This window comes from Mytilus trossulus, chromosome 7 (genome assembly GCF_036588685.1).
Source record: "Mytilus trossulus isolate FHL-02 chromosome 7, PNRI_Mtr1.1.1.hap1, whole genome shotgun sequence".
Classification (NCBI taxonomy): domain Eukaryota; kingdom Metazoa; phylum Mollusca; class Bivalvia; order Mytilida; family Mytilidae; genus Mytilus; species Mytilus trossulus.
Genome location: NC_086379.1, coordinates 75,905,713 through 76,049,891, shown reverse-complemented (window position 1 = coordinate 76,049,891; position 144,179 = coordinate 75,905,713). Strand labels below are relative to the sequence as shown.

Here is a 144,179-nt window from a genome sequence, read left to right as displayed (position 1 = left end):
GTTGAAATAAAAAAAATAAAAATTTTTCAAGTTCTTGTCTAAATTGTAGCTAATGTCCCTGTAAGAAAACAAGTGGTTGAAACATTTGGAATACTAATTATGATTTGATTTGTCTATTTACAGGATGTTTTGCTTGTGGAATGGAAAATGGATTCAGAGTATATAATGCTGACCCGTTGAAGGAAAAAGAAAGACAAGGTTTGTATCCTGTAAAGAAATGCTTAACCATTTTCTAAACAAAAATCTAAATTTGCGTACAAACATAATGTGATAGAAAAAAATCATATCATAATACTAAACTGTAAAGGAAATGTAATTTGCTAGATTTAAAAAATAAGTATGTCTCAAACTGAAAAGTTAAAGTTGAGATTGTGCAGGTTGTAGCATAATATATATGTTTACATGTTTACTCTTGCAATAATAGACCTTTTTGTGAGGAAGAGAAACATTTTGATTTTACACATTAAAGATTCAGTGTCGTCAAAATTTAGGTTCGGTCTATGGTCAAGATATATTAGACATAATTATATCATATCGAGTACATAATGCACTTAGTTATAATGTATCCAGTTGTGTTTTTTCAATTTAAGTCTGCAAGATACTTTTTTTTCTGTGGATTCAATTGTTACTGACATTTAACAAATTCCTGTGTTATGAATGTTTGTCATGTTCTTCTCAAACCAGTTTTACCTTTATTATACATGTAGACAGGATACTTGGAGGGGAATGCCATTTCTATGGTATAATTTATAAATGGTCTTTCATAATGCTAACAATAATTGTTTTAGTCATAAGAACATTTTATATACATGTGTACAGGTATATTAATTTAGAATAGAATTAAGAATGTTTTATAATATTTATAACTAAAGAAAGGGATAAGCACAACAGTAAGAAACAATGTTCCCAAAAATGCTTTTAGTTACTGTTGGGAGGGGGGATAGAAAATAATCATTAATTATATATGTATATATTTTCTGTCTTTTAGATTTCTCTGATGGAGGAATTAGGCATGTGGAAATGCTTTTCCGATGTAATTATTTAGCTTTAGTAGGAGGAGGGAAAAATCCTAAGTATCCATGTACAAAAGGTATGTAATTTAAATATGCAAGCAATTTGATGCTCTTATTGATTAAGTCTAATAAAAGAAGGATGGTTGCAGATTAAATTTGTTTACTTTATTTATTCATGTATTAAATTGCATGTCTTTTACAGTAATTAACCAATGATATTTCATGCCTACCATCTTACAATTGTCATCTAAAGTCCAACATAGTTTCAAGCAATTTTTAAATTATATAGATCACTAAATATAAGCTTTTCAAATATTTTTTCACTACCAGTATTGTTTTTATTTATGTCTATTTCTAAAAATATATAATTGGATCACTGAGGAGACATGGTCTTACGGCTAAAAGTACACATAACCTTGAGATTCCGAATGATGATATTAACAACTGTAGGTGACTGCATGGCCATCACCAACTAAGCAAAGCCCATATCATAAGGAAAGCTATAAAAGGTGCCATCATGACAAAATTTGAACCAGTTTAAAAAAAAAAAAAAATGATGACCTCATTATATAATTAAATGAATAAATGAAAGCAACAATTAACTAACCACTGAGCTAAAGGCTCCATACTTGGGGACATGCACTCAAGAGGGCAGTGGACATTTTTGAGTTTTGAACTCTCTCCTTACCTGGAACAGTGACGTAATAGCAAAACATAAGTTCCCCATTACATTTAAAAATTAGTTCAACATCTTTGCCCTAGTTTGAAAAGAGAGAGTTGACCAATGGCAAACATTTTCAACACTTCCCTCCCCATGTTCTATTTGTGCCTGTCCAAAGTCAGAAGCCTGCAACTCAGAGCTTTTTGTTTTACAGTTCTCATGTTGTCCCCTTTTTAGCTCACCTGGCCCGAAGGGCCAAGTGAGCTTTTCTCATCACTTGACTTCCGGCGTCCGTCGGCGTCCGTCGTCGTCCTGCGTCCGTCGTCGTTAACTTTTACAAAAATCTTCTCCTCTGAAACTGCTGGGCCAAATTAATCCAAACTTGGCCATAATCATCATTGGGGTATCTAGTTTAAAAATTGTGTCCAGTGACCCCGCCAACTAACCAAGATGGCCGCCACGGCTAAAAATAGAACATAGGGGTAAAATGCAGTTTTTGGCTTATAACTAAAAAACCAAAGCATTTAGAGCAAATCTGAAGTCGGGTAAAAATGTTCATCAGGTCAAGATCTAACTGCCCTGAAATTTTCAGATGAATCGGACAACCTGTTGTTGGGTTGCTGCCCCTGAATTGGTAATTTTAGGGAAATTTTGCTGTTTTTTGTTATTATCTTGAATATTATTATAGATAGAGATAAACTGTAAACAGCAATAATGTTCAGCAAAGTAAAATCTACAAATAAGTCAACATAACCAAAATGGTCAGTTGACCACTTTAGGAGTTATTGTCCTTTATAGTCAATTTTTAACCATTTTTCGTAAATCTTGGTAATCTTTTACAAAAATCTTCTCCTCTGAAACTACCAGGCCAAATTTAAACAAACTTGCCCGCCATCATCATTGGGGTATCTAGTTTAAAAATTGTGTGGCGTGACCTGGCCAACCAACAAAGATGGCCGCCATGGCTAAAAATAGAACATAGGGGTAAAATGCAGTTTTTTGCTTATAACTCAAAAACCAAAGCATTTAGAGCAAATCTAACAGGGAGTAACATTGTTAATCAGGTCAAGATCTATTTGCCATGAAATTTTCAGATGGATTGGACAAACTGCTGTTAGGTTGCTGCCCCTGAATTAGTCATTTTAAGGAAATTTTGCCGTTTTTTGTTATTATCTTGAATATTATTATAGATAGAGATAAACTGTAAAGGGAAACAATGTACAGCAAAGTAACACCTAAAAATAAGTCAACATGACCTAAATGGTCAATTGACCCCATAAGGAGTTATTGCCCTTTATAGTCAATTTTTAACAATTTTCATAAAATTTGTAAATTTTAACTAACATTTTCCACTGAAGCTCTTAGGCCAAGTTCAATATAGATAGAATGATTGTAAGCAGCAATAATGTTCAGTAAAGTAAGATATACAAACACATCACCATCACCAAAACACAATTTTGTCATGAATTCAAATGCGTCCTTTGTTTAATATTCACATAGACCAAGGTGAGCGACACAGGCTCTTTGGAGCCTCTAGTTTGTTTTACTGTATTGTTAGTTTTATTAAAGCTTTAAGAAAGAATGGTTCTTCATCAATGTTATGTCTACTTTTGAATATAAAATGGTGCGTTCAATAATATTGTTATTTTTTTTTCAGTTATGGTCTGGGATGATTTAAAGAAAAAACATGTAATTGAATTAGAATTTTCTACAGATGTCAAAAGTGTGCGGCTGAGAAGAGATAGGTAGGGTTAATCATTTTCTATTGCTGTTGCTGTAGCTGTTCTTATTTTAGGAGCTCTCAGACTCATTCATTTCGTTGATACAGAGTTCTATGGTGTGACATCTTTTCATTTTGTGAACATAAAGTTGAAAGTTATAATAGAAACAAATTTAAGTTTATTGCTTCCATGCAGTGTTCTCCCCAGGATTTTTGGATAGCGCTGTGGTAAGCGCGTGATTTTCCACAATTCTCAGTAACTTTGTCGCGTCGCGCGGTTAGTTTATAATTGATTTTTTATGTGTTTTTCCTATATAATGCTATTGATGTTTTCTCTTATAATGATGTCCTCATCATGCTCATGGAAGTTACCCCTTGTTTGCTAATGTTATTGTCTGGATATAGACATGATAGAAGAAAAGTCTTTTTCTCCATTGTAAATTCAAATAATCCTCATATTATTATCTGTCTGTAAAACCCAAGGAGAAGTCCTTTCCATGGTAGGTCTATACCAGACTGCCTATGTGAAGATTTCTTATTACTAACAGGTGATGTTGCAGAACATGTAGGACCAACAATAAAGTCATTGTCAGCTTCTGTGAGAAAGTTTTCAATGACAAGATTGGTATTTTTTACATTTACTTTTATAAACATTTCTAGCAAAGTGCAACTTTGCAATAAAAATGAGTATAGTATTTCAAAGGAAGAAATGAACTTGCCCTTTCAATAATATTCAAATGTTATCAAAGATTTGCTTAAAAAAAGGCTAAAATATTCCAATTATGAATTATGAATATAACATGTATGAAAGAAATCCTATGAATATTTTAAAGATATTTTTTTATTTTAAAGGTAAATTACCAATCAAATACATTATGTATGCCAATTGAAGCAATTAACACCTTTAGAGGTTGTGTTTGATAATTCTATAAACATTTGAATACGTGCCACCAGATAAGTTTGTCAAGATTTGACAATACTTCTTTTAGGTCTTTCCCTCCCAAATTATCTCCCTTACTGGCTGACATAACTTCCTGTTTACATTTGTGGCCTTTTTAGCATTAAATACTATTCCTAATCCAAGCCATCCTCTGTTTACATTAATATCAAAGCAATATTTAATTAATATATATTGATGATTGGTTGACAAATATCGATATTTCATATATATCTACACAAAATTTTCGTTTTGTCTTATTCCCTTATCCATTTGAAAAAGAGCCACGGATGGAAAAGTAATCGTAATATACGGGCTTACAATGAATCCCTTGATAACAGGGTTGCCTCCTTCAAACAATTCAGGTTCGACAGTTCGGTAGTAAACGCGAAAAAGTAATGATATAGTCATAGATGGTTCAATCAATGGTCGAGACCACGTTGTCAGAGAAGGGGATAACACTTCCCTTATATTTTTTAGAAATGAACTTTTCAGCACCCGAGACATGCATTAAATGTCTCTGTCCATTCCTTTCTTAAGTTTCGGTATCTTTTAAAAGCGAAAAATTCGAGGAAGGAAAGGTTAATTTGGCAGTAAAAGTTTTGCAAATGGCGCCATTTTGATCATTTATTGAACTGGTCCCTACGATATTTGACATCGTTGGGTGAATTAACGATCTCTCGGATAAATAAACCAGTCGATGGGTGGGTCTTTTCACCACCGAACACCACCGCACACCACCGAACACCGCCGAACACCTGAAAACCACCAACCACTAAGAAAAATTTTGATATTATACAATAAAACGATAAAATAAAACAAATTACATTTAATTTAATCAATTTTTCGATTTTTATGGGCATCGTTTTTCTGTATAAGGAAAAACGTCTCCGGATTCATCACTTTCCGTTATAAAATTCAAATATATTCATAATTAGTAATCAGTTCAAGTATTCTGGATCTCTGTTCATTGGTTAGATTTTGAAATTTTTCTCTTTTATTATTATTGGTACAACTATTTTAAAGAAGTGTTAGAATAAGAAATAACGGAAAAAAGTATATTTGAGCCGGTGTCCATGAGGGTCAGCGGAGTTCAAAAAGTGTGGTGTTATAAGACTCTTCCTTTCTGTTTTCTGTAGATATTTGGACTTTAAATCTTCTGATTTGTTGAATTAATAACTTGAATATTATATTTAATTCACATTGATAACGATAAAAGACAAAATAATAAACTTTTGGGGTGTTCGGTGGTGTTCGGCGGTGTGCGGTGGTGTTCGGTGGTGAAAAGACCTACCGCCAGTCGATCACGTGATCGAGATGTGTACAAAACAATAGAGGATGTTTGAAATTCAAAATCAATAGCGCTGATTTTGATTGGATAGCGTCGCGGTCTGCCCAAATACCACCGCGGTGAATTCAAATAGCGCTGAACATCGCGGCGCTAAAACGGCCTGGGGAGAACACTGCCATGATTTAAAAATTTCCTGTATATAAACTATGGTATATTTTGCATGATAAGTTTTTTGTGGAGCAACTAGCTGTACAGGTGTTCAGTCACCAAGACAGGCAGATAAACGTATACCATCACTATAGGAGAATATTGATATGAAAATATTTTCATGTGATTTTAAAGACAAGAAAAGAAAAAGAAAGAAAATACAAAAAAATGCTACATTATTAATTCAAATTTAAAAAAACCTCGCATTCATAATTTCAATAGTCATTTCCATTTATATAATATTTTTAATTGCATTGTTATTTCACATTTTGTATTGCACAGATAGATTACCATTACCCTTTCAATATCATGAACTTGTGTTTTACATTTCAGAATTGTAGTTATATTAGACACAATGATAAAAGTATATACATTTACACAGAACCCTCAGCAACTTCATGTGTTTGAAACATGCACAAACCCAAGAGGTAATGTAAAAATTAGTAATTTACAATTAACATTGCCAATATTTGACTAAACACCTTTAAATGTGAGTTTAAATAAAGATAACCAATCCTTTTTGGTGAATCATTTGTTTTAGGAGTGATTTTAAAAATAACAAGCAAAAAAATGATGCAGATGTGGTGTGCATTTATTTGAATGTAATTTGTTATGGTTTGATACATAGGGATAACTATAAGGCAGCATGAAGCTGATTGAAAGATTTTCTTCTGTTTTGGTTGTAAGCATTGCTTTATAAATCATTTCTATTTCCAACAGGTCTATGTGTCATGTGTCCTAACAGCAATAATTCAATACTTGCATTTCCTGGGCGTAAACCAGGTCATGTTCAGGTGGTAGACCTTGCTAACACAGAAAAATCACCCACAGACATAGCTGCTCATGAAGCACCTCTTAGTTGTATAGCTCTTAATCTACAAGGCACAAGGTTGGCTACATCGTCCGAAAAAGTAAGTTTAATTTTTGTTTGATTAGATAGGGAATCACTGAAGCATGGCTAAATCGGGAACCTTTGAGGGCAGTCAGCCCCCCCCCTCCCCCCCCCCCCTTTATGAAAATTTCTGGATTTGCCACTGTTATGCATATATATTTCAGAGTTCTTTAATGATTACAATTTCTTCACTTGATTGTAGGTAATGACCTTGAATTGATAGCTAGCTGAAAACAAACTGATAAAAATCACAGTGACCTAGATTATCAATCTATCATATCAACCCAATATTGTTTTACCTTTCTTTAACAAACTTACAGTGTTTGAAATAGATAAATGTTATCAAATATTTGCTCTTGATTGTCAGTTGTTTATATGTTTTAATGTATTTTGATATCCTCTTATAAACCTGAATAATTGTCACAAATATTGAGATTGTCATTTTAAATTTACTATTTTAATAATCAATGACCAAAGCAAGTTTTTAATAAGTCTGGACAGGAAATATCTATCTATTCAGATCATAGACAAGATGATTTGTTGAACTAATAAACTAGATGGCTTTTTGATATCTCTGTGATAAAATGACAGACAAAGACGTCTAGTTAAACAAGTGTTTTAGATAGCTGAACTACTTCTGTTAGTACAATGCATAAATAAATTATTGTAATGACATGTGATCTAGTTAGCTTTTAGACATCTATCTGTGGAAATCACAGGCAAGGTTCCTGCTTTTACAAATAACCAACTTTGGATTTAATTCTGTGGATTTGGACACTTTTTTAATACCCAACAAAATAAATATGTACGTCATTTGGTACCATACTATATTTCCTAGCTGAAGGGAATTCATGAATATTTGTACCTCAGTAACACTAACATTTTATAGTAACTGATAAGCATCTAATCTGTGTGCAAATCAGAAACAATATTTCTTATTTGACAAGAGGTTTATGGTAGTGTATCTGGTTGGCATCTGTCTTTTTCCGAGCAGAATCTGATTGGCAAGTGGTCTACAGGGGCGGATCCAGGGGGTTTCTAACCCAGGACAAAGGAGGGGGGGGGGGTCCAACTACATGTCCCCATTCAAATGCATTGATCGTCCAAAAAAAAGGGGGGGTCCAACCCCGGAACCCGCCCTCTGGATCCGCGCCTGGTAGCTGTTTCAAATCTATCTGTAACGTTTACAATAACCTATCAGATTCTGGTCAGTTTCTCTGCGAAAGTCTTTGGTTTATACTTCAAATTATGTTTTTTTTGTAAAAGCAGTGGAATTAACCATGGTGAAATATAACCACAGTATTCAGTACATGGCATGCCAAACAAAGATATAAGATAGTCTCATACTCAGATGTAATATGTATATTTTCATTTTGTACTTGAATATTATGACATGAAAAGTGTTTAAATCAATGTCAAGGTTATGAATTTTCTTAATATTTTGTAGGGAACATTAATCCGAGTGTTTGATCCTATGTCAGGATTACAGTTGCATGAACTAAGAAGAGGTGCAAATAGTGCTAACATTTATTGGTAAGCTAATTATCATATTATATACATTTGCATTAGAAAAGGGATATACCATTACTATTTATTTTACTCAGTGCTTTAGTGTGTCCTTTAAATTCTATCTCCTTCTTCAACCTGACAAAATTTTCAAAACTTATATGGTGGCCATAATTTGTGTGTTGATATTACTTTCCAGACAAAATTAATGTTTTTCAACTAAGTGTCCCATTTACCATATTTATCATGGAGTGAAAATATTGCAGAAAGAAAACAATTTTCACATAAGTTCATTCAACTGAAATTGACCTGTTAGTTTCAATATTGAACACTGTTTTTGTCATCTCATGTACATAAGGGGGCATTAAGTTTTACTTTTTTCTGTCTGTACGTCTGTCCATGGCATATGTCCCAAAGTTGATTTTCATTCTCTAACTTCAGTTTGCCTCAACTAAATGTTATGAAACTTATACACAATGCTTATCATCACAAAACACAGATCAAATTTGAATTTTGGTGGCGTCACTTTTAAAACAGTTCTAGAGTTTAATGCCCCTTTAAAATGAAAAAAAATACTAATTTTTCGTTTCCTTTCTCTATCTTTAGTTTGTCTCAACCAAATGCATTGAAACTTATTCACAATGCATATTATCACCAAATACAGATCAAGTATGAATTTGTGGTCATCACTTTAACCATTCTAGGGTTATGCCCCTTTTCAAATTAAAAAAAATCCTTATTGTTTTAGTGTCTGTTTTCTAACTTTAGCTTGCATCAACCATATGCAATGAAACTTATACACAATGCTTATTACCACAAAACACAAATCAAGTTTGAATATTGGTGGAGTCACTTTTGAAAACCATTCTAGAGTTATGTCCCTTTACAACCGACAAAAATATTACTGAATTTTTCATTTTCTTTCTCTAACTTTCGTTTGCCTCTACCAAATTTTATGAAACTTATACACAAATGCATATTACCACCAAATACAGATCAAGTATGAATTTGTGGGCATCACTTTAACCATTCTAGAGTTGTGCTCCATTTCAAATGAAAAAAATGCTGAATTTTTTCGTTTTCTTTTTCTAACTTTTGTTGGCCACAACCAAATGCTATGAAACTTGTACAAAATGCTTATTACCACAAAATACAGATCAAGTTTGAATTTTGGGGCTTTCACTTAATTTTCTAGAGTTATGCCCCTTTACAAATGGAAAATTGCAGAATTATTCCTTTCCATTCTCTAAATTAAAAGTTTGCATAAACCAAATTTTACGAATCTTATACACAATACTTATTACCACAAAACTGAGGTCAAGTACAAATTTGGGTAGGGTCACTTTTACTGTTCTTCAGTTATTTGCCTTTATAACTTTATATGATTTTCAAGTGGGGCATCATTTGTGTCCCATGGACACAATCCCAATTTATTTCAATTTTACAATGATGTGCTTTACTAAGGAAGGACTATTACATATGGTGCATCAGTGTTTCTTGTCCACCTCATTTTAAGAGTAAATATATGTATGATTAAAATTATGCAAACAATTTTTCTAACATTTTTACCCACTGGTTTTATTCAATGGTTTGTCATGCTCATTAAAGGTTCCGCCTCTTTTAATCTAAGTATCATTCTCTTATATATATATTTCAGTATAAATTTCAATCAAGATTCCAGTTTGCTTTGTGTAGCTAGCGATCATGGAACAGTCCATATATTTTCTACAGAAGATCCTAAACGAAATAAACAATTAGGGTAGGTAGAATTAAATATGCAAATATATTTTTTATATATTTAGAAAAAAACTGATTGATTTCAGTGAATTGAATCCTCAGAATATGATACTGTATGTGAATTCATAACATGTACATTCTGCACCTGACAGGTGTTGTTAACATGGACCTCAAATTTTAAAGCCAATTGAATTTTTAACCGTATTTCAAAAGAAAACATTGGTGAATTATTTCGTTGATGTACAGTGGCAAGATGGCCTATGCAATAACTTGAAAATGCTATCACAAAATCTTTCCAAATTTAGATATACTGTTTCTTGTTACTAAATGAAGGTTAAGTTGGATTTTCATAACTTTAGTTTTTTATCGATGTTGAGTTGTAGACTTTTAAGTAGTTAAAAGTGATTCTTAGATTAATTTTGGCCTTATGACTAATGAACTCTAAAAATAAATCTAAATTGACAAAGTTTAAAGTGAGTTTGACTCTCTTTATATTTAAGAACTGAGAGGGATCTTACAAGTCTGTCGTTGCAAACCAGAATTTCTTACCCTCGTCATGATGTCCTTATTTTACAGTAAAAAATATTGCATTCATTCACCATGGTCACCTACTTTAATTACTATTAACTTGATCAAATGTATAAATTTATTTTAAAATGCAAAACAATCATCCAACACAGTGGAAGAAAAAAAACCCCACCTGAATCTCTAATATTTAAAAAGGTTTAATGAATCAAGCAAAGGGGAGTATATCTCATGTATCTGTGCTTAGCTTTACTCTATATTTCTATTGCAGTATTGGGTCTGCTAGTTTCCTACCGAAGTATTTTAGCTCAACATGGAGTTTTTCCAAGTTCCAAGTTCCTGGTGGTGCTAGATGTCTTTGTGCCTTTGGTGCAGATTCTAATTCTGTGATAGGTAAGTTTATATCAACTGTCATATATAATAGTGTACAAGTTGAAGGCTATTACCCAAGCTCAGCTGCATTCTAATTCTGTGATAGGTAAGTTTATATCAACTGTCATATATAATAGTGTACAAGTTGAAGGCTATTACCCAAGCTCAGCTGCATTCTAATTCTGTGATAGGTAAGTTTATATCAACTGTCATATATAATAGTGTATAAGTTGAAGGCTATTACCCAAGCTCAGCTGCATTCTAATTCTGTGATAGGTAAGTTTATATCAACTGTCATATATAATAGTGTACAAGTTGAAGGCTATTACCCAAGCTCAGCTGCATTCTAATTCTGTGATAGGTAAGTTTATATCAACTGTCATATATAATAGTGTACAAGTTGAAGGCTATTACCCAAGCTCAGCTGCATTCTAATTCTGTGATAGGTAAGTTTATATCAACTGTCATATATAATAGTGTACAAGTTGAAGGCTATTACCCAAGCTCAGCTGCATTCTAATTCTGTGATAGGTAAGTTTATATCAACTGTCATATATAATAGTGTACAAGTTGAAGGCTATTACCCAAGCTCAGCTGCATTCTAATTCTGTGATAGGTAAGTTTATATCAACTGTCATATATAATAGTGTACAAGTTGAAGGCTATTACTGGTACTCCAGCTCAGTTGCATTTGATGAATGAAAGGCTAACAACCATTTGTGTAATTGTGTTAGTGTTGATTTTAATATTTGTTTGTTTGACTTTTAATGCAGATTTTATGGACTTATGGGTTTATTTTTTCTCCTTGTATACATTCATTCTTTGGCTTCTGCTTTATAAAAAATGTACATGTAATAATGTTTGAGATTTTTTTTAATTGAGCACCACTTTCCTGCCTGCTGTTTAAAAGAGTTAAGGATATCAAATATTTTCAATGATTTCAATTGTTCATACCTATTTTTCAACTTTAGAAATCAGATGATTGTTATAAGTCATATTTGCTTTTGGGATTCTGAGCAAACAAAAATATAAATAGTATTGATTTTGTTTATGCAAGTGTTGTGATGTTAGGTAACTGTGTCATTAGAGTAAAATCGACACTTCCTTAACCACATTTAAGCCATGGAAATCCACAGAATAATAGAACTTTGAATAGTAATGCATCTATAAGTAAGAATAAATGTGTACTCTATACAGGAAAGAAATCAAATGATATTTATGTTTTATTTTTCAGTTGTGTGTGCTGATGGAAGCTATTACAAATTTGTGTTCAACCAGAAGGGGGAGTGTACTAGAGATGTATACGCCCAGTTCTTAGAGATGACAGATGATAGATCATGATTTTTCTTGACATTTTAAATGACCAACGGATGATTATAATGATGCTTTTGTTACATATTAAACTACTGTTTCTCAACCAATGAGTACCATCATTGTCAACATTGTCAAAATTAAATTTTTGGTTCAATTAGTACAGTCAAACCTGCTGAAACTTTTACTTTAATTCATAGGTCATATTTAACTGAAAAAAACATTTGAGATACAGACAAATATTTTCTCTTCATTAAAAAAAAGAAATTCATGGACCACCTTTCAAATGCATTAAGTTCATGTGTTCCATCATAATAACAGTAATTTCCAACAGCCCATGAAATTGGATACAGAATGCTATAGCAAATGGCAAGGTATTTTTTGTTTGTACAGATAAAGAGGTTGACTGAGGGAGTAAAGGACTACAAAAACAAATTTTAATTGTAAATGTATTTACTGTAAATATATACATACAGAATTCTAATGAAGTTACCTCTCGGAGAATTCCTTTTTGTATTCTTATGAGTGATTGCTTAAAATAGGTTTGACTGTATTGATATTTAATCAATTTATTGAATGTAAAAAAAGATTGTCAGTGACTTTGACATAGCTGCTTCTTACAAACTAACTTTATGTGTGGTTCCTTGTCTGAATAATTGAAGGTAATACAAACCTGAATTATATCAAACTTTTTGGAGGTTGAAACAATATATTGTTCTTTTTTTTTTCATTTGCATATACACATGTAGTGATTGGTCATTTTTGTTGAAGTTGTATGTGTGTGTTTAGTTTGATATAGAATATCAACATTCCATATTAGAATTGGTTGTAAACAATGTAAGGCCATACATAAAGTTTATTGTTTCAAGTGTTGTCCAAAGTTTTTTCCCATAAAGATATCAGTGGTTCAATGTTTTAAGTTTGTTTATCAATTCATGAATTACAAATTTGTTTTATTAAAGTATATAATGCAAAGCAACTTGACCTGTGACATGTCTTCCTGCATGGAACTGCAGTATTGATTATAAAGCATGTTTCCACATACAGTGAAACCTGTGTTATCAAAACCATAGTTTGATTGTACTGTGACTGTGCTGTGGGTTATTCTCATGGGGTGCTTTTTGGATATTTGTTACAGTTATGATATTGAAAAAAGATAAAACATTATAAGATTCAGTTTTAAGATCAGTGACTCTCATTTCATAAATATTCTTTACAAGTAAAAACACTTTGTAAGTGGTGATCATTTCATGATAATTTTTCGTCATAAGTTTTTTTGATTTTCTTATATGAGTCAAAGTTGACAAGGATGAAAGCAGTTGTGGCCCTATTTATGTTTTTATCATATGAGTGATATGCATTGTTAATAGTTATAAACAATGTTTGTGTCATTTTAGTCAATAATTTTTTATTGTTGGAGTTGACAATCTAGGTTTGTAAAGAAAGCCTAAACTCTATTTTTTCCGAGAACAACTACAAGTTGATGCCATAGTTTTTGGTCAAACATATCTGTTTATTGGAACTTTATCCACATCGGATTGTGTACAGAGATCAATATACATTGTGCTAATACAAAAAGTTCCACGCCCATTTGAATTGTTTTGAATGTGCTGTAAATTCATATATCTATTATGTACTTATAAAAAAATATATATATTATAATATGATTAAAGTACTGTATTTCAACAGAGAATTTTGTGAGAAAAAAAGTAAGCCTGTTAAACTTTTAAGGAGACCTGGAAAATACTCAATTATATGTATTTCAAAATCAGTAGCTTTCATTTGATAATTAACAATAATAAAAAATCAAATTCAATGCAGTTTTGATGTAAGAGGAATTCCTTTCTATGTGTTTTGGATGGATAGTTGTCTCATTGGCACTCACACCACATCTTCCTATATCTAATTAGGAAAAAACAAAGGTTTTGGTTATTTTTGCTGGAATTTTGGACTCACAAATATAGTGAGCATTCCTTATAACACCTTTTGTGGCTCAATTTTGTTTTTAATTAAATGATATTGAATGATATAAGATATTGCTGCCAGTAAAAAATATTGTTTTAAGGACATACAATACCATGGTCCAACACAACTGATTGTAAATTGATCCTTCTTTTTTGTGAAGAATGGTAGAAGAAAATTTATTTTTGAGCTACTGAATTTGAACGGTGGACAATGTATTTGATACATGTACATATAAATCATATTTTTTGTCAAGAACTATATATTTAAAATCATAAGCACATATTTATGTTGTATGCAAGTTGGAAAGACAGTGTGGAAATTTGTATCTAACACATTTAATTACCAAATGTGCAATGTGTCTAAAAAGAATATTGTTTAGGTATTCAATGTTTTTATCATGTACCTCCATGAACAAATGACAACTGTGTATATGAATATTGATGTTGATGTGTATATATAGGTATTGATTTAATTTGTTATTAACAAAGTACATAAGTCAAATTATTTTGTAAAATTTGTTCAGTTCTCAGCTTAATTTATAATTAAGATGCTGTTACAATAATACAAATAGATATGTGCTTGGTCTTTCAGTTATTTTCTTAAGAGTATTTAAAGTAATTTAAAAAGTGCTTTTAGTTTATTGTTATATTTAAATTCATATTTTATTAGACCCAAAAATCGTCTGGTTGTGTGAAACACATACCTATTCGATGACCTGATTTTACAAGGTCACATTTAGGAGTTTATCAAGCTGCCCTTTATTTTTATTGACCCACCAGATCATTAAATAACCTAGTATTTTCAGTGTAAAATCTGTAAGTCATGATATTTTTTATGTCCAACTCTTACTGTTAATAGAAGGGGAGATAATTCTGACTGTATCAATAGAATGTCCTTAAAACTTCTGAACTGCAAATCTTTTGTTCTAAATAAATATAACAAGAGACTGTCTTCACATTGAACCACAGGCCCACCTACCAAGGCTAGAAAAATTGATGTCTGGCTTGTAAAAATCAGGTATACGGGCCAATAGATTCTAACTGAAATTATAGTAAATTTAACTTTGGGCCTATGAAGTCAAAAGTTTATTGCGAAGACTGAAGAGGTTTGAAAAAATTAATTGATAGATGGCAAGAGTATTTATAATTCTATGTACATATAATTTAATGTCTTAATTTGATTGATATTTTATGAGAAGTAATAATTAGGAATATTGATAAAAACAAAATGAAATAATTACTTTGAAGTTGAAAAGGAAAAGGAAGAATTGTAAAAAAAAAATTCAGTATTTGATTCATAATAATGCTTTTGAATATTTTAAAGAAATTGGCAATGTTGAAAATAAAAAAAATCTCTCTGGATTAATTGAGCCACAAATGTTTGTACAGGTAATACTGTAAATGTTTAGGTTTTTTTGCTCGATTTTTGCTCTAAAGAGGACAAAGATTGACATACATACTACCAAATCCAACAAATGCCCACAGAAGTCTAAAGTATAGGTCTTAGTTTAGTCTATCTTCCTTTATAAGATTAATTGTCTCATACTAAACATTTTGTAGACCTAATCAATTGACAAGAACTAGTGATTGTATGATTTGCATATCCAAATTAAGAATTTAGTATAGATAGTTATTGTCATTCAGGCTAAAAAAAATTTACAGATAAAAATTAACCAATATGTGAATAAAATCAGTGGACTTCAAGTGTTGTGTTCCATATAACTGCCAACATTGATTAGTTTCTTAACCATGTGTTGCAATATATATGTATATATACGAAATTGTCATGTGATGTAGTGCTGCAGTCAGTAAAAAAAGTCATGTAACTGAAGAGAAAAATAAAGCATAATTATAATGTTTACTGTCGGTTTTTTTGTTTGTTTTGTGTACAAGTTTAGTATGGGCTATTGATTTTGCATGAAGTCAGTTGCTAGTCTTTAAACTTTTTTTTAAATCTTTTCTTAAATTTCTGAATCAAATTATAGCAAATCTATCAGAAATAATGTAGCAGAGAGATTATGGAATAATCTCATTTCATTCTTTCTATTTCAGGTGGGGAAAAAATGGCTCAAGGAAATTTTATATTGTGGTTGGCCAATTTTTATGCCCTTTTGGTCTGTGTTTCCGTTTGTTTGTCCATCTGGCTGTCCAGCTGTCCCACTCAGGTCACAGTTTTTTATGAAGTTGAAGTCCCATCAACTAAAAGCTTAGTACAAATGTTCCCTATGAAATAATCTTTAGAATTTAAATACCAAATTAGAGTTTTGATCCCAAATTCAGGTTCTACTGAACATAGAAAATGATTGTGTGAGTGGGCCATCTGTGTACTATGGACACATTCTTGTTTTTAGTCTTTCTTGAAGCTGCAAAGCAATTTTTATTTTAGCTCAACTTGAAAAATATGTTAGAAAGATCCTCTGATATTTTCAATGACAGTATGATTAGGAGTGATGATGTCACAAAAGTTTATGTTTAACCCTACCAGAGATCACTATAACCACTTCATCAATTTGAATCAATACTGTCAGCAATAATGCATTGATGTCCCTTTACACATTACATTTTAAAGGAAACCTAATTGATTTTGATTGCAGACAAATAAAAAAAAGAAATTAGAAATATGAAAATTCCAGTAACTCTGTAGTTGAGGCTTGAGAATAAACTACAAAGAAATTCATTTGTATAAATAATAAAAGAAGATTTTTGGTAATTTGTGTATAAATGTACATCAATGAGAGGTAAAGAAAAACAAAAGACATCTAGAGGTCAACATACAGTCTTCAACAATAGCCAAGTGTCTTATACAATATGGCAGTAACTATTGCACACAATGAAGATTGTTTTGGGATTTAATACAATATAACTGAGGACATACTCTGTCAACATTCCTAACTTTTGACAGACATTTGTTAAAGTTAAACTATTTTTGAGCTCACATGGCCCAAAGGGCCAAGTGAGCTTTTCTCATCACTTGGCGTTTGGCGTCTGTTGTCCGCCGTCTTCATTGTCTGTTAACTTTTACAAAAATCTTCTACTCTGAAACTACTGAGCCAAATATAACCCAACTTGGCCACAATCATCATTAGGGTATCTAGTTAAAAAAATCTGACATGGGATAAAATTGTTTATCAAGTCAAGATCTATCCGAGCTGAAATTTTCAGATGAATGGGACAACCTGTTGTTGGGTTGCTGCCCCTGAACTGGTAATTTTAAGGAAATTTTGCCGTTTTCGGTTATCTCCAATATTTTTATAGATAGAGATAAACTGTTAACAGTAATAATGTACAGCAAAGTAAGACCTACAAATAAGTCAACATGACCAAAATGATCAGTTGACCCCTAAGGAGTTACTGCCCTTTATAGTCAATTTTTAACAATTTTCATAAATTTTGTAAATTTTCGTAATTTTTTTCAAAATGTTTTTCTCTGTAACTACTGGGCAAAGTGATAGATAGATATATTGTTTACAGCAAGAATGTTCAGTAAAGTAATATGGCGTCACAGAGGTGGGCCAATATCTACCAACAGATCACCATCACCAAAACACAATTTTGTCATGAATCCATCTGTGTCCTTTGTTTAATATGCCAAGGTGAGCCATACAGGCTCTATAGAGTCTAGTTTTTAAATCTCAACACTTCTCATTTGATGTGAATCAGTTGAACATCAGTTGATGCATATTTAAGGAACACACAATATGAATCACCAAAAAGAAATTGTCTTTATTACCATTAAAAAGGAGATAGGGAAAAAAAATAAAGAATTGTAGCACAACAATAATGAACAAAGGTTAACAATATTTTTTGTAAGAACTTATTTCACGACCTTCACAATTGGATTTCAGATATCCTTAAATGTAATTGTTGAGGTTCTGAAATAAGGTATTGTTTACCACAATAATTATTTAAGTATATCCTGAAATTGAAATGAGAAGTTCCATCAATATTAAATACCTTTTTTATATGAAGCAATGTTGACCAAATTTTGTACTAATATGGAATTCAAAAGTTCCAGAAATAAAAATTCTGGATGTTTTGAAATACTTTCAGAGGTCCTTTATGATCATTTGAAATCCTCAATTCAAAATACAATGTATCGAGCTTGTGAAAAATTTCAGGAGCTCCTTTTTTTTTTTTTAAATCTTTGCCTCATAATATTTTTTTGCTACATATTGAAAGAAATAATTGAAAGGAATAAGCTGTACTTACATCAGCTGAATGTGGAAATTAAAAAAAAAAAACTGTTTATCACACATATTTGTTGTTTGATTTTGTCACGTTATTTGCTCCATCAAATTAAATAAAAAAAACTATATCTTTTTGACATAAAAAAATCCCTAGTGATTCATGAATTTCTTATTGGATCTAGGCTGTATTTCAAACTTTTTGCACCAGGAACATGTATAATATAATGTTCCTAGATTGAACTTTGTGTGATTCTATTTTAAACAAAACGTTGTTTTTTTCTAAAATATTAAAAAATATTTTTTGGAATTATTTAATATTGTCCAATATTTTTATTTGCTTTACATAAATAAATGGATATAAGATTTAACACACAGTAGTGAATACAACCAAAATCCTAATGGGTCAATGGTTACGAGTTCGGGATCAACTCATAGGTTTTTAGTAGTCTCATCAAACCGGAAGATGCCAACGTTTCACGTTTCAGAAATGGCAGCTGGAACAGAAAGCATGACAGGAGAAAATGTTGATGAATTAGGTACCCAAGAAGTACCTGTTAGTCAAAAATTAACATTTGAAGGTAAAAATATAATGCAAAGAGTAGATACGTCTCACAAAGACTGCAAAAATGAATTGCAATCATCATCGAATGCAAACGTAGACAGTACTCATCAGTAGGCCGGTTTGACCCATATGGAAAAATTTGTTTTGAAAATTGATTTACTGAACGAATTTAACAGATACAGAAATATGAAAAGAACTAAACATTGACAGTATACAACCTAATATAATCATAAGAGCTTGAAGCATGCTAATTCTTAGGAATAATGCAACAGCAGGTGCTACATTGTACATACAAATTTATGTAGTGACACTGACAGTACTCAGTAGTGCTGTTGAGAATATAATGCAAACGTTAACGTTATGTTTCCCGTATTTACGTCTTATGTTTATGACATGACTTTGTACCTTTGTATGGGCGCCTTAGATATAGATTTTGAGCATTTACAAGTAACACAACGCAAAGTACCGAGTTTTATAGTCGCCGTCACGTAAAATTGGCACCATGATTTTTGTCAAAATTTTCTAAAATATCGACCGCGTTTACTCAAGATCATGTTTTTCAATTAGCGGGATAAAAATCCAATCCAAATATATACTACTGTCCTACCTTTTATTGTGTTTACACAGTATAATCCTGACCTTCACAAAATCCAGGATTATTTTGTATGGTGGAATCCGACATTGTTATTACCGGAAGTGTTGCCGTGGAGTCAACATGCTCTCAATTTTCTTGTGTCTCTCGGAGCTGTGCGTCATCTCTATGTAAAAAGCGCGGGAAATCGTATCATCAATGACAATGATATTACCTGGAGAGTAACGAATATTATGTAGTAAGGGATCCTCATAGAAACCAAGATGGCTGTTTTACAATGAAAACAATCTTGAAAAATGTGAAGGTCAGGATTATACAGTGCAAACACAATAAAAGGTAGGACAGTAGTATATATTTGGATTGGATTTTTATCCCGCTAATTGAAAAACATGATCTCGAGTAAACGCGGTCGATATTTTAGAAAATTTTAAATCATGGTGCCAATTTTACATGACGGCGACTATAGTTGTATATATTACAATACAAGTACATGTAGTGTGAGCTGAGATTGCAACCAGAGTTTTGCCAGACAAACTGTGCAACAGTGGAACTAGTTTGTCAGAGCTTGTCCCATATCAAAGTGGATATTTTCCTGTCCATTTAACAGGTTGGGAACAAACCCTCTCTATGGTGATTATACCTGTAAAGAGGGATAAACCTTCTATAGAGGGATAAAATTATAAATTATCCCTCTATAGAGGGGTATTTTTGTTTAGACTGGATTTACATCAAAACAGGGCAGAATGGCATTCTCTACTTATTATGGCAGTAACCTGCAACAGTTGATGCACCAATTGATGTACTTAGTTTAATATGCACATGCCCAGTTTGCTGCTTATCTGACTAAATATAAAATCTATTGTTCACCATGATTGAAAGCTGTGATGATCAGGTAAATTCTACTCACTTATGCCTCACTGAACAGAATTTCTATTGTTAGATTTAACATGAAATTTAAAGGTCAACTATTCCTTTTGATGTTGATCAGGTGTTCAGATAGGTATACAATAGATTTCCAGTTTTGTCACTTTAGCAGAAAACGGGTTATCCCAATTTTTAGTAAAGTGCATATGTTGATGCACCTACTGCTAGAGATTATAGCCAATATAATTAGAAAATGCCATTCTGTCCTAATTTGCTTTAAATCCAGTGCAAACAGAAATACCCCTCTATAGAGGGATAATTTCATCCCTCTAAAGAAGGTTTATCCCTCTATACAGGTATAATCACCAGCGGGTTTGTTCCCAACCTGTTTAATGGATGCACCGCTTCATAGCTTCTGGAGCCAACTGATGTTCTTGGATCCATATAAATCAGACCTCAAGTCACAGGCACTTGTTTCTATCCATAGGAAGGTTGACTATCCATATAAATAGAAGAAGGTGGCTAGCAATTTTTTTTTTAGGTCATGACAGTCTCCGCTTCGGACGCCTTTTCTACTCTTTAAATTAATGCAAAAAATCCCTACATTATATGAATCGATTCAGTGAATATTTTCCTTCAACACTAAACTAATTTCATAATCCCAACAGTGTTTCTCTTCACGGTAATCTACTCTATATTCCCCATTTCTATTATCAATTTTATCATTTGAATAAATCAGCTCCAATAGTGCATTGCGCCTCACTTTTGTTGTTGATCATGTGACAATCTTTTTGAATGAACTTTATCATGCTTGAATCAATGATTTCCTGTAAAAACTGTCCATGAGGGCATCTTGTAAGGCTCAATTTGTATTTCTTTGACGCTTTCCTTCAAAATAGCACCAACCCACAGCTGGCAAATTGCTCTCAAGTTTGAAACTCAATTTTACCATGAAACTTTATCCAGAGGTGTTCATTACTTTCATTTCAGATTTTTTCACCCAAGTGCTTGAATGAAGAGTGTTAAAAGACCACATGCAAAGGCAATAGAGGCTTTGTGAACATCTCTCATTAATAGTCTGTTTTACTGATCTTTTTAAATATCTTAACTAGTGGTAGTTAAAAATTATATGAATATCTCAGCTACAAAGAATAAACATTATATGAATATCTCGGCTACAAAGAATACATTTGTGGCTTAGGAAATGTTGAAAATACTTTGTCAACTGTAAGCGGTTGGGCTAAGGAAGTGCTTCTTTTGCTCAGTCTGTTAACACACTGCCTTGTAACACAGAGGTCACAGGTTTGAGTCCTGGTGGATACAAGCAATTTTGTTATGAAATAAAGAAATATACTCAGAAAATGTTGAATATTACTGATGAAAGCAAAATGCTTTGAGTGTGTAGGTAAAAGAAATACCTTTGGCTAGCTTGCTTGTTCGCTGCACCGTGAAGTACATAGAGGGTTAGGTATACTTCCCTCCTTTGTAAGTATACTAGTCTTACATCAATATTGAATTTGAAAGGAACTTGTTTGTAACTTGCACTGCGAATTCATCCAGACTCTTCCATAATAATATACATTTTCCATCCTTATATTTTCAGTTTTGCAGATTGTCAAAGAAGCTCAGCAACAGCATGGATTGAGACATGGAGATTTTCAAAGATATAGGTATATACACATACATTCATGCACAATGCTTGAGTCTCATTTCTAGATTAATGTTCCTGGTATGATAAGTTTCTTAACTATGTTTTTAGAAGTGGCTTTCAGTTGGCTTAGGCTTACAATTCTTTGAAAATTAATGTCAAGCATTCAATGGTGTTTAAAGATGAAAATGTACATACATGTATGTCCTATATCCTGGCCTATGCTATCTGCTCAATAAATGCTTCAATTATTTCTAGAAAGGAATCATTCTGTATAGGTTATTATAGTTTCAATCTTTTTTTTTTTTTTCTTTTTTTTTAGTTTCAACTTTTGAGTATTTATTCAAAAAGCTTTGCAGGATAAAAAAAAATTTAAGATGGTTGTTTGGCATCTGTTTAGTTTATGTTGTAAGCTAGGCTACTATTTAACTTTATACATAAAAAAACACTGCATTACTTTGTTTACTGATTGTCAGAAATGCAATGTTAAAAGATTGACAAAATAAAATTGTTTATGATTAGGTGAACCAGTATTGATAGGTTTTTATATTTGTTTAGGGGTTATTGTTCTAGAAGGATAAGGCGTCTAAGGAAATCTCTACATTTTCCACAAGGCAATAATAGGAAAGTACTACCAAAGAAAATAGACATGGAAACTGTCACTGATGTCAGGTAAATTAATCTTCTTAATTTTTTGTCAATATATCCATCATATATGTCAGAATTCACCATATATATTTATTATCCTTTTGTTAAAGATTTTAAACAGGGAAACAAGACCATCCTTCTTATGTATTGTTTTTGAGAACTATTGTCTAGATTCAGTTTTATATGATATTTTACAGATTTCTACACTTGCCCCTATTCTGTGCCGAGAGAGCATGGTATTATGCTATGCAATTGAAGTCAGAAGCTAACACAGAACATTCACCATATATATTTATTAACCTTTTACCAAAGATTTTAAACAGAGAAACAAGACCATCCTACTTATATATTGTTTTTGAGAACTATTGTCTAGATTCAGTTTTATATGATATTTTACAGATTTCTACACTTGCCCCTATTCTGTGCCGAGAGAGCATGGTATTATGCTATGCAATTGAAGTCAGAAGCTAACACAGAACATTCACCATATATATTTATTAACCTTTTACCAAAGATTTTAAACAGAGAAACAAGACCATCCTACTTATATATTGTTTTTGAGAACTATTGTCTAGATTCAGTTTTATATGATATTTTACAGATTTCTACACTTGCCCCTATTCTGCGCCGAGAGAGCATGGTATTATGCTATGCAATTGAAGTCAGAAGCTAACACAGAACAGAGAAAGAAGTTTCACACTCTAGCAAAGATAAAGAAAGCTGTAACCTATGCTGAAGAGTTAGCAGAGCTATGTAAAAGTCCTAAGTGTGACGCTCAGACACAGTTAGAAAGTCAGGTAACATTAGTTTCATTGTAAATATATATTTGAGGATTCAACTTCTACATAAAATTACTAACAATTTTAAAGATGGAAAATAAATAAACATTGATTTGCTTAATACAATACCATGCTTAACCCAAAACAAAAGCAATCTTAACCCCTTGTGCTCACACACTTTTTTTTTTTTTTTTTTTAAATCATAACTGTCAACCTCTAAAAGAAAATTTGTAAAAAATATTCCTGTTAAAAATGATATAAGTTTAAATTACTTGCTAGCTCCACATATTTTACCTAATCTAAAAAGTAATATAATTTTTAAAATATGTAGTAAAAAAAGATAATTTTTGAAGTATTTACTCATGAATGTACTTCAAGCTACCATACAGAAAATGTTAAAACAGAATTGTTTTGTACGGTTTTTCTGGAAATATAATGCTTGAGTAAAATTCATCTAATATTATACATCTTTAACTTCAGGCTTATTTATCATGGATACAAGCTGGAATGTACTTTGAACAAGAGGTTTGGGACAAGGCAATGAAGTTATATACACAGGCAAAGTAAGTAAAATTTCAACTTAGTTATAGGGGCCTCAGTGGTCTTAGCAGTAACTACTGTAATCTCTAGCCAGTCAACACTGAGGTTGTGAGTTGAATCTTGCTCCTGCAGGTGCAATCGACTCCAATCTTGATTGACTAGGATTGTCAGGATTGAAGGATGCCAAATGTTTATGAATAATGTTTGTAAATAACATCCAAAAAAGACTTTTTAAATTGTTCAAATCTTTGTTTACAAATTGTTGTTTCGTTTATTTTTAATATTTTTTTGTGGATGCCACTGGAGAAACAAATCATTTATTGTCGAGCCTGCAACTTGAGTTGCAGAAAGCTCGACATAGGGATAGTGATCCGGCGGCGGTGGCGTTAGCTCACTTCGTAAAAGCTTTATATTTTAGAAGGTAGAAGACCTAGATGCTTCAAACATTGTATATAGATGCCTCATGTTACGAACTTTCCGTCAGTCACATGTCCAATGTCCTTGACCTCATTTTCATGGTTAAGTGACTACTTGAATAAAAAGTTAAAATTTTTTGTAATGTTAAATTCTCTCTTATTATAAGTAATTGGATAACTATATTTGGTATGTGCGTTGCTTGCAAGGTCCTCATGCCCGTCAGACAGTTTTCACTTGACCTCGACCTCAATTCATGGATCAGTGAACAAGGTTAAGTTTTGATGGTCAAGTCCATATCTCAGATACTATAAGCAATAGGTCTAGTATATTCGATGTATGGAAGGACTGTAAGGTGTACATGTCCAACTGGCAGGTGTCATCTGACCTTGACCTCATTTTCATGGTTCAGTGGTTATTGTTAAGTTTTTGTGTTTTGGTCTGTTTTTCTTATACTATATGCAATAGGTCTACTATATTTGGTGTATGGAATGATTTTAAGGTGTACATGTCTAGCAGACAGGTGTCATCTGACCTTGACCTCATTTTCATGGTTCAGTGGTTATAGCTAAGTTTTTGTGGTTTGGTCTGTTTTTCTTATACTATATGCAATAGGTTTTCTATATTTGGTGTATGGAATGATTGTAAGGTGTACATGTCTAGCTGACAGGTGTCATCTTACCTTGACCTCATTTTCATGGTTCAGTGGTCAAAGGTAAGTTTTTGAGTTTTGATCTATTTTTCTAATACTTTATGCATTAGGCCAAAAAAAAAATATGTGTGTTTCCGGTTACCCGACCTACCCTATTTTTTTCCAGCCAAAATCCCGACCCTTAACTTTTTTTATGATTTCCGTAAAAAAAATCGGATATTGTCTAAACGAAGATATTGGCTATTGTAGTATTTTGTTAATTTCATCATGTTATTAAATATCGGATAAGAATATGCAGGTAAATTTGTTCAAATCCATCCGCGATATTTTCAATGTTTTCAGACAGAAAAATGACCCGGAAGTTGCGAATTTACAATCTTGCAGACAAGAAGATTTCGTTTTTACTGAATAAAAAAGAACTATTTCTTGATAAACTGTTGTCTTTATTTATTATCTTTCTTAACCATGATGCCCTTTTACTTCAAATGGTTTGAATTTACAAGACTCGGTTGACAAGATCAGTATGTATACGCTGCTGTTGGGAGAATTTAATCAAACTCTAAATGCTCACAGAATCAGAAATATAATCTTAACAGAATGTACCTCCTTCTGAATAATTTATTGCAATGTAAATATAAATCCCATTTGACAAGAAAAATCTGACTTTGGTCAGAATATTTTTTTTCACAAGTGCAAAAGTAAACACATGGTCATGGATGCCATATTGGATTTTACACAGGAAGCCTCTAGAACCATGACCTAAAAATAAATAGTCTTCAGAAAACGTAAACCTTATGCAATTATATTTTATTAATAATGATTATTTTCATAAATTCAAACTTGATTATTTAAAGAAATAAAATTGTAACAAATACGATTTTAGTTTGGAGATTTTGCACAAACATGCTTGATCTATTTATAGCCAAATTAGTTTACCTGTGGCTGTGTGCATAATGTAAATAATGGATATTAATTTGTTTACAAAACAAATAAAGACACAATCTATGTATGGTAGATAATGATTCATATAAATATTTTAGGACATTTAATTTATTTTAATAAATATAGGATTTAAAAACTGCAAGCACATTTAATCATTACTGATGACTACATAATCAGCTGATATTTTTTTTTTTTTTTTTACAATATATATGTTGAATTTCAACCCCCCTTTTATTCCACAAAAAAAAAAAAAAAAAAAAAAAGAAAAGAAAAAAACACATACCTTCCCTATTTTGAAATTCCATGTAATAGGAAACACAAATATTTTTTTGTTTGGCCTTAGGTCAACTATATTTGGTTTATGGAAATATTTTATGGTCTATATGTCTGTTACGCAGGTTTTATTTGACCTTTGCCTCATTTTCACGGCTTATTGCTCATTTTAGGTTCTTGTGTTTTGGTCTTTTTTTCTGAATTTATAAGCAATAAGTCAACTATATTTGTTGTATTGAAGAATAATAAATTCAAGAATTGTTAGCTGTACATGTCAGCCTGGCATGGTTCATCTGACCTTGACCTCATTTTCATGGTTCATTGATCAATGTTTTGTTTTCTTGGTTAATGTTGAGTTTATGTGACAGTTGTAATAAAGCTTTATATTTGGTCTATCAACATAATATCTATGATTAGTTAAGAAGGCGAGACATTTCAGCGTGTGCACTCTTGTTTACTAAGGTTTTGATAACATGATCAATGTTTGCGTTTTAGAACGATATATGAGAAATTAGCCAGTGCATTCACTGAGGATAGCCAAGCTTTATATCTACAGATGGTGGATGAAGTATCACCTAACATTAGATACTGTGCTTACAACATAGGTGACGAGTCGGCCATTGCTGAACTTAAGGAAATGAGACGTAAAGGTGGAGAGGACCAGCTGACATCACATTTAGATGTAAGATAACAAACTCTTGTCTTAATGTTGTTTATAAAGCCTTTTTTACCTAATTCTGAAACAAATATGCCTTATTATAATTGACAATTTATTTTAAAAATTGTCAGAATGACTGGAAGAATTCATTTTAATTTTAGGACATTATGTAAACAAAATGGTAAACTAGCTACTAAATAATCAGAAACAATTCTAAATTTTTCCATTATGTTTCAGAAAATGCAAATTTCAATAAAAATAGTTGCAAAGTTACAAAAAAAAAAAAAAAAAAAAAAAGATCTCATCTTTCATAACACAAAGCTATTTGCAGTTTTTGAATTTTGTTCAGTTGTTCAATAACTTTCTTAAGGCTAATTGAGACATTTTTTGAAGTGCAAAATTATTTTTGATATCATGAAAAAAATAATTCCACGTAAAGAATTTAACATTATTTTCCTCTCTCTGTAATTATTTGATTTATATACATTTAGGAATTAGGATAACTTTGAATTGTTTTATTTCACAGGACTTGCTATCACAAACAAGAGAGAAACAGACAGCCACTTTATCTGAGGTGACGTGGTTGGGACGTTCTGTCCCTGTAAAGAGTGAGCCTGTAAGAGTTTTCCTTCTCAATGTACAGGAAAGTACCAAGGAAATAGAATCAACAGAGGGAATAGACGGCAAGATTTCTATATATGAAAGTTTATTGAAGCAGTGCATAGATGCTCAACAAATTATGAGGGATTCTTTAAGTGATGATGCTGTATGTATTTTATATAACAATATTTATTGGATAATTCTATTGATTAGGATGATCCAAGTTTGAATTTTTCATAATGATATATATATACCAGTAATGTTTTTATGATAAAGGGAGTTTAGATTAGTTGATTGCTAAAATAAGTTTGTTTACAGTATTTGTCCTGATTCATTTACATGATTATTTAATCAATTCCTAAAGTTGGTTTTATAATGCAATATGGTCAATTTGAAGATTTTATTGTATTAGATTACGATTGGATTGGATTGGATGAACCCCTGTTAAGCTAACTTGCTATAAATGTATGCAGTTAATCTCCAAATTATAAAGACTCATGCATCACAAAAATTATACTTGCTTAAATATTATTTATTTTATTTTAGAATTTTAAAGCATCTCAACGAGGACAAGCCATTGAAGGGAAAATATCAAACCAGCACTACCTACACAGTTATCTAATGTATATACGACTGTCAAAAACTGTAGATAGGAACTTATTATTAATAGAAAAACTAAAGCAATATCTGCCTGGCAAATCAATACCTGAAGGACATAAAATTACTAAACCACAAGATCTTGTTAGATTGTACGATATTATTATACAGGTTAGTACAGTAGTAATAGGGTTTTCTTTAAATTAGTAGTTAGATATTGTTAATTTTGAAGTTCACAATATTCCACACTTCATATTTGATAAACATACATACAAATATCTGAGAATTATTATTACTAGTAAAACTAAATAAGAACTCTCAACAAAACAGCTTGATTGCAAGATTAATTGTAAGCATCAATACACACACATATTTGATAAACATGCATACAAATATCTGAAAATTATTATTACTGGTAGAGTGGGGTGCTCATTTTCGCCACATCTTTTCATGTTTTCTACAGTTTCTGTTCAGGTCTAAATGTTTTTGAAGTATACTGATATTTCTATATGAAGATAACTTCAAATGCAAAATATTCTTACGCTTGAAAACGTGTTTGTTTGAATATAATCATCCGAAAAGTTAGATTAAAGGGTGTTTGAAATTTCCTGATTTTTTGTCAATGGGGGACACATATTCGCCGTTTTTACACATCTATTTAAAATCAAATAACCGCAGTTTTCAACAACATTGATCAAATCAATTTCATTATAGATGAATAGCAGACATTTCAAAGGTGTTCAGAACTGAAATTTAGGTGCATTCAGTCAAAGAATTACTTAGAAATACTTCTTTGAATTCGTGTTTTTTCTTCAGAAATGGGCCGAAAATCGTTGTCCATTTTTCTATCTTTTTGAGTAGGTGCCGCAATTTTGTCTCAGTTTTAAAAAATAATCATGTTTGTTATATTTTATCATTTATTGGTATATGTTTTCTATTTCGGCCATCCTTTGAAATTTTTACACCTCAAAATCATAAAAAGGTGAAATTGTGTCCCCGGCGAATATGGGCGCCCCACTCTAAAACTAAATAAGAACTTTCAATAAAACAGCTTGATTGCAGGATTATTTGTAAGCATCAATACACTCACAAGCACAATTATTACTGTTTAGAGACCCACTTGTTCCCAAGACTCAATGTTTGTGATAATAAATAAAATGGATAAAGAATTTATGTTCAGACTATAATAACTTTCAGTATGAATTCATGCTTATTTTATTTTCAGAATTTAAATGAAATACCTAATTTACAAGGTGTAGAGACAGATTTGAGTGAAGAAACAGCAGTGAAAAGTACTTCTTATAAAGCATTTAGGTAATGTCATACAAGATGTTTTTAACAAATGAAATGTTCAATAATGTTGAACTTTGAGAAAGTAAAGCATAAAAGCTTTTAACAAAAATTATAATGTGAAAATATAAATATGATAAAGTGCTGAACCACTATCTAAACATGAACTGATTATCATATAAAAAAGAAGATGTGGTATGATTGCCAATGTGAGTTGCTTGAGAGTATTAGACTTTGATAGGTTAAAAACTAGACTATAATGAACAAGTATTCAGGACAGATCTTTATAATCTTTACTGAATGCTCCTTTTAATTTGAAGGTTTATTAAATTTTCCTCTAAAACATTTTTCATACAAATATTAGGAATTATTAGGGTGTCTTATAAAAAAAAACTTTTTCTTTATTCCATATGGTAAAATTGTGGACACATTTTGCAAACAATGAAACCACCTCACCTGTCATTAAATTTGGGACCATTTTTATATTTTGTTCCAAAGTTATGACTGTTATGGTGGAAATCAGGTGACCTTCATGGTGCAGGTCTTATTATTTATAAAACATGAGCCCTAAAAGATAGAATGTAACTTGTTTTACTTTTTTTATTTTATGACAAATTTTTAAATGATATTATCTCCATCACTGCAGCCAACTTTACACCATATAGTTTAAAACCAGTTTATATGTGATAATCAACCAAATATGACATGGGGCCTTAATATATTATCACCTTTATTTTTCAGGTCCTATTATATTGCACAGTCATTCCTAGCAGCAAAGAAATGGACAGAAACAATAGCATTATATGAGAGAGTTTTAAAACATGCCTCTCAAGCATTGAAAGGTTGTAAAAAACTGAAAAATCTCTCTAAACAGGTCAGTATAGTTACATTTTGTGTAATTAAAGGTTTGAAATAATTTGATACTCAATATTAAATGCAGTTTTTCTTGCAAAAATTTTATTGAATATCATAATGATAAAACTTACTTGATTTAATTTATACTAATATTCAGAATCATTGCTATGTGTACATGTTTGTTGAACTGAGTTAATCTGACCTTGACCTCATGTTCATGGTTCATTGGTTAATGTTAAGTTTTCGATGTTAGGTTTATTTTTAAGATACTATGCAAAAGGATTCAAGTTGTATAGATATAAAATTTTATAGTTATGTCGGTTTCTTTAGTTGACTAGTTGACATTAGGTAAACTAACATTTTTCCAAGTCTAACCTAATTGGCTTTTTATACGACCGCAAAAATAGGACAGCAAATTTTTATTCGGTCGTATATTGGTCGTCTGAAGACAGTTAGTTTCCATACAATTACTTTGGTGTAAGTAAATAGAAATCTATGAAATTTAAACACAAGGTTATAACCACAAAAGGAAGGTTGGGATTGATTTTGGGGGTTATGGTCTTAACTGTTTAAGAATAATGGGCCAAAAAGGGATATTCTAGTTTTCAGACAATAACTTGTGTTTAGGTAAATGGATCTCTCTGAAATTATACCTCAAGTTTCCATACCACAAATGGATTTTTAGAATTGGCTTTTGGGGGTTATGGCTCAAACTGTAACGGAATTAGGTGCAAAAAAGGGGTGAAACAACGGTTTCTTGGTTAATGGACAATTAAACAATTTTAAGGCAGTGTAAGGTAGGTATTCCAAACATAATATTTGAATAACCTCCCTCACACTACTTTAAACTTATGTTAAAGACCTCATTGTATTGAGATGATAAGATGTTAATTTATTATAAGAGTTACTATTAAATTTATACTGATTAAGGAATATTAATTTTCTATTTTAAGAATTTTGCGATGTATTTAAATGGGTTATTATGGTTGCATCTCTAAGGGAAATTTTAATTAAAATAATGACTTTATCTCGAAGGAAAGAAGTCTAAGAAAAGGTTGGGTATTTTCTCATTTCAGATTTCAGTAATTAAAAAGAAAACTTCTTTATGTAATTTTTTTTTTGCAAAAAAACCCCAGGGATTGGCATTCACAACAGCACAAGGTATTGCACAAAGGCAAATAATTGTGTAAAAATTCAAATCATATAACCAATTCTAAGGTCCTAGACTACAGTTTTCTTGTGTTAGAAAACCTATCATGTTTCAAATATTTAATTACAATCCAAAGTAAGACCTGTATCAAGCATGAATATCATGTCCATTTTTGTCCAACCGGTCAGAGTTTGACCTCTGCAGTCATATCCAGCTGCACTTAGTGAAGCAATTTATAGACATTGCAAAATGTTTGTGATAATTCATTAACAGATAGGGTCAATGTCTTTGTAAAAGATCAAAAGTAGAATCATTTCACTGATCATTTCCCTACCTTATGATTGTTTTACTAGGATATTATGACCAGAATTACTCGGACAAAAACACGATTTGATACTTGCCAAGTTGGTTGTTTGCATAAATAAATTTCCATTTCAGTTTTATACTCTATAGTAAGATGTATGTTATAATGTTATGTTTGAATATTTCTAGGAAATAAGTAGTATAGAAGAATTAGTAAACAGAGTAAATGGTGAAAAATATTCATGTCATGCTAACAGCATTCTGGATTTAGAAACTGTTGCTGAACCCGTAGCAGATATTAGTCTCATTAAGAAAAAAGTAAGTGTTCTTTTTATTTCAGAAAATTCACAGGTGATTTTCAAAATAACAAGGTCCAAGATAATTGTTATATAAAGAAAAACATTCCAGAAATGATATCAAGCAAGACAAAAATATATTTTAATGCACCTGTTTTTAGAATACAGATGTATGCATTAAAAATTTGGCTGGAAACAATAGTTCTTTTATTTATTTTTGAATATTTTGTCAAAGAGATGTTTTCACTGCTAGCATATATATTTTTTGAAAATTATCAAGGATTTAACCAGATTTGTTTACAGAGATGTAGTTGACTTGTATTTAATTAAATTAGAGAAAGAACAGTGGGGGGTTATTGTGAAAATTTTCTGATGCTATGAGTATCAAATAATCATAGGAGCTGAACATGATAAAACCAAGATGGCATACATGACCAGAAACTTTACTCAAGTAAACTCATTTGTAACAAACTTTTTGTGGGATGAGAAGGAGTGACTCTTTATCTGTATTTGAAGTGATGAAATTCATAACCATAACTTACCGTTCTGTCAGTATATGTTATTGTTATTTTTTCACCTTTGAATTATTTCTGTATCTTTTCAGCCACTGATAGACAGGTTTGATGATTATATTGAAGATAAAAGCGTTACAACAAAGAAACCAAACCTTGTTAGTTTCCCTCCGGACTTTGAACCTATACCATGTCGACCATTATTCTTTGATTTAGCACTTAATCATGTAGATTTCCCTTCAATCGAAAGCAAAATGGAACAGAAGAAATCAGGAGGACTTACTGGAATGGTTAAAGGATGGTTATGGGGAGGTGGGAAAAAATAAGGATTTGTGTTCCAAGGGAAGTAACTCTGTTAGATTTTATAAAATTCTTGGTAAAGAACCTGGATATGTTAGACAATGTTTGTAAAGAAAACAATGCAAAGAATGTTAATAGGTATTGGTGCAATGAACGGAAAGATTATTATTAGTGTACAATGGTATGTGGTGCAAAGCATTTAAATAGTTATTTAACATCATGAAAGAGATGCTTATTTCTTCTTGAACTTCAACAATAAATGTTTCTGATAATCTATTTAAAGGTTTGTTTACCAAATTCAATTAAAAAATGGTTTGTTATTTTGCATTTGCCATTTTTTTTTAAACAATGATTAATTAAATGAAAAAATTAAAAGTTCAATAAATAATAATAATCATGTATTTTCAATGTTTTTTGATAGTGAAAAAATAAATAAATGAATACTTTTAAGGACTATAGTTTGATTGTCAGTTAATCCAGATTTTTATGATCACACTCATAAGCTTTCGAAGGAATTTATGATGTGATATAAATGAATTAAAACTATGAATAAAAATTCTATTGTAATTGGCTGTTTAGTTTGTTTATATTAAATTGTTAAAAATATTTCAAAAACACTGGTATCTACATATATATAAAATGACTTATCTCCCCTTGAGTCTGTTAAAAAACACTTCCGGAATTATGTGGCCAGAAAGACACAGCATCAGTGGCTTCCAAGTGAGAAATACAATTTTGTTATGCAAAGCAGTCAAAGACAAGATTGGTAGAAGTCATTCTTTTGTACAGATGCAATGATGATGCTTATAGAGAAGAAAGCTGAAAAAATTAAATGAAGGAGTGAGTGGTTTTTAACCAAGTATATGCACAGAAATTGCTTCATTCATATCATTATCACTTTCTGGAGAACTTCTACATTAAGCCTATTGATTTGTATTTTGTATTTTATCAATATATATCTATGTATATCAAAAGGAAATAATATTCATTGCAAGTCTAGGCTCTAGTAGTTTCTAATTTTAAGTTATTTCTTTTATTATGATATTTTCTCAGATGTGTTTCAACAGATTGACTTCAGTTAAGTAAGGTATGAGCACTTTAATGATTTGTCATACAACTGTTTCCTGTTTTATTCCTTCTTTAAATCAAGGCTGGACTTGGCACCATAGAATGGGCAACTTAGACTTTGACCTTACCTTGATATTTATATATATATAGATTTATGTTTTGGAGGATGGTCAAGTTACTGAAACTATTGTTGTCAGATTAATATTAAAAATAATATTTACATTTTTTTTTTACTAAAAATGATTAAATTTAAGCACTTTTCATTCAAATATGCAAAGGGTGGTGTATAGTTCCAAGCAATTTATGCAGACAATATGACTATAAAAATTAGGTAAATTTATTGTTATTTTCTTTATAATGTAAAGGTTTCCCATTATCTACAATACAAAAAAAGGGTATATTAAATGATTTCAATGAAATTTCAAGAGAAAAAATATCCTCAACTAGTGAATTATCTGTAAGAACTTTCAAATATAGTTTTAATGATCAAAATGATGAAAAAGCCAAATTATATTTGTATTTATTCCCCCATTGATGGTTCATTTAAGTATGATCATTTGAATTCAATTTTCCCATTTTGTATAGTAATAATTTGGCAGCAGTTTTTGGGCATTTGTGTCATCTCAACACATCAACTGTAGTTTTGATATATCATTTGTAATAAAACTTGAGGATTTCAGTAAAAAAGCAATATCTAAAAGTATGATTCGTTATACATGTGTATATAAATGAAGAATGAGGAAATAATTGCAGAATATAGATATGTTGTATGTTGTAAATCTTTGTACATGTTGAATTATTTTGAAGTCTTATAATGAAATATTAAATATACAGAACTTTAGGTGATATTTTTTTTTCTTTCTCCCAGTATATTTTTATATGACTGCAAAAAAAAAATATGCGTCATATAATGCTATCATGTCGTCTGCGTTGTCGTCTGAAGAGGCATTTAATTTCCGGACAATAAGTTTAGTTTTAGTGAATGGATCTCTATACATTTTTCCCAGAAGGTTCAATACCACTGAAGGAAGGTTGGGATTGATTTTGGGGGTTATGCCGTTATGGTCCCAAAAGGAATTAGGGTCCAAAAAGGGGCTCAAAATAAGCATTTTTATAGTTTTCAAACAATAACATGTGTTTAAGTATATGAATCTCTCTGAAATTATACCACAAGTTTCCATACCATGAAAGGATGGTTAGTATTGACTTTAGGGGTTATGGCTCAAAATGTTTTGGAAATAGGGGCAAATAAAGGGGAAAACAAGGTTTTTCTGGTCAATTGACAATTAAGACAATTTAAAAGCAGTGAAAGGGAGGTAATTCAAAACCATTTAACATACAATGTTGGGGTATGTTCAGATTTACACTACTTGTAAATTATATATAAAGAAATGTCAGGTTTTGAACTAATTGCAACTTAAGGGGTTGAAAGTTCAAAGTTTTGAAAAGTTTTGAAGGAGAAATCTTTAATTTCACAATATTGCACAATAGATTTGTAAGATCTTGACATTTGTTTTGTGTTAGAATCCCATATTATGTCAAAATTCAATCACAATCCGAATTAAGGGTTTGAATGTTGTGTCTATACTTGCCCCAACTGTTCAGGGTTCGACCTCTGAAGTTGTATAAAGCTGCGCCCTGCGGAGCACCTGGATTTCTCTTATGGTGAACTCCTTGAGAGTGATTGTTGGTGTATAAACAGGACCATTATAACACCATTATTAAGCACCACTTTTTGGCTATTTCATTGCGGCAATACTTGTCAATTAAGAGTAGAGTCAAGTGCACCAGCAATGAGTGGGTTTCGAACTCACAACCTCAGTGTTGACTGGCCAGTGATATAAGAGCAGTAGAACAACTTAGACCACTCAGTCACTGAGGCTCTGTGAACTCCTTGAGAGTATTTCTCTAAATGATGATCTGTTATAGTAAACTTGTTTCACTTACACCCTGATGGTAGATTCTCTAATATGCTAAAACTGTTTGTTCTGGATGGCATGTTAAAATTGTCATTTGTTATTGTAAACTGTAACTTATCTTCCTTCAGCCTAACACTAAAATGGTCAGTGTAAATTGATACTTGTTACTCAATAGTGATAGCACTACCTCTAGGCCTTTTTCATGGTTTCTAAAATGTAGAAGATATTAAACCTACTTTCTTTGTTGAAATGGGAATAAGAACAAAATTGAAATCATAAAGACAATACATGAACAAAAAATCCAAAACTAAGACAGCTCAACAAATACAAACAAACAGCAAACACAAAAAAGAGGGCACATGCTGAAGTATCTATTTTATTGGTTATGATGGAATTTTACATTTAGAGGGCCTTACTACAGATATATCAGAGACCTACATTATCAATGATTCTTCAAAATGAGGTCATGGTCAGATGCACATGTGTAAGCTAACTGTCATAGTGTGAAGAACCTCCGGTCCATTAAAAATGCACTTGTATAGTTTACTTGTTCTGCGCAAATGATACACGAGGAAAATTATGGTGGGCGATTTTACACTAGTTTATTTCCTTCCAATTGAAAGAATACAATGCAGTAATAGAAAATACTGTACAAACCTTACAATCATCCCATACACCATACCACATACAGATGGCCTACTGCTTATAGTATTTGACAACCTGACCATAGCCAAAAAAAGGTTGACAGAATCACAGAATAGAGGTCAGTATATGGTTAATCCTGCCTTATTATCACTTTAATTCTTTAATAATATAGGGTTATTGCATGAATATTGGGGAATATTGTCCCGAGTAGAAGTTTATATTGCATGAGCTTGTGAGTGCAATATATGTTCTACGAGGGACAATATTCATGCTATAACCCTTTTATTGTATAGCAATATAATATTGAAAGTTAAAATTGGTTTTAACTAAGATTTTGTTATTGATGACGTCACTACTTTTGAAGATTTATTGCACTAGTGCAATATTAGAATTTATTGCAGGCTAACTTTTTGTCAAGCTTTCGACTTTTGTCGAAAAAGCGAGACTAAGCGATCCTACATTCCGGCGGTGGCATCCACAAATATTCACTCTGTGGTTAAAGTTTTTGAAATTTTAATAACTTTCTTATACTTGTTTACTTCCAAACATGGACAGAAGCTTGTTTATGATCACAAGATAGTATCAAGAAGGTAATTTTGTAAAAATAAAATATTTTTTTTTCCATATTTTACTTATAAATGGACTTAGTTTTTCTGCGGGGCAACAGTACATTCACTCTGTGGATAAAGTTTTTAAAATTTTAATAACTTTCTTAAACTATCCTGGGTTTGAACCAAACATGGACAGAAGCTTGTTTATGATCAAAAGATAAAATACAGCATAAATTTTGTAAAAAAATAAATCAGTTTTTTCCGTATTTTACTTTTAAATGGACTTAGATTTTCTGCCAAGAAACAACACATTTACTCTGTGGTTAAATTTAAAAAAAAAAATAACTTTCTTATACTGCTTTTAATTTGTACCAAACTTAGATAGAAGCTTGTTTGTGATCAAAAGCTAGTATTTAGAAGGAAATTTTGTTAATATTTTGTACAGGTCTGTGTATCTGTATTTTACTTATAAATGGACTTAGTTTTTCTTCCAGTTAACTTTACATACAGTCTTCAGTTAAAGTTTTTAAACATTTATTAGATTCATAAACTATCCTGTATTTTTACCAAACTTGGACAGAAGCTTATTACAATCAAAAAATAGTATTAAGAAGAATATTTTTATTTTTTTCCCCTCATTTTTGTTGAGCCAGTGATTTTCAGCAAAAGTAGGCGAGACACTGGGTTCCGTGGAACCCTTACAAATTTGTGTTACTTTCTGTGGGAAATATTACATTGCTATGCAATAATATAAATTAATGTATTAGTCCTGGTTAATGGACAATTACTTTTAAGTAAAATCTTTAAATTTGGATTACCTCCCTTACACTTCTTTTAAATTATTAAATTTGTAATTATGGTTGCAAACTCCATTGGAAATTTGAATTAAGATTTTGACCATTTCTTGGCTGAAAGAATTGTTTTTATGAAAGAAAAAAAATGTGTGTGTGTGGGGGGGAGGGGGGCATTTTTTTCAAAAAAAAGGTGTGGTGGGGGCGGGGGCAATTCGTAACAGCACAGTGTATTGCACAATAGCAATAAAATGAATATAAATTCAAATCATATAACCAATTCTAAGCTAAGTTCTTTGACTACAAAGAACTTTTGTGTCTTATATTTTATTACAGGGTTGGACCTCTGTAGCTGTATACAGCTGTGCTCGGCGAAATAATTTATTGTCATATGAAATGCTTTTAGTTGTTTTGAGAATGTGGTGGTGTTTGCAGCTTCTGAAAAAGCTAAGTCGACTCCAGCATCACATGTACATGTCTATTACTGATAACAGTATGTTGAGATCTAGATGTCTTAGCTTGTTTATTGTGTTATAGGTTGCTGTCTCATTGACACACATGTATATCCCCTTTTTATTTATCAAAGACATATCATATAATTGGACATTTGTACTTTAAATAAAGTTTCACACTCCTTGTCACCATATTAATAAAATTGAGAATGAAAATGGGGAATATGTGAAATAGAAAAATTCCCTAATATTAAGCTTATTTATATATATATATATAGTCTCCAACAATTCTTTATGATATTGGACTGGGATCAGTAAATGTATATCTCCTTTATTGAACAAACACTCAACTGATGGGAAAATACACGTAATTCATATTGATATGACATGAATTCATTGATGAATCAACTGATATGCACTGGTAATGAAATTACATTTTCATTTAATAAATTATTTTTACTTGTTCCTGAATATATTTTGTCACATTTTCTCATTCAAGTATGGATTATATTAGATATATTCAGCTCGTACAGGTACTATGAGTGACTCACGAGTACATGTAGTTGGATATCGAAACAAAATGCCTTAGTCTCTGGAGTGAGGTACTAGTCCGAAGTTCGTATGTCTTTCTAACTAGTCTTTTCTTTTCCACTCTGAAAAAATATTATTATAACATGGAAAATCTGATTATTTGTGTGCATTAATTGTGTTGAATATGATTACTAATAAATAAAGTACAGACGAAAAAGCTGCAAGGATATGTTATGAAAATATGCCTTTATGATAACATCGATATGTCTTGAATTATCTATCATAAATAAGCTACTTAGCCCAAGCGTGGAAACAGATGTTACAAATATAAAATGCATTTAATCAGCAGTTTTTATAGATAAGAAATAAATTATTTTTACTAAGTTAAATTGATGAATTTAGAAAAGGTTATCTATCGATTTTGTTTGCGTAGGTGGTAAAAAGATAAACGTTCTATTTAACTCTAATGTAGGATTTTGTGCGTGATGTAGAGGACTCTTCGGAGGTATAAGTACATTGGAGAAGCAAATAATCAGTTAAAGACATCCATGTTTGTTCCAAGTGGTCCCATATTTTATTCTCTTCCAGTGGGGTAGATCTCATTCAAAAAGACCCACTATATCTCAGAAGCATGGGTTCGAATACCGGCGAGGAAAGAACACAAAAATTTTCGAAAGCAAATTTACTGATCTAACATTGTTGGGTTGATGTTAAGACGAGTTGTATATACATCATCATTAGTATATACCTTGAGCTGTCAAAATACTTCATTAATTATGACTGTTTAATTTATACTGTGTAAGGAGTTGAAATTGTCATGATCAGTGAATCAATTGGTAAAAAGGTTACGAAATGAGGCATGTGAATTACATAAAGCCAGTCTGGAACTAGGTAGGAAAGGGAAAATACAATAATGTGGTTCACCACATCAGTTGTTACACAAATTTGTATGTTTTATACATATTACAAACCAATATGATGTAGCATATCAATTACCAGGTATTAACACATTGTATTATATTTGTACTATATCTGGCGACCATCTTTAAATTTAGATCATCGGGAAAAGAAACCAAACACGTTTGTTATAGTATGAAATAAGGAACATTCGCGCATATAAACAATAAGCGAAGTTATTTCTGCCTTTTATCTGTAACTGTATAGTTGTTGATTGTCTTGATTTATTTCTAAAAGAAACCATAAAAAAATACAGAGAAACCACTTCCTAAAATTAGTAATGGTTTCTGAGGGAATCTATTAGCCGTACACGGATGAAAACTAATATGGTAACTCAAGAGCAGATCGGCTATTAACTTTTTATGTTTTACCGGCACTCATTTCAAATATCTTCGACACTTAATAAAAGTTGAAAACGTTAACAAAAAATGGGTGTGTGTACTCTTTCAGCATGTCGAGAGGAGTATCGATCAATATGCACAAATCGATAAATATGATAATGAAATGGGAGCACTAAAATGTTGACATGTAGCTATAGAAATATTATTGTATAAGATTATACACACGACTGGCAAATCCGCTCATCAATTTCCGCTTATGAACCAAGTTTTCCTACATGTTTTCAAGTGCAAAATAGTTTTAGTCAATTTTAAATCTTAACCTCTCACGGAAATATTTGTAAACGTTTGTAAAAGTTTTCTCAAATTTAGAAATTAACCAGAGGAAGTTTACTCATGCGCTTCTACTATTATCATAATATATAGCTATAGAGCGATAGAGACACATTGAAACCAGTATCATCAAGGTTTTTTTCTGAAGACAGTGTCACGTGTTTGTCAAAGTATACCAAGAAGTTAATTGTTTATAAGCTCTCTGGAGTTATCCAATACACTGACTGAAGACGGTAAGGCATGATGTTAATTATATTGATTGCTTTTTAGATGTTTGTGTAGTTTGTAAATATGAATTTCCTGCCAACTTCCGATAGATATAATTAGCAATGTACTTATTGCAAAATGTTATTTATTATTGTTCAAGTTGTCTGAAAACAGATATTTGATCCTGATAATTGTTATGCGGTGCATATATACAATTGTATGAACATTTTGTACTTTTAAAAATATGAGCGTTACAGCAAGTTTTAATATCGGCATCTGGATTTATGTGTTTGCCACTCGCGTATTTTTCATAATTTATCTGAAAACAATATCTATAAATGATAAATGTCGAGTGTGTCATTTCCATAACAACTGTGTATATCATATGTATATGCATTGGGAGTATCCTCTGTAATACACAATATTCATCATGACATCTCTATTATATTAATATTATATCTCTCTATATATAATATCGACTGCAAACATGAATTTTCCCAATGTATCTATATATATGTCAACATCTAAACAAATATGTCCCCTATGGCACACACACATGGTATACATTAATTCTATTATACTAACATTTTGGAAAGAGTATTTTCTCCTCTCCAGACCAGTGGCTTTTAAAAGACTTTTTTTAATTTATGTTAGGACAATAACAATGTTTATTTATATCTCAGTTTGCGTGTATACATGTTTTGTTTAAATGTACTTCAATCACTCTAATCATTCGAATCATTTACTCTGTTTTGTAATTGTGTATAATTCATTTGATTATCATCATGCATGACAATCGTGGTGCCCAAAATTTGCCTGTTGCTCAAATTTATACGTAAGTCTGATAAAAATATTCTTATCTTAACTGGTTGTAAGAATAATTAACGATCATTAAAGGAGGCGGATTTTTTTTGGAGGGTCCCCCTTTTTTGGGAAAAATCACTGAAGCATGACTGGTTTTGGTCCCCTATTAGGCAGTCAGCGGGCCCCTACTTATGAAACTTTCTGAATCCGCCACGGAAGATGACACACACTATATATTGGAAGTTCGCGGGAATCTTATCTGGGTTGGGTTGGGTCTCAAATTAATGCGACTGTACGTGATATGTAATAACCATTTGATGCAACTTGTGTACCATGCCTCTATCGGAAATTGCAACATACTTGTTTAACCCTCGATCATTATAATTATTGCTCCTATAATTTGATTTTGTTGCAATGAAATATATGTAGTATATCACCTCCCTTTCCCAGATTTGTTAATAAGCCCCTATTATGGATTACAATGACAAATCTTCTCGAGCTCTCCCTCCTTCTTTTTTGTTGTGTGTGTGTGTGTGGGGGGGGGGGGGGGGGTCCCACATGTATGTGCCACTGAAAGCTATCTTGAAGTCAACAAAGTATGCCTTCTAATATTATCACATTCACTGAAGAATAATTAAGAAAGGCAACTATTTTGGACGGAATATCTTTTTTTCTCCTCAGTTTTCTAATGTTTGAAACTGAATGTTATTGTCATCAAATGTTATGTTCCATGTGCAACTCAAATAACTATGGCCACACCATTATCGTCGATGTGCAATTCCTATTTTGACAATTTATATAACTAACTGTCGACGACGAAAAGAGCCAGTTAAGTTACTACTCGACTCGATCCATACGTATAATTATTACGTAGCTCTGTACAACTCCAGCACTTTACTTCAACCTTTATCAAACTAATCATGTCAGTCATCTTTTTTGGTCAAATTTTAAAAGTCAACTGCCTTTCCGATTGTCACTGTACTGCTCGGCTCCATATATGCGCGTCTGTCCATCACATGAAAAGATTATCGTTTTTTGTTTACATTACCATCGTTATATATTGTAGCTGCTAAATTTGTTTGCCTTTGAGAACTTGAATTGAAAACAAAAGGATAATATATATAGAGTCCTATAGAATAATAGGTAGTTTCGTTTTTGATACTGACTATATCTGGAATATCTAGACGAGCCCGTTAGAAAATATCAGGCAGTAAGATCAAAGGGAAAATATACGAATTACCGATAAACACATATATGCATTTATTTTGGTGTTAAAGTAACTTAACAAAGGGCGTGGTACATATTTTGCAAATGATGCAGATTTAGCATTGATATTGTACGGCTAATTAGGACTAACTGCACTGCAACTATATAAAAACAAAGAGATGTGGTATGAGGTATGATTGCAAATTAGACAACTTTATCCACCAAAGTTCTAATGAAGTTAATGTAAGCAATTATAGGCAACCGTACGACCTGCAACAGTGAGAAAAAATCCATACCGTGTGGTCGCCTATACAAATCATGCAAATAGAACATAATCATTTTGATTCGAAATTCGACATGATTCTACACGTTTATGACGATACGTCATGCAAGTTCACATTAACTGTTAGACATTTATCCAATATCTTCCCAAAAGGATCTCTTGTGAAGAGTTGTCTCATTGGCAATCACACAACATTTTATTTTTATATCCTAGTAAAGCTATATTTGTTAATATTGAGAAAGCATTTAGACACATTATGTATTCTATTTTTCAGGCAAAATGGCATCTGGTGGCGAGATTGACGATGTTTGTGAAGTATTTAGAAATTTCAATATTCTCAATTCAAAAGACAAACCCCCAAATAAAATGACTAGTAAAGCATGGGGTAAAATGGTTCAGGACTGTCTAGGGAAGGACACCACCATTAGACAGAGAATGGATAGCAGTGTATTTCCTTACGTCCAAGATAAAACAACAAAGTAATTATATTGCCTTTTATTTGTATTGGCTAATTTAAATAGCTTAAATTCCAATTCCAAAAATGATGAGTAATTAGACATCAGATTAACGAATCTGAATTGTATATTTTTTATTAGTACAACGTACTTGTTCGACTTTTATTAAAAACTATAAGATTCTACTTTGCTTTTTTTTTCTTTTCGACAGAACACTTGATCTTACAGATAAAGCCAAAGTTGATAAAGCCCTCGATAAGATGGCTGAAGTTTATAAGGAATGTAAGCCCAAGGAAGAAAAAGACACACCAGTGGCTGAAGTCCGACAAAAACTTGTGAAGAGAATACTTGATAAAAAAAATCCTGAAGTACATGCTACGGTATGTATAGAAGAAGATTTTTATTAAATGGGTTCACAATGAGCATAATACACAATATCTTAACAAACAAATATTGTTCGAGACTCTAGCAGAGACTTCAATATATAGGAATAATAATATAATATGATTTTATTACAGGCGTTTTTGGCTTTCAACATATTTTCACTTATTCAGTGTGTTTTTCTCCATGGTACCATGTATAGACTGTAGAAATGTGTGCTTTACTTTCCGTGGACTCTTCGGTAACCTCACTCACACTACTAGTACTAACTGAATAAACATTGGCTGTTAACATATATAAAATATAATATGAATCGGTGAAATCGATGCACATACTTATTTGTCCTTTCTTCTTTGGAAATTAAAGTTTGATAGAATGTCTAATTTGTTGTGCCAAAATTATCTCGTTTTTCTTCCATGCAGCTGTAGGATTCTTACAATAGTATTCATTAAAGTTGATATTGTTACATCTAATTGTAATTGGTGAAAATTGGAATACCGTAATTTGGTCACAAACTTCAACCTATATTAAACTTTGTGAAATAAACTTATTATCCGAAAATAACTTAAATATTGTGTTTTTACATTCTTAATTCTATGAAAAATTTTCATTACTGCTTTTTAAAAATGACACATTGCAACATGACAGTATTTATGTTGTCATTTTGTTAAGTTGTTTGTTGGTTTACCATTTTGCATACAAATACGGAAATATTTCAAATGCTGCAAGACGTTAGTTTAGATTATATATACTTAGTATACGTTTAGTTGATGGCTGTAAAAAGTGTTTGCATCGAAATTGTGTGTGCTATAACTTCACCTTTCAAGAACTGCTATAACTTCGTATAACTTCGCCTTAAACTGCTGGTTCGAACTGTTTTGTGCTATAACTTCGTCTAACTTTGCCTTAAACTGCTGGTCCGAACTGTTTTGTACTATAACTTCGTCTAACTTCGCCTTAAACTGCTGGTTCGAACTGTTTTGTACTATAACTTCGCCTTGGACATGCATGCTACATTGTATTTCAGAAAACGTCTGCTACAGGAGGGGTTGATCGGATGACAGATACTTCCAAATATACAGGGGCTCATAAAGAACGATTTGACGATTCAGGAAAAGGGAAGGGTGTAACAGGACGAGAAGATCGATTTGAAAAGTCAGGTTATGTCGGCCAGTATAAGGGTGCCGGCACTTATGACAAAGAGAAATGACTTTGCTGAGATGCGTTTTTTTGTCAATATTTTATGCAAATATTTTTTAACCATTCAAATATTTATAGTTGTTAGTACATTTATCTGTTCAACTTGTATATAGAATCTCTGATTAAATTCAAAACTTATATCATTATGTCATTTATACGCAGTCCGCCGATAATTTGTCATGTCGAGACTCGTAAAAAACCCGCAGCTTTCGAGGTTTAAATTGATTTCATTCCTGAAATGCATGTCTCGCAATAATGTGAAAGCCACGTAGAAAGTGCAAGAAGTATCATGTCCACAACTAAATTCTAACGTTCCGACACGATTGAATGGACGGTTTTGCATATTTATGCGCAGCACTACGGATTTTTTTTGTGTTATTAAAATTTGCTGTTACAAAATATTAGAAATTATTATAAATTTAGGAATGTATCTCCCTCATGCAAAGCTCTGATTCCTTTCACGGATTTGGCTATACTTTTTGGACCTTTTGGATTATAGCTCTTCATCTTTTATATAAGCTTTGGATTTCAAATATTTTGGCCACGAGCATCACTGAAGAGACATGTATTGTCGAAATGCGCATCTGGTGCAAGAAAATTGGTACCGTTAATTTTATTACAGCATACGATTACTACTCGTCAAATAACTAGACATACGTATTTCTTTACTAGTTTCATAGCAATTATTATCACTTGAATCTTTGTTTAGGGTTAGATTAATACCAATTTGAAATGCCCATTCGTTCCGTTATACAGGCGCTGGGGAAATGTCTCCCCTTCTCTCTCTATATATATATTTGTTTGGTGTTTTTAATTTTTTTTCTGGTGAAGTTTCTTAATATCTTGACTTATTAACACTCATTAAATGTGTTCTTGCTTTTACTCATACAATGATAGCAATTTTTTATTACGTTTCTATTCCGAAGTTACCGGAGGGGGTAAACGGACCTATGCTCTATAACTCAAATACCACAAGAGCAACTGGGTTCAAGAAAAATACAATACAATGTACTCCACCAAAGTTAACTACAATATTATACTTAGATAGTACAATAAGAAATAAATGCTGAGCAGAACGAACGGTATAACAAAAAACAATGAAGAATTTAAATTCAGATGCCTGCTCCACGCTTGTACATTGAAGCATTTGAGGCACACCGTGCTTTTTCGTCACAACAACGTCAAGTATATGTAATTTAGTCTTTCATTTATTTCATAGGAATCCTGTTCTTCCTTTGTATTTTTTCAAATTACAATTTACGAAAAAATATCTATGTGGACCGCAATCTACATACACTTCTCTAAAACATACTTAAAAAAATCCTGCGTTTGTCATTTATTCATTTCACAAAGCAACATTCATACATTTATAAAAAGGGATCAGGCTTCATATCTATTTTAAATTCGCTTTTCATATTACGTCGTCGACGCTTGTTATAGTATATAAACCACATTCCATGTGCATGATAAGTTTGTTTCAAAGATACGATGAATAAGTTTGCAGCAGATACTTCGCCACGACGGAAAATGGAATGGTAGTTCAGCATGGTACATTAACTCAGGTATTTTCCATTCTGTATTTATGCTGATGTTACCATAGCTTTTGATTTGGCTTTAATCAACTACGACGGCTTTCACTTTAGTTTTTTGTTTTGTTTTCTCCATTATAATGATTAGAACGAGACACATGTGAAATAAGGAGGAGAATTGTAATACTGTTATATGCATATTTTAGATATCTTCAATACTAGTATACAACACAGTCTGTTGTGCTACAAAGTGCCTGTACAGAAAACGCGCATGTCTTTACGATTTTATCAATATTACTTGTGTTCCGAAGTTGTCGAAATAACTTACTCAGGTTCTTCAGAAGTAGGATTGTCTTTGTCTCTAGATAAAATGTACTAACTGGTTGAAAAGGCAATAATAACTGCTTACTTTTGAGAATGCTTTTTTAAATCAAAATTTACTAAAGAATCGTGTTGGTGTTTCAAACACTAGTAAATATAGGACACTAACATTGTTTTTTTTTCTACAGAAAATTTCAAAGACAGGGAACGTTAGTGGATTGACAGATACGTCAAAATATACAGGGGCTCACAAGGAGAGGTTCGATGAATCTGGCAAAGGAAAGGGTATTGATGGAAGAGAGTATCGATTTGAAGATAAAGGTTACGTCACAGGATACAAAGGAGATGGCACAAAACAATAATGACCATGCACACACACAATGCAAATAATGTACTTTCATACACTGCAGCAGATATTATAAATATATGTAAATAGCGTATGACTATCTATTACCATTTTTTTGTCAAACAACGGGTAATATTATTGACAAAATACAAGTTTAATACGATGTGTTTTTGTAATTTGATTGAAAAAAGTAAGTGAATGGTACTTTTAAACGTCAAATCTTTTTATTTTGATAAATACACAAAACAACGAAAAATCGACTGTCTGCGGCTTGTATTTATCCATTGACCTTGACCTCATTTGCCTGGTTCAGTGACTGATTATTAACTATGCTGGTGTCTGGTTCATTGCAAGGTCTTCAAAATAGCAATAATAAGAATGGAAATGGGGAATGTATCAAAGAAACAACAACCCGACTAAAGAGCAAAATACAACGAAGGCCACCCATGGGTTTCCAACGTGACAGCGAGATTTAGTTTTTGTTCTCTCAACGCCCAGTAGAAATTATATCATGCATATTCAAGACGGAAGCAAATGTTGTTTTTCGCTCGCAGCTTCACATGACAATGGCATGTTTATTGGATACAATTGTTTTAATCGCCTATCCTGTTCGTGTACTATACATTTAATGAATAATAGGTTCCCAAATATTGAAAAGAGGAGTGGTTTGCATACCAGAGAAAACAATTAGTAAATTATCTATGTAATTTTTAAATGTGCTGTACGTTTATGTGTCCTATATAATATCAACCAACTTTGTTTGCTTCTTCAAGAAAACACCTTTAAAATTAAAAACAAAGGCACACCCGACTGAAAAAAACAACAACTTTTGAGCAACTAAAGGCCAGTGTACGTCCTTCAGCAATTGTAAAAAAAAGTACAGCTATATAGGAGGTCCCGATATGACAAATGTGCTGGAAACAACGACCGAATTATTACGAACAAGTAAACGAAAAATACATATGACAGACAGCAATAAAAGACGGCCACAGAATTACAGGCTCGTGACTTCAGACAGCAAATAAAGACTGATGATTGGTGACTGTTAAAGCAGTTGAAAATGGTTTGATTCATCTGATTAGTACAAACCACACACGTAAAAATTACCTGACATAAAAGGACAAACGACATAAAGTATCTCAAAGAAAAGGCAAAATATATATTTATCTATATAGGACTACAAGTTTTCATAACTGTTTTTAAGCAATACATTAAAAATATAACTTTTAACCGAACACAACTATAATGAGTGTAATTAAACCGTTACAGCTGTTTTCCTAATGATAGCAAGTTAAAGGTTTGGTTTGCTTGCTTTCTTTGTTTGCATTGTTATTGAGATTGACTCTAAAATCAAAATGAGAAGGCGGAATCAAAACCTGTATATTGGTAAATTTGATTGTTTGATATTGCCAATCAAATTTATGAATATAATGTATACAAGTTTAACTCCACCTTTCTGTATTGTTTTCAGACGTCAATTAATAAAGAGGCTTGAGCAAACATTAATACAAAAACAAAGCAAGCAAATCACACTTTTAAAGTTGCTAGCATTAGAATAACAGCTGTCAAACAATATAAAAAAAAACGTAACATGGTGTTTAAAAGATGATAAGTTTTAAGAGTAAATAATTCAAAGGAGTAATGAGTTTACATGGGTATTATCAAATGGTATAGCTCTACTAACAACATAATTGTCAGAATTAAGATATGATATCCCGAAAATTCAAAACGGAAAGTACCTTATAAAATGGCAAAATCAAAAGCCTTTACACAACAAATTAAACGAAGGGATAACAACTGTCATATTCCTGACTTGGCTGACTTGCTACAGACATTTTCTAATGTAGAACATGGTGGATTGAGCCTGGTTTTATAGCTAGCATAAACTCTCACTTGTATAACAGTTGCATCAAATTCCATAATTTGACAACGACGTTTGGACAAAACAAAAAGACATAATAGGTAAAAATGTCAAAAATATGGGTATAAAAGGGAACATTGAGTTATAATCTTAATCACTATAAAAACAAACAAATATGTGACAAAGAAGCACAAAATGGCATAAAGACAAAACACATTAGCAAAAATAAAAGACAAGAATACAAAAAATTTACAATAACGCAGTAACACAATTACGGGATCGATCTTTATTTTTGTGAACGAATTTGATAAAAGTTTCAAGTAACTTGAACTAATGGTAGAGAAATCTCCTACTTTAGAATTTGCCCGTTATAGACAGATGGTCCCTTGTGTACAATTCCGTAGATTATTGGAGAATTTTCGGTTATTCAAAGCAAACATACCATCAAGGTAACGGTAATCTTTATCAATTAATATAGAATTTAGAACGGATCTTTACTGTAGCCATAAACATTGATTCATAATGTTATACAGGAACGTGTCTGCTATAAAAGTGCTGAATATACTGTATCTTTTGAAGAATCCAGTAAACAAGGCCTATTTCGAGATGCCAAGATGCAACTTTATTTTCGTCTTGCAACGTTCTCAACCAAACGTTTCAAAGTTGACCTTAACGAAAGACCTATTTTACTGATTGTCGATCACAGGTCTGATGGAACTCTGTTTTCTGCCGTTTGGTGGTCACCATCATTTCTGATTATTCTGCCACGTTTGGTCAAACTTTCAATTTAAAGCTCTTTATTGGCTCGTATATGACTTTCGGCGAATGCAACTTTTCATTCGTCGTTAGCAGCAGATACGACAGTCTGAATAGTGGAATATGAATATCGTACAGAAGGACACCCGAAATAACATCAAGTAAGGATCTGTTTTCCTCATTCATTGCAATGTTTTATTAAGTGTACGATGACCTGTTGCATGTCGTTTCTCTATCTTTTTCCCCTAGGAGCCATGTTGCTGTTTGTTTTTAAAATTATGATTTTGTTCAATTTGATCCGGCCCTGTTATAGATGTTTAAGCAACTATATTGGCTTACTCACGGTGAAGATCACGCAAAAAATTGTTTTCCTTATACACTCTATACAAAATTTAACAGTATTGAAAAACTTGAAGCGTGATACTGATAGTAAAAAAGTCTCATAACTCATTTTTTTTTGGGGTGGCAAAAGGCATGGTTTAGACGTTTCTCAGTTTCAAAGTAATTAACCGTTTTTCAAAACACTAGTTTATATAGATAGTGGAATAATAAAGGAAACCAAAGAGAAAAATATATATATAAGTCACCGTGCTTGTTTTCATAATAATAGCCGTTGAAATTTTGGCGGAAAAATATTCTCTCTTGACTTTTCATAGCTTTATCATTGACAAGTCAGTGAAGTTCTCAAAAACTGTTGAAAAGTAATTTCAAAATTTTATAAGACTTCTACAGATAGCTTATCATTAAACATGTAAAAGATTTACAAAAACAAACATGGGGGTCACCGGGCATTTTTTTTCAAGGCATTTAAATGGGTAAAACCAGATGATTCCGAAAAATCACATAGGTTCCCGATCTTTGACCTCACTCAATTTTAAATAAAAATGACGTCATAATTTAAAAGTGATTGTTACATGACGTCAGAATGGCATTCGGAGCAGATATAAGGTCCTTTGGAAACAAAATTCAGCTAAATACCAAAAAAGAAAAGATGTTAAATTTGCCCCGACCCCATTTAGCATAAAAGAGGGGCGACAGATACCAGAAGAACAGTCACACTTATAAATCGAAAATAAACTGACAATGTCATTGTTAAAAAAATCAAAAGACACATAATAAAAAACTAAAAACATAACAACACGAACCCCAACACTGAAAACTGGGGGGGGGGGGGGGGGGGGGGGGGGTGTCATGATCTCAGGTGATTTCAGCTAGGTGCTCCGGAAGATTATTTTCCACATAGTTAAAATATCTCATAGGTGGTTGATGGTTGTGGATATAATTTTTATCGTAGATTTTCATTTAGAAATAAAAGATAAAGACATTTTCAATATATGCACTGTCCAAAAAACATTGCGGCTAGAAGATAATGAAATATCATGTCCTTTATTGTGGATTTTATTTTACTTATTTGTTTGGTTATTAGTTGTATTCCAAAGTTATGTCCCTTGTAAAAGTTTGCGAAGCGGCAATGTGCACGAGCGATAAAAATCGTCTGGAAATCCCAACTTCGCTGTTCAAGTTGGGATGCAGTGTAAACATTTCAGTCCGGTAATGATGTAAACAGATCTCTTTCTAATAATACCTATACAAAAAGAAACCTTGAAAAGATCGCACCAGTTGCCGAACAATTGAGTTTGTCAAACTATATCCGACTGTCTCCACCAAGTCGCCTTAGTATCGATATTTTCGATACATGAGTCATGACACACAAAAAAAAAACACCAACGAAAACCAACTACTAACGACTCTAATCATTATCGCCAGCACCTAGTAACCCTGCATTTGGCTATAAGAGGTGACATATGCACAATAATATGTAAAAATATGTCTCTGGACCTTTACCTTGTTTTATCAGAAATAAGATATCATAAAGATAGAAGAAACATTCAAGATGTTTCGCTGCCGAATCGGCCATGGTTAGGAACTTTGGCCACACATGAAGCATTTGTTTCTATTAATAGGAAGCCCCACTATCTGTATCAACATATACATTTAATATCATTTATTTACCTTGTATAAACTTTTATGATAACTTTATAACATTTTTATGCTCCACCTACGCTGAGACTACTATAACACATATGTGTTATAGTAGTCTCAGACCTACGTTAGTAGAAGGGCATTATGTTTTCTGGTTCGTTCGTTCGTCTTTCTGTCTGTTCGTCCCGCTTCAGGTATAAGATTTTGGTCAAGGTAGTTTTTCATTTGGTTTTTGATGAAGTTGAAGTCCAATCAACCTGAAACTTACAAAATGTAGTACGCATATTCCTAGTCCAAATAATTATGACGTCTTGAAAGGCTATTATAATTTTTTTCTTTGACGCCTTACATCGACGATGTAAGGCGTCAAAGAAAAAAAATTATAATAGCCTTTCAAGACGTCATAATTATTTGGACTAGCATATTCCCTGTGGCTATGATATGATCATTCTAAATTTAATGCCAGATTAGAGTTTTTATCCCAATTTCACAGTTCATTGAACACTAAAATGAGAATGCAAATTTCAGGTTTAAGTTCTTGGTTAAAGTTTTTGGTCTGTCAAGGTAGTTTTTAATGAAGTTGAATTCCTATCTACTTTAAACTAAGTATACATGTTCCCTATGAAATGATCTTTCTAAGTTTAATGCCAAATTAGAGTTTTTACCCCAAAATCAGGGTCCACTAAACATAGAAAATGATAGTGGGAGTGGGGCATCTGTGTACCATGGACACATTCTTGTTAAAAGATGTTTTTATTCATAGTTTTTTTGTAGATAGAATTTTAAGAAATCCTAATTTTAAGCGAATAAACATGTAAAATTGTGACGCTGTTAACCCTAGTCCAAAAAGATTTATGTCTGAAATGTCTCTAGAGCATTGCAGGAAGCTTTCAGAATGTTTGTGGTATAATCTATCAACACCAACTTTCTTTAGGGATATTTAACTTGTAACATGACTTTTTTTAAAATTTTTTTTGAATCAATGGTAATGAATAAAAAATACATTAAAATTTCAGATTTTTAAGCTGGAACAGTACATGTGCAGTATTTGAGCAAACTTAGCTTTCTAGAAAGATATTATATATTAGCCAATTAATCAATGGAGGGCATACTTAAACTTGGATCAGTAGAACCAGGCGACAAATTGGGCTATGATTTTCATCAAGCTGCAAGAAATGGAAATAAAAGAAGATTAAGAAAAATTATTGACAAAGGTACTTGTATATATGCATTATAATGTGAATTTATATTAGTAGAAATCCAAAATACCACCAGAATGTGACAAATTGTTTTCTAGATAAAAAGGCTCAAATGGAGCAGTATTTCTTACAATCATAAATATTTTTTCACGACTAATACCTTCTATGGGAATAAACATTGTAAAAAATATAGCATGTGCAAAGGCATTTTTTCATGTACTCTGAGTTTACAAAAGTGCTTTCAGTAAAAAAACACTCTTATAAAATATTCTCACAATGATTGCTTATGATTCTCCTCGATTTATCACGGTATACTGCACTGGTTGAGGTAATGTATGGCAGGGTTGTAACAGTAGTACCCTGGTGACGAGATGTGGTATGATTGCCAATGAGACAACTATTCACCAGGTACCAAACGAATTTGATTTAAGCATTTAAAGAATATTTTTCACTTACCTTTAAGGCTTTTTATATATGGGATATGAAATGAAAGGAAAATGTTCCTTAAGACATTTTGTAGCACCTTGATATCAAAGACTCAACCATCTACAGTAATGATTAGACAGAATTAACCGAGCTGTTATTATAAAACTTTTGTCACTATATTTACAGGTATTCATGTTGATTATCCAAATAGTCTGGGACAGTCACCTCTGTTTTGTGCATGTTATTTAGATGAAGAAGCTGTTTTGAAAGAACTTATGAAATTTGGAGCAAATCCTAATGAGTAAGACTTTATGAGTATCAAAGATATTGTAAACATTTAAATTGCCACTTTGAAAATCTATACTCTTTATTCTTAGCCCAACAGGGTACAAATATGCACAAACAGTTACACACATGTTAGAAATTTAAAGGCCCTTCTTAAATAGAATTAGGGTATACTTTTACACCAGATCATCTGTCCCAAAAGTTAAGAAGCTCTTGTCTTGTAACTTTTAAAACATGGACTTGTTATACAAACTCGCTCTTCTTTAATTTTATCTTCCTAGTGAATCTCTGGATGTCCAAATGATTTTATTACTTGTTAACTACATGTACCCAATATCTACTTTCCCTCATATTTACATAAAGTGCACTTTATTAATATGATTTTTAAATAACAAAAACATTCATGAAGCATTCCAAATACTTGGTGTCAGTTGCTTTATTTTTTATTTATAAACAATGTCAATGACCAGATTTTCTGACTTTTTGTCAGTTTTGTTTTTTAAAAAGGTTACAACCTTGTCTTAGTCTCCAGTTGGACAAAGCTCAAATTTTTTTCTGAAATTCAGTTGTAAGATATAAAATAAGTTTTAAGAAAAAGGTAAATTATATTGATGTTTTTTTTTATGCATTTTTGTTGTCTTATGCAAATGTATGTGTGTATTACTTATTATTACAGGAGAAGTAACAATGGCATGACACCTGTGCATGTTGTTGCATACACATGTAATTTGAGCATAATGAATGAACTGTTAGCTGCTGGTGGAGATTTAAGGTTGCATGATTCTACTGGAAGATCATCTAAAGAATTTGCATTTCTACAGCCAGAACAGAAAAAAAGAATGAAAATGTTGGAGTTCTTAGAGAAGACAAGACTTTTTGCTTTGACAAAGTCAGGAAGGGATCTTAGAGCTTCTTTGAATGGACCACGTCATAACCATAGGTATGCTAGAAATAAGAAGTTGTTCCTTGTAAGATTAACAAATAAGATGTAGATATATACAGAATTCAGATATGATGGAGTATAGTCAAATTTCAGATGCTCAGTTGAACCAAGGTAGCTATGTTGTAGGACACTAGATTTTTCTAAATGCAATGAAAGTATTGTTGGTCCAATGACAGTTCAAACAGGTCAAACTGATTGTCAAAGGAATGAATGACCTCAACCTAAATGATTTCAATTATAGTAAAACAATCAAGTTCTGGAAGAAAACTGCTCCTTTAGCATATGATGCAGTTTTTATTAACTAAAAGATCACACATTTTCAAAAGCATCTTTTTGTGCTAGGATTACAAGGCAAAATTAATATGAATGATTTTTCAAATGTAATCCCAGTGTTAAGTTTGCAGAAAAAAGTAATGTTTTTGATAAATTATCAAAAATGATTTCCGGATGTCAAAATTTGAACTCCCTTTAACCCTTTCACCGATAGCTGCCCAAACAGAAGCTACTCTGAGACAATGGCTTCCCTGGCCACTATTACTCAAGTGGGAGATCTTCGTAATAAATGTCAATAAAAAGTTGCCTGTAGTTATTTGTGTCTTTATTTCATCATGTTCTTTCACTAACACCATATTCACAGTTTGTTCATGTTTTGATAATTTTTTCTTCTGACATAAGATATTCAAAATTTTGGCATTATCTATGTGAAATTTTAAGAATTCTGTTCTTTGACCCAAAATCGTAATTTTTTAACCCAAAACAGCAAAATTTTGAAATTATAATGAGACTACAAATTCCTTACATTGAACGATGTCCATTCCAAGTGTTTTGTACATAAAACGACATTTTATGTGAAAAAAGTATACTAGTTTGGCTTCAATTTTTCCATATTCTTTTAAAAGAAATGTACCCTCATTTCAAATTTTTACATGGTTTTCAACAAACAGAAGCGCCATGTTTACACTTTCATCCAGGTATTCAAAAAAGAAAGATAACTCATGTTTGCACTGTTTCGAGAGGGAAATATAAAAGAGGTATTCCGATCCTGGTGAAATGAGACTCATCTGTCAGCTGTCTGAAGGGTGAATAGGGGTAAACCGGGACTCACTCAGTCACTCATCTGTGAAAGGGTTAAATATAGTGCTTTGTTTGCATCAATACTATCTGACATTTGCTTCTTTGCCCAACACAATAATGTACCTTTTTTGACCTCTCATTTTTCTAGTTCCTTACATTGGATTCTCTTTTGTTGTCTTATTAAGTGCTTATAGTTTAAAAAGTAAAATCACAAAAATACTGAACCCAAGAGTAAAATTCAAATGTTAAGTCCCTAATCAAATGGCAAAATCAATTGACAAAATTCATCAAAGGAATGGAGAACAACTGTCATATGTTAAAGGATCAACATTTGTCAGATTGAAAAAAAACCAGTATCTATCAGGTAGCTAAACATTACATTTTCCAAACCCTTGTTTTGCTTTGTTCATATTCCCCTGTTTGGTCTTCACTATTCATACAAAAAAGCATTTACATGGTACTCAAACATGTGAAATTGAAAAAGTTTATAGGTTTATATTTCTAAAGCTAGATGGGTTTGGTAAGATTTTCTGTTAATTCACTTTTTCTTATTTTCTTCATATAAATTATACTTGTAATCCAATATAAACAAAGGATTTAGGGTATCCTGGAGAGGTAGCAACCCAAGAACACAAAAAAAACCTAGATCAACGTATGTTATATATTATGCATTAAACAATTATCATCCTTATACTTACATTAATATAATTTAAACCCTACAAAGCATAGTCCATACAAAAAGGGAACAAAACCAAGCACAGTTCAACAGTTAGGGTAGAAAACACCTTGCTATAACTTAAAAGCAACAACATATTGTGTTTCCAACTATATGTTTTACTTTGTTAAATATAGGAAAAGCATAAAACTGAATTGTTTATCCTTTCAGAATTACCTCCAGAACAAGTTCTGTAATAAAATTGATAAGAGATAAAATCACAGGATACAGCAGTGTGAACTTAGATCATCAGATGAAAAGTTGTCAGAGTATGGGATTTGGAAAAGTAAGTTATATTATATATCAGGAGTTATATTTTTAGGTCTTATCACCATTATATTTGCTGCTGCATTAGGTCTATTCAAGAAAAAAAAAGAAAAATGGGAAGGCCGATGTAACTTTAATAATTTTGTATGGAAGGGGCAGGTCATTTAGTTCATGTCGTCGGGTTATGTATGCAATTGTATGGGTGATCACCATAAAACAAAAGTGCCTTCCAACCTCCATAATCATCCTTTTAGAATAGACCTTAGCAAAAACTGATCACTAAATGAAGTTTTGACATTTGAAATCTTTTATGAAATTTAATCTTATATGCAAAATAAAGTTGTTTAAAAATGCTTTAATATTGGTACTTTATAGGTATATCAAGATGGAGACAGTTTTAGTGGTATAATATGTACTTTGCCATTAGTTAGTGAGAATTTACTGAAGCATGATTCCCATGGACTGTCATTTAATAATGGTGCTTTTATGGTTATGGAAAGGTAAGTCAGTAATGGTCATTTAGATAAAAATAAAACACTGGATGGATCAAGTAGAAATGTAAAAAATGCTTTAAACCTCAAAACTGATGTAAATTTCTTGCCATCTTACAAGATAGTTTCCATAACATTCCCAATGCCAAATTTATATATAGGTCACCAATGATTTTGAATAGGTATTTCAATCTTAGTGCCGAGGAATTGCATTTTTGCACCAAAGGGAGATAATTTGGAGCTTTTTCAATGATATGAACATTTTTAAAGTCATCTGGGACCAAAACGAATCAATTTTTATGGTTGATTTTTGTATCATAGCATAAAGTTACAACTAATACTGTTGTAAATACAATTTGTAATGAAAAAAAATGTTTGAAATTTTGCTGAATTTTTGTGCCCTCAAGCCTTCTTACAACTGGTGAATGGCATTCACCTGATATAGACAAAGACCAAATTTTTACTTTTTAAACATTTTTGTGTACAATGTATTTTAAATTGACCATATTTTCAGTATGATATGGAAAAATACAAAGATTACAGTTAAAAGATTACACAGAGAGGCTGCCCCTGGTGGCGAAGTAGATTTATTAATTACAGAAGCTGAATACATTGGGTAAACATTTAATTCTTACCAAATCTTCTAGCCTTTTAAATTGTATGAGAATTTGTAATTGAAAACTAACTTAATAATGGAGGACAAACCAACACATTTTTTTTTTTCATTTTCCTTAAAACATTTTGGTGTGAGCTATTAAACTTAATTTGTTTATTAGGTAAGCAACTTGTTAGATTAGACTAGAGTCAACCTGCACATAAAGGTCATCTTAAAGACCAGAGAACATTGAGCTTGCCAGTTTATTTGACATTTAAATTCATATGTATAACAGCAGTTCGACAAGAAGAGAGTAACATGTCAAGTCCAGTTTCTCTTATTGGAAATGACCTTTTAAGCAGATATGATTGTTAATTTGTATAATTACATTTTCAATCTATGCTCTCTACTTGCAGTAAACTAAGACATCCCAATATTCTTATGTTAATGGGTGTATGTCAGACCAACAATTTAGAAAATATGGTGTTACTGTTTGAAAGAATAGACGAAGGTTCCTTGTATGAAGTTCTTCATCAAAAGGTATGTTTTTTTTTTTTGTATTAGATCATTTTGTTTTCCTCTTTGCAAGAGAACTATATAAATTAAAATGCTATTCATATAAATTAAGTTTTACCAATGCTTTTGTTTACCGACTGAAAATCTGATATTTTGCATTCACTTAAAAGTAAGAAGATGTGGTATGATTGGCAATGATACAAATATCTACCAGAGACTAAAACAACTGAGGCATGTGAATTAGACTTGGCAATAGTATTATACTAATAAAACGATATTCTAAATGTCGTTCATAAAAACCTTATTTTATTTCAATTTGATGACATTGTATCCACCAAAAGATTTTTCTATCCTGATTGGTCAGTTATCTACTGTTTCTATGTTGTACACATTTTTAAGAAAGCTTTGCATGCTGATAATGGCACAGATAACAGCAATGATGAAGGGTCTTTTACTTCAATTCCTCTTTCAATCCAATTGACTAAAAATATTGCACCTCTATCATGCATAGCCAAAGGTGCTAGTTATTAACTTGAGTCAATAGATTCAATAAGGTTAGCCAGTGTTCATTGTTAATTTAGCATTGCTATAGATTCAAGGGCAGGGATACAGACTCTAAAGAATTTCCTGCTATTGATAAAGAGTCTACATTGGATTTAAAATAATTGAAATAGTTTTTTCACTGTGATTAACTTCTTTTTTAGCTAGAAAGATTGTCCAGTAGCCATATTCATGACATAACATATCAGATCAGCAGTGCCTTGGTTTTCCTGCATGAACAGAATGTTATCCATTGTTTTGTGACATCACATGCCATCATGTTGGTGAATCCACATTGTGCTAAACTGGCCAACTTTGAATATGTTGTAGACTGGTAAGTTAAAAAGGGAAGATAATGATAATACATCTTAATGCTTAATGTTAAACGCTAACATTGAGAATTAATAGTTATCCTTGAACTGAACAATCAGGTATTACCATTCAGAAATAATTTGTAGATGTTTTACTCAAGAAATACACGCCAGGTTGTTTAACATTTATTGTTTTATTATCATGTACGTTTCAACCTGAAATAAAGAACAAACCACATTTACTACATTGTAAGATATAAACATAACAGAATGATAGGTCTATAGTATGCCATGTATTGTCCGATGTATATTGTCACTTTTATTCAAACAAACTTATGCATTGACGAGCTCCAATATGTAAATAGCTTGAGCAAATTAATGTCAACATTTCTCTGTTCCAGGGGAAATTTAGTATTGGGGAAAGAACGTAAATTACTATATCGCCTTGCCATACACTCCCGCCACGAACACTTCAGATTAAACAGTTACATTTGTTTGTTCTTCAACGGGAAGTAGTAAGACTAGTCTGTGCACTGAACGACGATTTTTTTTTATCTGTGACATTTTGATAATGGGTTCCACTACCACCTAAGTTTTTGTAACGCACGGTCACATCACAAACATTTCCATCAAGACTCAGAATCGCCTCGTCAACCTGCCCCAGTTTCCATTTTCCACGCAAAGCATTGCTGTCTTGTACCAAAACCAAGTCACCTTTCTTGAGATTTCTATATAATGTATGCCACTTCTGTCTTATAATCAATGTACGAAAATAATCACGAATCCACTTTCGTCAAAATGAATTCACTATGTTCTGGATAAATGCATGACAGTTTCTTGGATTACAATCCTGATTGTAATGTCCGTTCGGAACTCGAATACTAGCTCTCCCGAGCAATAAATCATTCGGACATAGGTATGTCCCTTCATTCGGATCACAGTTCTTGGTACCTATTGGTCTTTCATTTAACACTTGAGCAGTCTCAAATAATACAGTTTGCAATTCTGAAAATGTCATCACTGAATCCCCTATGGCAACATCAAGACAATCCACATTTAAATACCAATGGGTTTTTTTCATGATTTTTTTTTTTATTTCAATAGGCTAGCAAACTCATTGCACAACTTGGCATGTGGTAAAACAGTAAAAAACGTACAACATATATGACAATGAGTTTAGTTGACAATGTTAATCATACTGATGGGACCGAATGGTAGATCAATAACAAATGTCAGCTAACAACATTTAAGTGTTCAGATAATAAATAAAAAAAAACCCACAATTTAACAGAAAAGTTAAAATTGGTTTAAGAGCTAAAATTACTGTAACTTATCATTGATTTTGATTTTTTTTTATGAAACAGTGAAAAAGTAGATGTTGGACTTAAAAGTTTTGTGAACCAGAACATGTACCAAAATGTGGCTTACAACTGGATGGCCCCAGAGATCATGAATGCAAGCTCTCCTTCAATGGCTTCAGATGTCTATAGTTTTGCTGTGGTCATTTGGGAAATGTTTCATGGTAAGATTAAGCTGACAATTGATCGAAAGTTTATTCTGTGAGAAAACTAGTTTAGTTTCTTTCTAGTCCATCTGTCTGAATGAGTTTTACACAGTTAAAAATTTGAATTCTACTAATTTATATAGAATATTATGCAGAGTGCTCTTCAAGAATGTGGCAAAGGAAAATTAATATGAAAATGTAAAAAATATTTTTATTCAGGTGAATCAATGATTTACATTTTGTTATTTTTATGACATGAAATCACAACCCAAGGAAAATAGAAATTTGTTATTCGAATACTTTATAATGATTTATTATGTACTCTGACATGCACTGTTCATTGTTTTCTATGAAAGTTTTGACATTCTTTAATTATGTATGTTATTAATTCAAATAAAGGAGTTTGAGTTAATTTGATGGTCAAGAATATTGAAACTAATGTCCTTGGAGCACTCAACTAGACTTAAATCTTACTTTTAAATCTTCTGCAGGTGAAGTTCCTTGGGGTAAATTAGACACAGAAACTGTTCATTACAAAATACTTAAGGAGAGAGAACAGTTAGAAATAGAGACTGACAGAATACCAGAGGCTTTTATGTTGATTTTAAAGCATTGCTTACAATTAGACCCACTTCATCGTAAATTACAGATGTATAATATCAGGAATATTCTCACCATACCTAAACAGGTGACTATGTAATTTGTGTAGTAAAGAGGTTTATAACCAAAATGAATTATTACAAAATTTATTCATATAGGGTAATCAGGTTGTTTTAGACCAATCAATGTAATGCAACAGTGCGCCAGAATCTATTATTTTTGGATAAACTTAGATTTTATTCTTGTAAAATATGTCTTCATCTTTGCTTCAAAAAGGATGGTATATATAAAATAGAAGCATGGCAAAATATATAATTTTTTTCTAGGCCTGTAAGGAATGTTTTGGCATGAAGCTTTTAATGCATTATTAACCTTTTTAGCTTGTAGTGTGAATAAGTTTTTTTTTATGTTATTCAGACTGAATATAGAAACATAGATAATACAGATATATTAAAATAAACTAGCTCAGATTGTATGCAATCATTTGCACTCCACAAAGGGGAAGTTTTCTACTATTAACTCACAGGCTGCATGTACTAGAACCAATAGCTCATGCTAGCTCACATTAGTGTGTAAAAAAGCTTGATAAAATGAAGTATTTGTATATATGTCAAATTCATAAGATATTGGATCATTTAAACATGCTTTGATATACTGACAACATATTGAGAGTCATATCTATATAGCATATCAAAACCATTAGTGCTCTATTAATTTGTTTCTACAAACATTTGTTCTAATCGCTAACAGAATGACTGTGATGTTTAAGATTATAGTCCCTTTGCTAAATATTTAATTACCGAAACTAAAGCTTTTTCCTTAATGGATGGTGGTAAAACCATCAATCATGTTTTTATTTTTCAAACAACAAACTATTTGCTTGTAGAATGTATTACAATATATGGAAAGTTTATTGAACATTGAGGAAGTAAAGAAAACTTCAAAAACTGTTATCAAACCTGCTAGACCTCCAAAGACCTGGGAAACATCTCAAAGTAACACACCAAGGGATCAAAGAAACATTAACTCCCCATCACCTAGAAGACAGGACAGGTCTATAAGTAAATCACCTAGAGCTGAATCTACTCCCAGAAGATTGCTTGAAGATGCTCATCACAAGGAAATGAGGTTAGATTTTAAGGTCAACCCGGTGTTTCCTTTAAATGAATCAAGCAATTCATAAGGGCTGTTCCAGAAAATACTATGTCCCCCCCAGGGAAGGCAATTTTTTTAAATATTATGTAGGTGGTTGTATTTGAAATACCAAAATGCAAAGGGAGTGCTGTTCTAATTAAATTTTATTTCTGTGGGTGGTGGGGGTTAAAAAAAAGTGCAGTCCCTGGGGAGGGGGACATAGTATTTACTGGAACAGCCCTAACCAATTTACATGAGATTACTTTCAGAAATACTAGAAAATTACCAAACATCTTTGGAACAAAGTTTTCAAATATTTGTTCATCTTAAAATTTGTTAAAATTGTATTACTTTTTATACGCCCGGGACGGGACGTATTATGGTATACCGTTGTCCGTCCGTCTGTCGTCCACACTTCGGACAATAACTCAAAAACACCTTCACCAATTTCCATGAAACTTAAGTGAATTGTTTATATCTATTGACGTAAGCTCCCTTTCTGTTTTTTTTAATTTCAGATTTTGAGTTTTGGATTTATGGGGCTTTATTCATGAAAAAAAGGGGGGATTTTCAACACTTCAGACAATAACTCAAAAAGGCTTTCACCAATGTCCATGAAACTTCGGTAAATTGTTTATATCTATTGACGTAAGCTCCCTTTCGTTTTTTTTTAAATTTCAGATTTTAAGTTTTGCATTAATGGGGCTTTTTTCATAAAAAGGGGTGATTTTCAACACTTCGGACAATAACTCAAAAAGGCTTTCACCAATGTCAATGAAACTTTGGTGAATTGTTTATATCTATTGATGTAAGCTCCCTTTCATTTTTTATAAATTTCAGATTTAAAGTTTTGGATTTATGGGGCTTTATTCATAAAAAAAGGGTGATTTTTAACACTTCGGACAATAACTCAAAAAGGTTTTCACCAATGACCATGAAACTTTGGTGAATTGTTTATATCTATTGATGTAAGCTCCCTTTCAATTTTTATAAATTTCAGATTTTAGGTTTTGGATTTATGGGGCTTTATTCATAAAAAAAGGGGGATTTTTAACACTTCGGACAATAACTCAAAAAGGCTTTCACCAATGTCCATGAAACTTTGGTAAATTGTTTATATCTATTGATGTAAGCTCCCTTTCAATTTTTATAAATTTCAGATTTAAAGTTTTGGATTTATGGGGCTTTATTCATAAAAAAAGGGTGATTTTTAACACTTCGGACAATAACTCAAAAAGGCTTTCACCAATGACCATGAAACTTTGGTGAATTGTTTATATCTATTGATGTAAGCTCCCTTTCAATTTTTATAAATTTCAGATTTTACATTTCCATGTTATGAATTTTTATGCTTAAAAAAGGGGGGATATTTCCAATTTTGGGACAATAACTAACACTTTCACAAAATTTTATGTATGGATGAAAAATTAAGACAACAAACTTAGTTAGATTTGAGGTAGCCTTAATAGTGCCAATTTTTTTGTGCATTTTTATTTATTATTTGGGGGGGGTGTATTTGACAGGGCTCACCCTATTTCTAATTGATCATATAAATTCATTTAAAGCATAAAAGACAAGTTAAAAGAGCAACAGGCGTATCATGCGCTAAAGCGCAGCCCTTTATTATAGTTAACACAATGGTTAAAGAATTAACTCTGCAACTAAGTTAACATATGTTTTATTTAATTGAATCTGAATCTGAATCTAAATTACTTTTAGACATCATTAACTGTGCCAAGTAAAACCTTCATCATCATGAAATTTTTCATAATTAAGTGATAGCACACTGGAAAATTTGATAAATATCCTGTTCCTTTTTCTATATTTTTTCTGCCAAAAACACAATTGTTTTTAAAAGTGGTAAAAATTACACTTTTACAACAACAGCAACATTATGAATTATAGCTTCTCATCAGACAAGTTGTGAAATTGTATTTTACATAGTTTAGGCTGGTTGTGAAAATTGGAAGATGAAAACCATTACTATTAAAACATCAAATTTCTGTTTACTCACACTAACATACATGTATCTTTGATGTTTAGATCAACAATCTGTCATCAATATAATCAATATATATACATTTTTTTTGTTCTTAAACAAGTTAAAGTCTGGACATAATAAGTTGTAGAGATGTGTTTGTTTTAGGTTCAACAATAACCAGTCCAGTAAACTTCCCATTTCTCCTGATTATCTGCAGGATGACAGACTTCCCATTTCTCCTGATTATCTGCAGGATGACAGATTAAGATTTGTGGACAGAATGAAATTCAATCATAAAGAGTAAGTACCGTATATTTTCGAATTTAAAGCGCATCGTTTTATAAGCCGCACGGCCGTTTTTAGGGGGGAAGATTGTTTTTGTCCTTACATAAAACGCACCTGAATATTAAGCGCACACTGAAGAAAACGTATATTTATCCTACTGACCTGATAGTGTCATGAATATTTTCTCCTTTTGTAACTCACACCGTAATTAGTTTCATTTCTATTTTCAGATTGGTGAGAAAGTTGAGAGTATTTTTGAATATTTTTATTTGTGTCATATTAAAATAAAAAATCGTAATAAAATAATTATACTTTTCTCATTGTTTTAATTATGCCAGTTTCGTTTGATGTTTTTTTGTCAACAATGGCCATGTGTTGACAGTTTGGGTGTCCATTGAACCTTGTTGTTTTGATTAAAATTAGTATGGTATTGCTTGCTTGTTTATTGTTTGAATTGGCATTAAGGATTTAAATTAATCTTAAAAATGTATGCATGAAAGGTCACCCAAGCCATAAAACTGCCATTGTTTACCTTGATTATGACCTACTTACCTGTACCCACGTGTGAAAACTGTTCACCCAAAAGTCGATTTTTTTTAATTAAATTAATCTTAAGAATTTTATTGTTGTCTATAAAATAAAAGTTGAAGTTCTGAAAGTAACAAACATTTTTCAATTTTAATTTGGATGAATACCACAAACAAAACAATTTACTTTTTGCAAGTCATTGTCTATTTTTAAATGAAAGTGTTATGAGCAATGACAAGGGGAATCAAAATAAGACGGCAATAAATAAATGTTTTAACAGATTAAATTATAAAAAATAGTATTCTTTTTTTTTTAGTTAAACATCCAATAATATTTCGTAAAGATATTTCGTTTTGAAACACAATAAAACGACAAACAGTTACTCTTCACAACTTTTTGGAATTTTGGGTCCTCAATGCTCTTCAACTTTGTATTTGTTTGGCTTTTTAACTATTTTGATCTGAGCGTCACTGATGAGTCTTATGTAGACGAAACGCGCGTCTGGCGTATAAAATTATAATCCTGGTACTTTTGATAACTGGTTATCCTGTTTGGTACCTCTTTTCAAACACGATTATCTCTCTTTGTTTATGAAGCACTTTAAAGTGTCGATTTAAGCACATGCATCACCATCGTCATTTAAAGAAACTTGTAATATTGGCAAGCCACACAATCACTTTCTTTATTATTTCATTAGAAAATTTTATATTAAAACACATTAAATCAACTAACAACTACATATTTATGATAAATACACAATTAATATCCTGTATGGACACAGTTATCTTTCTTTGTTTACGAAATGAACACTAACACATGGTTATCGACTTCCTGTAAACCAACAATGATTGGAGTGATTGAATGAAATAAAAACAAACGATTTAGTAAATATATTTATTTATTCATAACAAAATATGCCACATTAACAATTTATCAAGTCACTGCAAGCACTTGACAATCTGACTGTCTCTAGAAAACAAATCCAGATAATTTTTTTTCACCGTCGTCCTGAAAACAGAAAATAATACATACATAACACGCACCCGACTATAACACGCAGGGACAAAGACAGAGAAAAAAACCTGCGGCTTATTTAACGATTTATACGGTAAACAACAATTTTCAATGATGGAGTCTATGTGGTGATATGAGATTGAAGCATCATCTATTAAGGCTTTAATTTTTAGTGTTTATATTGAAATCTGTATTCAAGTGGTTTATACAAATTAAAAGGTATGTAAAGTGTAATGTTAACAAGGCAGCAACTGTGTCAATGTATATGTGCTCTCCTTGAAACTTTGTTATAAGCAATTTCATAATATATGTTTCTGCTGGGATAAATTTTCTATACCCTTTATTCTGTTGAGAGAGAATACTATAATATTTGTCCAGTGAAAATATGTAACAAAATATATCATCAAGGAACTTCTAATGCTTGACATCCATGTACCTTAAAAAAAGACATCTAGACAGCAATGTACTGTCTTCAACAACATATATCAATTTATAAGAGTGTCTATTAAGCTATCAATTTTGCTCAAATATTTGCATTATTATCTTCAATCCTATGCAATTATGTTCATAATTTAAATTTGTTTTAAAATAAAATGACTTAACTTTTATATGATTATAAAGAACTGTTAAAAATCTTTTGAATGATAAATATAAATGCTGTTTGTTATTACTTCAGTTTAGACTGGGAATTGAAAGAAGAACAACAAGGAAAAGATTACTACTACACTGTCAGAGTAAACAAAGACGATGAACAGAAGTTCTCTCTCCCATTGGAAAGAGAGGAGGAACAGAAGTTTGTTGCCCCATCAGAACAGAGTGAAAGTGAGGCTGGTAGTTCTGTCAGGTAAAAAAGTTTAACAATTTTCTTAAAAAATCAAGAAACTTTGCATTAACATGAGTAAAAGGTGATGTAGGGTGTATATCAATGGGGCAAAAAACAATAATGAATAAAAAGTTCAACACATTGTAATACTTTTCCACTCACTTTGACGATATAAGTACTTGGTGCTATCCAGGTAGACTTTTTTATTTTGTATGGTACAATGAGATATTAAAGTCATATGAAACGAGTGAGTGGTGAAAAATGATGTTTATCCAATTCATGTATTTAGGGCTGTTCCAGAAAATACTATGTCCCCCCAGGGAAGGCAATTTTTTTTAAATATTATGTGGGTGGTTGTAATTTGAAATAACAAAATGCAAAGGGAGTGCTGTTCTAATTAAATTTTATTTCTGTGGGTGGTGGGGGTTAAAAAAAAGTGCCGTCCCTGGGGGGGGGGGGGGGGGGGGGGACATAGTATTTTCTGGAACAGCCCTTATCATAAACAAAGTCCTCTGTGCAGGATTTTTTCATTTTTTATGCAAATATATCGTATAATCGTCAATTTTTTTTTCTCTCTGTCTGTTATGATTTAACAAATATGGCTGCTCATTAAATGCCATGTTTTGAAGCCGAAGTTTACCGATTGTCAACTTATATTAAACAAATAACTAAAAGCATGGGAATTGAGCATGTGTTTAACATGTACAATCAGATAATTGTTTATTTTAATGACAGATCCATGTGTTACGATCACAGGATTTTTACGAGGAGGGTTACGCTCAGGTCACTATGCATACCGAAAATATGTCTTAAAAATAAGTAAACTTCTTCTAAATGTGGACAAATTTGGACAAATCAGAAAAAAGTATATGTAAATAAGTGGTATAATGAAAACTATCCATTTAGTTATAAAAAACATATGCATATTTTTTTTTAATTTGAGGTTTCTTATGACTTGAACACTTGAAAATTCTGCCATCTTTCATTGCATGATACTGATGAACTTACTAAAGCAATAAAAGGAGGTCAGGTTCAAAACATTTTCTTAAGTCCCATATATACACAGAAAAAAGTCCCATAAAATCTAACTTGAGCAAATTCAAATTTTGCATTTTTAAGTTCTTATGGAAATTAACATTGGACAGGGAGATAACTCTGCAAAATTTTTCTTTTTTTTTGGTCAGTTTTTGGTTGATTTTCTAAAAGTTCATGTAAAATATGATACTTTGATGGGGTTGCAAGTTCGTATTTGACTATATTATATAATATTCTGCTCATTAAATGTATAAAATAGAAGTCTTATGGGAATTTTTAAGTTTTTGGTGACCATTTCGTAAAAATAATGTGAACATTTGGTATTGTTTATCTGTTAATTATTTTTGTTCAGCATCTACCTTATTAGAAGAAACTTTGGACCACTAAAAGAAGAATATATGCTTAATAAGTTTTATCCAATTTGTGATTCTTTACCTTGACATGCTGAAATATCTAATAAATGGTAAACTTATGAATTATGAAACCTAGGTTTTAGCTTGATTAAAGATAGGAAAACACCTTTAGAGTTCTTTGTTATACCCTAAAGATGGATAAAATTCAAGAATCAATACATTTTGTTGAATAGAGGCATTAATGTTATAATTTTAAATCTAATTTTATTGATATTTCTGCCTTTTTTTTTGCAGAGTTATCTCCCATATCAATGCAAATCTCCATAGGGATTTTAACATCATGATTTTTTAGTTTCTTCAAGTTAGATTTTATGGGATTTTTTTCAGTGTATAGTTTGGGTATAATGCTAAAGTTTAAAACTTAAAACCTTCTGTTGCAATTACTTCAATGTTAGGGTCAAATTTATGCTAGATTGACTGAACTATTTGAGAAATATAAGGAACCTCAAATGCACTTCTTTGTCTTTCTAGTGAGCATGTTAACCATGGTAACAGATCCCTTGCTACAAAGTTCAGCTATCTGAAGGTACAGCAGCAATGTTTGAGTCCCCCTGGTAAATGTGTCAAACCTGCTAGTCACTGTATAGATCCCAAGTTAGAATGTGCCCCTGAGAAGAAGTTATCTACTGCTGGCAGTGTGTATGCTCTCTATAACATGGACTATCAGACACCACAGAAAATTACACGAGATCCTAGAACTCCATTATATAATACAATGCCTAGAAAGAGGCAAAAAATGTCTGTTCAGACACCAGAAAATACAGAGTAGGTGTCATTTTGTTTTTTCAATCTTGAATGTTATTTCAAAATTAAATAGTGATGAAAATGTCTGAGGTCTTGTCAAAGCAGTTTTCTTGAAATGCCAGTAAAATTGGTGAAAATTGTATCTGAATATTCTTGAAGGCATTAATTTCTATAACATGATTCTTAGTGACTGCTTGATTTTGTCAACAATTTCAGTCTTTGTTATATCTGAATAATAATGGTGCTAAAATATTAAAGCTATTGAAATAAGAATGAAATTACCCTTTGTTTGTAGACTTGGTCCTTCAGTTAAAGATTGGTATGGTGGTAATGGTAGTGTTAAAGATTTGGTGAATTTATATCAGAAACAGGTCAACGAGGTATTAAATATGTCTCACTTTTGCCTCTGAAAACAAATTGTAGGCAACTTATTTAAACTTTTTTTTATTATTCAACAGTATACAAAATCAGAGCATGCCAATTTATATTTTTTGAATGCTGAAATTACAGTTATCAAATTCTTAGGACAAGCATGCGCAGTTGGCATTAATTGAAAAAACAAAGAGTAAATTCCCATGACAGAGAATCTGGGAACAAAGGTGGATTAGTTGAATCTGTTATTGTCCCATTTTATTCATTTTTCCCATTTAATTAAGGGCTTTTCCAGGGAGCAAAAAGTATTGTGGGGTGGAAGCAAAACAATTCTGTTACAATTGAACACATACTTATGGTGGTTGGGTATACAAAAAAGTGTTGGACACCTAGGTACATTTATCTCTGAACAACCCTTTAACAAGATAATGCATTACGACTTTGGCTTTGGAGCCTCTATTTGTTTTTGCTATTATAACTTCAGAAAGATTTACGTAATTGTGTAATTTTTGCCCTTGTCAACCATTAATAACTTAAACAGGCTTCTCTGACGAAGTGATATAATAGAAGCACCATCTGCGGGTAGGGATAATGATTGTCTATAGGAAAACTTAATTTTTGAAATTTTTGATACTTTGTCCCAAATAATTTAACTATTAATGAGATCCGCCATCAAGGATGTTGGAGTCATATATAGTTTTACTTTGAACATATGTCAGTTTAAACAAAAATGACAAAAGTATGGGTAGAACATAAATGAAACTGGTTTTAACTGTTATATTCTGGCTAATTATCTATTTTCTAAGCTAATATACCAATTTAAAGGACAACATAGATTTGTAATTTGACTGGTGCAGGTGTTTTTCAATTGACCTTACAGAAAGCAGGGGTATCATCAGTGAGCTGTTATACTGTAGCTGACAGTTTACTATTTTAACTTATTGAACAACAAATCCAATGTTTATATTCATAAGTGCTATAGTGAAATTAAAGCTTCCATTAAAGATGATAAATTATTAATTTAGTGGTATGTTTTCATTTTCCGCAGCATTCATTTCAGCAAGATTTACTCAAAGGAAAGCTTTCTACTGTTGATATCGGCCTTCATCATCAGGTATGCAGTATTGATTATTTAAAAAAAATAAGAATAATGATAAAAAAGAATAGACATCAAAAATATTAAATAGTATTGTTGTGAAAGAAAAGTATTTTAACTTCAAAATAGCCTTTGTCAGTATCAGTCTTTTTACAACATATATTTTATTCTAGTTAGGTACACCATTTGAAATGTTTTATTTTTGAACTGTAAGGTATTTTATCTACATGTCACAATACATCATGCACTGTTTTAATCTAGGTGAAACAATATGGAAAACATTACTGGTAAAATGAAGACTATGTTTTCTTAAGCTAAGGGGCATTATTTTTTTTTGTCTGTGGGCTCACCCTTCTTTTTGTCGTTTTATTTTGATGCACATATGATTTTTTTTATGGGACTACTATTGAAGATAGCACAAGTGTCATAAGTTGTATTCTTTTTGTGCATTTAGGAAAATGAAATGTTTGAACTAAATCATCTAGAGGAATATACAGATAACTTGATTAACATAAGATTTGCCTATAAATGTAACATAAAGAGCAACTTTTTTTGAAGGGTACAATTTGTTGTTTGCATGCGGATAACAATGTAATGGTTGCTACCTGTTGACAAGAACTTCTTCGTACAAATTTAATTTTCAGGTTCAATCTATTTATCCTAACATACAGAACATCAGTCCTTGTTGTAGTCCAGAAAACTGCAACAATCAAGGTATTTTTATCCGCCAAAAGATACTTACATATTAAAGAAACCCAAAATGAAATGTGTTAGCAGTTCTCTTTGTATTTGTATATTGCCAAAAGATAGTTTTACAAATGAAATAAAGTTTTCAATTTTGATTTTACATGCACCACCATTAAGTATATTGCAACATTTTGTGTAGTACATTATTTGTGTAATTCACTATATAGCAGTAAAGTCATTACTTTATTTCATGTGTACAACAATCTAATGCAATATATAAAATAGAAAAAAAACAGCCAATACAATTGTTAAACCAACCATAGTTTGGATTTAACACATTTTTGGGGGGGATTATTTCTCCTTTATTATGGAACTAATTATAAAAAGGAGAGCACAAAAAAATAGATTTTTCAATGCTGTATCTTCAATTTTGATTTTCATTTCTAAATCTAAATTTGTGTTACACATTGATATCATTTAATGGAAGAAAATGGGAAAACAACAACAAACTTATAGACTATACAGCCACTCTTTATAAAGTATGGCTGAGTTGTGAGTTATTGTACCATATAATTGATAGAATATTGTGTAATATAGAAAAAATAATTGAGTTTTAGACATATTTAAAATAAATTAAGGAGATGTGGAGATAAAAGCAAGGAAACAGCAACCAAACATCACAAAATAACTTGTCACAGCCCAATATATGTTTCATTCAATAGATCAGTATTTCTGCATAATTTATGTTTGTTTTTACCAAAACTTTATAAAGTCTGAACATATGTCTGAAACAACGGAAAAGGTTAATAACTTCTTCAGAAAAAAATGGTGAATTTAAACAAAGTAGATTTCTGTTTTCTGCTCTTTTGTTGTGTTGTTGTCTCTTTGACACATTCCCCATTTCCATTTCAATTTTATTGATACTGAAAAGATTTAATATTTATATGTGCATTTTCATTAGGACTTAGAGTTTCTAAAGAACCTAGACGTCAATCTGATGAATGTGAAATAACCAATTGCAGCAGTCTTACAACAGTTTCTCCTGAGGAGTGCAAGGGTAATCAAGATAATAAATAGATTATAAAGAGGTCTTTAATAAAGATTTTTGATTTGATTGGAATGTAGATTTGTAGTATTTTCTAAAAAATCACATTGACTTGATTTAATCCTGCACCTCACTTCAGTAAATAAATGGTTGGTATACTAAAAATAGTTTAGACATGCTTAATGTAGATGACTTCTCCTGTGATGAAATTGTCAGACTTTTGTGAGTGCTGCCCTTATTTGGACTTTTCAAACTTTATCTTTAAAAATATTCAATATTGATGTTAAAATAAAAATCAGGATCTTGTATTGATGAGGGGGATTGGAGGGGTCCTGATCTTGAAATCCTAGGCTTAAAAACACAAAATCCCGAAATTTGAAAAAAAAGAATTCCCAGATCCCAAAAGGGTCAATACCCAAATCCTGAGCTTAAAAAAACCTGATCCCGGAGTCCCAATAAAGGTCCTATCCCCCCTCTGTATTGATGTTTAGAGTGTCTGTAAATCCATCACAGTTTTCAAAGAAGAATGGATAATCTCAAAATGTATCCAAAAGAAAATGAGGGGTAAAAACTCTGAAGGCTTCAATGTATCATTTAGAGTAGTGAGAAAGTGCCTGCGACTAAAGACAGCAGCATTAATATACTGACGATCAGTTTCTTGGATTATGTTGAATTGAAAAATATCTAACTTCATCACCATTTGCTCTTGTTTCTTTTCAAATTTTCTTAAATAGATATTTAATTTTGTTACATAGATAAAAAGGATTCTAGTGGTCCTGATTCTGATGAAGTGTCGGACTGGATTGATAATGAATTGTTTAGAATACAAAGCACTTTATCACAAGAAGTCTTTGAAGCATTAGATGAAAAGAAGCAAGGTATTTATTTGCAAAGTTGAACAATATTTTGTTTTTCAAAGTGAATTAGAATACTAGATATGTTTTGACACTCAGGAATAAATACAATTTAAACTTAACTTTTTGGATAGCAGGAGGAATTTATAGATAAAAGAGCAGGAGTAAAGAAAATTTCTTGTGATAATGTGTCTTGTTTGTACATCATATGTGCTAATTGCAAACTTTAATATTCTGAATTATTGCTTTATCTTGTAACAAAGTATGTTTAAAATAACCCTTTCCCCGATTGTTGTCCAGACAGAAGCTACTCTGAGACGATGGCTTCCCTGGCTACTTTTACTCAAGTGGGAGATCTTCATAATAAATGTCAATAAAAACTTGTTTGTAGTTTTTTGTGTATTTATTTTATTCACTAACACCATGTTCACAGTTTTGTTTATGTTTTGTAAAAAAAAAAATTCATAAAATATTCAAATTTTCAAATTTTCGGCATTATCTAGGTGAAATTCTCAAAATTCTGGTCTTTGACCCCACATCGTAATTTTTTAACCCAAAACAGCAAAATTTTGAAAATTTTTATGAGGCTGTACAAATTCCTCACTCTGAACAATGTCCTTTCCAAGTGTTTTGTACATAAAACGACATTTTATGTCAAAAAAGTATACCAGTTTGGCTTCTATTCTTCCATATTCTTTCAAATAAAATGTTCCCTCAATTCAAATTCTTGTAAATTCCGTAAATTTCCTCTGATTTTGACATGGTTTTCAACAAACGGAAGCGTCATGTTTACACTTTCATTCCTGGTATTTATCAAAGAAAGATAACTCATGTTTGCACTGTTTTAAGCGGGAAATATAAAAGAGGTATTCCGATCCTGGTAAAATGGGACTCATCGTCAGCAGTCTGAAGCGTGAATCCCGGTAAACCGGGACTCATCAGCGAAAGGGTTAAAAAATATAATGTAAATGATTATAATATTATAATTGGGAAATCTAGAAGCATTAGGGTCTTGAATGCATAGCTTTTATAAACAAGTTTAAATCTTTTATTTTATTCAAATGTCAATACCAAATAGTTTTTGAGACAACATTGAAGTTTTTTACTGTTTTTTTTATTAAAAATATTCTAATTTGTTATACAAACAACTTTTTTTCTCTCAGAAAACATGAGTCCACTTTTGTTTGATGATGAGAGAATTACACCAAGCACATCTCAGAAGAAACCAAAATCAAAAAAGAAAATCCAGGTACTGTTTTTCTCTGTATCTATAGATTTGTAGTTTTGAAATTATATTGATCATTTATCTATTCAATTAGTATTTGTTTTTGAGAATAACAAAATAGATTAACCACAGTCCTTTAGATTCTCAAAGATATTTTTTTTTAAACTTCATCAATCAGGATCCAACAATTTTAACTGTTACTGCATTTGCCAATCACAGTAATTTTTACAAAACATATGACATATGTTGGAGCAAGCAGATCTTCAGGGTCTGATCTCCAATTTGAACATTAAGACATACTAGCTTTGTGCTAATCAATACATGTATATATTTATTTTTATGTTACAGAATAAAAAGAAACTTCAGTATGATGTAGAAGAGTTCTATATTGATGATGAAATAAATCCCGATACACATAAATTAAGTCATAAGCCCCCAGAATATAGAAGTACCAGTTCAAAGAAAAAGCATCCAGATTATATTAAACCACTCAGGGACCAGTACCACAAATCAGAAGACAAAAGAGTTGTTGAAATAAAACAGAAATCGGCTTCTTTAAAAGATGACTTCTATAGTAAAGAAAAAAAGAGAATTAGTAAACAATCAGAAAATCAACAATGGCAATCATACAATGATAGCTATAACCCAAATTATACCCCAAATTACAGCAAAAGGGAAGAGTTTTTCAGACAGAACACTCCCAGGCAACCAGACTACAAACATAAACAGTATGATAGTGATATAAGCTCAGATTCAATGAAGTTGGAAAACTCCAGAAATAAACAGCTGAAGAAACTGCATACATCCTTCCATTCTGTACCACAATGTTACAATGAATCAGGCGGTAAGAGTAGATAACTATCATCAATTTACTTCTTAATACATATTTACATAAATCATATGATTTAGGTGTGTTCATTTTCTTTGGAGACAAACATTTACATTGTATTAAATCATGTCAACTCTTTAAAGTGTATTATAACTAGTTTCGTAGCCCAGTAAAAACCATAGATATTGTAAATTTGATTATGATGATAGTAGTAAAAAAATCAAAATTTCAATTGTGCAGATTTCATGTGGAAAGATATATTTTGAAAACAGACTGAGTTTCAAAGTATAATACAGTATCTAAACAGAATTGTAGGATATATATAAACGAGACAGAAAACCTATGACACATAGAACAAAAAAAACACATTTAGATGTCAACATTAGGCCTACAACATTGATACTCATATAGCAGATTGAAAATAATAGCACAGAAGCTTTTGTCATGGGTAAATTTAAATATAATGAAAAGTAGAATGGATTTTCATAAAAAATGTACAAGAAAATGTGTTTTCCATAGAAATTGAACTAAAATGCTAATTCCAAACATAAGTGTGAAAAATGAAGAAATCAACTTTTTTGTTTATAATCCATTTTTTAGAGAAAAAAATATGCCATAGAGATATGGCAGTTGTGCAGATTTTAAAATTTTATGATGGTAATAATTTCAGATGCTAAAATCTACTCACAGGAAATTGATGAAGACACTTATCCAAGAATTATAGCAGTGACTTCAGAGACAGATCAACAGAAGTTAAAGGTATAAACAAACTTGGTAATCTTAGTGTACTCAAGATGTTTAAATACATGTGTGATATTTCATGCTGTATATCAGATAGCATTTTAAAACAGTGTAATTTTCTGACTGTATCCCCATTTCAGGCTTTTATTTAAGTTTAAAATTCTGGATAATAATGTAATGTTAGCAATTATATTTGGAAACATGAAGTAAAAACAGAAATAAACATTATAAGTGTATGTAGAAGAATAGACTAGTGAAGGTTTCAAAAATAAAAAATTGAAAAAATTGTATTACTATTGGTCATAAATTAATAATAGTTAGGCAAGAGAGACATTTATGTGTGTCCACATTTTTCAATAATCCAACTTCCCATTCTTTCAGAATAAAGTGGATGAGAGAGCAGCATTTGCCAGTACTGTCATTGTTGAAACCAGTACCATATATCCTGACCAGCATAGAGTCACACACACCCTTACAGATTTGGCTGATGGTACAACTAGTACACTGTATGGCAAAAATGTCAAAGCTTCAAGACTTTTGTCAGCTATGATTACTCAGTAAATTAAAAATGTATCACTGAAGCAACTGGTAAAAAGTTTAAGAATTGTCAGTATCAGAAACAGATATATACTTTTTGTGTTCAAGCATATACCAAATGTGTATTTTATTAGCAGGCATACTCCCAAGTATGTACCAATTATGATCAATCTTCTGTACAATATTGATCTATCTGATTATAATCAGTTCTTTCACTTGCTCTGTAAGATTTGTTGGTAGCTTGTGTGAGACGTGGAAAAATCCCATAAGGGGTTATATTTTATTTCTTGTTTTTGGGATGTTTTCAGATCTTACACATGCTACAAATCAAATAAAGCAATGTGAAATATCTAAGATTGAACATTGATCATATTTTATGGAGTGTTGTGTTCAAATTACAACCTAAAGCCCATACTTTTTAGAATTTATGTATATACATTGTTGATGTGCAACTCACCTCCGTTATTATTTATTGACATATAAGTTTAGCATATTTGATGTTCTATAAGTTATAAAGCAAAGATTTAAAAGAAGTCTTATGATATTAACCCAGTACAGTATACATACACTTATATCTGTAGATATTTTTGTTGGATTTATTGCTGTCTTATTGATCTACACAACAAATGGAAGTTTTTAACGACCTTGACTGGCTATACAGCCCTATTGATCTATGTAACCCACATCTCTTTTTATACAAATTGCAATAATTTATGATACTATCCATTACCTTTCTTCTTCTTTTATTTTACTGCAAATAGGTAAATCATAACACTTGTTAATAGTTATCTGCTGGTACAAGTTGGCTGGAAATATTTTTATTTGTCAGTATTGTTATTTGTTTGTAGCTGTGTTATTGAAGTGCATTGTCATTTTATGAATAAGTGTTCTGTTTTGTCCTTCAAAGTTACTTTTTATAAAATACACAAAAAATGTCTTTAAAAAAACATTCTCTTTACATATATGTAAATACATATATTTATTTATAGTTTCTTTTTTTTTTCATTGTTCAGTCAAACCTAAATCTAGAAAGGGTCAATTTAGATTTCCAATAGTCCCCTAAATTTTTATTGAAGAATACTGTACAAAAATGAATAACTTGTTTGTGTATTTATTCAAAAGCAAATGACTTGTTATATTAATTTTCAATCAGTTGTTATATATTGTTACTCATCATGTGATATAAAATGTGATTTTTTTACTCAGTTAATGTTCTAGTATTTAAACTGTGATATTACTGTTATTTTATTTTGATCTTGTTGAATTGTATACAAATTGTTACATAATAAAAAGAAATAAAATGAAAATATGTGTCATGCTTAAAGTTCCTTTAATAACAGGGGTGGATCCAGCCATTTTTAAAGGGGGGTTCCTAACCCAGGACATAAAGGGGGGTTCCAATTACATGTCCCCATTCAAATGCATTGATCGTCCAAAAAAAGGGGGGGTTCAAACCCCGGAACCCACCCACTGGAAATGCGTCTGAATAAGGACGACAGGACCTCATAGTTTAAATACTTATGTCTCAAATAGATTCTGTTTTAACTTTTTTACTGGTACTTTAATTATCATTTGTAGGGTATCATCACCAAAGGTTAAACATGACCACTGGGACTGTTAAACCAATTTGAGATAGATGAACATTAAGAAATTTGTCACACTGCAAATCAGCACTTCTTAATATTTGGTACAAAGGTTCAATGGTAAGCCATATAACATGTGCCACTTTTTCAAGTCAGTTACTTATCTACTTCGTGTTGATAGCATACATGTAATTTTTTTACTTTGCTGTTTATGTAAGGAATTTTCATGGCATTTTTGTCTTGCCTCTGAAAGTCTGTGTTTTCCAGACAGGGGTTACTATCTGACATTCATTTGAGCAGTGAAAACTATTTGTCTAAAGCTTTATATCTCAAAAGGTAGAAAACCTGGATGCTTCATACCTTTTATGCAGACACTTATGTCATATGACCCTTGTTCTTGACCCATAGTGACTGCTTGAAAATATTTTGTTAAGTGAATTTCTCCCTTATTATGAGTAATTGGATAACTATATTTGGTATATATATAATTTGCTTTTAACTTGTCTGTTAAACAGAGTTCACCCGGCGTTGACGTCAATATATGGGTCAATTATCAATGTTATATAAGGTCAGTTTATCATATACTTTAAGCAGTCGTATGTGGTGTACATCAGTCGGGCAGTTTCATCTGACCTTGACCTCATTTTTATGGTTGGTCACAGGCCTGGGGTAATGGTAATTTGTAATTGTAATGCATTGTAATATTACATTTTTTGGATGTAATGCAAAGTAATTTGTAATGCACATTTTCTGCATTACAATTACATGTAATGTAATGATTACTTTAGTTAAAAATTGATGTAATGCCTCCATTACAGTACATTACTTTTCATTACAAATTGGTAAAATACATAAAATTGAAGAGTATTGTATAATAAAAATAAGTATGAAAAAAAAATTGTCACAGTTAATTACTGTATTAAATAAATTACATCAATCTTTAAAACACACATTTTAAGGTAATAAATATAAAATGGTAAAAATTATCAAGTCTTGATTTTGTATTCTGATATTTGTTTAATATGATATTAGGAATATTTTGGTGTTCAATGAAAAATCTTATAAAAATCTATCAAACAAAACTATATAAATGAATGGAAAAAATATGGAGATTAAATTTTCATGATTTATACGGTTTACTCCTGGTTTGCCCACTTTTAATCCTACCAATTATCTAACAGCAAAGAAAACAAAAAAGACAAAAGGTTTAATGAGCATACAATTGTATAGTCTGTTCCAAATTAGGTATATAGTTTATCAGTGTTTTCTTACTATATTTACTTATTTTTTATTATGATTTTTTTAGAAAAATAATAAATAAATCAAAAAGGTTTTCTCTCAATAATTTGGTATCAATTCAATATTATCATATAACATACAACTAAAGACAAAACAATTGAATGACATTCAGTAATAAAAGTGTCTTCACATTTTTTTAGTTTCTGAATGATTTTCATGATATAAATACGACAATACAAATATTGCAAACATAATTTATATGATACATGTATATGAATCAAAGTTTATAAGTGCATTCCATAGGGAATAAATAAACCACTATCATGGTAAAATAAGTAATAAGGTTTACCATGGGCACTGTATGTATACTAAAGGGCAATAGAATATTTAATATATATCATATCAATTTGACAAAATGGCAAAACATTATATTTAAAAAGACACTTAAACAATATTTCATTAAGTTGTTCAATTGAAATTGAGATGATGGGATGCTATGTCAGAATAGTCTATCACTCTGACGATTCCTTGTTGGTATCTGGTGTCTATTACTTTGAATCTTCTTCTTTTTGGTGGGCGGGCTCCTCCTGCTGCATACTGGATAACATTTCTTTCTATTAGTGCCTGGTACTTCTTCATTAGCTCACTTATCTCGTAGGATGGGCATGTTGGAGTCTCATCATAATTTTGGTGTTCCATAGAAAGCGATATACTTCAACCCAGAATTCGGTCACATAATCAGTCAATAATGTTGTAGCAAGTATTTTGTCAGCTTCACCAATGTCTTCTAAACTTTTTTGCAAAACGTCCTCAACGAGTTGGGGTGGAACAAGAGGTTATACTGCGGCTCGTACTTTAAATCAAGTGATGTTTCATTTTCTTTATCATACGTTTGTAGTCAACATTTCTGTGCCTTTCAACAAATACACTTAATAAAGTTGGGAATACCATCTGTGTTGTTGGTTGCTGTCTCATATTTTTTTTCTAAATGAAGCTGTTACTGAATTTCTTTAGCGATGTATCCTTACTTAGCTTCTGATTTGTTTTAAAAATAAGAAAATGCTACCTTTCAGAGCTTTTAGAGACAGGTTTACTGTTTAAATTGTGCATTTGTTAAGCTGCAGTTGCATTTATATTCTATTTGTTACAACTAATTGGACATTTGTTATATTAATTTCAGAGCATTGATTTATTTAAATAATAAGAATATTTATATTCTTCTTTAATTTATTATTTTTCAGAATGTGACAACAATTAAAACTTTTTGTTAATAAATTATAAAAGTAATACATATTTTTGCCTTTTTTATATTTGTCAATTTCAATACACTTTCCTTCAAAATTATATCAAATCAAAAATATCTTTGCACATTTTTCTTGAGTTAATAGCAGAATATACAATGTTGTATCTTTAATTAAAAAAATACAGGTAAAATAAGAGGTATAATGTCATATTCTGCACATTTTCCTGCTCAAAAATATTAAAATAAAAAATATTTTTGCAGATTTTCATTGATTTATTAGCAGAATATTCGGCGTTTTACGTTTCCGCAAATGGGCATTACTTTTCCGCGAAAAAAAGATGACGTTTCCGGAAAAAAAAAATTGCGTTTCCGCAAATAAATATTTTACTTTTCCGGAAAAAAAGTTACTATTCCGGAAAAAACAAAATATGACTTTTCCGCAAATAATTAAGGAATACCTATTGATCGAAAGCAAAGCTATAATAAAAAATAAATATGCATTAAGTTTAAGGATACCATAACATGTAAGTTAAAAACATCATTAAATTGTATGTTAACGTATGTTCAAAAATATCTTTATATGAGTTCATAAGTCAGTTCTGGCAGAATGTTTGTAGCCAACACGTCGTGCAAAGTCCATAGTAGCACATTCACCGTTTACAAGTTCTGAATTTTGTTCAGGAAAGAATTAAGTCCATCTTCTCCTTTTCATATTTCCGAACGGGTGCTTTTACAATTAGAGTTCTCATCTTTATGTAAGATGTTGTTTTCAGTTTCAATAACACATCGACAAAGACAAATATGGTAGGATGGCTAGCTTAAAAGTGCTCGTTCAGGTAGGCACTAAAAGACTCGACACCATATGCTGTTCTCTTTTCCTCGGGGTCAGTGGTGATGCCCAAATGCTTGGTGAAAATCTCAATTGCCATCCATATAAAATTCAAATATATAATAATCGGCAGACCTCATGCATTTATCGTCAGATGGAGCAATTAATTCAACAAAGCATTCTTTAATCATGTCAGTTGGTAAGTAAGCCAAACCAAAGATTTCTCAATGAAGTTTAACTCATCCTTACCCGAGTCAACTAGTTATATCTAGTAAATTGTAGCTATACTGAGATCAGAACATTTGTTTTATTAAAAAAAAATTTTTTTTTTTATCATATATGTACATTCAAACCTTTATAATTTACAAGGTAAATTTGCGGAAAAGAAATAAATACAAATTGCGGAAACGTATACTTTAAATTTGCGGAAACGTAGTATTGGGACTTTGAATAATTAGCGGAAATGCAATACGCCCAGAATATTGTATCATTTATATAAAAATTACAGGTAAAATAAAAGGTAAAATTATGACTTTTATTTAGAAATAAACTATAATTGTTAAAACAACAATTCATCCTATGTTTACATATGCATGTAATTAAAAGTGGGCAAACCAGGATGACACCATTTATACACACCTTACATGTATTTCAGTGAAAGATTGAATATGTCAAACAACATTTTTAAACCAAACTGTGGTTTGGGTCCTGTCTGTGTTGTTATTTCATCTAATTAATATCAAAATGTTTTTATTGCAATCAAATCTTCTCATTATGTTTGTCCTCACAGAGCCCTTAAGCATTTCAAAAGATAATCCTTTAATGACACATTTATTATATTCCTTTGAAATCCCTTAATGATGTCATAATGATTAAGTGATGAATGTAAGAAACAAAATTATATGAAAATTTATTTATTTTTTACCACCAATTAAGAATCTTAAAAGTGACCTTTCCAGTTTCATGCCTCCTACTACTCCATCAAAGAGTATAGACACAGGTATGGTGCATTACATGGTGACATCTACTTGTCTGAGCCATGTGAAGAAATTTCAATCAATGCACTGGAATGATGGAAGTCAAATTCAGTGTGCCTTTCTTCTTTGGCTAATACAGCTATCAAGTATTTAGCCATTTCACACACATGAGATGCTGTAGAAAGGCTTTTTAGTATTGCCAGAAAGGTGTACAGAACTGATCGCTGTTCTCTTAATGACATCACTTTTGAACCTCTTATGATAATAAAGTTCAATGGACATATTGATTAACCAGTATTTGAAGTCTATGTCACTAACACTGTAAATTATATATCTACATATACCCCTGTAATATTTATCTGTTTTGTGAAACGTTTTTAGTTTTTATAGTGAAAAAGTAATGTGTAATGTAATGCATTACACAGGCAAAGTAATTGTAATGTAATGCATTACATGTAAGAAAAAATGTAATTGTAATTGTAATGGAAGAATCACAAAGTAATTGTAATGTAATGCATTACATTGCAATGTAATGGCCCCAGGCCTGGTTAGTCGAGGCCAAATTTTTGCCGTATCATTATTGTCAGTTTTCAAAAACTATAAGCAGAATGTCAACTGTATTTGGTGTATGGAATGATTATATCTTGCATATGTGTTAAGTAGGTATCATTTTCATGGTTTATTGGTCAATATTATTTTTTTGTGTTTTGTGTTTGTTTTACAATTACCATTAGCAATAGTTGAAACTATAATTGGTGTATGGAATAATTGCACATGTAAGGTGAATATGTCTGACTGACAGGGTTTATCTGATCTTGACTTTATTGTCATCAATATCTAAAATTGGTAAGTTATGTGATAATTGAGTAAAACCTTTATCTTGCATAAGGCTTTCAATAAAAATCAATTATCAGTAAAAAAAGGCAGGACATTTCACCATGTCTACTCTTGTTCTTATCAAAATACAAGTCGAAGCTTCTGTCAATTTGTGTTGAGCTATACTGTGTTATAGTTTTTATGCCCCTGCTATCACGGAGGGAGCATTGAGTTTATACGGTTTTGATAGTTTTTATGCCCTTGCTATCACGGATGGAGCATTAAGTTTACCCTTGTCCATCTGTCCATCCCAACTTGGTCTCCATTCTCTAACTTAAGTTTGCCTCAACTAAATTTTTTGTAGTTTATACAGAATGCTTATTACAACAAAACGCAGATCAGTTTGAATATTGGTAGTGTTGCTTAAATGATTCTACAGTCATGCCCCTTTACAAATAAAAAAACAAGAGGGCACAGGCTGAAATGTCTCGCCTTTTGACTAATCATTGATATAATGTTAATAGTCCTAAATATAAAGCTTTATTACAACTGTCACTTAAACTTAACATTAACCAAGATAACTAAACATTGACCAATGAACCAATAAATGAGGTCAAGGTCAGACAGGCATGTACAGCTAAAAGTTCTTCCATACAACAAATATAGTTGACCTATTGCTTATAGTTTAAATAAAAAAGACCAATACACAAATACTTAACACTGAGCAAGGAACTGTAAAAATAAGGTCACGGTCAAATAAAAGCTGTCCAACTGATATATAGATCATGAAATATTTCCATACACCAAATATAGTTGAACTTTGGCATATAGTATTAGAAAAAAAACACCAAAACTTGAAAACTTAACTTTTACCACTGAACCATGATTATGAGGTCAAGGTCAGCTGACACCTGCCTGTTGAAAGCGTACACCTTACAGTCCTTCCTCACACCAAATATACTAGACCTATAGCTTATAGTGTCTGAGATATGGACTAGACCACAAAAAATTAACCTTGTTCACTGATCCATGAAATATGGTTAAGGTCAAGTGAAAACTGGCTGACAGGTATAAGGACCTTGCAAAAGAGGGACGAAAGATACCAAAGGGACAGTCAAGGTATGCACATACCAAATATAGTTATTTAATTACTTAGCAAAATGTCAGATTTGCTCTAAATGCTTTGGTTTCATAGATATAAGCCAAAATCTACATTTTACCCCATGTTCTATTTTTAGCCATAGTGGCCATTTTGGATGGATTGCTGGGTCACGCAACACATTTTTAAAACTAGTAACCCTAATGATGATTTTGGCCGAGTTAGTTAATTTTGGACCAGTAGTTTCAGAGGAGAAGATTTTTGTAAAAGTTTACGACAAGGGACGCCAAGTGATGAGAAAAGCTCACTTGACCTTTCAGGTCAGGTAGGTGAGCTAAAAATGTGGAATTTTGTGTTACCGTTCTCTTAACTTTAGTTTACCTAAACCAAATGTTATAAAACTTATACACAATGCCTATTACCACAGAATACAGATCAAGTTATGTTCTTAACCTTATTTTGCATCAACCAAATGTTATGAAACTGATACACAATACTCAGATCAAATACATATTTAAGTAGCCTAATTTTTATCATTCTTTAGTTATGTTCCTTTATAACTTTATATGATATGCAAGTGGGGGCATCATCTGTGTCCCATTTTCCACCTTTTTTTCATCTGTCACTTATCTGCATTGGTTTGCCACATGTATTTGTGTACTTTATTTTGATGTCCATATAAGAATATTCAGAATTTTTCATATGGTTTTCTGGACAAGCTTCTTGAATTTTGGTATCAAGATCCATTTTGGTAAGGTATTGGTATACACTGTGACACATTTTCAAAACTTTCACTCATCTGTTTCCTATTTGCCATATACCTGACGTTTTTTGTTAATGGTACAAAATTGGAAATTTTTGTTACATTTTTCTTAATCAAATAGAAATCATATGTCCTCTTTGAAATTTTTTATGGAGTTAAATATTGGTAAGTTGTTTGTTTATTTGGTTCATTAGTGTTTCTCGTTTCTTATTAGACTGTTGGTTTTCCCGTGTAAATGGTATAATACTAGTTATTTTTTGGAGCCCTTTATAGCTTGCTGTTCAGTGTGATCTAAGCCTCCATGTTGAAGACCTAACTTTGACCTATAATGGTTTACTCTTATACATTTTGTTGTGGCCTTATGTCCCACTAGGGATGAAGAGGATAAGTAAGTTTATACATTTTGTCTTGGATGGAGAGTTGTCTCATTGGTACTCATACCACATCTTCTAATATCTATTGCCTAATTATTGGATAAATTACATCTTGTTTTGTGCAGATTTATTGGTCACTTGTTGAAACACAGTACTGCCTTATGACTTATGATCAAATGGTAGATCAAAGTCGGGGAAACTATTTGCAGTTAGAAGAATATCAGTATTATCCATTTACTTCTTGTCATGTGATTAAACCAAAGACATATATATGTTTACATGGACTAAACAAATAGGTTCTACAATAATATCATTTCTAAGCATCAACCATATCTATTTTAATTATGACTTAATAGTGTGATGAAAGTGCACAGGTCAAGCTTATTTCAATGAAAGTACAACTACGGAAATGTTGAAGCCACATGCTGTTTCTTATTTATATAACACAATAAAGTAGTTTGTGTGTGACTTGAGAAACATTAAAAAAATTGAGGTCCTTGTCTCCTTGATTGATTAACAAAAAGGCCCTTTATGTTGTTTTTGTTATAACTGGAAAACTCTTCAACCAATACTTTAAAACTTTATTCAAGTTAATTCTCATGACAAATCAGACCATTAGTTTTCTAGTTCGTATTGCTTAACATTTCTCATTTTAATAGGAACATTCATATTTAAGAGGGGCGAAAGATACCAGAGTGATAGTCAAACAAATAAAACGAAAACAAACTGACAATGCAATGCCTAAAACTTAAAAAAGACAGACAAACAAAACCACACATGACACAACATAGAAAACTAAAGAATAAACAACACACACCCCACCAAAAACTAAGGGTGATATCAGGTGCTCTGGAAGGGTAAGCAGATCCTGCTCCACATGTGGCACCCGTCATGTTGCTTATGTGATGAAAAATCTGATGAATAGTTGAATTTGGTAAGTCACATTCATGATAGGGAAGGGGATTGTAGTTACGACATAAGGAACATATCCCACATCATTTGTGAAACATGTAAATCCTGTCTTAAAGTTTTGCTTAAAATAAACTGAAAACACATCCTTTTTCTTTCTGTTTTTGTAATTATTACATCAGCCAATGAAATTTCAGCCTTGAAATTCTTGAAGGGTTGTAGTAATCAGACAATGCCAGAGAATCTAAAAGTTCTCTACAGCAGAAAGCAGAATGAAGTGTTTTCAGATCCTTGTAAGCAAAGCTAGGATACAGGATCTGTAATTTAATCAGAACTGCATCTAAGGGCCTTTTATAACTTGCTAAGTGGTATTGGTTTTGCTCATTGTTGATGGTCATTTGGTGACCTACAGTTGCTTTCTGTGTGCCCTTTGGTCTCTGGTGGAAATTTGTCTCATTGCCAATTGTATCAAATCTTTATATATCAAAGTCATTGTTCTAACATAAATTGATGATAACAACAAATACAATGTATTGTAAGTTCTTCGACAATAAAAATACAAATGTCTCTAGTTTTTCTTTATATTCTTATTACAGATGTAGAAAGCTAATAGTCTTACATTATTAGATCTAATCAAATTTCGAAATGCTAGATCACAAATGAGACTGTATAGTGATGATATATTTATAAATGACATAACATCTCCATACACACTAACAAAAGAAAATAGATAGATATATTACAATATATATATATATATCACAAGTTACAGGAAGAAATGTTCTATAAATAGTTCTGGATGCGTTTAAGGTTCTGTGACTGCATGTACCCTGAAAAATAACAAGAGTACATGTATATATGTAAATTATTATGGTTTTTAATTTTGTATTATATTAGATTCTTAAACATGTACATGTACATGTTATTGTAACATTTTCAAACTTTTATCCATATGAATGGTTAGTGTCTGTTATTTTATTTTCTCTTTTACAAGTCCATCTAATCTGACCTGGCAAATTGCAATAATGCTTACCATGCATAGTTAATATAAGCTTATATAATTAAAGTGATCATAAAATTTTTCATACATGTAGATATTGATGTTTTTATGTATGTTGATAATTAGCTATTCCACAAAATTGCTGATCTGTATACAATTTTTTTTTCATTATCTTTGAGCTTTTTGTGGGCCGAAACAATCACTTGAAGTTAAAGAGACGGAAGGCTTACTATTAATCATTCCTTGTTTTCATATTATCTTAACTATAAATTGAATATCCAGTTGACACATCCTTGTACCGACCGTGAAAGGACTGTATAGCCAGTCAAGGTCGTTAAAAACTTTCATTTGTTTGACATCCCTGCACTCCTTCAAATACACATGTCATAATTTCATTGGCCTGGGGGAAATAATTTAAGGATCAAAGGTTTTAATTAAGACAATCCAAGGCTGATATCCCTATATTTCATTACATTCACTTTGTTTGTTTTATAAAATTTAAACAACTTTTTCTGTTAATGGATGATTTGAAGAAAAATACTTTCTCATCTAGCTATCTTATATCCAGGAGATTTTTTTTTTTTTTTATATATAAACTCTGCAACTGCGGGGACCATTGGGACACCTGCTGAATCTAAGGATATTGCAAACTAAATTTCAACATCTGTACCTTGTGCTCAAATACATAGCATTCTAATTGAAAACTGGAATCCACCTATTTCTTTTCTATTTCCTAAACAAGAAATCCATGGGTTAAAAGATGTTTCAAATATGTGTGGCTGCACTTTTCCCATTGGTTGTCTATTCAAAGTCACAGGAAGTAATTTATGACAACTTTGGCTTTATGTTCGCTACTGTCCACAACCTCGGACAGATTGTTAAGTTCAGAATTGGGTAAAGGTACATGTAAATGGTCAATGTAAATCGCACAAAAAAACAAAATACCAAGTAACAGCCTTATTAAGAACGCATGACTTTCAAGTCTTGAAAACTCTTAAAGACCTTTGTAGTAAGGCATCACAGATTTTTTTTTAAATAATATGTTGACAATTGTTTACATGGTTTGATTTTTATACAAAAGTTCAAAAGGAATACAAAAATATTTTTGTAGAAATAAGCGTTTTTTAGGGAACAGTCATTATTTATCAGCTGAGGGGGTCGGTGCATTTTAGGGGGGGTCATTACCAAAAATATCCCACAGCTGGGGGGGTTGCCATCAAAATTTTTATTTTACTGGGGGGGTCACACAATGAAAGTTTTTATGTCGGTCAAGTATATAAATTGTTGACGATATTGTAAGTTAATGTGTAATCTTTTTGATAATTTCTGTCATTTTAAAATCTCTGATAGCACCAGCAGGATGCCCAATCTCTCATTTGTAGTGTAAATAATCACTCATTTGTTATGGTTCATTATCCATAGGATGTGAAAAATTACAACCTGACTTATCTTAAAAACTGTATAAAACATGAAAAGTTTCTGAACATGCAGTGTAACATGTTTATTTCAACTTTCTAAAGTGTTAAAATCATGTTGATGATATTTCTTAGGATAGATGTAGGACTGTTAAAGGTGTGTACACTCTAAAAATGAATTTTATAGATATTATTAATTTATTAAATTATAACAAAGTTATCGATTAAGAAAAAGAATATTAAATGATTCAAGTAAGGGCTTTAATTTTGTTGGGAAGCATGGCATTCACTCACAAAAAAAAAGTAAACTCAGGGATTTTGTAAAACATTTCAACATTGAAATGAAATTGAATGTTCTTATAATTATAAACCTATATATACATGATATATATATATAAATGTTTGCTCCAAAATAATGCATGTTCATATTTGAAGTAGGACGGACCAGAACCATAAATGTACTTCCTAGAACTATATGATTAGAAAATTAAAATCCACGAAACATTCATAAAACTTTAAAATTTAATGAAGGCATTAAATGTATTGAGACATTTTTCTTCATTCTCTACACAATCATTCGAGTTAAATTGCGATCTATATTTTTTCATTTAATAATAAACTCATCATAGATACCAGGACTAAATTTAGTATATACGCCAGATGCACGTTTGGTCTACAAAAGACTCATTAGTGACGCTCGAATACAAAAAAAGGTAAAAAGGCCAAATAAAGTACGAAGTTGAAGAGCATTGAGAACCAAAATTCCTAAAAGTTTTGCAAAATACAGCAAAGGTAATCTACACCTGAGGTAGAAAGGCCTTAGTATTTCAAAAAATTCAAAATTTTGTAAACAGTTAATTTATAAATATAACCATATCAATAACAATTCATGTCAGCACAAAAAGTGCTGACCACTGTGCTTGTTTATTTTGTCTTTTTTCTTCTTGCATGTGTCAGAAATTCGTGTTTCAGAAAAAAATCTGAAAAAATTTGATGTGATATTTCATGTATTCAGGCTGCTTTTTTCAAAGTAGAATTAAACTGAAAAACATTAACCAAAATCAGTTCCATCAGCTTCAAAACAAAGAACATGGAAGTCATGATGAACATCAACGGAATATAAAATTACCTTATAGTTTTTTGCTTTTCCAATAAAAATATTTGAAAATAGCTAGATATCAGATATTAATGACTGCTAACATGCAGTCAAACTAAATTATCTTTATCAAATCAATAAGTTCAAGCTACTTTACTAAATAATAGAAAAGAGGGACGAAAGATACCAGAGGAACTTATAATTGTAGAATGCAATATAAAAAAATCAGTGCAAAATCAAAGAAAATGACTGCAATCAGCGAAAATCTCTTTCTGCCATGCATACTTGGTAACAGATAGTGTCAATGCCCACATTCTTCTAATAGTTATTTGTCCACTGTTAATTTATAGGGATTTTTTTAGTAGGGGGGGGTCATACTTATGAAACACCATTTTAAGGGGGGGTCATTATGTGGTTAATAAAAAATATGGGGGGGTTGCCAACAAAACTTTTTGATGTGAAAATTTGAACCAACCCCCTCAGCTGATAAATAATGACTGTTCCCTTATCCAAAGAAAATAGTCAGAAAAAATGAATTGTGACTTTTTGTCCTACATTCGTGGCGGTGATATAAATGCCAAAATGGATCGGTCATAATTTGTGGTTAGGGAGGCACAAAGTTCCTGTTTGAGCCTCTATCTACAATATTGAACATATACCTGTCTGAAATTTTAGTCATCATCATCATCATCTGGCACGAAAATTTCATTTTCTTCCATCCAAGCAGCAAATTCTTTCCCTATTGTGGCCCCAGCATACAAGAAAGGAAAAAATGTCATTAACACTGGAATAAAGCCAAATGGGTGTATCTTTGGAGCAGCTAATATGCCTCCCGTCTCGGTGTATATTATAGTTCTTTTTGGAATAATTTGCGAGTTTACATTGCGAGCTGTAAACGTTTTTTTCATAGAACCAGCCAACTGTCTAAATTTGGTAGCCATATTTGTTGACAGTATCCTCAATTATGTTGTACTGAACAGCCAATGTACCTATCTAAGCACAAATATAAAGTATGAAGAAGTAGATCGAATAGATTATTCTAAAATAAACGCATCATTAAATTAAGGGAATCGAAGTACATAATCATTTGACTTGCTATCACAAATGATCCGATATTGAAACAAATAATATTTAATAAAATCAAGGATTTGTAACTATACAAATCCTTGATAAAATCAAGGATGTGTTACAGGCTGTATATATAGTCTTATTCTTGATCAAGGACGTATAAATACATTTTAAGGTCTTTTAATATATATACGTCCTTGCCTTGATACATTGATGTAAGGACAACATATGTTTATTGCGTGTGTTAAAAACAGGGTAGACTAAAATCTCAACTAGAATGAAAACATTCATTTAAGGTGGCATGGATATCTTTCTCCACCTTGGCAAGTTGACCTTGGATAGTAAAAAACAGAGAATCTAAGGTAAAGATTTTCCATCAAGTTGGCAAAATTTGATTCATGAATGCAGATAAATAATGAATAATGTGAATATGCATTTAAAAGAACAAATTTATAAGATTATAACTAAAAAATATCAATATTTTTTTACAAGTGTAGATTATTTTGGCTTGATTTTTAACGTTTTTAAATTATTTTTAGGGGAGGTAACTCTGAAATAGTGCATTTTCTGAAGGAATCTACCAGGAATTTTGCAATTTCATATTTAAGTCGGGAAACGCAACGTAATTTTCCAAAAGACCAAAAAAGTGAAAAAGTATATTTAAACAAAACGCATTTGACTAACAGGTCGAACAACTGATGTTCTTTAACCCTGCTGACTGCCATTGGCGATTGCCAAATAAAATATATATATATCTTTCACACTTTATAACGTTTTTTATTAGCTCACCTGGCCTAAAAGGCCAAGTGAGCTTTTCTCATCACTTGGCGTCAGTCGTCTGTCGTCGTCCGTCGTCCGGCGTCGTTAACTTTTACAAAAATCTTCTCCTCTGAAACTACTGGGCCAAATTAAACCAAACTTGGCCACAACCATCATTGATATATCTAGTTTAACAAGTGTGTTTTTTTACCCGGCCAACCAACCAAGATGACCGCCATGGCTAAAAATAGAACATAGGGGTAAAATGCAGTTTTTGGCTTATAACTCAAAAACCAAAGCATTTAGAGCAAATCTGACTGGGGTAAAATTGTTTATCTGGTCAAGATCTATCTGCCCTGAATTTTTCAGATGAATCGGACAACTCGTTGTCAGGTTGCTGCCCCTAAATTGGTAATTGGCTGTTTTGGGTTATTATCTTGAATATTATTATAGATAGAGATAAACTGTAAACAGCAATAATGTAAAGCAATTTAAGACTCAAAAATAAGTCAAAATAACAATGGTCAATTGACCCCCTTAAAAGTTATTGTCCTTTATAATCAATTTTTAACAATTTTCATAAAATTTGTAAATTTTTACTAACATTTTACACTGAAACTACACGGACAAGTTCATTATAGATGGAGATAATTGTAAGCAGCAAGAATGTTCAGTAAAACAAGATGTACAAACACATCACAATTACAATTTTGCCGTGAACTGTCTGTTTCCTTTGTTTAATAATAATTCACATATACCCAGGTGAGCGACACAGGCTCTTTAGAGCCTCTAGTTTGATAATTGTATTAAAAATCAACTCATATACCAGACTACATGTTTTCCATACACATTCTCCACGATACTATTACTCAGTTGTAGCAGAGACATATAATATGCATTATACGTCTCTGCTAGTACTCTCATATTTTATTGGCCTGTCTATATTTTGACTTGCGCTCCAAGTTTACGAGGTCGGATTTTTTTTCATTGAAATTGTGTCAATTTTGCATCAAAGACCAAAAAAACGACTTTCAACAATCAACAATCAGCATATACTGCATAAGCTTATGCAAACTAGTATACAAAGAGTGCATTTTCCATCTTGCTCTTATGGGAGCGTTGATGAAATGAACTCATGCGTGAACTAAACGGTTCTATTAAATTTGACTTAACGATGAAGCATTGAAACTGTTAACTAGCACCTCGAAAACTTTATGAAGATAAGACAAGATGTAATATAAACACTTTCACTTTATGAAACCACTCGACGTAAAAACTGTAAAACTTAATTTTTCATCAAATAAAATGTAGATATATGATGTCTGCTCTTTGATCCGGTTGTTTTCTCTCTAACACTTTCCCTATTTCCATTCTCAATTTTATATCATTATGTATAATTTGTTTTAAATCAACAGTCCTTCGTAAGCCGATATGGCTTGCTGAAAATGTAAATGTAAATACCATATAATGCCAATTCAGATTGCACTTTAATGTTATAAACTATTTATTCATTCATTCATATAGGTCTCGCGTTTATAATTGAAATGATAATTTTAGTTTGTAGTTTTAAATCACCGGTGCTAGGGGAATGAACCCAGCTTAGTTTTATTCAAGTTGGAAAATAGAATATATAAGAAATATATAAAGAAATATAACGTAATACCTGGGTCTATTATACCAGGGGCGGATCCAGCCATTTAAAAAAAAAGGGGGGGTCCCAACCCAGGAAAAAAAGAGGGGGTCCAACTATATGCCCCCATTCAAATGCATTGATCGACAAAAAAGGGGGTCCAACCCCCGGACCCCCCTTTGGATCCGCCTATGATTATACTATATAGATGACTTATAAACTGCAGAGAGTTGTCTCATTTGAAATCATCTACAATTTATTTTAATATTTACACCCTCATTTAAACTTCTGTTTTTTCAATAAAAAAAAACAATGACTGATTAGTTTAAAAAAATATATAATAAAATCTGGGAACAGTATATCTAACGTTAATATATATGTTCCTGATAAAATATAGAAGAACATTTACGAAATTTAAGAAAAAATGGTTCCATATAGCCCTAGTGGTTTAAATAAATGTCGAGTCGTTCAACTTCCTATTTCACAAGCCACAGAATAGCCAAACAAATTGTGCAAGGTCGACTTGATTCCACTGCTTGATTCAGTTGAGGAAAAATATTGATAGTGATACTTGTTGAGCGTCTGTTTAGTACAATACAAAAGAAATGTTCCGAACGATCTTTCCCGCAATTCTCTGCTCTTGCCTTTCACTTTTCTCATCTGAATCATTTTCATGCAGGCAGGATGGCGCAGACAGATTGTGCCATGTTTGAAGAAGATGAAGTATGCAAGCGATGTGACGACAAGATCATCTATGGTATTGTTACTGAAAGTTCAGAATACGTCAGCAGTGACGAAGAATACGATGATGATGAATTGTTAAGTCGTGGAACAGTTCGAATAATCTGGCACCCAGATGGGAATGAAACTGTTGAAGAAGAGAAAAAGGTGAACGTTCGAAAACACAAGGCCAAAAAAATATGCATAATTTATTAAATATATATTTGAAGCCTTTGCTATTTAGCTTACAGATTGTCATAAATATTGGACATTTATCCGTTACCTGTAGGTGTTTCTTTTCTTCTGACTGGGGAATAGTTTCCCTTTTGACTTTGAGTAACTTACATGTACTAACTGGCCTCGCGGTCATATAACTTTCAAGCACGATTTACTTTACTCTTATGGTGATTATACCTATATAGAGGAATAATCCTTCGTTAGAGGGATAAAATTAAATTATCCCACTATAGAGGGGTATTTTTGTTTACACTGGATTTAAATTAAATAAGGGCAGAATGGCATTTTCTAGTTATATTGGCTATAATCTCTAGCATTATATGCATCAACATATGTGCACTTTTATAAAATTAGGGATGACCAGTTTTCTGCTTAAGTGACAAAACTCTAATTCGAAAATTCAATTGTCTGAAGTCACAGATAATTTATCAATCTCAATGGTAAAAACTCTAATTTGGCATTAAAATTAACAAGATTATATCATAAGGTGAAGGAACATGTGTACTAAGTTCAAAGTTGATCAGCTTCAACGTCATCAAAAACTACCTTGACTAAAATCTTTAATCTAAAGGGGGAAGACGGATGAACTTACTTACGGAGCAGCAGACGAATAGACACACAGACCAGTAAACATAACACCCCGACTCCAGACAATTGAATTTTCAAATTTGATTGTCCAGGGTGAAGAAAATATTACATTATAATTTATTGTTAATTGTTTCACATACATGTAGTCATTTTATAGATGCCAGAACTTGAATTTTAGTTGCACCATTTGCAAATTTATAGAAGCCTTTGCTAAATGTACATTGTACAATGTACATATATATTGAAGCATGGCTTTGTATGTGACGAGCAATTTCTTGTGACACATTAGTCATTAGTATTATTCATTTATTTACACTGAGGAAAACATTTGACTTCATGATCTCTGAAGTTTCTTATGAATCTACAGGATGATATATGACATACATGTATATTTTATAGGTTACATTGGTAGACAGATCCTTGATGCCAGGAGATGTTATAAGACGAATGATCAGTGGTAAAAGTAGCCAAAGAGGATATGTACAAAATTTAGTTGTCAAATGTCACCTTCATATTAAAGGCACCAACAAATACATTTATGATGTAGATGCAACAGATCTGAATCCTTTACGTGTGAGTTAAAAGTTAAAACATACATGATTATCTTGTTTTATTGTCTAATCTGGGTTAAAAGTCACAGAATGCGATCTATATAATAAATTAAAGATGACATTGGAATGGACTGAACAATTTATATTTCATAAGTTAGAAGACCTAGATGCTTTATAACTGTAATTTAGATATTTTAGGAAGCAACCATTCAAAATCAAGGGGAAAGATTGGGGGTTTTGTTTTTATAAGACTGCAAAAAATTGTTTGCGTCATACATGTATAATGCTATCATGTTGTTGTTGTCATCTAAAGACACATTTAGTTTCCGGACAACAACTCTAGTTTATTAATGGATTTCAATAATTTTTTACTAGAAGGTTCAATACCATTAAAGGAAGGTTAGGATTGATTTATGGAGTTACAATGTATGGTCTCAATAGTTTTGGAATTAGGGGCCACAAAAGAGGCCCAAAATAAGCATTTTTGTCGTTTTTGAACAATAACAAGGATCTCTCTGAAATTTTACCACAAGTTTCCATACCATGAAGGGATGGTTAGTATTGACTGGGGGGGGGGGGGGGTTATGTCTCAAAATGTTTAGGAATTGGGGGGAAAACTATTTTTTTCTTGGCCACACCAATTCAATTTCTTGTTCTACAGATTTTTGGACTCCAAAATTTGGGGCGTGCGGGCGATTTGAAAATTTTAATAAAAAAATATTTAATTTGAAAATTTTTGAAGCGAAGCCTGAAAAGTAAAGGCGAGCGATTATAATTTTTTTGTATACAGAAAAAAGTAGGTTTTGACAATATCAAAACTTGATTTATCACTTATACTTCGACATTTCTTTAATTTCTGAAGTATTTTTTCGCTGTTCACCAAGAAATAATTAAATCTGGTGTATGTATGTGTGACTGACAAGGAGACAATTCTCCAACCAAGTCATAATCAGTTTAATCAGTTAATGTTATAAATATCCTTTTTACATGTTTTATGAGGGATCAATAAAGTTATAATATATTTGTTTGTACAGAAGGGTTTATATTTTCTCAAAGAACTATATATCTATCAGGTATTAAATGGTCAATACAAATTTAACATGTCCAAGAATTTTTGTAATATTTCTGGACTTTAACCATGTTAACACATTTACTTTAACAGTTTAATATTATTCAAAATAAGTGAGCCCTCTTTAACAAAAAAATATTCAAAATATGACGTACGTAACTCTCCTCATTTTGAGTACAAAATTCTAAGTTTTCGAAGGTTTTGTATAGAAGAACTATACAAATCGTTGGTATTTCTATTTTCTCTTCTACATCAGTAAAATGACCCCTTATCTGAGGGAGGATTGTTCTCAACCTGATAATAACAAACACAGGCCAAAGTACGGCCTTTTACACAGGGCTTTGATACAGACCAAACAGCAAGCTAAAAGGGACCCCAAAAGTAATAGCGTACACAATTCCAACAGGAAAACCAATGATCTAATTTATATATTCGAAAGGGAAAATACCAATGAACAACATCAACAAACGATAACTGCTGAACAGGCCCCTGAATCAATCAGGACAGGTGCATAAACATGCAGCGGCTATGGATAGTTTTGTTTCGCCAGCATACAATATAATTGCAGTTGAAGGCAAATCCTTCAGAAGTTCTTTGTACTTTATTCTAACGACAAACATTTTTTATAGGGAATATAAGTAGGGGGGAAAGAAACCAATTTTTTAAGGTCAGACTGTGATTTTAAAAACAAATGTTGACATCGTTTTATAATATTTACAATAAAAACGGTGCGGGAAATGGACATGATTACATTTCCGGATGAGGGAAGCCGAAATAGAAAAAATAAAAATAAATCTGTTTTGGAAAAAATAGTTGCGGGTGGGTCTGTCAAACAAGGAATCAAATTGGTGTGGCCTTAGGCAATTAAGTCATTTTAAAAGCAGTTCTAGTGTAAAGAAGGTAAATCAAAAATATTTAACATACAATGTTGGGTAATCTCGTATGTTTCGCATTTACCTCCTTTAAACTACTTGTAAATTATGTATAAAGAAATGTCAGGTTTGGACTTATTGGCAAAAAAAGGGGGTGGTAGTAGTTTTCAATTTTTATGCCCCACCTACGATTGTAGAGGGGCATTATGTTTCTGGTCTGTGGGTCAATTTGTTCGTCTGTTTTCCCACTTCAGGTTAAAGTTTTTGGTCAAGGTAGCTTTTGATGGGAGGAATTAGCATTCAAAATATTTTATTTTGTTATCTGCTTGACCAGAATAGTTTTAAGGTGTACATGTCGGTCTTCCGAGGTTGATCTGCACATTGATTTTATTTTCATGGTTCATTATTCAACATTAAGTTTCCATGTTAAGGTTTATTTCTCAGATACTATTAGCCTAATAGTATCTGAGAAATAAACCTAATAGCAATACATTGTAACATCTAATACTGTATTTGATGTATGGAATGACTGTTAATAGATGTACTTGTTTCTCTTTCGGGGGTAATTGTGCTTGATCTCATTGTCACTTATAATTGAAAATGTTAAGTTGTGTGATATATAGTTTAAGTAAATTATTTAAGACTTTAAACATAAGTTCAACCATGATTTGTAAAGCAGGCAAGTAAGTAAGTAAGTAATTTTTATTGGTTTGAAATCCAAAATTACAGGATTGATACCAAGACAATACACATTGGTTATACACAAACATACAAGCATATATATCATACCAATTTCATAAACATTATATATATATATATACAACTCGTCTAAACATCAACCCAACAATGATGGATCTGTAAATTTTTTGTTCTTCCCTCGCTGGGATTCGAACTCATGCTACTGAGATATCGTGACACCAAATCAATTGCACTGTATCCTGCTAGACCACTCAACCACCTGGGCTTTGTAAAAATGAAGCTTTCAGTGGCCAGACGTTACCTTTTCACGTCAGTTTTAATCTAGTGTCGTACTACAGTATATGGTATATAAGGCATGGAGATGTTATTTTAACAGATCAGCTAAATTGCTTTTAGTAAAGGATCCTACAAATTAATATATATTTATATATATGAGGAGGTGGTACCACAAAGTTATTTAGTACTTAATAAAGCATTTCTAGAAATGTACATGTCGCTTATAAATTTAACAATAATTCTTATTTTATCAGTCTCACACATGTAAACAAAAATTTAAATGTTGCTTCAGGCAAGACATTTCAGTATTTGCACCCTTGTTTAGCAAGAAAGGTCTAAGTTGAATAAGAACTTTAAATTAGTCTCATCTTTGCTTTTTAGCTCACAAGCACAAGGGAAAAAAACTTTAAATGTAATGGTGGATTTCACAGTCAACACTTATATATGTAAAAGATTTTTGATATTTCAACTTTTGATTTGTTACAGGAGTTTGATATAGATGATGATGTGTCCCTTGACCCTTGGTATGGTAAAGTGAAAACAACTTCAATGCGATCAAGAGTTGTCTTTCCTGATGGTGCACAATGTATTGCTGAAGATGAAGACTTGTATGATCTGGATATTGTTCCTGAAGATGGAGACAAGAATGATGTTGAATATGATCAGGAAATTTACCCAGGATCTGTTCTTACTGGTGAGAGGGAGAATCTCAAAGTTATAAAGTGGATCCAGGAGACAAAGAAATACCACAAGAAAATGTCACCATCTCAAAGAATCTTTGTCAGGGTAGAAGAGGTAAAATTTAAATACTGAAGAGAGGATTTTGTTATTAAAGACAATTAGAGTCAACATTTAATAGCAAGTTTCATCAAGAAAGTTCAACTTTTCATATCGGATGATTGTATTTATTATAGACCTGGTAGGGTAGGTCCTGACAATTTGTCAATTTTCTGAAATCTGAAGTAGAAGTTAGTATCTACCCCTATTTATGTCCATTTATGCCCCTCCTATGATAAAAGAGGGGCATTATGTTTTTTTGGTTTGTGTGTCCGTCTATCCGTTCATTCATTTGTCCGTCTGTCCTGTTTCAGGTTAAAGTTTTTGGTCGAAGTAGTTTTTGATAAAGCTTAAGTCCAATCAACTTGAAACTTAGTACACATGTTGCTTATGATATGATCTTTCTAATTTTAAAGCCAAATTGGACTTTCGACCCCAATTTCACGGTCTACTGAACATAAAAAAATGAAAGTGCAAGTTTCAGGTTAAAGTTTTTGGTCAAGGTAGTTTTTGATGAAGTTTAAGTCCAATCAACTTGAAACTTAGTACACACATACCCTATGGTATAATCTTTCTTATTTGAATGCCAAATGAGATTTTTTTTTTACAAAATTTCAGGGTCCATTGCACATGGAAGATGATGTGAGTGGGGCATCCATGTACTTTGGACACATTCTTGTTTTTAAATTGTTACTCTAAATTCATGATATTTTGAATGTGACAGTGTTAACTGTTTACCTTATCTTAAGATCATTTTGGAGTTTTGTTTGACTTATTTTGATAAATGTCACTGAGAAAGAAGACATCCTCTTTTTATCTGGAAGGAATAAAAAACAGAGATTACAGTAACTCATGATAAGTTGAAAGTGAGATTTAGGTGTTTTAACTAATTAGTAGGGAAACATAACTACTATTGGCATGATTGGTATCAAAAGCTTTTAACATAAAACATATTGAATATTTAAAAAATTGTAAAACACATCATAAGTATGCACAGATAAATTAGCTCTATTGACTACCTCTTCATTGATTCAAGCTCATTGTTAATGAAAAGTTATGTTTCTCATAAAGGAGACAACTAGAAAATGGATCACTTATTACAGGTTTAATTAGTATAATTTGCAAATAGACTACAGAATTTATATTATTAAAACTATTTGTCTTTTCAGAGTCATATGAATTCTGTACATGTGAACTGGATATGCAGAGGATTTAATATGACAGATGAAACTATACAGCTCCATCAACCTAGTCTTATCAAGAAAGAAGACCTACACAAGTAATGTCATATAGTTATGAAATGATTATCACCAACAGTTAATTAACGGTTGTTTACAGGGCAGCAATGCTACTAATAGATGACGAAAATCAAAATCGAAAATCGGTGACATTGCTTAAAATTTATTTACTAAACTTTGGTGTTTTTATGCCCCACCTACGATAGTAGAGGGGCATTATGTTTTCTGGTCTGTGTGTCCGTTCATCCGTCTGTCTGTCCGTTCGTCCGTCTGTCCCGCTTCAGGTTAAAGTTTTTGGTCAAGGTAGTTTTTGATGAAGTTGGAGTCCAATCAACTTAAAACTTAGTACACATGTTCCTTATAATATGATCTTTCTAATTTTTAAACCAAATTAAACTTTTGACCCCAATTTCACAGTCCACTGAACATAGAAAATGATAGTGCATGTTTCAGGTTAAAGTTTTTGGTCAAGGTAGTTTTTGATGAAGTTGAAGTCCAATCAACTTGAAACTTAGTACACATGTTCCTTATAATATTATCTTTCTAATTTTAATGCCTAATTATATTTTTTATCGAATTTCATGGTCCATTGAACATGGAAAATGATAGTGCAAGTGGGGCATTCGTGTACTTTGGACACATTCTTGTTTTTGTACAGTTTTGTCATTTATATTTTGATAGATCATTTCTGTAATCATGTCTTTCACCAGAAAAAATCTCCAATTTCACATGCCTTTATGACATCATTTACCAGATTGATAACGCATGTGTATCCCTGATCTATTAAAAGTTTACAGCACTTTCATAATCGTCATTTTGTACGGTTATATACTATAGAAATAATTAATGTTCTGTAAGTACATACAATGTAATCCTTTTAGATGTTAATTTCCCAAATATTTTGTGCCGTATAAAATAAAACTTTTTCACACGTTTGCTCAACATGTGTTGGGAAATTTCATTGCATTCACTTTTGTCACATGGTGATGGACATCACATGACAGATTCGTCTGAAAACTGTATCCCGTAACTGGCCTATTGTCATACCTTTCAACATAAATGATACTTTTAAGGGAGGGAAAAGAGACAGAACAAATGATGGTACAGGACAAATGTCCAACAGTCAAGTAAATATAGTAATGTAATAACAAAAACAAGTCCCTAAAATTGAGCTTATTAATTCTATTTACAGGATAAAAAAGTTAGGGAAATTCCATCACTGTAGTACACAGATTAATGACATTATGATGTACACAATCAGAGATGCTGATGTCCTATCTGAAGTCATTCCTGGAACAAATCTAGATAGTACCATTAATGAATTGAATAATGCAAGATCCAATACTCAACCAGATGCCAGCAATGGTAACACAATCAATGATGGGCTGAATCTATTGTCAGAACCTGTACCTAATGGAACAGGATGTTGCTCAGGGGAAGTAACTGCTCAATGTAAAGATGGTGATATTCCTGATGTGTGTAGTGGTGATAATGACAGCGGTGTGTGTACAAAATCAGAGGCATTAATGAATGGACATGATGATGAAGAAGATGTTGAGATGGATGATAGTTTAGATACGAGTGAAGTTACTGCAAATGAATCACAGATTGGGGAAAACAATGATGATGCAGACTATGAAGATGTTCCTGATCAAACAAAGGAGAAAAGGAAAAGAATGCAGAAAAGATCAGCTAAAGGGAAAAGGAAGAAGAAGAAAACAATAGAGTTTCAAACTAAGTTCCCAACATATGAAGTTGGTGATTCTGTAGCAGTTGTTGTTTATTGTACAATGTCTTTAGCAACAGTCATGTGGCAGGTAAATACAAATGGCTACTATTTATATTATTGTTATAGTGAGAATGTACTTAGGTAAAGCCGGAAACAAAAATATACATCAACATTCATTCATATGTGCATGAAACATACACAGGAACTTCTATTAGTTGATTTAAAACATTCAAGTTGTCACTAAATATAGTCGTATGTTTAGTGATGTAAAGACTTGTTGCACAATAAACATGTGGCAATTAGTTACAAACACTTTCTACATCTACTTGTGATCATGTTATAGGCGCTTTTTGATTGGATGCAGCAAGTTTCTACTGCAACCAATAAAAATCCTTATCTTGTGTCTCCGAAATATTACCTCCATCCACCAAGGGTGAAGAGAACGGGAGTGGATCTTAATCCTTGGCTAGCGAAGATGATGGGGCTTGTGCCCCCTAAAATTTGCAGAGCATTGGTTGTCCTCAGCATAATTTTATGCTTCCTCAAATTAGTTTTATCAGGGGACATATTCAGGCTAGGGCGTGTGGGGCTTTCACCCCTCAAAATTTGAAGAGCATTGGCTGTTCTCAGCTTAATTTAGTATCTGAAGAGATAATTCCCCCTCTAACCTCAAATCCTGTATCTACCCTAGGTTTTATGTTTGACTTTAATTTTTCCTGAGAGAAGATGCACATATACACAAAACATTTGTATACTTATTATTATTTTTATTATAGGATGGAAGTGTAGAGAAAGATGTATCATCAACAGAATTGTATCCAGTCCATCATCTTGATGAACATGAATTTTTTCCTGGAGATTTTGTTGTTGAAGCTAAAGGTATAGATAACTATATCGTTTGAATAAAGATAACTATTTAAACAAAAGTGTTGATTAAGACCCAACAATGAAGGTTATCCTGGAATGAACGAACTATTTACTACTGTATGTTAAGGAGCTGTCTAAATAACAATAAACACAAAAAATAACACATAGAATCTTGGAATAAACTCACAACAGAACTTAATGCCTTTTTCTAATTCATTTAACAGTACATGTCATGTATATAGTTGTTAAAGCATCAAAGATGCTTTACAGCTGTTACAAACTCTATCTTCATTTTAACACCTGATTCCTTATACTGTTCAGTTGAAAATGGTTGGGAGCATGATTCACCAATGGTGCAGTTGGGTTTTTTTTCAAAATTTTACAATAGATCTGCAATGGCATGTGTGCATTGATTCCTTGCTGCTAAGCAAATACAAATGTTACAAGTGGTACCTTGAGCTGTGCTGATATTGATATTAAAAATGTTTTTTTTTATAGAAGAAAGTGATAAACCCAACTATTATGGAGCTATAGTGAGTTGTGATCACCATTCCAGAACTTGTATGGTCAACTGGTACAAACTAGAGAATGGCTGTAATATTAGGTAGGATATAATAAACAACTTAACTAGAAAATTAACTTAAAGGCAATTAAGATAGAATTTGTATGAAAAGGTTTTAAAAGAAAGTAAGATACACATACAGTCCTTGACAACTTGCTCCTTCACACCAAACACCATACATCATTACACCATACACCATAAACCATAACACCATTTAACCATACACCATTTAAGAGATAACTGTATTGTATTTGAAGCTTTAAGGACGTCCATCGGTAGTTTTACTGTCGCAAATTTAGTTTACCTGGCAACACAGAGCAGAGACAGGTAAACGGGTATTTGCAACAGTAAAACTACAGATGGACGTCCGCAAAGCTTCAAATAAAATACAGTTATCTCTATTCTAATGCAAAACAAGTTTATAATTAAATTTCAATCATTAATTTAGTCTAAAATGTTCATTAAAGAAAATTCCGCGAAAAGATGTTATGTTCTTTGGTCTCTACACAAGGTGACGTCATAGGTATGCTTCCGGCGTCAAACATAAACACCAGGCGTTTTCTGGCTTCTGTGCCGCTTCAGAATGTAATAAAATTTGGTAAAAAGATGATTTTTAGGCGCAACAAGTGAGTTTTTTGTTTATTATTGTAGAAATAACATGTCAATACATTCCGAAATTGAAAATGTCGGCTTCCTTAGTTACAGACAAGGAGATAGAGAATTTTACGCTTGCTGTTATCCAATCAGAACAATTGTTACAAAATAATTGCATTAGAATAAACCATTCACCATTACACCATACGTCATTCACCATTACACCATATACCATTACACCAATTAACCATACACCATTCACCATTACACCATATACCATTACACCATCTAACCATACACCATTCACCATTACACCATATACCATTACACCATCTAACCATACACCATTCACCATTACACCATATACCATTACATCATTACTCCTTGCACTATTTCACAATACACCATTTCACAATACACCATTTCATAATACAACATTACTCCTTACACCATTACATATTACACCATTAAATCATACACTATTACACTATACACCCTTTGGTTGAGAGTAATGGAATAACTGTTTCACAGGTGATGTCAGATATGATCCTTATGTCGTAACTACAATCCCATTCCCTTTTCACAAATGTGATCTACTGAATTAGACTATTTACCTGATTTGTAATGGATTTGTAATAGCATAAGCAACATGATGGGTACTACATGTGGAGCAGGATCTGCTTACCCTTCCAGAGCTAAAAAAGTTATTATACTGTTCATTCATTATTATTCGTTGGATACCAATTTTCATGGATTTCTTGGGTATAGGTGAACCATGGAATTAAATGTTCAACGAATGACAAATTTTGTAAAGGTTGGTACATTGTATAAAGATTTCAGCAAAACCATGAATTTAATGTCTAGGAATTTGCAAGTTTTCTTTCAAACCTTGCACATGAAAATAAATGAATGCACAGTAGTTGTATTTTATGAGTATAATGCAATGGTTCTTTATTTACAGGACATCTGATTCCCCTGAAGAAGTAAGTGTGTATGACATAAAGGATCATCCTGAGTATAAGTTTAGACCTGGAGATATTGTTGTTGCAGTAGGGGATCCAAAGGTAACACTTGTTTAATCAATAGTTATGTGCAATTTTCTCAAACAGGAAGGAAATTTTGACATTGTCAGCATTTTAGCTGCAGTGACTTGTTATACTTAGAGAAATTTAACTCCTCAATCCCATGGTTATACTTAGAGAAATTTAACTCCTCAATCCCATGGTTATACTTAGAGAAATTTAACTCCTCAATCCCATGGATGAGTTTGATTTGAGTGCCAGGGAGCCATTTTCAAGAGAGACTTTTAAAATATGCCTTTTACCTCTTACTTAGATCATTTCTACATTTTTCTTCAGATCCTCTACAAGTTGGTATAAAAGTTTCCATTCATCAAAACCTTGGATGAGTTCAATCATCAAAAAATCTGAAAAGTCAAACCATTTTCTAGAAGGCTGACTTGTAGATAAATACCATATTAATTTAGACAATAGAAGAATATGGGATTATGTTATGGTTGCTATCCACTAGAGTTGAAATGATGTTGATATAAGCAGCCTTCGACAGTGATCAAAATTTGTACTGTTTAGTCAGCTATATAAGGCCCAGACATGACAAAATGTGAAGAAAAAAAAACCCCCAAAAAAATAATTACAAAAGCCTTATTGATTCCTACACAATAATATAAACCCAACCAAATATGACAGAGAGCAACCACTGTATTACAGGCTTCTGATTTGGGACAGAAATGAAAGAGCATTGCTGGGTTGATTATGTTTATGAGGTGTCCTAAACCTTACATTAACCTGGGACAGTCAAAGAAAAGCAAAACATAAGAACAAACTGTAAGAATCACTTGAAAGTCACTGATATTTATATCAGATATTTATTATGGCATTATATTTATATAAATTTTTCAGAAAAGTGGTGTTGGTAACCATGCTGCAGGACAGGTAACCAGTCTAGAAATACAAGGGGGCCTGTATGTAAGATGGCCAGATGATACCACTTCATTTTGTAATCCTCAAGAATTATACTTGGTTGGAGGAGATGTAAGCCTTTTTTTTATTAGGAAATCCCATACTATAAAAAAAAGTACTTCAGAGAATTTGATACAACACAAGATTTCATTTAAATGTAGGCAACATATTTATAACTTATACACTCTCCAATGCTGGTAACTTGTCTTTAGAGTTTCCCTAAATTGGTGGTATAATGACAAAGAACTGTATTATGCACAACTCTATTGGGAAATCTTCTACCAAATCATATGCAGAGCTTTTCAGAATGCTTTTAATAGTAACATGTGATGAGAAATTTGATATAATTTAATTATGATAGAAACTCTACCTGATAATAAGGCATCAGACTTGTCAACCGATCCTCTAAACTGGTTTTGAAGTGTCAGAGCATTATAGAGCAAATTTAAATTGAACTTTTTCAGAAGAAAATAAGCTGCTCTAATATATACCCTGTAACCATCTTTCAATATAAGTGATAGAAATTCAAAAAAGCAAATTTGTAATAAGAATCATAGATTGATATATTTATTTAAATTTTTTGTATAATTGTACATTAACAGATGAGTGAGTATGATTCTGAGAGTGACAGTGATGACTTTAGTGACAGTGACGAGAGCTGGGAGACAGAAGAAGAGGAGGAGGCGGAATCAGAAAATGAGTAAGGAACAATCTTATTAAAAGTCAGATCATGCATTGGTGCTTTGCTTATAAGGATCTGACATCTCTCCATTTTACTTTGTTTAATGCTATGCTTATAAGGATATGACATCTCTCCATTTAACTTTGTTTGATGCTATGCTTATAAGGATATGACATCTCTCCACTTTACTTTGTTTTATGCTATGCTTATAAGTATCTGACATCTCACCATTTTACTTTGTTTTAAAACTCTTACAGGAACTGTTGGTTTTTATTATAATGATGCATACCTAACAAATTAGTAGGCAGGCATTCTATCCTCTCATGCTTTGATTATCAGAGAAGAAAGTAGCATGGAGTGTTGACAGTGTAATCATAGCATGGACAACAGATCTGATTTTATAATACAACAATGCTAGTTTTCTTGTTGGAATTGTTTTTAATTAGTGATTTTGGTGTCTTTTATAGCTGACTATGAGGTATAGGCTTTGCTCTTTGTTGGCTGTACAATGACATATAGCTGTTAATTTCTGTGCTATTTAGTCTCTCATAAAGAGTTGACTCATTGGCAATTATATCTATTAATGGATATCTTTCAATGATATTGCATTAAGCTATTTTCTGTCTATAAACATCCTGTGAGAGGGGGTAGGAGGGGTCCTGATCCCGAAAATCCCAGGCTTATAAACACCAGATCCTGATATCCTGGGCTTAAAAACACGAAATCCTAAGGTCCAAAAATTTGAAAAAAAGAATTCCCGGATCCTGAAAGGGTCAATCCCGAAATCCTGAGCTTAAAATCACCTGATACCGGAGTCCAGATAAAGGTCCTCAAAATGTCCCTAATTCAATCAAATGGTGTCATTTTAATTACACGCAGACAGATAGCATAGATGAAACATTTTAACAGATAAATTAGGATAAATGCTGGGATATTTACATAAGTAGAAGTGAGTATATGTTGATTATACAGCAACCTATCAAAACAAAAAAAGTCAAAAATTATGTATCGTGTAGTCATCTGTTCTCGATAGTAATCAGTTCCCAATAGCAATGCGCGTGGTTTAATAAAAATAGTTCTTGAAATTGCACATGTTTTCTTTTTTTCAGTATTTCAAGGACAGAATATAAACCCGCTTCAAGCAAGCATTAATTTCAACATTTCAAGTTTTCTGACATTTTCAACAGTAAAAATAATATTTTCCAATTTTAGCCTACTTTTCCTTATTACAAAAACAACCCAAACATTATCCCCATGGTTCATAAATAGCCTGTTTTCAAATGTAAAAAAAATGTAGCTCGAAAAGAAAGTTAATTCTACATGAGAAATACACAATTGTAAGATACGGTGTGACGTCACTATGGAAAAAAATCTATGGAACACAGTTTGGATCATATCTTATCAACTATAAATTTTAATTCAATTCAATTATTGGAAAAAGAAGATATTGTTACTGTGACAAAAAAATATTAATAACAGCTGTGACAACATTTTATAACATATAAGAATTGGTTCAATAATTTAAAATCATCTAAAATGAATATTCAATGCCTATTTTTGTCCTTGAGTGATAATTTCTAGGATATCAGTTAAAGATGCCTTAATTGATTGATAAGGCTAAAATTAATTAAATTCATAAAAGTCAAAGAGACAGATGATAGTTAATTGATTCTCTTCTTCAATTTTAAATCTTCTAATAATATCAAACATGCTTACCATACTATACTTTTCACAACTATCGAGAACTGATGACGTATTGCATACAATGTCAAAATTGAGCACAACAGATGTTTTGTTTTTTCTTGATTTACACAATAGAAAATCGTGAGGATAAATGGAAATGAATAAAAGAATTTACCAAATTAACACCATCAGCTTTGGCTGCATTTATTTGCAAAACTGGTCCTAGGAGGCACAAGTTTGTTACATTATTGACAAAAAATAACACTAAGATAAAGATGTATTGTTTTTTCTTGATTTACGCAAGAGAAAATCGTGAGGATAAATGGAAATGAATAAAAGGATTTACTAAATTAACACCATCAGCTTTGGCTGCATTTATTTGTAGAACTGGTCCTAGGAGGCACAAGTTTGTTACATTATTGACAAAAGATAACATTAAGATTCTGCAAAGTGGGAACATTTTTACTATAATTCTCATTCAGTGCTCTATAGAATTATATACTTTAAGTTTTAGAATTTTTCTATGAATGAAGCAAAAGACATAGTGTTTTACCATTTTCTACTTTCAGTGAAGAAGTAAAGAAATCAGCTGTTCCTGTCAGAAAGGAGGAACTAGAGAGTCTGTTAGATAGAGTAACAGCAGCCTTGTCTAAATTAGACGATCTGTTTAAAACATTGCCACAATCTATGGATGCAACACAGTGCTTTCAGGAAATTATTTACATTTATAAACGATGTAGGGAATTAGAAAAAATACTGAAATCTTCTTTTTATAAGGAGGAAGAAATTGTTTTACTAATTGATGAAGCTAAGAAAAGACTACGTAAATCACGTACAGAGAAGTACAATAAAAAGATCGAGGAACTAAGCAAGCAGTTGAAAGAAGTAAGCCAAAATTTAGAGATAGAATTGAACGGATTAATGAAAACTATGAGTGTGACTGGTAATGAGGAAACTAATGAAACCAGTATTGTAAATGGAAGTAGTTTGGAGACGGAATGTAAAGAAGGGGAAAGTAGTAATGCAGAAAATGTCTGTGATAAAGTAAAGGACTCAGGAGCAGTAAATGAACCTCTTAAGTCATCTAGTGAAGGCAAAACAGGGACAGATAACTCTAAGGCATCTGTCTCTGAACCTCAGATTATTGGTGCTGAAGGAGAAAGTAAATCAGCAGGGGAAGATAACTCTGTGGCAGCTGTCTCAGAGTCACAGATTCCTGGTTCTAGTAGTGTTGTAGGAAGTGTACCAGCAGATACAGGCATTGATGCAGATACTCATACTTTATGTTTAAAAATCTGTGGACATTTACAGGACAGAATGAAGAGGATTCTGGAGGAAGTTGTTCCAAGGTGGTTAGCTGATGGTAATATTCTTATTGATGATGAGATGTACAACAATATTAGTCAGATGTCTGTGTCTGATATTATTGAATCACCAGTAGACTTGCCAGAGGATAACAATACACAGGTATCATCGTCTGATATACAGGAAGTGATGTCACCTACAACACCTACCACACCTACAGATATACCTGAGATTGTTGATGAGGCTGTATTGTGTAGTAAGTTCAATTATGTCTTAACATTGATATAAGATTATTGTAGGATATCTATAATCGGCTATCTATATCATTGGTTAATTTGAGTTTTAAAGGAATTTTTCAAAATATAACCCAGTATTGAAGCTCAAATTAATAAATATTGGAAAATAATTCAGAGGATGTGTAACTTTTATAGAGTTATTAAATTTAAATTGAAAATTGTCAGAGACTTTTCAAGAAAATTTACTTTATACCTACAGTTACTTACTGTATGTGTTTTTATTTTTGTGAATGATTTTTTTTTATTGTTTTCTATATAGGTTATATGTATATTTTTTAAATGGTAACACAGAATTTTTGTCCCAAAGGAAATTATAAATGAAAAATTACATAAAACTGAAATAAATATTTCATTTTCTCAGTATGTCTTTACTTCAGAACAATTTTTTTTAACCCTTATTATATATGATTGTAGGATTTATCCAGGAGAGTGAAGTTAACCCCTGTCACAAGTTCTACAGTATGTCACATACACCAACAAACTTAAAAACATTCATGACAGCAGTTAGTAAAGAGGTAAGAGAAATTATGTAAATCAGTCTTTATTCTTTATTTTTGCTCACCTGGGGCCAAGTGAGCTTTTCTCATCACTTGGCGTCCGTTGTCGTCATCGTTAACTATTACAAAAATATTCTCCTCTGAAACTACTGGGCCAAATTTAACTTAGCCACAATTATCATTGGGGTATCTAGTTTAAAAAATCTGTACGCTGACCCTGCCAACCAACCAAGATGGCCACCATGGCTAAAAAAAGAACGGTAAAATGTAGATTTTGGTTTATAACCAAAGCATTTAGAGCTAATCTGACATGGCGTATAACTGTTTAGCAAGTCAAAGATCTATCTGCTCTGAAGTTTCCAGGTAAATCGGACAACTGGTTGTTGGGTTGCTGCCCCTGAATTGGTAATTTTAAGAAATTTTGCCGTTTTCGGTTATTAGCTTGAATATTATTATAGATAGAAATAAACTGTTAACAGCAATAATGTTCAGCAAAGTAAGATCAACAAATGAGTCATCATGACCAAAATGGTCAGTTAACCCCTTAACTAGTTATTGCCCTTTAAAGTCAAGTTTTGTCAATTTTTCTTAAATTTTGTAATCTTTTTCAAAAATCTTCTCCTCTGAAACTACTGGACCATATTTAAACATACTTTGCTACAGTCATCATTGGGGTTTCTAGATTAAAGAATGTGTCAGGTGACCTGGCCAAACAACCAAGATGGCCGCCATGGCTAAAAATATTATATAGGGTAAAATCAGTTTTTGGCTAAAGTTCCAGAAACCAAAGCATATAGAGCAAATCTGAATGGAAAGAAAAAAATGTTCCTTAGGTCAAGGTTTATTTGCCCTGAAATTTTCAGACCAATCAGGCAACCTGGTAATTTTAAGAAAATTTTTGCAGCTTTTGGTTATTATCTTTAATATTATAATAGATAGAGTTAAACTGTTAACATCAATAATTTACAGCAAAGTAAAACCTACAAATAAGTCAACATAATAAAAATAGTCAATTGACCTCTAAAGGAGTTATTGGCTTTATAGTCAATTTTTATCAATTTTCATAAAATTTGTTAATTTTGGTAAATTGTTACAAAAGATTTATCACTGGGATAGGTTGATTAGATAGAGATAATTGTAAGTAGCAAGAATGGTCGGTAAGGTAAGATCTACAAACGCATCACCATCACCAAAGCACAATTTGGCATGAATCCATCTTTGCCCTTCATTTATGATATGTGCATAAACCTAGGTGAGCGACACAGGCTCTTTAGAGCCTCTAGTTTAATATGCACATAGACCAAGGTGAGCGACACAAGCTCATTATGTATTTTTTAACTTTTTCATCTTACCTGATCTTAAATCTAAAGCAGTTACAGTAAAACTGACATAATACAAATGACCAGCAGGTTTAAATCATTGTGATTTGAGAAAAATAGTAATATCCATGTTTGAGTTATTGCCCCTGAAATGTAAAATAATAAATTTGGAAGTTTTTGGTTTATAATTCTTGAAAACTTTTTAAATTTAATGAGTAATTTAAACAGGAAAAATGACCAAAACAATATGATCTACAAATAAGTTATCATAGACAAAATCACCAATGGTGTCCTGATAGGAGTTATTTCCCGTTTGGATGATTTTGAACCAGTTTAGCAGAAACCACAATAGATACAGAGAGATAAAAGATGGAGAAACTGTAAAAGACAAAATGTTTTGCAAAATAAGATCAACAAGTAAATTTTCATTGCTGAAATTGTCAATTGACCTCTAATAAGAGGTATTGAACTGGTAAAATGAATTTTGTCCATTTTTGCAGAAGGTAATTGTTAAAGAGAAACTGTGAAAAGCTAAAATGTCCATCAAAATCAGATCTACAAATAATTCAACATGACCTCTATTGTTTGTTTTAGATGAGATTATTACAGAGATGTCTGCCAGAAGGGATTATAGTTCGAGGGTATGAAGACAGAATGGTAAGGACATATGTAATTCAAAATAAGATCCTCTTTTCAGATAATGTTAAATATTTTTTCTGCAATCTTCGTTTTATAAGATACTTTGATTGTTTCTTTGAATTTCTGTTATACTAAAAAAGAAGCTGTGGTATGATTGCCAATGGTCTAACTCTCTAATTTGATAACTATTCATCTTGGAGTAATTCTACTGTCAGGCATTTAAGACTAAAATTACAGTTGATAAAACATATTTGATGATGAAACATTCATTGCATATTTATAAGGTAGATTTTACTGCTAATATAGCCCTGTCTATCAACCAAAATGAAAGAAAAAATATGTGATGGCATTATAAATCACAACTTTTGATTATAATTGCTTTGAGAAATTTATAACTTTCAGCTGTAATAGTCTTCAAGATTTTCGATCATACATTTTACATGTGATGTTGTAAAATGATGTCAGCAGGGAGAACATATAATTTACATGTGATGTTGTAAAATGATGTCAGCAGGGAGAATTTTAGTAAAATTTTGAAAGGTAAGAATGAGGAAGAACTTGGGTATAATAACATACTGAAGAAAACAAGTTAACAAACATTGGGGCACTAGGTTAACACTGATAATTTTATTTATTTTTTAATTTTTTAGGACTTGTACAGTGCAATGATAATAGGACCAAGGAAGACACCCTATGAAGATGCACCATTCTTCTTCGACATCCAGCTACCAAACGATTATCCTAAATCTCCTCCAGCATTCCATTATATCTCATTTTGTACTGATAGACTCAATCCAAATCTATATGATGATGGAAAAGTTTGTGTTAGTCTGTTAGGAACATGGGAAGGCAAGGTTAGCGCATAACTGCAGATTTGATATTCATCTCATTATAATGTTTGTCTATTAACATTAACCAATGAGTGATTTAGGATGGGAAATGATTTTTACATCAAATTGTGTAGAATAATAAAAAAAAGAAGATAATTATGTTTTTTAATGAATGTTAAGCTTTTAAAATGTTGATTTAAATTGTCATATCTCTGACACTTGTTTTTCCAGTTAAACGTTGCATTTTTCACAGAATCATGGACATAGTTTAGTTTATAATGAGACTTACTGATTTGTTTAAACTTGCAGGACACAGAAACTTGGACCAGTAATTCTAGTCTTCTTCAAGTTTTAGTGTCAATTCAAGGTATGTTGATTATATTAATCAAACTTAGTTTGGGTAGGCCAATTTGAGTTATATTATTTTCTTCATACTTGAATGCCCTTAAAATCTGGCTTACAGTTTAATCATTATTGAGTAAGGTGCTCATGAGGTACATATTCTACTATGATTGTTTTCCTTTATGATTTTAGATAAATGAAAGTGCAATGCAGATTTAGATTTTATTTGAATACTATAGTATATCACATTTTTCAGCATTTATTATTTGAAGCTAATAAATGCATAATTGTATGACAACATTATGTTGATACAATAATAATAATTTTTAAGTAAGATTAAAAAGACATGGTACAGATAAATACACCTCCTATTTATTTGTAGGATTGATTTTAGTGGACGAACCATACTATAATGAGGCAGGGTATGAAAAACATAGAGGTACCCAACAGGGAGCAGAAAACAGTAAAATGTACAATGAGATGGCAATTCTCAAATTAGTAGAGGTAAATATAACTTTTATACAACCCGCTCCTTCCTTTTCATTGCAACTCCTAAAGGATATTTCAATACATGTATATCTAAACTTAGATTATGTTGATATGCATTCATGACAGAATTCATGTAATCAAATTTCCAGACCCTTGCCATAGTTATATACATAGAGCTGTAGATAAAATAATAACTTAATATCAAGTTTATGAAATTATGATTCTGAACTCTTTTTAAGGGCATAGGATACAGTTACAGGGGAGGTAATGACGTTGCTAACGTAAATTGTTATTTTTGCGACTTAAAACTGACTTATTGGGAAAAGATTCAGTTTTCGACTGATTTTTAATCATTTATACTTATTTAACTTGAAAACGAGTTCATAGGCCCCCAATTTTTTAAAATGCCATTTGGTTTGATTACGTGAGAAGATTATGTGTGTCAATTTTCATGAAACTGTAAATAGTGCAATTTTTTAAAATTTAATAAATGTCCAGCAATTTTTTTTTTCTATATTCATGAACATTTGATAAATATGAGTTATTCTTGAATAAAAAAAATATTAATTTTTAGAATACTTATAGAATACAGAAATTACAAATAATTTAACAAAAAATAATTTGTTTATCTTTAAAAAAAAAAAAGCAATGTCTTTTTGAAAAAGAAAATATGTCCACAATCCAAGTTTTGAGCAAATATACAAAATGTACTTGATTGCCTGAAGCTTAATTAACTGGCATTTTATAAAACTGTTTTCTGATCACTTTTCTTCATTGAATTGAATGCAGGTTAAATTAGGGCACATTAAATTTTAAGAAAATTATAATGTGTTCAACCAATCAAAATCCAGCATTGTTTTTAAAGGGATAAATAACAAAATATTAGAATGATTTTTTTTGCATATTGTTTATATTCTGGAAATCATTAATGGAAGTCTGTGATTTATATTTCAGAGCTTAACAAATATGATCAAGAATATTCCAGAAACTTTTAGAACAGAATGTGTTCAACATTTGATGAAGTTTGGACCAAGGTAAGTTCATTAAGTTTTGTATAAAAAAAACTTTAAACCTCTCACATTGTTTGGGTGGTGTTAAAATTTGTGATCAGTATCAAGATAGCTAAAAAATTGTCTCTATAAACACCCTGATGAGAAAAGATATGGAAGTAAAGGTAAATTCACGATTTTAATAGGTTCAATTTAGTTGATTTTCCTTAAATAATAGTATTATAGTGGACCTTACCACAAAATAAAAGCTATCCTTGATTTGAAGGATAATGGCTCCTATGTCAAATCTAAAGTAAGAAATGGTGTTGTAAACATATAGTTTTAACTTGTCTGCAACAAAAATAGTGATAGCTAGGTAAGACGTGAAGTTGTAAAACAAATGCTTTAGATGTCATACCCGTAGCCAGAGGGGGTTTCGGGGGGTTCGGACGAACCCCCCTTTGAAAACAAATAAGCACTGTTAAAGTCAATGTTCTGTTTGAATTGTGACTGTTAAAGTCGAGTTTGTGTGTCCAACGAACCCCCCTTTGAAAATTCCTGGCTACGGGCCTGGATGTATTTATGAATCCACTAAATCTTTTGGACAAGTTTTGCATCTTGGGGGATATTTTTTAAGCCATAAATCAAGATATTAAAGACTAAGCTATTTTAAACTACAGCTTTGAACTGGAATGGGTTGCCAACAATTGCTATGACAATACTTATAAATAGACCAAATTGTTTTTGAAGAGTTTTGCTGCTTTGTGATATCTTTTAAGCTATAAATTAAGATATATTGAACTGTTATTGTTAGATAATAAACATTTTGTAACAGTTCTATTGATATAAAGTTCATTTATTGGTTTTTAGAATAGATATGACTGCTGCATTTTAATTTTGTGAATGTTTATGCTCTTTTTTTGAAGTCCATACCCTGATCTGTAGTTGTATACATCCTTGTCTTTTTGTCCCTGGTAGATACTTACTTGAACGGCTTACATACCACATCATAACAAATTATTCTCATATGACTGGCAACTTAATCTGCATATATTGTTTATATAACTTTAGGATGATACAAAGATTCATCTATTGGAGTACAAACCCAGACCCAGTGGGATTGTCTTCAGTCAGTCAAGAAAATGGTTCAATCTTGAAACCAAAAGAAACAAACCAGCTACCATCTGAATCATCAATGGCAGACAATTCAAGAAGTAAATTTGAATTAAATGGTGATGAAACTGCTGAAGGCAACCAATCAGCCAATCAGAAGCCAGTATTGTCAGAGGCTACCAGTGCTAGTGCTACAACCAGTCTTTCGTCTTGTAATGACATGTGTATTGACTCAAGTGTGGAGTTCCCACTCTTTCCTTTATCCCGAGGCTTCTGTATCACCATGAACAAGAAACTAGCAACATTAAAATCAGTATTGAATACAATGATTGAATTACACAGTAATCAATTATAACATTCAAAATCAGCATTAGAATTTCAAAAAAATGGTTAAATCTGTCTAATACAGGGTTTAATTAAGTTAAAAAAGCTGCTCAATTTTGACAGGAAAATGTTCCAACAGAATAAGCAGGGTTTGAATTGTGTATCTTTACTTTATAATAGATGATGCTTAAAAGCATACAATAAGTATTTGTCAACCAGAAAAAAATGTCCTTATTGTTTGTTAAAAAAATTGAATTACATAGCTTGTCCTTAGATTAAAACTTCCTATGCAAGGCATTTTTATAGCATCATTTTTTAGAATGGAAGATATTTTTCTTAAGATTAATTATCTGACAATGAATTATTGACATAAGTGATGTATGCTGCATATTTATTATCCATGATACACTGATCCTTGTGATAAATGTTGTACAACTTTGAATTATTTAAAATATTATTCATCTTTACAATTTATTAAGACTTTTCTTCTATTGAAGGTTTTGAAAATGATGTTTGAAGAATACTAAATTCAACATCAATAATAACTCTACACACTTCAGGGGAGGGACAGTTTTCTTTTGAAAAAAAAACAACATTATCATGTGGTGTTTGCTTCTGAAAGAAAATATTATTCTGTGATATTGCTATATTTATTGTTTTGTTTGTGGTGTGTTCATGTATCGCATGCATTAAGAATAGAATTTAAAAAAATTCTGCACATTATCATGTTTTTCCATTGTTCATTTATCACATCAATTAAAATCACTCAATAATCAATGAATTTACATGTTCAGAAGAAACACATGTTATTTAATGTAAAAAAAAAAAGAAATATTAAATTACTGTGATATTTCTATGTCAGACTTTATTTTTTTTTGAAGCACTATTGAAAAAGATTCATTTTACTCTGAAAAATTGCTTTAAAAAAACTGCAGTAAATGCAACTGTAATTAATAGTGCTATATCATGATGTTTTGGGTCAAAACCATACCTCTTAAAATATAATTTTAAATTATTCAAACTACTCTTCCAAATTTTCAACTCAATCTTCAATCAATTTAATTTATTTCAGACCCAAAATGGCACTAGTGGGGCTTTGATATAAAATTTTAACTAATTTATTTATTTATTGAAATTGCAGTTTGTCTAGTGCGGCAATGGACATTTGAGCGCATTGACAGGACATTTGAGCGAAAAAAAAAGGACGTTTGAGCGCCAAAGTATAGGACATTTGAGCGCCTAAATTTTAGGACATTTGAGCGAAAATAAGAATAAGCGTAGGACATTTGAGCGAAAACAAGTCTTGGATAGAGAATTGTCTTATTGGCAATCATACCACATTTTCTTACGAATATAGTTCATTAAATGAGGAGTTTACCAACAAAAAGTCTGTTCGGGCTTGGAACTTATATCCCAGGCTTCTGACATAAAAATCCCTCGTAATTTCCTGCTGGCAGTATTTCGAATGCAAATCCCGGAGATTCTGTTCCTTCTCCTTTTCTGTTCGGCTCTGCGGTGCATCAATGTTCAAACTCCGAATTTTTATGTAAGTCACAGATTGCAATTTGATAATAGTGTCAAGGAAAGTATAAATTGATGGATGACTGTGATAGAACTGCTCGTTATAATGGGCATGAAATGATTCGGGCCCATTGTTAGTACGTTTTAACGAGGATGGAACTTCGGCCCAGAGATGAGGGGGAAATAACGATTCATCTGTTATATAAGTATCAGTCAGGTAATCTGCAAATTCTATACAAGGCTTGTCGTTAGGTACAACGGCCATAAAATCTTCTACGAAACAGTCGGCTACTTCGTCTGGAGCTAAAAAGGCTATCCCAAAAATCCCTTTAAGCCATTTACTAATGTCTGAATCATGCTCTTTGTATTGTTGACTAAGTCCAACTTTCTGGATTTTTCGCCACCAGGCTTGGCCTAAGTGAAACCTACAGCATTTGATCTCTATAGACGGGAAAAAATCCTTCATAACTTTCATTACCCGTTCTTCAAAATCGACGTGTACTGCTTTCGGTTGAAGTGTGTGACCTTGATCGGAACATAGCTTGACAATTGAGGAAAAGCAATTCACGTAAATTTCTTCAGACTTTCCAGGAAGTAAGCAGAATACAAGAGGGACATAATTTCCTTTGTTATAGCCATGAATAGTATATAACTGTTTAAAGAACTTTGGGCAATATTTGTAAGTACCATCCATAAAAATTTCCGGCACACTGCATAAACATTCAAGATTGGTTGGACACGTAAGAATAATTATACCAGTTTGTTCATCATTAAACTGCACAAAATTTTCAAATTTATTTGACTGAATATTAATCTTCTTTAATGATTGGTGTGTTTCCTCTCTAGATTTAGGAAGTGCAGGGTGAGATTTACGCCTCTTTCTATATATAGCCTTTGAAACGCTGCCAATGTCTTCAGACTTTAGATTTGCTTCATCCATGTTCTGTAACTCTGTACGGATAATTTTTGAAGGACGTTGAGCAATATCATCATCCGCTTTTCTTTTTGATCGTACCCGCAGCAAGTGACGTTCATTGTCACGATCACTGGTATCATGGTTATGAGTATTTTTCTGTTGAATTATAACGGTTCCTGTACAATCCGTCCTCAGTCTTGCTTTGCAACCTTTTGCCTGAAAAATATTGAAAGGACAAATACAATTGAAGTGTTTAAATGCTTTTTCATTTGCTATTGCAAGACATAAAAATAAGATGTAGTATGAATCCTAAAAAGACAACTCCTCATCCAAGACACAATATAATTAAAACAAGCAATTATATATTGTATATATACACTGTAAAAATTGTGTTTAGGGCCTAAACACTTTTCTATACACATTTCATGTTATACAATTGGTTACATGTTTAGGCTCTAAGCATGTGGGGCATTACATGTTGAAATTCATAACATGTTTAGAATGGGAACACCACAGACATTTATGTGTTTAGCTTCTAATTAATCTAAAGGAGGTATAAGATAGACATATAATGATATAGATATAAATCAAAATTAAAAGAAGTTATGGAAGTTGAAGCGTAACAGACGAACAAGTAGTTTACATTAACATTAAATTTGTAAAAAAAGGTACTTACTGTACATCTCCAGGATATTTCTTCTCCTTTTAGTGTTTTGTCCACTCTATATCGGAAACTGTCACAAACAAGGCTTCTTTTTCCCTTATTAGTCTCGGTCAAAATAATATCCATTTTAACACGTACATGTATTATTAGTATTAAGATTTCAAGTGCCAAGGGACATTTCACTTAATAGATATATATATAAGAATTTTAGAACAAAGAAAATTTGCATAGCCAATGAATTATAGTAGAATTGATTGGTAAATAGAGATCAACTTAGGATTTCACTTACATAAACCAGCCAGAACCGGTCGAATTACTCGGGTGTGAAATAAAATAAAAAATATTTATAACTAAATCTTACTTTTTTTTCTTACTTTTAAAAAAAAATCTTAATTCGTGTAAAATTATCAGGGAAAATTTCGCTCAAATGTCCTGTCTGAAAACTCAGGTAAGGTTAATATCCCGGCGCTCAAATGTCCTATGAAGTCGGCGCTCAAATGACCCTATGTGCTTTTTTCTTTTTCGCTCAAATGTCCTATGCCCGTCTAGTGATCAATTATCACATGAATCAAGATACTCAATGATTTAAAGAATGTGTTTAAAGTAATGTGAAACACACATGCATTAAATGTCAAAGGGTTAAAAGTAAAATGTCACTCTTACTATAGAAACCTATTATATATGAAATGAACTTGTTAATATTAAATCCTTTGTATTGTAAAAAAATATTTGATCATGATAAGAAAATTTTAATCCCATTGTTAGTTATTCTCTTTCTTTGAAAAATAAGTAGACTAGTGTAAAAAATAAAACAATGTCACAGTATTGTTTTGTTTCATATAATTTTGTTTTGAGAAAACACAATTAGAGAAAACTCATTTACTTTAACAAACACATTTGCTGACACCTTACTTTTGTATTATAAGAAACATGGTTTACATCACGAGTTCCAAATGAGTATACTTACCCCATACAATGATAGTGTGACTTATTGTAAGTTGAATAGACAATAATAAAACTCATGATGTAAATGAGTATTCAACAACTGGTATGTGATGTCAGAAAAGACCTTTGATGAAGTTCATTGGTTTTCTCTAAATTTGTTTGTAAAACACATATAAAGCAAAACAATACCTTTGTAAAAATGATGGTTTAGGTGTTTTTTCCTATGTTCATCACAAGCTATGCATTGTTTTTAACCTTTAATTATCCTGAAAGTTTTGTTATTTTCTGTAATAATATTTACAATTTGTCATTTTGTTTCACTTTATTTGAACTTTCAAACATAAGTTAATTTGCATCATACATTATTAAAAAAAAAATGAAAATCCTTCCTATAAGGTTGACATGCATGCACATTTAATTTTTAAATTGTTATTTGGATGGAGAGTTGTCTCATTGGCACTCAGACCACATCTTCCTATATCTACATATTGAGATTTTGTTCATATGTGGTACAAAATATATTATGACAGAAATCTGTTGAACCAGAAACATATTTTGTTGAAGATTAATCAAAGGGGATCATTTTAATTGTATGTCACTTTTTATTTTAACACTGATTGCTTTCTACATTCCTTAAAATTGCCCAACATCACAAGAATAGTTCATTCTTTGTAGGATTGTATGCGATCATTTTCTGTTGAACATTCATCATTTTGATAAGAAATATATTTATGGGAGGTTTAGGACTTTGATTTATATTTTAAACTATTGTTACAAAATGACACCCGTGACCCTATGTGGGCAACACCTCTGAGGCATTTGACAGACTCTTTCATAGTTGGTTGTATTGATTTGTTGTATAGTGTAATTGACCATACTTTACAGTAATTTTGATTTGAAAGTGTTTGCTAGCAGAGGCAGATTTAGGGGGGGGACCCAGGGTGCCAGGTCCCCCCCTTTTTGGGAAAAAAAATTGGTTGCTTATATAGGGAATCAGTGAAGCGTGACTGGAGTGGGTCCCCTCTAAGGTCAGTAAGTGGCCCCCACTTATGAAAATTTCTGGATCCGCCACTGGCTAGAGTAATATCCATGCTAATAGCTTTTGACCACTAATCTTCTGAAAACATATTAGTAGGCATTATTGAGCTATTTCTATAAGATATTAATGTTTACCTTATTTTTACACTGAGCTGTGATTTCTATAAGATATGTTAATGTTTACCTTATTTTTACACTCTAGCCATATTTGCTTGCATAACAAATTACTTTTTAAGTATAAATATGAGTACAAGAACTTATAAGAATTGCATAGTTGTCAATCTCAAATGAAAAAATATAAGGTCATGAACAAACATGTAAAGGCTAGGTTGTGTAGGTCATTTTGTAAAATTCTATGCATATTATTTGGTATAAGGATTTTTTTCTGAATGTAATTGATTATTTATTTAATCAATTTTATACATTTTGATATTTGTAGTTAGTAAGAGAAAAGGAATTCATGTTTGATCAGTACACATTAGATATTTTGTCAGGATTTTGAAATGGGTTTCTTCAAGATATACAGTTTTGAAAATTGAAAGTGACATGATGAATTGTCAGTTTGTTTGATTTGTCATGTGAAATTTCTGCTTACTGATTGTTGTCTTCAGATTTCATCGTAAATTTAAAACTAAATAGTGCTAGCATTGCATTCTTAAATGATATTTATCATTACTGAAGTATTAAACTGAAGAATACTATATGTTTAAGATGATTGATATCATAACTGTTTTACATATTTATCAAATACTGTGATAATTTGTATGTTCAGTATAAAGAGATCATACATGTTGATAGAAGGTAATGATTAAAATAAAATTGAGGAATATCTTATAGTTATTATTATTTAAATGTTGATTTATATTTATGATTCTAATATGACGTCCTTGTTACGCTTTGTTAACAAAGCCGTGTTCTAATGAGCACAAAAAATATGTTTGACACATGCGCACGGACTTACTGTTTATATTAACGTTATTTCCATCGTTATCCTTTTAAATATTTACATTTAAGCAGCTAACATAAACTTTTATTATATATTTTTATCAAACAACATATATTTGCCCTGCTCATAGTTTTTAAACTTATCAAATATGAAATGTAATATACAGACTCCTCAGGAAGGACACGGGAACAGCCAAACATTCTTACGGCATTTTTGTACGCTTCGACCTTTAAATATATTGTATTTGTCATATTAGAATCGAAATAATTCCTTCACGTCATGCTCTATGCTCATTTTAACATGGGTAGGCATTATATTTGACCACATTTTACAGCTCGCTAACGCTCAGTGTAAAATATAGACAAATATAATGCCTACCCATGTAAAAATGAGCATAGAGCATGACATGAAGGAATTATTTCTTAATTTAATGTTGAGTGAGTTAAATTTTGTATCGAAACAATCATCAAAAATACAAGGCTATTGATATAGATAATCATATATCAGGCTTATACTTGGGTACCTAAAGTTTTATTTCTACCCATTATGACAAAATAAAGAGCTTCATCAGAATGAAAAAAAAATCGTTTGCAAAAACAAATTGACTTGATATTTTTTTTATAAGAAGACAGCATTGATAAAACAAATGTAAATATACAAAACTAAAGCTCACACGTTAAAATAGATTTTTGGAAAATGACGCAGTCATTGTTCCATAACTGCCGACCTGAACTTCATTACATTGCTCTGCCTACCGCGCTTGGTTTCGTATTTCCTATTTTCCAAACAAACTGGAATCTGCTTGTGTTATCATTATGCATCATTGTGTAGTATTAAACCAGCCAGGACCCAGTTTACACTGGTTTTTGCTTGTATTCCACTACACTCGAACAAAGTGTTGTAGTTTGACGGGAACCAGTTTTAGAATTTGTAAACTACAAAACGTAATCGGTTATTGTTCATTCCGTTTTGGTGTTTCATACCGACTTATATGGTTTGAATAAGCTTAAGACCATTCAAACATTAATGTGATAGGTATATTAAAGATTGTTTTACAAAAGGATTGAACTGTTTTACTTTCAAAGTCGTACTATAGGGATATCTGTCATATACGGATTTCCACTCTCACCGGTTAACTTCTTCTTTTACACGTGCTTTGGAAACTTCCTGTTTAATCGCAAGTTTTAAAATTGTTTTTGAGTGAATTAAACTTATTTTAACAATGATGAATCGTTCCAGAATCATTTTAAAGCAGTTTCTTCTTCTCTTTGATGATGGAAAATATGTTTTCTCAAGAAAATACCGCAAACGATCGCAGAGGAATTGAAACGTACAAGTCAAGTCGGCACCTGGTTAAATTGGCATCTAGTCAAATCGGCACCTATTCGACGTCAATTGGGCATCCAATAATATTTGATATAATATTTTCTATTCAATTAATTAATTACTGTTACCAAGTACATAGTGAATATGTTGTTGTGTATTTTGGTAAACCACGAAACGAAAGTGAATATGTAGTGTATAAAGGTAAACAACGAAGCCCTTACCAAAGCTGTTGTTTTAACAATTAGACAATTTGTGTAATTGTAAAAACAAGTCAATTATTAAAATAAAATGGAAAACTATGAGTCCCTTTCAATAAATCAAACTTTCATGCCAAATAATTAGCAAATTTAAGGTGTTTGTTTTTCAGTAAAGTTTAAACAGCATTAAACCAACAATCCTGTAAAATGCTCAACTGGTTAAAATAATGCAGAAAAATACACAATATCTCATGTATTAGTCCAAATAATTATGACGTCTGGCAAGGCTATTTTATTATTTTTCTGGGACGCCTTCATACGACGTTCAGGTGCCAATTTAACTAGGTGCCAGTTTGACTAGAATTCTTTTACAAATGTTTGAAACTATCTGAGTTTCATTAGACCTTTGATAGCAGTAACAGAAAGATTATTTACTTAATATTTTGTGGGAGAAGGGGGTTCAGACTGTGTGGCATCAGGTCTGTTTGTGCCCAATACATTTTCGCACCCTACACGTTCGCACATTCACACTCTACTCATTCACGCCCAATTTTAATTCAAATTCAAGTTGAATAATTGGAAAATTATGGTTGTTGTTTTAAATTGCTTTGGTGTAAATACTGAATGTATTTATAGCTTGGTATGAGTAAAACATTGAAGATTTTAAAGGAAAAAACACAAAAGATAATTGTTTTTAACAGCTTGGTCCCATTGATCTGAAACAACGAAACAATAAAACATAGAAACCAAAATATAGCAATCCACTAATATAACCAAAACATGATAAAATTTATTCAACACGCAGAAACAAACATAGTCAGAATCTCACTTCATTTTGAAACAAGTCAATGAAACAAGTTATAGCAATACACTAACCAAAACATGATTAAGAGTTATTCAACACAAAATAAAACGTTGACAAAATACCACTTTATTTAGAAAGGATTATTATTATTTTTAGCAATACCTTATCCAAAACATAATTAAGATTTATTCAACACAAAAAAAAAATTGCTGTCTCACTTTATTTTGAGACAATGACAACAATTATACTTACAAGAAAACACTTGCTTACATAGTTATTAAACACAAAACCAATTAAGATTGGGTGCGAACATGTAGGGTGTGAAAGTGAAAAGGGGTGAAAATGAGTGGGTGCAAACGTGAATGGAAGCGAACGGACTCAGATTCAGACTATGTACCAGTGAGAAATATACAAGCCTTTCTACGGTATTTATTTGTACAATTCAGCTAGTCTTGACCTATTCATTTGTCTTAAAAAACCAGCCAGTTGTCACCTTCACTTCACACACACACACATATACGAATATCAATTATATGCTTACGATACATGTTGCATTGTTGAACTAATCACGGTATGTGAAAATCAAGACTTGCATAAAAACTATCCCAATATTAGAGACAGTGGCGTCATTTTTCTTCAGAGCTTTCAGCTCTTTGATTTTATACCTAGTTAAGCTGAACACTTTGTCCAAACATATTTATAGGCCTTCAGCTGTTCTTTAACTGGATGTTTTCTCTAGCATATACCCCATTTCCTTTCTGAATTTTATTTTTGAAATCTGAAAATATTATTTCAGTTTTGATTTCCCCCCATTTCTGATTGATGTAGCTCAAACTGAGGTAAACAAAAAAGTAATAGCACAGTTTGTCCTGTTTTGAATCCTTCCATGCACATATCTTCGATTGAAAAATGAATTATTGATAGGTATAGACTGACAGGAAGGAGGGATACAAGCATTCTGTTTCATTTGTTTTCATTACACCATAGTGATAACTATCACTAGCTGTTGTTTATGCTTCTAAAGATCCATTAGGATGCTACTGCTTGTAGTAATTACATATTGTAAGTTGAATTACAAATCAATATTCCAGGTACTTTAATTTGATTTGAACTAACAGTATTCCCCTCATGGGCAGAATTTTTTTCTGAACTTGGGCTAATGATTGGTATAAATTTGTATAATTGATGTTACATATATATATATATACATACACATACTCTTACAACTGTAGAAGTAGAAGCTAATAAATATAAGAAGATGTTGTAAAACTGCAAATGCGAAAGTATCCACCATTATGACCTTATGACATGATTAGAAACAGCTGTATGGTCACTATACAGATTTCAAAAATGAGCAAAACTCAATTGTACAATTTCAACCATAAAACTTTGTGCCTGATTAATGTAAAAAAAAAATAATATAAAATAATAAAAAAGTAATATTGAATTCTGAAGATTATCCAGGATGTAAATTTGTATTCAAATATTTGATGCATTTACGATTGTGTCCTATTATGCCAAATCATTTACACTCATTTCATGCATGCACTTGACTGTCACATTTTCAAGGATTGGGACTAATGACCATGCTATGCAAATGACCCACGTTGACGTCACACCATCTATGACGTAACTCTTACAACATTGAGCGCCAAATTTGACTCAATCCAGTTTATCATTCACCGTATTAAAAACGTCTTATATTTGACTACCTGTAGGGTTCTACCAAAGGTAGTACACTACACCCCGTAAAAAACCTGGGTGTTGCTAACCCATATCCCCGGACGTTGCTAACCATAATCACGGGGAACTTCACGCAAGTTTTCCTTAGTTGCATGAATGCGCCTTGTGTAATATTGAATTCTGAAGATTATCCAGGATGTTTGTATTCAAATATTTGATGCATTTACGATTGTGTCCTATTATGCCAATCATTTACACTCATTTCATGCATGCACTTGACTGTCACATTTTCAAGGATTGGGACTAATGACCATGCTATGCAAATGACCCACGTTGACGTCACACCATCTATGACGTAACTCTTACAACATTGAGCGCCAAATTTGACTCAATCCAGTTTATCATTCACCGTATTAAAAACGTCTTATATTTGACTATCTGTAGGGTTCTACCGAAGGTAGTACACTACACCCCGTAAAAAACATGCCAAATTTCCAAATTTCAATAAAACTTTTTTAGATAATGAAAAAAACGTTGTTTTCACGTTACCACTTTGTACCCGAATTTCCATAAAACTCGCCCAATTCGGACTAAGACCGGGGATAAATTCGTTATCTACGTTCATATCCGTAGATATGGATATTTTAACACCCTTCAGTACCCTGTACACCCTTCGGCTACGCCTCATGATGTACTGAGGTACTTCAGGGTGTTAAAATATCCATATCTACGGATATGAACGTAGATAACTTATATTAGTATACTAGTAGTATGTTGCCAATATAGTAGGATATGGGATATGCAGAATGAATTAGAACTTGTGATGTATTTTAAAAACATTTCTTATACTATGAAAATGTGTTGGTTTTTCAAAATTTATATTCTTACAGCCAAAATTTAACTAGCAAAACATTCAAAGAATGAATGTGATAGTTTTTTCTGTCAGGAGAAACAACATAAAAAATGTGATGCACGATGAACAACCAATTATTTAAAAAAGTGCACTACAATTCTGATAGTATTTCTAATCGAAAGAAAAAATGTAAGTCATTTCTTTTATTGAAATCGAAAATCAAATTGTTACGAAATATATTTTGACTGCTTTATCTTTCAAATTTCTGAGTATTCTCAACGAATGAGGATATCTGACGATAGCAATTAAAAAACGTTCTAATCATGATAAATTACATAATATGGGTGACTTCTAAATATTGGTAAATAGATTTCATATATTATGCATGAAAATACGGATTTTTTGTGTTATTTAAATTTACTGTTACGAAATATTAGAAATTATTATAAATTAAGGAATGTATCTCCCTCATGCATAGCTCTGATTCCTTTCACGGATTTGGCTATACTTTTTGGACCTTTTGGATTATAGCTCTACATCATTTATATAAGCTTTGGGTTTCAAATATTTTGGCCACGAGCATCACTGAAGAGACATGTATTGTCGAAATGCGAATCTGGTGCAAGAAAATTGGTACCGTTAATTTTATTATTAGTTTCAAATTAAGATCAGACTAACATAATTATTATGTCTTGTTAAAATTATATGCACATGGGTTTCTAATGATTTGTAGCATTTTTTTTCAATTTTTATTCATGTGCTTATTAACTAGTTTCAAGAATAAATGGTTAGACTTCTAAATCGAAGCTCCATAAAAAAAAATCTGGCTGCAATTCCGAGGCAATAAGGACGTACCAATGTAAGCTACTGTTCACTAATGAGACCCCGCTTTAAGCATTTGTTCAACTGTTAGATAACGATTGATAAATCTGAATACAATATATGATAAAACATGATGAAATGAAGCCTTGAAATAAATAGCAGGATGCTTTATCTGTAGTTTCCTAGAAAAATGAAAAGAAAATCATTCATAGCAATTATTTGTTAGCAAAAATATCAGAAAACACAGAAGACCTGTGCTGAACTGATTGTTAGATACTGTTTGTGGTTAATATAAATACATATACTGTAAAAGATGGTGCACAACTAGGTACAAACATTCCAAACCATTAGCTTTTTTCTCAATAATGGTTGAAAATGGTAATCTACAGTATCTACGTGTGAAATTTCCAAAAATTGTTGCATGGTGCGAATTTCCAGTTTTGTAAACAAGGTCATGTTATAGGTCCAAAATTGCTGCATGAATATATATTTTGATTGTTGCATAGGATGGGGATACGTGTGTACTTAAATGAATTGTGGCAACAGTAGTAAACAGCTGTTCGATAGCCACAATGCAATGCATCAACCAAATCCGGGTAACAAACTAAAACCCATGGAAACATACCAACTACTAGTATAAGAAGAAAAACAATAGTACAACAGAAGCAGTTAACAGAAGCAAACGCCAAAATACATAGATACGGTCTGACGATAACAACTGCAATATTCCTGACTTGGTATAGGAATTACAAGAACAAAAATGGTGGGTTGAACCTGGTTTTATAGCTAGACAAACTTCCCACTTATTCATGTAAAATAAGGCAAGATCATGTAAACACATATAGGACATATGAGTAATGTAAATAAAATACAGAATGCAAACCAAACGAAATAAATAGACAAAAAGTCAGCACACAAATTGACCCACCAGACAAACACTCATCAGAAAGTAACAAAATGCCCGAAAGCGGGATATATAAATACCAATCCACGTCATCCCCAACATTGAACATGAGACCTCATAAAATATCTAACCGGACTTACAAAAGAAAAAGCATAACTAAATACACGATTGTTGGATTTGTAAATACCGAGCTACGTCGTATAGCAATTCACACTCGGAAATATAGTCATTTTCGAGATTATATTGTTTTCGGTATTTAGTAGACCAGACGGCGTAGATGTTAAACCACAATCTAAGACATGGTAAAAATGTCGTTAGTAAGTTTAGACACAGACACTTAATAGACCTCAACGAATTCGTGATTTTGTCCGTAAAATTTAAGGAGTTTCATTGTTAATCTGTCCTCCGCATAATTTTTTAGCAATTTATTCGTAAATAATAATATAACAATCTTATATAAATATATGAAGTCAGTATAGTGTAAACATTCACGAGCATACCGTATCAATTGAGATATGTAAACATTAAACGCAGGGACAGAGGGTATATTACTGCTGAGAAATGGGTAACTAATTATTAATAAATGATATATGAACGTTTTAATACTATAACGTTATTTCAACATATATGTTTTACATTGAAGAAAATAAAAAATGCATTTAACTGAACCTACTCCTAAACGTATTTAGTAAAGCTGAGGATCGATAAATCTGTAATTTTATAATATTAGATTTTCGTTGGTTATCTCAGCGATATTGATTTCTCGATTGAGCCGGTACGGCGAACGTGAGAATGGCAGTCGAGTTGAGATGACCAATGATGATCTATTTATCGCTGTTTTACCTATGAAGACGTTGTTAATTTCCTTGACAACGGCACGTGTTCCCTTAATTTTTATCACTCGACTCCGTTGTCATATCATTCGTCTCCTCTGAGAAAGGAAAATATCAGTGAGCAAGATCAAAGGAAAAATTCATAAAATAGGGATAAAACATTATCGCCACTAAAACAATGATGTGTACTAAAAATATCAACTATTCCTCAATTTGGACAACTGAATGAGTCTCCTCCTTTTTAGAAACTTTAATTTTAATTATGATAACTGCATTCAAAACATCCATACATACTAAGCTTCAAACCTTAAGTTGACAAATCATAAATCTCGCCGTCCTTTCTTACCGTAAATGTCAACTTGCGATTTTGGAAATATTTACCTATTTGTAGATCTTGTCTTTCTGACTGTTTCTGCTCTTAAATCTATTGTAGTTAAAAAGATACAAGGCAAAACGCAAAATATTGTTAAGTTTTTAATTAGAGGTTTCTAATTTTACTGAAAAGTAAACCAACAATTTCAGCAATAAAAGCGTATTTGTACATCTTGTCTAGCATAAAAAGTTTCTCTTTGGCTGATAGGTATCATTAACTTATGAATGGGAATGGGGAATGCGTCAAAGAGACAAAACCTAACCAAAGAGTAGAAACAGCAGAAGGCCACCAATAAGTTTTAGCTTCCCCCTTACGACTAATGTGTACTAGTTCAGTGAAAATGGATGTCACACTTAACTCCGAAATATATAAATGAAACTAAAATTAAAAAAAACATGCAAGACTTAAAAAGCATACAAGCATGCTTGTCAAGCTGATAGTTTTAAGACAAGGCTTTCCATTTTTCATTTAGAATGATGATAAAATGAATATAATGTTAAAAATTTTACATCAATTGTAACAAAATGACAAGTTTTAACTGTAAATACAGAAAATAACAAAACGTTTTAGTATAATTAAGTTACAAACAATACAAAGTTTTTGATTAACAAATAAATTAACACCTGAATTGTAACAGTTTTTGTTTTCATTTATATGTGTTTGTTTTATAAACAAATAAAAAAAACAATAAGCTTCATCAAAGGTCTTTGCTGACATCACATTCCAGTTGTTGAAATCTCACTGACATCATAAGTTTCATTATACATTATTTATCTTATAATAAGTTGCAATATAATTGTATGGGGTAAGTATACTTGTGATATAAACAACGTTTCTTATAATAGAGAAGAAGGGTGTCAGGAAACGTGTTTGTTTTCTCTAAACATGCATTTTTTTTAATTTTCTGAACATGGGAAAAGAAAACCGATAAACGAGGACAAGACAATATAAAAACATTTACAGAAAATAAAAACAAATAAGCAACCTCAACCTAACCTCTTAAAATAAGGATGAGTTCGGTAACTTAAAAACTTTATATCTCTATTTGGAATGTTACAGATGATATTGATGATGTAATGCCAACCTTCAAGTATAACCCTAAAATTGAACAAATTAAAAACCATTTTTGTGCATTTCACTCAAAATCTTAAGTGCAATTTCGCCTCCTCAAATATACTTTCAATAAAGTGAAATTCCAGGTTCCTCATGCTGCATCCATACTTTGTTGTTTTTTTTCTCAATTAACTATCGGTTCCGATGAAGTTTTTCAACCTGTTTGTGCAAGACTAATGTACATGATATTTTAGAGTTCATTTTCTGGTACATTAGTCTTCTTTTTTTACCAGCAGTTTTGACTATGTTACGTTCATGTCGGCGTATAACAAGAGGCTTCCAAAAGCCTGAAACCCTCAACCGATAAACATATGCCATATTACTTTTTATTTTACTTTTATTGCAATCAGTTATGTTTTCTAATTTATAAATCTTATTCCCGGGATTTTCTTTTATTAATGATAACTTTCTATCGCTTACAATTTACTGCCTACGGGTCTTCTCTATTATAGTTTGTGCAAAATATGCAAAAATAAGAAAATTTTCATATTTTAAATTCAATAACTACCATCTAATAGTTCAATTGACAATCGTCAATTTTCCTATTTTGTCACTAATTGCTCGACCATTACATAACCAGAGTCATGTTTGGAAACCCAGCAAACTCGTAAAATTCAGCTTTGGTTTGGTTAAGATTAGTAGGCCACTGAATGAACTCGTTCCTCTTTTCACAAAGGGCATCTAAAACAGAATCAACCACTCTTGAAACTGTGCTTTTGTCCAAACCTATAAAGTAGAGATGCACAACTTTAGGGTAATGACTGCCCAATTACATTGTAAACAAATATGGTCGTAGTGCAGAGTATGGAAGAAACAAATACAACAATAAATGCATGTACATGTACACTATGAATTGCCACTTTAGATCCTGCATAAAGTTCTCAAATTGAAATATTATATCATTAGAAAACATGTGTAAACAGCTGAACCATTTAAAAGTATATAGTCTTACCTAATGTGTCACCTATGACCTGGAGGAAACTTCCACTGGCAAGAAATCTCAACGTCACCATTATCTGTTGTTCTACACTGAGGGCATGATTCCGGTTTGTCTGACGTGTCAAGCTGTCCCTTACTAGATCAGATAAGAATAAAATGCCTTCCCTCCCAAATCTGTAGCGTGCTCTAAGTTCTGTATCAGTGTAGTCTAGGGTAAGTTCTTCTTTGCTTCTAAAAGTTCTTTCTTTTCTTTGAATTGGTACATGAAACAAGGCTAAATCTAAGGCTGCCATCTTTAACGCTGCGTTAGGGGTTTAATCGAGGTATGTCAAGTGATTAAGTTTAACACAGATTTAACGACTGCGTTAAGCGTTAAAATTTTTGAACAACACTTAACGATTATGTTAAATTTAACGACTGGCTAACGACACTTTAACGACATCGTTAGCTTAACGACACTTTTGAACAACCGGGCCCAGTAGATTGGATAAGACGTAAGAGTTTAAACTTTTCTTCCGAAATTGTTTACTGTCTTATCCTCAGAAAATCGAACCTGTTCTTCGTCATCACTATCATAGCTGATCAAATTATCAATGGTATTTTTCACCGTGATATTAAGTTCATCGTTTTTTTTTCCCTTTTAAAAAATGTCCTGTACCAAGTTAGGAATATGGCCATTGTTATATTATTGTTAGTTTCTGTGTGTGTTACATGTATACGTTGCGTCGTTTGTTTTCTCTTAATTTATAGTGTAAATTCACATTGCGATCAGACGTGTCACGGTACTTGTCTATCCCAAAGTCATGTATTTGGTTTTGATGTTATATTTGTTATTCTCGTTGGATTTTGTCTGATGCTTGGTCCGTTTCTGTATGTATACATTTTAGTGTTGTGTCGTTGTTCTCCTTTTATATTTAATGCGTTTCCATCGGTTTTAGTTTATTACCCCGATTTTGTTTTTTGTCCATGGATTTATGAGTTTGAACAGCGGTATACTACTGTTGCCTTTATTTAATACCTATTCGACTGTTCCAATCACCAATAGCAGCAACAGGGCCTTAACTACTGTAACTTGCGATGTTTCCAGTAAGACAGTCATAAATATCAACATTATATTTGTCACAAAAAAGTGTTATTTTCATGGGGTACATATACAAAACATATATAAACATCATTGCTTTTATCAAAAAATAAATCTTTGTCCACCTTTACCCATATAACAGTATCATGAGAAACTTTCAGTATTTCTATATACTTTTGCAATGATTTGTTGTAGAAGAGGAAATACTGCTGTTGTCTATATGTTTTTCGACGAATTAAAAAAATCAAGGCAAATTCCTTATTTTTAAAATATTTATGCCGCTTTGAAACATTAATTATATGGAATATTGCTTTGTAAGTGTTCTTATTTGTACGATTCTTTACAGAATTTAATGAAACATCTATTATAGGTTTACATCAGAATTATCGTTGACAGTTTTTATAATAAGCGATCATCAAATATCGAGTTATACCCCTTGGAACTGTAAATTATAATGGTAATCAAATTTCATTTGCTCTCACGCCTTCATTTCTCTAAAATAATAATAAAAAGATTTAAAAAACAAAAAGAGTTCTTTTCTTAGTTATTCCCCCTTTACTATGAATATATAAATATGTTTACAACTCTAATGTATTAATGTGACTTATGGAAAGTAAGTTTATTACGTATATTAGAGAAGGCGAAACAACACTTTATATTATAACAGAATTTTACGGAGATTCACTTAAAATAGTTTTTAACATTGCCAAATTCTGTCATATGGATTGACAAGTCTAAAGAAGAATGATCATGCAGTTTCATCCAATTCCGCAGTGAACCCCTTGGCATTGCGTGTATGGGGCATCAGCTTTGCGGTGCAGGGTGTATAAATTCGCTGCCACGCCCGGTCGGATATGAGACGTTACATCCGATACCTTGTCTACGGAGTATAATGGTTCCTCTAAAGTGACATTTCCGCCAATCGAACATGCCCTTATTTTCCAGTTGCTGTCAAAATCGCCCTCCCCAAAAATCTGTCATTCAGAATACTAGGTATTAGATGTGGATGTGTCCTGATGAATGCGAAACATTTATTTGTTTGTTTGATTAAAGTCTTTTATTTGTTACTTTACAAAACACATCAATGATTACCGAACTCGTCCGTCAGTTTGGTTTAGGTTGCTTTATTTTTTGTTTTCTTTGTAAATCTTTTTTTAGTGTTGTTTTTCTTTTCCTCTTTTTAACCACGTTAACAAAAACATATTCAGAGAAAACTAACCAACTTAAATAATCACGTTTACTGACACCCTACTTTTATAATGTTAGAAACGTTTTTTACATCACAAATATACTTACCCCATACAATGATATTGCAACTTATTATAATATAAATAGACTATAATGAAACTTATGACGTCAATGAGAATTCAACAACTGGAATATGATGTCAGCAAAGAACTTTGATAACACTCATAAGTTTATAAAACAAAAATATATAAAGAAAACAAAACCTATATATCTTTTACTGTTAAATTCAAGTGTTAATTGTTTTGTTTAAAATTAGCTGTGCATTGTTTATAGCCTCACATTCAGGTTTTGTTATTGTCTGCAATAACAGTCAATAGTTGTCATTTTGTTTCTTTTCATTCTTATTTTTTAACATTATTGTCTATTGCATTATACACTTTATGAAAAATGAAAATCATTGTTCTTAAGTTATCAGCTTGATAATCATGCCTAAATGCCTTTGTTAGTCTTGCATGTGTTTTTTTAATATTTAGTTTGTTTATATGTATCGGCGTTTAGTGTTACATTTATTTCCACTGAACAAGAACAAATTATTGTTTAGGTTCCATTTAAAGTCTGACTCCGGGAGTGGGATTTTCTTTCTATGTTAAAGACTTATTGGTGGCCTTCTGTTGATGAGTTTTTTGTAGACGAAACGCCCGTCTGGCGCAAAAATAAAATTTCAATCCTGGTATATATGACGAGTTTGTCTTCTTGACGTCACTGATGAGACTTGTGTGGACGAGGCGCGTTTTTGGCGTATTGAATTTTAAACCTGATGCTTTTTATTATCTATTAATCATGTGTTTCTTTGTCTAATATGGTCGCCTATTTATTTGCATTGCAGTCCTGTAATATTATGTTGTCATTTCAATGTTATATTTAACATTGCCATTAAAGTGCGATGTTTGGCATGCCAAAAAACCAGGTTCAACCCACCATGTTTTCCTTTAAAATTGTCCTGTACCAAGTCAGGAAGATGGCCATTGTTATACTATTGTTCGTATCTGTGTGTGTTACATTTTAACGTAGCGTCGTTTGTTTTCTCTTATTTTTGAGTGTAAATTTACATTGCGATAAGACGTGTCACGGTACTTGTCTATCCCAAATTCATGTATTTGGTTTTGATGTTATGTTTGTTATTCGCGTGGGATTTTGTCTGATGCTTGGTCCATTTCTGTGTGTGTTACATTTCAGTATTGTGTCGTTGTTCTTTTATATTTAATGCGTTTCCCTCGGTTTTTGTTTGTAACCCTGATTTTGTTTTTCGTCCATTGATTTATGAGTTTTGAACAGCAGTATACTACTGTTGCCTTTATTCTTCTGTTTTGACGTTTTTGTCTCTTTGAGGCATTCTCCATTTTCATTCTCAATTTTAAATACCTAGTGGCCAAAAAGAAACTGTTAAGAGCAAACATGATATGCAAGACAAGATACACAAATAAGTTATTATTGCTGAAATTGTTGGTTCACTGTTTATTCTAATAAGTAGCCATACACTAAAATATTAACAATTTTTTGCGTTTTGCCTTGTATCTTTTAACTATAATATGTTTAATAGCAGAAATTGTCAGTAAGACAAGATCTACAAATAGGTCAATTGCCAAAATCGTCAGTTGATTTTTACGGTACGAAATTACTAAGGAATTCCGATTTATCAACATTTGGCTTGAAGTTTAGTTTGTTTGGCTGTTTTGGATGAACAGAAAATAGAATAAGGCCCCTTAAAGGATTGCAATGCTATCCCAGTTAGATGTCCAAATCGAAACCAAAACAGTTGATACTTTTACCAAATACGATGTTAAAAGCTTTCACATATCATTTATTAATCAATAATATTATATTTCTTAGCAGTGACATACCCTCTCCTCCGTCGTATGGTGTTGTCATATCTCAACTGATACGTTATGCTCGTTAATGTTCACACTATACGGAATTCATATACACCATCACGAATTGGTTAATCTCTACGACGTTTTTACCACTGTAGTTAAGCATCTACTTAGTACCGAACGTGACCTATTCTGGAATACTTCTGTTTTTTCCGAGTGTTGCATTGCTAAACGACTTGCCACAGTATTTATATATCCAACATTCGTGTATTTAGTCTGGTTAGTTATTTTGTTATTTATTAAGTTCGCTAGTTGGGATGAAGTGTTTTGGTATTTATATATCCCACTTTCGGATATTTTTATGAAATTTTAAAGACGTTGTGGTCCGGTGTTTCATTTTGTGCTGACCTGATGTCTGTTCATTTCGTTTTTGGTTTGCATTCTGTGTTTAGGGACATTTCACATATATCTTATTTTTTTTAGTATAGTCGAGTACCTTATGGTTCGTCTACAGAGGTTGTGTTTTATATTGCTTGTTTTCATATGTGTTTACATGATATTGCTTGCTATTTCATGAATACGCAGGAGGTTTGGCATTCAACCAGGTCAACCCACCATTTTTTTAATTTAAATGTCCTTACCAAGTCAAGAATGTTGCAGTTATATCGTCTGACCATTTCTATATAAGTTTGAGTTTGCTTTGTTCCGTCGTTTTCCTCCTATATCTCACGTGTTTCATCGTTTTTAGTTTGTTTGCCCATTGAACAGACGTTTACTACTGTTGCCTTAATTAATAAAAGTTCAAGGGAACCTGTTGCAACAATCGTAATAAAGATTCGAATTTTCAACCATATATTAAAATAAAGATAAGGCTTTAGTTCTTTTGAATATGTATCCCTGGTTTTGTTCCATCTTCTTATAAAGTATATATGTTAACCTTGGATCTGTGTACGGCTTCAAATGTGTGTGTGTTTCCTATATCTGTGCCCAATCGTGACGTGAAGTGCTTTTCTATGTCCGTAAGAAATGTTTCGGGCTCTAAAATGTGTCAGAGTTTTAATCATGACGTCATTTGCAAATCTATGTTCGTTAAGGGAGTTCGATTCTCGATTTCAGAGTAATTTAAAACTTTTCAAAACACTAGTTTACATAAATAGGTTATTGATACAGGGATCCAAAGAGTAAAACAAATATAAAGGTCGCAGTGCTTGTTTTCGAGATATATGCCATTGAAATTTTGGTGAGAAAATATTCTCTCTTGACTGTTCATAGCTTTATCATTGACAAGTTGAAGTTCTCAAAAACTGCTAAAAAGTAATTAAAATTTTATAAGACTTTTAGAGAATGCTTATCATTATAAATGTAAAAAATTCATAAAAAGAAAAATGGGGGTCACCGGGCAATTTGTCCCAGGCATTCAAATGGGTAAACCAGAGGTTTCCGAAAATCTGCAAAAAAATCCAAAAACATGACAAGCCAGCTTCCTTAAAAAAGCCTAAAATCTGTGTCCTTCTCTTTTCCCAGTTTGTTTCTCCATGCGCAAATTTATGGCCTTCTGCTAAGTGCGGCCTTATGAGTTTTTTGTTTTATTTAGTAATTTTCCATAATTCAATATTAGAGGAGGGATAGGAGGGGTCCTGATTCCGAAATCCCGGGCTTAAAACATGAAATCCCGAAATCCCGGGCTTAAAAAAACGAAATCCCGAGGTCACGAATTGGAAAAAAGAATTCCCGGATCCCGAAAGTGTCAATCACGAAATCCCGAGCTTAAATACAGCCGATCCTGGAGTCCCAATAAAGGTTCTATCCCCCCTCAATGTTAAGTTGGTATGTGTTCACCATGTGTGTACAAGGGCCCAAGTATAGTATACGTTTAAACACCCGACTAAATGATTTATAATATTGTTGAAAGTACAGCCTCACAAGATTTTTGTTAAATTAAGTTATTATGTGTGCGCTTCAAATTTTCACATTCGTGTTTGATTATTGTCTGCCGTCTTTAAGAATGAAACTACACATATTTATTTCACTAAAAAGACAGTTAAGAATGAGTATTTGTTTGTAACATTAACATACTTCATTTTGTGTTCGATCAATGATATTCATACTACTTTATCTATGTTTTACCTTGAACATCAAAGAACCATTCTAAATTGCTAAAAATAAAACGTGCTTTATATTTTTAATTGAAATATTGGTGATTCACAATAGAACATATATCCATTGTTTGGTCTGATATCTATTTAGTTCAAATGTAGAATTTTTAATTGTGTCTTTAATAAAGAAAATCTTTCCTTGAGAAAAATCATTCTACAGTTTGGCATCTTCCTACTCTCCAGAAACCAGATGTAAACACTGCAGTTCCTTTGTTCATGGCTGGATTTGTTTTGAATTCTAAATATTTCCAAATAGTAGGAGTAAAGATATCCTGATAATTATCAGAAAACATTTCAAGAGGATAAATCTCTAGTGACGTTTTTTTTTTAAATACTCCATCAGTCCACTAATTTTAATATATTTTTTACTCCAGTTTAAAAAACAAATTATAAAGCATTTTTAAACCATGTGTATTAATAAATAAAATGTTAACCTTGCTTTTCTAATATAAATCACTTGTACAATGTGTGTTTGGTGTGAGTCAATGCTCTGTGTTGAAGGCCGGACTTACACTTGAAACTGTTAATTTTTCATTTTTTATTGGATGGAGAGTTGTCTCATTGGCACTCATACCATGCACATGTTTTTTTTTAATATATTGTAAATTTATTTCAGCAAATGATTCTGTGTTAGGGTTTTATGTTTGGTATTTTTTTTAATAACAACGATAAATGCATGGCAGTATTAGTAGGCAATGTTTTTGTTTATTGGCGATTGATTTAAACTGAACCTGGTAATTCATATTAACAATGAATACATATATAAGAGTATTAGTATAAGATAAAAGATAAATAAATTTTGCAATAAACATATGATATTTTGATATCTATGACTTACGGGAAAACCTTTTATATAGTTCCTTGGAATACGGACTTGCACCTTCCATGGGATGAAAATTCTTTTGCATCTTAGAGTACATAAAGTAAAAAGGTGAAAATGTGTAAGACGGCTTTACCAAAATCATTTTTCTTTTCAATTAGCGTATAACATTTTTTTTTCCAAAACGCATATGTACAATACACACATATATGTTCAATGTAGCAAAATTATGTTATCATACTAAAAAGTAAAATCACAAAAATACTGAACTCAGAGGAAAAAAAAAATGATTCTACGATCATTTTAGGAGGTGAAATTGCAGTTTAGATTTTGAAAGAAACTCACATACAATCACGTTCAAATTTACTAATTTTTACCATTAGGGTTGACAAGGGTAATGAAGTATCGTCCTCCTGCAGTTTCATCCTTTACGGTAGTCAGTTTTGATGTGCGGGTGTAAGGTTGCCATATTCAGTCGGATTTGAGACATTAAAGTAGGGAGTGTGTGCTTTCTTCAAGTTAAAGCTTGCAACAACTCGGAGGGTCCGTAGATGGGCGTCATGTCAAAGTAATATTTCTGCCTATTGATCATGCTGTACTTTTCTAGGGGTAGTTAAATCTCCCCCAATAAATCCATCATGCAAAATACTTAGTGTTTATTGTTGATTTGTCCTGATGAATGCGAAACATTTATTTGTTTATTTGAAGTCTTGTACTTTTAGGTTGAAATTTAGACTTCAATTGTAATTTGGAACAATTCAACAAGAGTTATTTATTCTAAATTTATCGACTCATCCTTATTTTAGGAGGTTCGGTTTAGGTTGCTAATTTTTTTTTTTAATTCTATGTGTGGAGTGTTTTTTATATTGTTGTTTTTCTTTTCCTCATTTATTATTTGTTTTGGACACTTTCAGAAAACATATTTAGAAAAAAACAAACAACTTAAACAAACATGATTGCTGACACCCTACTTCTATATCATAAGAAACTTTATTTACCCAATACAATGATGTTGAAACTTATTATAATAGACTATAATGAAACTTATGATGTAAATGACAACTTCATCATGTGTAAAACTGGAAAATGATGTCAGCAATGACATTTGATGATTGGTTTTAAAAACAAATACAAATAAATGAAAACAAACCTATATATTTTTTTTTACTGTTTAATTCAGGTGTTAATTTGCTTGTTCATCATGGGCTGTGCATTTTTAAGCCTCACGTTCTATTGAAGGTGTTGTTATTGTCTGTAATAATAGTTACAATTTGTCAACTGCAAAATATATTTTCTTTTTATTTTTTTTTATTTTTTTAACATTATGGTGTTTTGAATCACACTTCAGGAAAAATAAAAATCCTGCTTTAAGATTACCTGCTTGACAAACATGCTTATGTTGTACTTTTATACCACTGTCACAGGTTAGGGGAGGGTTGGGATCCCACTAACATGTTTAACCCCGCCACATTACTTATGTATGTGCCTGTTCCAAGTCAGGGGCCTGTAATACAGTGGTTGTCGTTTGTTTATGTGTTACATATTTGTTTTTCGTTAATTTTTTTACATAAATAAGTCCATTTGTTTTCTCGTTTGAATTGATTTACATTGTCTTATCGGGGCCTTTTATAACTGACTATGTGTTATGGGCTTTGCTCATTGTTGAAGGCCTTACGGTTACCTATAGTTGTTAATGTCTGTGTCATTTTGGTCCTTTGTGGATAGTTGTCTCATTGGCAATCATACCACATCTTCTTTTTTTTATATGTTTTGACATTTACTAATGTTGTCATCGCCAGTTGTTGTTTATTAACTGTTACAAAACCTCGGCTATAGCTATGTTTTGGCATCCAGTTAAAGACCCCATAATAAAATAAGGGGACAAAAGGAACGATTTTGTCAATTTTCTGGAAAAAATAAAATAACAAACCCCCTTAGCAAGGCATTTCAAATGCTCAAACACATCAATTGAACGGGAAACAGTTGTCATATCTATGATTTCATGGACTTGGTTTATGCCTATCCTGATGCTAAATCTCTCACTTAGATGACAGTCGCATAAAAATCAGCTGTAGATAACGATAATATGACAGTGTAAAAATGTTAAGATCTTCATTTCTTCAAATACCAAATTGTCAAATTACTGCTAATAGACATTTGCGAAAACTCGCATACACCTACGATTAGGATTACGATTAAACTTACAGGTAACATTTAAACTTTGGTCGTCTCAAAGTGTAAAAACAAACTGTCGTTCCAAACAAATGCTATCTCTTTTATAATGAATTGAGTTTTCAAGCAAAACATGTAACCATAATTAACATATTTAATACAGGCGCGGATCCAGAGGGGGGAGGGGGGAGGGTCCGTGCCGGGGGTTCGAACACCCCTTTTTTTGTCGATTAATGTATTTGAATGGGGACATGTAGTTGGAACACACCCTCCTTGTTGTCCTGGGTTAGAAACCCATCCCTTTTTATAATGGTTGGGTCTGCCCCTGTAATATTGGTCGTTGTGTTAAACTATTATAGTTTAGGTATGCCACTCTAAAGCATGCATATGTTGAAGGCCGAACAATGACCTATAATGGTTTACTTTTATAAATTGTTATTTGGATAGGGAGTTGTCTCATTGACGCTGATACTACATCTTCATATATCTTTATATGGAAAAATGAACAAACATCATTTCATAAAATGATCTGACAACTGAGATTTTTATTTAAGGAGAATGAGAATCAACAAGTTGTTGTTTAAGAGCTACATGTACATGTATATATAATATTTTGTGCGTGGTTTTTCATTTCCCTTTCGGTAAATTTTTACAATCTAACTTTATCTCAATCGAGAAAACAGTTTGTTTACGTTTTCTCTTTCAATAAATCAAATCAAGTATCTTATCCCTTTCGTCATTTGCAGTTGATGGGCCAGGGACACTTAGATGATCTTTTGTCAACCTGTTCTCCAATACTTTTACTTTAGCAACCTCTTCCCTACAATTTTAACCAAAAAAAATAAAAACATATTTTCTAAGAGGATAGAAAGTACAAACATACAACAGTTGAAACGTTGATTGAGTGCTAAATTTCCAGTGACAAATATTTCATGCATGTTCAAGACGATACAATAATAAAAATATCAGCAAGCGCAGTTTAGTCGCGAAATATTTTTTTTTAAATGTTACACAAAGATTTGTTTTGGTGGGGAAAAAAGGGGGGCGTAGAAAAAACCCATCTTCATTATATGAATTTCAATTTATATAGCAAAACAGGTAGTTTAATTATGTTTGTTTCTGTTTTTTTTTTAATTTAGAATTTGTCGGACGCTATGCATATATCTATAACAAAAGATTGTAACAAGTTAGCATAAATACATACTTGACCATGATATTCTTGATCTTATCTGCCGGAAGGGCCAATAGTTTGCCCAACTTTACTGATAATCTAGTTCTGATTTGTTTTTGGTGCAACTTTGGTAGAGATCTTGTGCATCGGTTGTCAGAGTATGGATGTTTTCCTTTACTGTGTCAATGATTCTTTAGAGAGCAAAGTGTTAGAAAACCCCGGAATATGCAGAGAAAATGTAGAAAATTAAATAGGCTGATAACTCACTATAGAGTTAAGGTTGAACACGCAATCGGAGAATTAAAAAATCATAAAGTTATGGGGACTTTGTGAAAACATCCAAGACAGAGATTAACATCTGTTGTGACCATATGCGCTGCCTTCGTTTGCCGCCGTAAAGACTTATTTACATAATAAAGAAAATCATTTTACTATGTATCTTTATTTTTATTTATTTTTTCATTTTGATATGACCCTTTGTTTTTGTTAACTGTAATCGTAAGTCTAAGGTGTAATCCTAGGTGTAGACCTAGTTTCCGCAAATGTCTATTAGGACTAGTTGTCAGTAAGAATGTACTTAGGTGATTTAAGGTAAAAATTAATAAATCAAGCATTCAAAATTGATACTTTAAGCTGAAAGAGTATTAGTTAAGGATCAAAATAAACTAAAAATATTGATAGGTCATGGAGCTCCTTTTCGAGATATTTGATTTATTAAATATGACAGGAAAAGGCTGGCTCAGACTTTTACCTTATCTATGCATTGGTATAATTAAGGTCTCAAATCAAAAGAAAAAATTCAAGAATCTGCTTAAAATTTTGTAAAATAACCTTTTATGAGCTTTAGAGTCTTATATGAAAAAATAAATGGGTGTTAATGGGCAAAATATTTTACCTTGTTTCGTATCGAAAAACACCAAGAAGTCCGAACATTTAACATAAGTTCCAAAACCTCACCAAAGTACATCCTTTAATTACAAATTGAACAATATTTTGTTTTAATGTTGTCAATTATCATGAACAATTAGAAATAGACAGAAACCGATATACCACGTATTATCAGCAGGGCAAGATTAAAAAATAATTCAAGATGATCGAAAACACTTAACAGAACTATAATAGCTAAATTGAAATTTAAGATGGCAAACATGATACTGTGGATTCATTTATTTTCGTGAGCACCAATTTTCGTGGATTAAAGAAAACTTGCATGATCGTTGATATTTAATAGTCTGCATACAAGCCTATAGAA

The 144,179-nt window shown here is 31.8% G+C and overlaps 7 protein-coding genes across 16 annotated transcripts in view; 5 read left to right on the top strand and 2 right to left on the bottom strand.

The window, feature by feature from the left end:
- Positions 1-15,995, top strand: part of LOC134725828 (WD repeat domain phosphoinositide-interacting protein 3-like) — a 17,376-nt gene extending 1,381 nt beyond the window's left edge. Inside the window, exons 2-10 of the mRNA XM_063590031.1 lie at positions 124-198; positions 989-1,090; positions 3,332-3,419; positions 6,163-6,257; positions 6,550-6,740; positions 8,169-8,254; positions 9,885-9,986; positions 10,761-10,882; positions 12,096-15,995. Coding sequence (XP_063446101.1) covers positions 124-198; positions 989-1,090; positions 3,332-3,419; positions 6,163-6,257; positions 6,550-6,740; positions 8,169-8,254; positions 9,885-9,986; positions 10,761-10,882; positions 12,096-12,202 — 968 coding nt within the window. The 3' untranslated portion in view covers positions 12,203-15,995. The remainder of the gene's footprint in view (positions 1-123; positions 199-988; positions 1,091-3,331; positions 3,420-6,162; positions 6,258-6,549; positions 6,741-8,168; positions 8,255-9,884; positions 9,987-10,760; positions 10,883-12,095) is intronic.
- Positions 15,996-18,777: 2,782 nt separating this feature from the next.
- Positions 18,778-34,707, top strand: LOC134725827 (signal recognition particle subunit SRP68-like). Its single transcript, XM_063590030.1, has 12 exons — positions 18,778-18,901; positions 21,945-22,011; positions 22,548-22,661; positions 23,239-23,434; positions 23,897-23,979; positions 26,733-26,919; positions 27,422-27,661; positions 28,042-28,263; positions 29,318-29,406; positions 30,124-30,256; positions 31,880-32,008; positions 32,591-34,707. Exons 1-12 carry the CDS (start codon positions 18,787-18,789, stop codon positions 32,822-32,824), a joined length of 1,809 nt encoding a protein of 602 aa, XP_063446100.1. The 5' UTR covers positions 18,778-18,786; the 3' UTR covers positions 32,825-34,707.
- Positions 34,708-40,360: 5,653 nt separating this feature from the next.
- On the top strand, positions 40,361-47,278 carry LOC134725826 (tubulin polymerization-promoting protein family member 3-like). Of its 3 annotated transcripts, none has more exons than XM_063590029.1 (4): positions 40,361-40,616; positions 43,158-43,362; positions 43,550-43,718; positions 44,747-45,059. In XM_063590029.1, exons 2-4 carry the CDS (start codon positions 43,163-43,165, stop codon positions 44,927-44,929), a joined length of 552 nt encoding a protein of 183 aa, XP_063446099.1. In that variant the 5' UTR covers positions 40,361-40,616; positions 43,158-43,162; the 3' UTR covers positions 44,930-45,059. The 3 variants fall into 3 exon arrangements, with proteins under 3 accessions (XP_063446099.1, XP_063446098.1, XP_063446097.1); XM_063590028.1 differs by lacking the exons at positions 40,361-40,616; positions 44,747-45,059 and adding exons at positions 41,379-41,425; positions 46,958-47,278; XM_063590027.1 differs by lacking the exon at positions 40,361-40,616 and adding an exon at positions 41,379-41,425.
- Positions 47,279-51,181: 3,903 nt separating this feature from the next.
- LOC134725825 (uncharacterized) lies at positions 51,182-77,136 on the top strand. 8 transcript variants are annotated; one of them, XM_063590021.1, is made up of 25 exons: positions 51,320-51,530; positions 52,732-52,929; positions 53,527-53,641; positions 54,302-54,565; positions 56,529-56,643; positions 57,000-57,124; positions 57,630-57,731; positions 58,127-58,250; positions 58,931-59,100; positions 60,442-60,599; positions 61,073-61,269; positions 62,068-62,309; positions 64,462-64,522; positions 64,559-64,596; positions 66,800-66,967; positions 68,866-69,159; positions 69,434-69,518; positions 70,559-70,624; positions 71,251-71,320; positions 72,255-72,350; positions 73,094-73,216; positions 74,356-74,441; positions 74,766-75,261; positions 75,917-76,005; positions 76,369-77,136. In XM_063590021.1, the coding sequence occupies exons 2-25, from the start codon at positions 52,815-52,817 to the stop codon at positions 76,546-76,548; spliced, it is 3,579 nt and encodes a 1,192-aa protein (XP_063446091.1). In that variant the 5' UTR covers positions 51,320-51,530; positions 52,732-52,814; the 3' UTR covers positions 76,549-77,136. The 8 variants fall into 8 exon arrangements, with proteins under 8 accessions (XP_063446088.1, XP_063446089.1, XP_063446091.1 ...); XM_063590018.1 differs by lacking the exon at positions 51,320-51,530 and adding an exon at positions 51,182-51,283 and having other exon boundaries at positions 64,462-64,596; XM_063590019.1 differs by lacking the exon at positions 51,320-51,530 and adding an exon at positions 51,194-51,291 and having other exon boundaries at positions 64,462-64,596.
- Positions 77,137-93,956: 16,820 nt separating this feature from the next.
- Positions 93,957-117,736, top strand: LOC134725824 ((E3-independent) E2 ubiquitin-conjugating enzyme UBE2O-like). Its single transcript, XM_063590016.1, has 18 exons — positions 93,957-94,212; positions 95,269-95,442; positions 98,823-99,131; positions 100,283-100,392; positions 101,544-102,168; positions 102,857-102,959; positions 103,446-103,551; positions 105,065-105,167; positions 106,023-106,154; positions 106,685-106,782; positions 109,017-110,008; positions 110,463-110,563; positions 112,459-112,521; positions 113,154-113,357; positions 113,643-113,700; positions 114,058-114,179; positions 115,119-115,198; positions 116,225-117,736. Exons 1-18 carry the CDS (start codon positions 94,009-94,011, stop codon positions 116,619-116,621), a joined length of 3,981 nt encoding a protein of 1,326 aa, XP_063446086.1. The 5' UTR covers positions 93,957-94,008; the 3' UTR covers positions 116,622-117,736.
- A 199-nt stretch (positions 117,737-117,935) lies between these two features.
- Positions 117,936-120,233, bottom strand: LOC134726678 (uncharacterized). Its single transcript, XM_063591091.1, has 2 exons — positions 119,704-120,233; positions 117,936-119,243 (listed from the first exon to the last, which is right to left on the bottom strand). The coding sequence occupies exons 1-2, from the start codon at positions 119,815-119,817 to the stop codon at positions 117,936-117,938; spliced, it is 1,422 nt and encodes a 473-aa protein (XP_063447161.1). The 5' UTR covers positions 119,818-120,233.
- An 11,864-nt stretch (positions 120,234-132,097) lies between these two features.
- LOC134726677 (putative nuclease HARBI1) lies at positions 132,098-132,761 on the bottom strand. The gene is made up of 2 exons (XM_063591090.1): positions 132,482-132,761; positions 132,098-132,255 (listed from the first exon to the last, which is right to left on the bottom strand). The coding sequence occupies exons 1-2, from the start codon at positions 132,759-132,761 to the stop codon at positions 132,098-132,100; spliced, it is 438 nt and encodes a 145-aa protein (XP_063447160.1).
- Positions 132,762-144,179: the final 11,418 nt, after the last annotated feature.

What these genes read in the sequence shown, in the direction of transcription:
- LOC134725824 (XM_063590016.1), top strand. Translation starts at nt 94,009, where the DNA reads ATGGCGCAGACAGATTGTGCCATGTTTGAAGAAGATGAAGTATGCAAG. An exon ending in CTGTTGAAGAAGAGAAAAAG is followed by an intron (nt 94,213 to 95,268) that starts GTGAACGTTCGA and finishes TATATTTTATAG; the next exon opens with GTTACATTGGTAGACAGATC. An exon ending in TTGCAGTAGGGGATCCAAAG is followed by an intron (nt 105,168 to 106,022) that starts GTAACACTTGTT and finishes TAAATTTTTCAG; the next exon opens with AAAAGTGGTGTTGGTAACCA.
- LOC134726678 (XM_063591091.1), bottom strand. Translation starts at nt 119,817, where the DNA reads ATGGATATTATTTTGACCGAGACTAATAAGGGAAAAAGAAGCCTTGTT. An exon ending in AAATATCCTGGAGATGTACA is followed by an intron (nt 119,244 to 119,703) that starts GTAAGTACCTTT and finishes AATATTTTTCAG; the next exon opens with GCAAAAGGTTGCAAAGCAAG.
- LOC134725826 (XM_063590027.1), top strand. Translation starts at nt 41,380, where the DNA reads ATGACAATCGTGGTGCCCAAAATTTGCCTGTTGCTCAAATTTATAC. An exon ending in CCTGTTGCTCAAATTTATAC is followed by an intron (nt 41,426 to 43,157) that starts GTAAGTCTGATA and finishes TCTATTTTTCAG; the next exon opens with GCAAAATGGCATCTGGTGGC. An exon ending in GTCCAAGATAAAACAACAAA is followed by an intron (nt 43,363 to 43,549) that starts GTAATTATATTG and finishes TCTTTTCGACAG; the next exon opens with AACACTTGATCTTACAGATA.
- LOC134726677 (XM_063591090.1), bottom strand. Translation starts at nt 132,761, where the DNA reads ATGGCAGCCTTAGATTTAGCCTTGTTTCATGTACCAATTCAAAGAAAA. An exon ending in GGTCATAGGTGACACATTAG is followed by an intron (nt 132,256 to 132,481) that starts GTAAGACTATAT and finishes TCTACTTTATAG; the next exon opens with GTTTGGACAAAAGCACAGTT.
- LOC134725827 (XM_063590030.1), top strand. Translation starts at nt 18,787, where the DNA reads ATGCCAACGTTTCACGTTTCAGAAATGGCAGCTGGAACAGAAAGCATG. An exon ending in AGACACAGTTAGAAAGTCAG is followed by an intron (nt 23,435 to 23,896) that starts GTAACATTAGTT and finishes CTTTAACTTCAG; the next exon opens with GCTTATTTATCATGGATACA. An exon ending in TGAAAAATCTCTCTAAACAG is followed by an intron (nt 30,257 to 31,879) that starts GTCAGTATAGTT and finishes GAATATTTCTAG; the next exon opens with GAAATAAGTAGTATAGAAGA.
- LOC134725825 (XM_063590018.1), top strand. Translation starts at nt 52,815, where the DNA reads ATGGAGGGCATACTTAAACTTGGATCAGTAGAACCAGGCGACAAATTG. An exon ending in AGAAAACTGCAACAATCAAG is followed by an intron (nt 71,321 to 72,254) that starts GTATTTTTATCC and finishes CATTTTCATTAG; the next exon opens with GACTTAGAGTTTCTAAAGAA. An exon ending in CAGATCAACAGAAGTTAAAG is followed by an intron (nt 76,006 to 76,368) that starts GTATAAACAAAC and finishes CCATTCTTTCAG; the next exon opens with AATAAAGTGGATGAGAGAGC.